Source organism: Nesoenas mayeri, assembly GCF_963082525.1.
Source record: "Nesoenas mayeri genome assembly, chromosome: 1".
In the NCBI taxonomy this organism is placed as follows: domain Eukaryota; kingdom Metazoa; phylum Chordata; class Aves; order Columbiformes; family Columbidae; genus Nesoenas; species Nesoenas mayeri.
Genome location: NC_137541.1, coordinates 72,454,576 through 72,598,754, shown reverse-complemented (window position 1 = coordinate 72,598,754; position 144,179 = coordinate 72,454,576). Strand labels below are relative to the sequence as shown.

Here is a 144,179-nt window from a genome sequence, read left to right as displayed (position 1 = left end):
TTCTGTTTTGACACACATAGTTCACTATCACTGTTGTGACTGGATCATCTTTCACTGATAATTATTTCAGGGAGTGGGACTTTGTCTCTTCAGATTATGAAAATTAAAAGTTTTGAGTAAAGTCAAACATTGTCAGGATGGCTGTTTAAAACATGTAAAAGCTTGCCTGCTCCTTCTTGGTTTCAGCTACGCAAACACACTGTCAGGGATAAGAGAGAAAACACATTAAAGAAGAGATGGATGCTGTGCTTTCTGTTGAGAAATGAATGCTGAAGTACCTGGATATTTTTCTGGTGTTGGTTGGTTTGAGTTTGTTGTTTTTGTTTATTTGTTTTAGTTGTGGGTTTGTTTTGTTTAGTTGTTTTTTTGTTTGTTTGGGGGGTTTTGCTATTGGTGCCTTCCCTGTGATTTTCTGCACATGGGCTACTCCAAACATCATTCTGAGTTTTCTCATTCATGCATCGGTTACTAACTTGAAAGCAATGGGTATCTGAAGAAAAAAGGAGAATGAATTGTACGTGTGCAATGCTGAATATTGGAGTACATGAGAGATCATTGGAGTGTTTGCCCCTATTATAAAGCCAAAGTATAAGAGTACTTCATTGCTACAGAGAGCTATAACTTCTTGCTTCGAACTTAGTGGAAAAACAAGCTATGAAACAGGAGGATCAGTAAAATAAGTAAAGCCAAAAAAGTATCCTTTCAACTGCAGACAGTCAATACATTATATGGGATGCTGTATTAGTTAGTTCTATTACTGGAATAAGTTCTCTTTCATTTTGTTTAAATGAATTACTTGAGCCTGTATGTCAGTATGTACAGCTATCATTTAAAATACAGCACTAGAATAATCCAATCTGTCTTCTGCCAGTATGTATTAAGACATTCACATCAAGCAGTTTGTCTTTCATTCAACAGACAACTGATTTTATTCCTGCTAATGAGCATTGTTGAATAGCTTGTGTTTCCTCTTCTGCTTCTCTTAGGTCTTTCATGTAAAAGGTCTTCAATTTATTTCTCTGTGGAAAAATTCAAAGTGGATTGAGTTTTTCCCCTTTCTCCCTCCCCTTTTACCTCCTCCACCTCCTCCCCCCGACATATCTTCTACTAGGAAGAGTTTACAGGCTTGTTCAGGAGAAAAACAAATACAGACAACAGAGTACAAGTTTGCCTGTGGGAAGAAAACTTACTCTAAACTATAATTTATTTCCATTGAAAATAATTCTTTGTAAGAGATGTTTGTATGCATAATATACTCCATATAGAACAAAATTCTAAAAAATAGGTCTGAAGTATTTCTCCTGATATCAAATTAGCTAGCAAGCTGAAGAAGAAATTCTAGCATATATTTAAAAAGTAACTTGTACAATCATTTTCATGGTTGCTTCCAATTGTATTAAAAATATTAATAATATTCAATTGAGATATTAGATATACATGCAGCAATAAGGCATATTGATCTTTCAAACTAAGAATAGCATACCCACTGAAGAACACAAAAGGACTGAGATGCCATCAGATGTGATTAAAAGGAAGTTATTAAAAAATCTTATATTTTCCTAATAATTATATTAATTTGGCCTGAACACAGGAACTCCTTTCTTCTGAGGTCATTTGCAAGAGTAAGCTTGGAAAAAGCAGATGTTGCCATATAACCATTTTCCTTAGTCCAAGCAGAATTCAGTAGTAGAGATCTGAAGGTTTGAAAGCACTAGGATTAATTTTCCCATTATGACATAAGGCAGAAAGGAAAGTTGTTTACAACCTCTTGCTCTACATCAACAAGTTCAAGAGTAAAACTGCGTACAGAGGTATATGGGTGTAGCATTCAGGTTTGTTATTTCTGTTCACTTGAACTAATTCGTCAGAACAGTTTTATTTGTGATTTTAATACAAGAAAGAGATGGTGGTATATTCTAGGAATGTGGTATCTTTGAGGCTATTGCTTTGTTTCCTCATTTATCCACAAGCTAGTATTCATAAACAGGATCCATGACATTTCATTATTGCACTTAGTCATATGGTACTTTATGGCTAAAATGAAGCACCAGCTGAAATCAGTTAGTCTTTCCATTGTTTGTTTGTTTTTTCAAATAGCCCTTGTATCACGACTTTGGAAAATGATCTATATTTTCTTCGAAACATTGTAAATCCTTTCTGGATGAAAGGAGTTATTTAAATACAATGGATTGTTATTATTTCCTTAATGGCATGAGTAACTTCAGGATAGATTCTGTTCCACGCTTGCCAGTGTAATCCCAGCCAAATCCATTGAAGTCTGTCCATCTTCTCTGCATTTACGCAAGCACAGCTCAGCAGCAGAATGCATTCCAGGACTGCAGCCCTTTCTCAGGAAACATCCCCACTGAGATTTGCCTAAGGTTTGAAAGATTATGCACAGTTGGAATCAGTTTATCAATATATGATTCCTCCCACGTTTCCTCCCACCCCTTGGCATCAGTACAACTGGCCAGAGCCCAGCCAGGACGCACAAGAACTGGTCCCATAGAAGAACATCACTCTGCAGTCACATTGAAACAGCAGATCTGCTCTTGGCAGCTGCAGGAGAACCCTAGGGTTTATCTCAAATTTGGCTCAGGAAAAGGAATTCTCAGTTTCAATGTCAGTAAAGATTCATGCATTACTGATAGCATATGAGGTAATTACAAGAGAATACGATGGGGCTAATTCTACATGTTCTTGTATCACTTTTAAACTCCAGTTTAATGAAGAGGCTGAGCCTGAACCTACTTTTAAGCATGCAAGTATTAGAAAAAGACCTTTCAATACACAGAATTACAGCAAAATATATTGTTTTAATTAGAAATGTGTTTTCACAAGGGGAAAAAAAGAACCTGAAAAAGTTTTAATGAACATCAAAATACTTTGTTCAATTTGTTTAGGGGTTTTATGGGTTTTTTTGGTGTTTTTGAGGATGTGATGCAGAAATTCTTTCCTAACTAGCTGAAATAGAGATGTTACACTCATCTTTTGTTAGATTTCTGCCCATCACACATTTGTGTGGCAAAGAATTTGTTCCAATATTGTCTCTTATTTTCAACGTTACCTTTTTGTTCACTTATGAACAGAACTATAGCTACAAGAATGGTTATTTCTTATGTTGGTCATATTCCCAAAAGTATCCTCCCCCCTTTTCAGTTTATGCCCAACACCATCAAGGCAGCAGTAGCTATTCTTGTGGATCACTTGCTGCACCACATACTGCATGTTTGGCCGGTTTATTTTTGGATTCACAGGTGTTTTTGAACTTACTGGAGCATTATCAATTAGAAACATGGGACAGTATCATTACCATCACAAACATGTTTCTGATCTTCACTGAAAGGCAAGGCAATGAAAATCTCTTCCTCATCTCTGACTTCTGGCAGATCGCCTCTATATGGGGAGGTTAGTTCAATGTCTGTGTCCATCATACCTTGCTGCTTCAAAGGACTTAAGAACTAGTTATAATTTGACCAGCTTTCTTGCATACAGCTTGCAGTCTACCACAAACTCAGTGAAAACCATTTAGATCATTTCGGACATCAGTGTGTTCCACTTGTTTCCCAAGCAATCTTTAACTAAGAATATGCCCACAACAGTCTGCAGTCACCTTCAGTGTACTACTCTGAGGCATCTACTGCTGAAATCACCACTGTGTAGGAAGACTGTGGGATCATGCCAAAGGCAATGCTAATAGTTGACTGGTGCAACATCACTTATTTTCATGTCTAATCCAGTCCTTTTTAATGCATTGGTCACCAGTCACCTCACCCTGCATCCTGAGATCACAATGTGTCTATATATGTCTGTTCTTTATTTTTATCATTAAAATGCAGAGTTAAACTAAGTTAACACCCTGCAATCTTTAAAAAAAAAAAAATAAAAAAAAGAACAGATGGATGCTATCAGATGAACAGTGACTGTATGTCTCAGCCTGCTGGAGCTGTAAGCAGATGCCTAGATCACTGATGAGTCCCTGGCCTGAGGTTAAGCTCACTCAACAGGATGCGAGAGACCACTGAACATGACATAAGAAATTGTGGGGCACGACAGATACTGATGTGAGAAGCTGACAAAAGTTACAGATAGTGCTGTGAGGAGAGGCTGGACTTCACACGTGGTTAAAGGGGGAGTTATATGAGAAAGGGACAAACTTCATGGGTGATTGCAGAGCAGTGCTGGAGACCTTTAGGGGAGCAGAACCTTGCAAAGCCATCTCAGTAATATCATAAGGCCAAGATAATACCAGCAATTACATATTTGGGTATGTATGTAGCAAAACTAGGACCAGTAGGGAAAAGGGAGACTATTTCAGAGGGGGCTGAGCTGGATAAAAGGTTGGTTAAGAAACACAAAAGGATCAATAAGGCACACAAACACTGTAAGTGGTGTTGGCCGTAGCTCGTAGCTCATGTTTGACTGTTGCAGCTTGGAGCAGGACAATAAACCAAACCTGTTCTAATATTGCCAGATGTCAAGCCTGCTTCCACAGCTAAGGGCGCTGCAGTGCCAAACCTTGCTAGCAAGGACACACCCGGGACAGACAGGAGCTAGTTGTCACTGTGTAGGAGCCCTTCCCAGGTCTGACAGCACCATCCTGACAGAGTCGCCATTCAGCTTATGCTTTTCCCTCTGTGGGGAGGGATATAACACGTGACAGCTATCTTCACTGGCTTCCTTCTTTGGGCCACTGCTCACCCAGCCTCTCTTTATGTCTTAGAGGAAAAAAAGTATCCCAAGGGATGCTGCTTCCCCTTGTGCTTTGACACCCTCAGTGTCTACACGAAATATATGTTCCTACAGCTGCCTTTTCCTGCCACACTTCACTACAATTCATGTTACAACCTGGGCCAACACTTTAATAGTATAGTATAGATATTTTGTTGTGCTCCTCTAATGCATATTTAACACTTTTGTTTCCTGCTTTGCAAGCTGTGATGAATCAGATCACATCTGTGCATTATTTCTCCACTATACAAATATACTTTTGGGGAGAATCCCTGTGTCTTGTGTTATAGCAGCTAGGGATCTTTTTTTTGGAAATGGACATGGATGGGAACTATAAAGTGATGATTGTTATAAGTTGTTAGATGGGGGTCTTCCGCAATCTCATCCTTAAGTCACCATAACTTTAAACATATTGCATCAGCCAAATGGAATAATAATATTGTTTCATTAAATCTGTTTAGAAGCTTTTACCTCTGAAAAAAAGTAACTCATGCTAATACTGATGATAAGAAGTTATGAAGTTTTGTGAGGGACTGGGGTTATCTATTTGCCTAAAACTAAAACATCTTTTCCTGTTTGCATTCAATCCTTATGTAGCACTAGAAAATATACTAGAAAATTATAGGAAAGCCTAGACCACGGGCAGTAACTTTGAAAAAAACTATAGCAGAGCCGATAGCAACAGAGTCAGTTTGTTCTTAAAAATCAAAGATGTTTTCTTGCTCTACAATCACAAACCGATATCTGAAGACTCAATGCTCATGTATTACTATGTGGCTAGGATATGTATTGGTTTTTATGTTGCACCATTTCAAACCCAAATTCTATCTGGAATGTAACGCATCAGCTCCACAAACCTCTCCCTTTTGCCCAGTATCACAAATAACAGTTTCCAACTTAAAGCATGTGAGATTTACAGCCTAATTCCAAACACGTTAAAGTCTACAGGAATCCTTCTTGTGATGGATGGCTTTAGACCAGACTCTTAAAGTGTCTTGCTGGTAGAGTGATTAAAGGTCTCCATTTAAATGGATAGTCTAAAAATGGATTGACTGAATCTATTTAGGATAGACTCAGAAGCATGGGTACAGATTTAGGCTAAGTTTGAAAGTAAAACCAAACATTTTCTAATAGGATAAGAAATAGTGACAAATCTAACAGAAATTCTGTTTCCAAAATTCCTTCCTCTGAACAATGGCAAATTGAATCCTGTGGAGGGCTTTGATCTAGATTTTTTCAAGTGACTGATATCACATGATCCTGCTGTTTTCAGCCTTCATCTATCAAAACAGTATTTATTACTATCTGGACTGGAGTGACATAATGTATAGAAAAAAACATAATGCAGAGCTAATGAATAAAACTAATATAATGTGCAAATTTCATAGAACTATATTAAAGTTACTCTTCCTACGCTCTTTGGTCTTTCCCGGGACTAAGCTCTCTGTTTTGGATGGAACTACAATAAGTGCTCACACAGGTTAACATGATAATGTAACTGTTCAGCTGTGTTCATCAATTCTCTTTATTCGCACACTCAGTACTGAAACCTTTCTCTAAATAATAACCTTGCAAAATCTCTACCACTCTATTGCACTTCACTTTGTATAACTGTTTACACATGTACTATATCCATATGGCAATACTTACTTTACAAAGGGAGTCAGATCCCTGGCTACATCCATACTTGTAAAATAAAATGGGTAACAGCCTTTTCTCTGGCCTTGAGGGCAAGTGACACAATATGGATCACTTCCATGTGGCTAAATATTGCAGGTAACACCTGGCTAGTGCTGTCCCCTAGATTCTGTCTGGACATTGGATTTGTTGTTGTTTTTGTTGTTGTTGGGGGGGGGGGGGGGAGGGGGGGGGAAGGGAGCGGGAGAGAGAGAGAAAGAGAGAGAATGCTAGTTGTTGTAAGCCAAAAGTCCACCAGGAACTAGCCCAACAGTAGAATAGTATGCAAAGCAATGGGGCAAAGGTTGGGTCCATAACTTGATCCTGCTTATTAGTGAGGTTGTAGCTGGTGATACCCAGCACTGATCCCTGCCTGCTCAAGCCGGTATGAGCCAAATCAACATCTTACAGCCCGTGCCACAGCTCTTATGGCAGCTTAGATCAAATGGAGTCACCTTCCCTTTTCTGGGTGCCTTTGTTCATAGGCAATAGCCTCTATATCCAAATTGTAAGTTCCAGCTACCTCCTGCTCTATGTTGAGGTGAAATGAATACCCATCCATTCTGCCTGTCTTTCATCTCTACAGAGGAAAAAAACTAACCTTATCAGAGGGCTGCAGTGTGCCTTGCCATTTCTCTAGTCTATGTGAGGAGAAACCACGAGTGTGTCCTGGAAAACATGTGATTCATGGTGCAAATGCAGCCAGAGAGAGAAAAGCTGTGGAATAACACAGAAGGAAGGTAAGAGCTGTGGAATTTCACAGGCTCCAGAGTTGTCCTGTGCCCAGGGAAGCTGCAGAGCCAAGACAGTGAAGAGCAGGACTGCAGGGTGAGCACTGACGAAACTATGCAGAAGTTCTGAATGGCTTCTGCATCTGGGCAAGGTTGTTCTAAAGGGTTTATATGAAGAGACTGAGCTTGTGAGACACACAAACACATATACATATATATGTGACAAACTTTTATATCACAGTAGATTTCCCTGAGAACTCTGTACTGTAATTGTCTTAGAGACAATAAAAATCAGTTTTGCTTCAATACTTTATCAATCTAATATTTTCCCCCAGACATCTAAAAGCCTGAAGGCAATATATGACATTGGCTTAATTATACAGATTTTGAAACTGACTTAGTCAATCCACTGTAATATCTTAATGAAAGTAGTCTTAGATCAATTTACATCTAATTTTGCGAAAATAACTGAGTCCCTGTTGCATTGACTGAGTTCAGTCTTACTAAACTTGATTTCTGTAGCTGATAGACTATATCTGAAGACCTACCTTCAGTTAAACTGCAATGAGTCTGAATGTATGAGTATTTAAATACATATAAAATCTTATATTTAGATTGTAAATAGTTTATATTCTTATGCTGAGATATAAAACAAAAAAGCAGCTTTGAAAATCTGCTGAACCTTCTTTAATGTCTTGTAGTTTTAAGGTTTGGGGATTTTTTTTGCCATTTAGTGGTAAGTTTCACATAAGATGGGTCTTTTGAAGGGCATGTGGCAAGAACATCAGTGAGTGCTGTTCTGCTTTTTGTTGTAAGATGCTTCCTGTTTTTTTTGACTTAATTGTTGCAGCATTTCATGAAAGTAAAAAAACAAAAACAAACAAACAAAAAAAAAACCCAAAGAAAAGAACGTAAAGCAGGCAAACTACAAATATGGAAGAACTGATTTTGAAAATAATATAAAGAACAGTGTATCATGCAGGTAGCATAAAGAACTAGAAGTGATGCAAACTGGTTAGTGAAGATGTGCAACTTATGAAGTGTCCACAGTGACAGTGTTTACCTTGATTCCTCATGGAACAGATGAGCCAAAACAAATCTCTAAGCCCAGGATGAATAGCGATGATTACTATGAATATTTAATGTCCTCTGGCACACAACAGAAAAGTCACTGTTAATTGAGATATTAATATGGGAAAAGGCACAAATTGTGATTTTTTACAAGTAGTATTTATGACAGACTGGACTTTGCCTCTCAACGTATACATTTATGATATGTATTAGCCAACTATGGACATATGATACTGGGTACGTATCTTTTGACATTCTATGTCCAGCCTTGAGTTCGAGGTCATCTGCCTCCTAGATTCAAGGCTGATAATTCATATCAGTAGGACAATTTGCAACACACTGTAGTGGTGTCCAGTCTTCAGAGCAGCTGAACAACTATTATTCTGCTGACTCAGCTCTGCAGGCTCCTCACTAACACTTGAGAGCTGGAGGCCTCAGCCCATCTTGAGATCCAGACTTAAAGCTATGGTGAAGACAATCTGAGGAGGTACCTGCTTCTTGTGCAAATTACAGTATCATTTAATCTCCTAAATACTCTGTGCCAATTACCACTTGAAATATTTTGGGTAAGGCTACTTCAACTTCTCATGTAACTGATTAGTTTTCACCTGGAATAGTTTTTGCTGGTTGTAGATCTGATCTTGGTGATTAGAATTTATTTTAATTTTAGAACAGTTGCAGTCGTATCTAAAAACTTTCTGCCGTGATCTCAAGCAGGAAAGATGTTAAGTAATTTTTGCAAAAGAAAGCAATGTTTAAAGTTGTTATGGTGACGCTTGAGTAAATAAAATAGTAGAAATTATAGAAATTGTCCTGATCTTCAAAGTGCATGACAACACTCGATAAGAAATGAAACAGAATTATGATAGCAGAAATGTAGCTGTAGTTCTAAGACAACCCATAATGAGGGAAAGGGTACCCTTCCAGTCTATACCAAGGAAAAAGAGCTCTGCAGCACTCCATGGAATGTGCCAATTCAAAAGCAATAAATACAATGTGAAATTCAGGTGAAACATATTAAAAATTATCTGTTAGCAAAGTTGTCTTGTATCTACTGATACCATTATTTACAATTTACTATTTCAATACTCAGATTCTCACTAGGCATTCACATTTTTAGCTGAAAAATGCAGAATAATCTGCTTTTTATGGTCTTGATAAATTACGATGTTTGGGCTTTCAACAAATATGAATTCTTTCCCTACCTTTCCCACTCCAGGTTTTTTTTTTGGTACTCTGGCCATTACTTCGAGTGTCAAATAAAAATGAATGATGTTCATAAGCTAAAGATAACCACAAATATGTCCTAGTTCAAATTGCAGTAGCACTGAATCTTGGTTGAAAGGAAGACTATTATTTAATTTAAAAAAAAAATCAAGTTATTTGCTTGTAAAGGTGAATTATTAAAGAAGCCAAAACCACATCATAAAATATTTAACAAGAAATACTTAGTACTTTCTATACACTTTCCAAATTCAGCTAGACCTGTTTAATACTTGAGAGTTACACCTACGTATAAATAAAGTTACACACATATATAAACTATACTATAAAATGCATCCTCTGAACTATTATTATCACAACACATGATAGGTTTTAGAATACTTTGCTCTGAAGACCATCTGACAGATGCCTCAGCTGCAGAGCATTATGCCAAGCAATGCTTAAAATGTCCTAGAAGCCATAAACCACTTTGCACAGAGTTCATCTCTAAAAGGAGTTACTTCTGCTTGAGTAAACATTTATGGTTCCTAGGAACTGTTAAGAAACAAGAGCTCATTGTGCTATCTGTTCTGCAAATAGAGAGCAAACCTGGCTCAGACTGTAGGATGGCCCAGTGCTCCTTTGTTTGGTGCCACAGAAACTGTTCCATACAGCTGAGAAAAGCTACAGATCTCATACCTAGAAAAGACTGATTTTTACAATCAACTAATTTTTGCAGACTTTCATATATCAGGTTATTACTATGGAAATAACTAACATAAATAGAATGCAGGTTTCTCCTTAAATTATTCAAAATCCTTCACCTCAGGATGAAAAAGTTACTTGCTTGAAGGTAAATATTTATATCATACATTTTATTACTTCAGGCCCATAGATGCCTTTTTTTATCCACCCACTGTGTTTGAAACCTGGGGTATTACATATGCCTGGAATGTTACCAATGTTATGCACCACTTTCTAAGAAACAGAATATTAACGTCATTATTTCCAAAGCCTTATCTACACTCAGAACTGCATCATCTGTAGCTGAACCAGTGTATGTTGTTTCAGTTGCAATGTCCCTTGGGCACTTCCCACAAATCCTGGATTTGTGCCTAGAGAAGCAGTTGGTTCTGGGAGAGTTTAAAAACTACTTTTGAACTGTTGGAGAACAGACAACCAAGTAAGATTTTAAAATGTATTTAGTTAACAAGAAAAAACTCCAGGAGACATTTAAATTTTTTTTTACTAGTAGTGTTCTTGTTTGATTTGGCAAGTTATATCCTCCATCAGCTTCATACTTTACCTATACCAAGCTTGCCCATGTACAGCAGAAGCACACTTATTTTCAGCAAATACTGTATATTATTACTGATCATCTGAAAATAGGCACCAGGTGAAGTATCTCACATTCTAGTACAAGTTTCTTCACAAGTAATCTGAAATTTCTACCATGTCTCTGTTCTGAGGGCTATCTTTTTTTTATAATAGCACTGATAATAACATATACAGTCAAGTTTTCCCATCACTTTCCATTACAAAGGACCCAGTCTTTAGCTACTCTGTGATCTTCACAACACCTAACCATTCTGGCCGACATCTTGCAATATGCTAAAAAATAGTCCAGAAAATAGACTTTAAAAAATTCAACACTTTCTAAGAGCAAGGCTAAGGAAAATAATTTGGTTTGTCCCTATATATATATATTTTTTCCTTGAGTGCCGGCAACACTCCAGTGTTTTCTGTCAGGAGCTTGGAACTCCATGTGAGAGAGAAAGGGGGAGGAAACGGTGCAGCATATGTGCAGAGTAGAAATTGCCTCACCTTCTTCTCATAAAAGTAAACTACAACAAGCTAAAGCACATTTAAATAACATTGACATGGAGAATGCTAAGCAAGCCCCCAGTAAGACCTAGCAGTCTCCCCTTCGTTTTCCAACCTTGCTCTCACCTTCCAAGTGGCCCCTCTCCACAACAGGGAAAGACGTGCTAGGTGGAGACACCAGAGGGGCAGTGATGGCAGGTGGTGACAGGAGCACTATGTCTGTCACCTATAGCACTGGGCCAAACAAATCCAGCAGCCCTAAGGCTGAAGGCGAGGCAGCTCCAGACTGCCTTGCTCTATGCCTCCATGCCTGGATGCCACATACCCAGCTTCCACTTGACAGGAATGGGAGGGAGAGGCGGGGGGCTCTCTTTCTGGTGTTTGGGATAAAATAGGGCTGAATATACAGCTATCTCTTGGAGACCTGAGGGTGAAGATGAGCTTGGGAGCCACAGGATGGGCTGGCAGGGATGCTGGTTGCCAGGCAAGAAGGGATGGCTGAGGCAAGACGGCACTGCTGTGGCTCCACGGGGCTGCTGCCACCCTGGCAGCAGGCTGGGGGTGGGTGCCGTTCATCAGGCAGATCAGTACAGGAACAGTGAAGGGACTAATCTCATAAAACACAGTTCTCTTCATTAAGAAAAACCAGTCCCTTACTGCTCTCTAGCTTGCTGAGGTGGCTGAACCCTGAGGAGCTGGCTGCTGTGCCCATCCCTGCCCATGCTAGGAGCCAGTGGCCACCACAGCTGAAAACACAGCAGGGAACAGCTGAGCCCCACTAGGGCAAATGGTCTCTGGGCTGTGAGCTTAACTGCACCTTTAATTTTGAGCTTGACCACCCAAGGAAACAGGGTATGTACTGCCATACCAGCTTCTCCAGCAGCTCTGGAATCCGCTGGGCACCACCAGCCAAATTTGAGTGAAGTGTGGTGATCTCAAAGGTAATTACGATTCCACTTAATTAGCGGCCATGGCGGCAGCTGGGCAGAGGAGCTAAGTGCCCTGCTCCAGGGGAGGCATTCAGAAACTCTTGCCTCTCCCTTGGCAACAGAAGCAGCATGAAATCTGGCTGTAAATCAGCAGCTGCACTAGTAAAACTAGTCTTTGGAAAGATACCAAAACATAGGAGACTAGGTTTGTTAGTTCTGCTGATTAAGAAGCAATTTATTGCAATTTATTTTCATCTGTTGAATGGAAAAGCCTCTCCCTAGTGTTTCATGGCCCTGTGTGTTGCAGCAGTAGCTGCTTTTGTTTGCTGTCACTCCCTGTGTTCTGGACCAGGGTTTGCTGGTAGGTGTTTGTGTGGAAAGGTTTGGATAGGTCATGAGATGTTTCCCATAGGGTCTGGCTGAGGCCATGGCAGGAGTGGTGGAGGTGACCTTGGTGGCCCAGGTGTGGTACACCCTGTCCCATTAGACTGGGAGGTGGTTTACAGCTGTGAAAGCCCAGGTCCTGTCTGCAGCAGGTGTCTGTGGGTCTCATCTCATTCCCTGCCCTGAATAGGTTTTATGTGAGGCATTGAGGATGCCTGGCCATGGGAGTATGGCTGGGAGGCTGCCCTTCCCTGCAATGGGGGCTCAAGGGCTAAGATTTCACAAGATTTCCTAGGGGCAATCTTGTCTCAGTAGCTACCTGACTGCAAAGGAAGGAGGAAACAATTTGGTTTAAATGTTTATGGAAAAGTGCATAATGGGAGAGGAAGGAACAGATAAGGGCAGTACAGCCTGGTAAAATTGGGATTGATTGGTAAAACCATAGTGAAGAGAAGGACAGAGAGTGATTGTGAATGGGATTTATGGAGCAAACAGAACAGAACTAAGCAATGGGAAGAAAAGGAGACTGAAATGTGTTGTGTTGGGTAATTATGATGGGAAGAAACTATGAACTGGTGTGGTAGCAGAGGAATAGAAGAATAGGGGATAGCTTAGATCTGTATGTCAAACAGAAGGAGGGATTTTGTGACTGTGAGGGAAGCAGATGCCAAATTAACCCTGTGGAAGAAACAAGTCTGACAGGGAGTCAAGATGCTCAAGGAAAAGTGGGTTGTTTGGCACAAAGAGCCAGAAAAGAGACAAAGTAGTACTGCACCTCATTGTGATAAGGAAGGACAAGAGCAGGTAAGTGCTGAGGCAGAAGGAAAGGGGACACTAAACATGACCTGGCAAAGAAACTATATTGAATGTACTGAGAATCAATGACTCTTTCTCAATATGAGAGTATTGCAGGCTGGGTAAAGGTATCAAGATTGGAACAGAAAGAATGAGAAACAAAGAAGGAACAAAGGATCAACTTGAGATAGAGGCAGGACTCTAACAGACTGTCAGGAACAGCACAGAGGTGGTGCTGCATGCATAAAACTGGAAATACAGAATATAAAATGCTTCTCTGCAAACCTGAACAGGACCCCAGGGTTCCTGAATCTCACCATTCCTCTGCTGTTCCTGATATCTGTGAAAGACACAGGAAAGAGCTCCACCCATCACAAGTATCTGTGTATTTAGAGCATGTTAATTTTTCTGTTATCAGTTCCTTTCTTCACTCAGGTGGCAAAGGTGCTTGAATTGCTTCTAAAGCCTCTAGTCCTAAAAAACACGAGGGAATTTTGTCTGTCTTTCACTACTAACCTTACACTCGTAATAGTGTTAAAAGAACACTATGGCTGCAAAGTCAAGTTAGCTAAGACTGGAAAGCTGTATTATGGATATTTCTGCAATATTAATTTAGCATCTTACTTATAGGTGTTGTTATTCTCTCTCAAAATACACAGATTATTTCTTCCACATACTTCTGTCTCTGTGTGTGAATTGTGTCTGTATGTCAGATAACACCCCTGCTTTGCATTAAACAAGGAAAGAAAATTATAATCTCAAAGTTCAGGTAGTCCGTCCCTTCTATGGAGGTAGATTTAGTCTCATCAACTATCCTAGAGTTCTTGTACTAATCTGGACAAAAGCACCTCAACAAAATTCTTTAGCATGATCAGTAGTATTTTATTTTTTGTTATCTGGGTGCAAAGTTTGAGGATCCAGTTCTGATTTGGATAAATACTTAACACTCCCAGCTACCGCTGTGGTCAATGGAAACTGCTTTGAATATTCAAGGTACTATAAAACATAAAGCAGTAGAACAAAACAAATTCTAGTAATCTAAAAATAGGCAACCAAATTAATAAATATTATTTTAATTGCTACATGCATCATTTTTTCTCCCATCAGTCAAACAGCAGGAAGGCCCATATTCTCAAATGAAAGAATGGAAGGTCAGTGTCCAAATATCCCTGGGCCAAGATCTGTAATCTTTATTGGAATAAAAGCTCAGGTTATAGTAAAACACTTTGTTACAACGTGTTAAATGAGATTAGTAACTGCGATCTCACACTGAAAATCATGTTTGATGCGTAATGTGGTTCTCATCTGTTGGTGATGTTAATCCAAGCAAGTGTAACATAAACACGGTATAACATTTCATTTCTCTTTAGACATACTATAAGGTGTAAGGCATGACAGCTGGCTGCACACAAAAATACTTTACTTCTTAAGTAAGATTTCATTCGACTTACACCCCTGGACTTAAGTGCTACATTCACAGTTTCTCCTGTAGACTTGGTCCTGACTTCACCGGAATTACAATCATAGATAACCTCAACTACACCCCCAAATGAGGAGCCAGGCACAACTACTTAAGCTATGGTAGAGATCTTATTACCAACCACTTCAAAGCAAAGCATTGTTCATTAGAATATACATGAGATCTGTGCAGTCAATAGCATTATTATGCAATCAATCCCTCAGCTGATCAGAAGGCTGGATCAGACAGCCGGTCTGACCCACTGCCACTGTGCAGGGTCACAGTGTTCCTGTCCTCAGGGCTCCTTTTTGCTGCAGTTCAACAGAAGTCCAAGATCCAAACCAATGTTTCTCTACTGCACTTCGGCATTGCATGCTGGACCCATGTACTGGTCGCCTTTATAGATCGCTGTTTTCTGATCTGTTGATTGTATTTTTAAGCTTGTTAAATATATGCCTAGATAGAGAAAGTAGGCACTGGACCACAAAAATCCAGCCAAGCGGGGAAAAAAACCCTTATTACTTAGTACCACATTTGATGTGTTCTAACAGAGCAGAGTAACACCTCTCCTTTTGTCCCTATTATATTAATATATATATATATATATAATTTCTGCAAATATTTGTCAAACATTTTCAACATCTGATATTTGATACCTAAGAAAGACCTTTGTGCCTGTTCACCAACAAGTTCTTCATATAATATGCCCAAGGTTCATTCTCTGACCTAACTATGTTTTTTCACCAAGCAGCAACTTATTCAAGCAAAATTTGAGTATTTGCAACTTCCTATTTGGCTTTCTCTCTGCCCACTCTCTACAGTAATTTGCTTGATTTAAATCCATTCCTTCCATTCTCTAGAATGTTTTATTTTTCTCTATAATGTTTTTTTTTTCCTTGTACTGTCTTCTCTTTAGTTTTGTTTTTGCTCTTTTTTTTCCCATTACAGTCCAGCCTCTCCTTCAAAATGGCTTTTCTCCCTTTCACAATACTTCACACATTGTTGCTGTTCAGAACAGCAGATAAGTGCCTTGTGACAAGCTCCTTTGTTCTTTTTTTTTTTGGTCAGAAAGGTGCAAAAGACAACCTGTCTAATCAAAGGACATTCCACTTGGTTACATTCCTTAGTTTTTCAAAGCAAACTCATATATTCGGTTCAAACTAAATTCAAGGTCAGAAAGACTGCAGCTGACAATTTCCCCATCACATATGATACCAAAATGATTACATTCTCACTGATGCTAATGTTACTGGACTCTATAAAACTGATTTGAATTATAGGAATTAATTATTAATTATTAATCCAATAATTATTAATTTTAAAATGGTTAATTATTGGATTAATTTATTATTGGAAAAAAAAAAGCCATGGTAAATGGATTGAACAGGTTGTGTTTAATCTTAAAAGGGAGCGTACTATAAAATTATATTCTGGCATTTTGGCATGTATTCAGTATAGAGTCAAATCTTTTACTAAAGCCTTTTACTATTAAAGCTTATAAAGCTATTCAAAAGAGATCTCAGAAAAACTTCCCAAGAAGCTGTAGCTTATTGTGTCTTCCCTGTCACCTTGAAAGTACAGTGAAATGAAGAAATAAACAGCAAAACCAATTATACTGTTAAGTGGTATTCTTTATTTTATCAGCACTGGGAAAACACTGGGGATCATCCTCCATAAGTGCTCCAAAGACTGGATACTCTTGCATTGCTTATATTCACATCATTATTACCTTTGCATTACAATTTTTTGAAATTTTGGCATATAATATCTCTATGCTAAGAAATAATTGATGATATTAGTTATAATTGTTTAGTTTCTTACTTACAATACACCTATTAATTATCAGTTAAATATAAACTAAGCACTCTGCTTCTAAATATTGTATTACTTAATCTTCTGTCTCCCTCTTGTCATGCAGAAGGATCTAAAACTTGAAAAATAACCCCTCATTTTGCAGGTGGTCAGGAAGCATTTATCTCATATCAATTGGTTAATAATGGGTATGTCTTCTATAACTTAATCACAGTATACATTAATTTGGCAGCTTCTCTTCAACAGGACAGCAGCAGCAAATTGTACACATTGAAATACCCACTGCAATTCAGACAGCGTGAGTGGTGGGTGCAAGGTAATACAGAACTTGCATGTAGTTACGTTCTGTTAAAATTGACTGTAGAGAGACCTTGTTGGTATCTGTCACTGAAGATGTGCTTATCACTTGGCAGCTTTAAAAATAAGCTCCAGTGTACACCTGCAGTTACATACAGAATTGTCTTACAGATCATGTCACTGTGAAAGGCTTATACACATATCGTGCTGGGAGTAAAAATTAAAAGCTTGTCTTTGAAAGTTAATCTCTATATTCAATCACATTTAAACTCTAAGTGAACTGTCACTGGCTTTTGAAAGCATACTTTAAATTTCTGATAGTATCTTTCTTCTTCAAAGCATTTTATAAACTGTTCTGTTTACAAAGATGACAAACTAGTAAGATCCGGTCAGCTTCAAGGTAGAAAAAAGTAATTGCCTACTAGGGAGTAACTCGCAGTTCCATTGTTCCATTGATAGAAGCGATTCTATCTCAATCAACAGGGGCAAACTGGCCTCCTGCTATGAAAAAAAAAAAAAAGACACAAGTTAGTTGGTGCCTTAAAGATACTTTTCAGCAAGCTCAATAAACTTTTATTACAGGTTTTACATGTTTTCTTTCAAACCAGCAGCTTCTGGCACATCTCGAACTAGGATTTACTTTATCATAACTTATTAAACAGCAAGATGTCAAAAATAAATCAACATTACATCTCAGTGCATAAAAACACAGCTGAATAATCAGACACATTCCCTCACTCAGCCACATTTCTTATCCTGATTACATCACCTTGAGCAATATTTCCAAAGTCTGCAAGAAAGCCCAAAATAACCAACTGAATTAACGTATTGTTTAGTACACTCAGATAAACATATGATTTTACTAGAATACAAGGGATAAATCTTAGGCTGAATCAAGTGGTAAGCTTCTAGAGTTATTTCATTTAAAATGTGTTCTATCTCTCAGAGTTTCTCAACTGCAAGCAACTGTACTTGCTTTTCTTGGTTGTTTCTTCAAAGAAACTCCTTCCTATTTCAAAGCTTACAGTTTTCAACATGCTTCATCATCCTTTTCTGTGACTTTTGCTACTGAACCTTATGCTAGTTTTCTTGTAATGGTGTTTGCTTATCTCTCTCATATACAGTTTGAATAATAACAAGGAAATATAATAAGAAAGAATACATTGTTGGCTCTTGTTATAGATTTGAAAAACTATACTAAGCCTCTGTTTGACTGTGTTTCATATGGCTACTTTTGGACCATATTGAATTGAAAAGTATTGATATTCTTTGTACTTAGTGACTTTCCTAACCCCTTGCAAAGGAGTCTGGAGTTTACATAATTTGTTATTGTTGTGAGTACTGTTGGAGTTTTTAAATAACAGTTATTGTAGTCTAAGGATATAAAGGGAGCAAAACTTACAGGAAAAGGTATTTATCAAATTAACTGATTCAGACTGAAAAATGGAAAAAGCTTATAAGGGCCTTTCTTCACAAGTATTTCCTTTTATATTTTTAAATTAAAGCAAAACAAATAAGAATATTATGTATTGTAAATGTATACAATGGGTCTGACCTCGATTCTCAGGCTCAGGAAAATACTTAGTAAGTCTTTGTGACTCCCATCCCCAACAGCTGACAAAATATTCTAAGATATCCAGCAAATTATTCAGTAACACATTCCAACGTTATTACAGTGCAGTGTCAGACAGCATTCCAAACTGGATTTCCCATACAGTTACTGGGATTCGGGGAGCAGAATATCACCTGGTTCTTTTAAAACACAAGATTTTTGACCTTCAAGGTCACTGAATCAGTATGTTAAAATGCCTTGCTGGCTGCCTGAAGCAGCGAAGGTGAAAGGCAAAGAGCAAGAAGCATTGCAAAGCTTCTCTAATTCAATCAAACTCCAGTGTTCGGGTGAGACTGTTGTTACATTCTTTCTTCTCCCTTCCTGTTCTCTCTGATCCCATTCTCCATCTTCCTTATCGGTATGAATATGATTCTTCAAATATTTGTTATGCCTTTCTAGGGACACTGCAATGTAGTAAAATAAAAAAAAAAATAAAATTACAAAGTGAGAAGTGATGTCTAGGGACTATTACATGAACAGTTCACAAGGACAAAATGTTCTTATGCAAACTGAAAGTGAAGTCAGTGCAGTCAACACTTCTTGCCAAACGTTAACACCAGATATAGAGCAAAAACAGTGAGTTTCTGTTTCATCTGCAAAACTGCCCATCCTTACCAAAATTCTTCCTAAAATTATAGTAAAATATCAATACAACACTTACATTTAACAAACAAAAGAGAATGTTCAAATCCATCATATAGACATGCAAAACCTGTGAATCCCCATTCTACCCCAAAACAATAGAAGTGATTGACTAGAGAAACCAAGAAAACCTTTTAAGACCTATGTTTGGGAACCTTATGCCAGTAAGTACTCCAAGTCTTCAAAAGTTTGGAAAAGTGTATCATGAGTAGTTTTGAAAACTCCAGTTAAGAAATTGAAATCAGGAAATGACACATTTTCAAAACAGTTTGGCAATGGGAATTTGGGAAGTACCATTCAGCACTAAGTATCCTTAGGCACAATTATCAGCCTTTTCACATCTGACTGCCTGGTTTTCATGCGAAGCTGACTCCTGTCCTGGGGTGAGCTCTCTAAATCTACAGCACTGCAAAGAAAGCTGGGCACTGCTGTTAGAAAATGTGGTGGAACCAAGCTAAATATTGTTAATCGACTGCCTTAGTGTAATGGTGAAGGAACTCTTGAGTTTTTAGGTTTCGACTTGAAATAAATAACTTACGCTTTTTCTATGGATAAACAACATTTAATCCATTTCCTTGTGTTCTGTAAAAACGCATTCATTAGAGCATAAGCAAAACAGCGCTGGGCACGCGGGGGATTCACTCCGCCCAACACGCACACTTTTAACAATAAGAAGTGTGCTTAAATACAGTATGGTATTACATATTCATAATGACCCCAGAAACGCCTATACATATTCATGACCTTTTCCACTTTTTATTAAAATGAGTCTCAGATAACCATTTACATATTTCCCTCCTTGACCCTCCCCTGTTGCGCCTGCGCAATGTCACTTGGTGAATTTGAGGAAGGGTCTTTAGGGGTCTTTGGATGAAGGCTCCTTCAGCTTCGTCACAGTGGACTTTTTACCTTTGGCTCATTAGGAGGCACTGGCTGGAACCCAAGCTACTAAACCGACTGAAACCAGACTGGCGCCCCCTTTTTGCTGTAAATCTTGGCTATCTTGTCTCCTCAAGGTTGCAGCTGGTGCTGTAAAACTTCTTATCTTGGCATTTAATGAAGTCCTGCTTTTTTTAGCACAATTAGTTACATACAGCTCTAAACTAGGTATTAATAATGTGGTTTAAAATGTTAGCTTGTTAGTAGGCCCTTATTATATAGTTGCTTAACCCTTAAAATGTTAGTTCCCTCTATCAATATAACTTCCTAAACTAGTTTCATAACTTTTTACATAGAACTTAACCACCTTTCCCTTTTCCAAGTTCAGAGTCCATGCCTCATTTGGTTATACCTGTAAACATTAAACATCTTAGCACGAATCACAACTGCATTTTTCACAGACTTTAAAAGATTGAAAACTTTAAAAAAAACCAAACCAAAACAAATAACAACAAAAAACCCAACACACCAAAACCCAGCAATTAAAGCAATTTGATTTGAAGCAGAGGAGAGGTTTGGCTGTTGGCTTGCAGCTGTGAACAGCTGAGGCAAGCCAGCTGTAGGGGAGCTGTATGTGACCCTTTAGGTCACCCAGCTGCCAGCTGTCAGCACCTACAGCCTCACACCTGGGGATGCCTCGGCCAGCACTGGCAGTCCAGTCCAGTCTTCAGCAGAACCACTAAAGGTAACTCTACACTCTCTTTTTGCTGGTTTGTGTTGCTTTCTCCTCACCCTAAACCTTTTAGTCTTTAATACTTCTGTCATCCAGAGGCGTGGTAGATGCCCCATCCCTGGAGACATTCCAGGCCAGGCTGGACGGGGCTCTGAGCAACCTGATCTAGGTGAAGATGTCCCTGCTCATGGCAGGGGCGTTGGAGTAGATGACCTTTGAAGGTCCCTTCCAACCCAAACTATTCTATGATTTTATGATCATCTGTGTTTTCATCGCACTAAACACATTGACCTTCAAGTTTACCTGTTCCCCTTCTCCTGTAACTGATAATGGATTCTTCTACTTCACACAGATCCACAGACCGCTAATTTGTATTTCTGCCTGTAAACAGCGTCAAGCATTTCAGGGGTGTGTGAGCGGTGTCCGTCTCCACCTCAGGAGGAAAGCAGGCGGAGGAGCACGCACCGGCTCGCCCGGCCTTGCCGGGGAGCTGCGGGTCTCTTCACCCTTGCACATCTGGGAGCGAGCGCTTCCCGTTCTTCCCACAGCTTTCAGAGCGGCGGCTGCTGCCGTGCGGCCGGGCCCGGAACCGGCCTCGAGCGGAATGTTGCTCCTGGGGCGGCTGTTTCCGGGCCGGCGGGGAACGCTTTGAGGCGAGGACGCCGCCGGGGCCGCCGGGGGAGCGTCGTGCCGGTGGCCCCGCCCTGGCGGAGCGCGGCGGGGTGCGGCAGAGCGAGGCCGCTCCCATGAGGTAACGGGGTGGGGGCGGCTGGCCGTGTGCCGGCGGGGCGGGGGGCGGTACACCGGTGTCACCGCTCGGCTCCGCGCCTGGTTTCTCCGCCGCCATCCTCCTCCCGCCTCGTCCAGAGCCATCCCCTCTGGGGCCACAAGGCCGGGCGGGGGGTGGCGGCCGCAGGGCTCTGCGCGGCGGGTAGCCGGGGCGGCGCGTGCTGCCAACGCCAACCGCCGCTCTGGCTGCGTGAGGTAACGGTCTCGATGTAACGGCCGCTGGGCTGCCCTGAGGGGCCGCGGTGCCCGGGCGGGTCAGGCGGCAGTAGCCCCCCCGGTGCCGGCGGTGTTGCTGGGAGAGCAGCTCCTCTTGACTCGCAGGTGAGGGAGGATCAGCGGCACCGGCAGGATCTCGCCATACTTGCTCGCTGCGCTGGGTAACGCCGGTTCCGTTACCGGCGGGAGACAGCGAATTTAATTGAGCAAGACCTGCTGCGCTGCCCAGCCCTGCTGCTTGTTTTCATTCGCGAGTCAGCGGGCCCTTGGAGGAAAAAGGCTGTTCTTTGTCGGGTGTTCCTGTGTGTTGGACAACTTAGAGGATGTTTTCCTATATTAAACTGCCTGGAAAAATCGTTTGGTTGACTTGAAGTTTCAGTCAGTGAATAGAGCTCTTTATTTCATTGTAGGTCCTTAAATAAAACTAAGTTGAACAGGAAGAAAACATGAAATTAGAATTAGGCCCGATGTTTGGGGTGAAGACCCAGCTCCCATTCAGCGTTTTCAGGTGTGTTTGGGTTATAGCCGGGTCTGATGTCCAGGCTTCTGTGAGGAAAGGTTGTTGAAAAGCAACTGTGCACACCTTTGGTTAGTCCAACGTGTCTTTTTAAAACTAACCCAGTGTTGAATGACAGTGCCTACATCTTCTGTTTTTCTAGGTATGCTCATTGAAGAAGTGTTCATTACATCTAATAAGATAATATTCAAGACTATCCACAATTACTCAGTACTTAAAAGAGGGGAGCAATTTGACCTTTTTCATTTGCAGCCATTTAGCTACTACCTGTTGGTGATAATTGATGCCACAACTTTTGCTTCCAGAAAGAAACTTTAAGGGATAAAAGGAAACAATGGGGTCTAAAATGTTGGTATTGACAGCGTCCTATGGTGAAGTACTTATTTTGTAATTTCGGTATGTTACTAATTTAACTATTAAAGCTTTCTTGGGGATTCTTTCCCCAGTACTTCACTGGATTTTTCCAGAATGAAGAAGTTGTGCTTTTTTCAATGTGGTTTGTGCATTGTGAACTCAATATTTTTTCCATATATAAAGTGTTTTGCTCTAGGTAAGTTATTGTTATGAATCTTGAATGTGCTAACATTCTTTAGATGGTAGTATAGCATCTTTGTACGATGCTGTCAGTGGAGGAAGGGAGCATGGAGAAAATAAATACCACAAGATTTTTCCACTTGAAAAGACACCTTGGGTGCATTTGCAGAAGAGATCTGTGTGCTTTCCTCAGCAATTCTGATGTCTCTCTGTTGTAGGGTGTTTTTCTCTTGTCAGATGATGTCCAAACTTTGGCCTCTTACTTCAAATTAGCTTTCAGCGTATGAGCCTGAGAGCTGGCAAGTAGCCTTATGAGCCATGGAGTCTGGCAGAATGCTTATTTGGGGGATGCAGGTCTGCAGTCTCCCCAGCCACAAACTAAGATGTGTTTCAAAGCCAAAAAAACTCCATACATCCTTATAAAAACAAAACCAAGAATTAATGTAATGAAACTTGGGGATTTCTAAGTGGTGATACTGTAGCCAAATTCTGTTGCCAAGATGCAGTTGTTTTTATGCTTTAGATTTAAGTTGGCTTGAGAAACTTGTTGGAGGGAGAGACTAAAAGATTTTCTATACTTTGAGATTGTTATAGAAGGATGATAATTTGGATATTACCCTTGATGAAGGAGCTCCTTGCAAGGAGGAGGAGTTTTATAGCAGATCACAAATCCAGTGTAGAGATGATGGGGACAAAATAAAGCCAATAGATGTCTATATAATATGGATTTCAGTATGGGGAGAGAGCCAGGATTATTCATTATATAGGTACTGTTTTTTCTGGTTTCATATATTTGATATATCATGTTTACATCATGGACCCCTGGGCAAATGTTTGTGGTTTCACGGACTTCAGAGTACTAGAGACAAATATAATGTTGATAACAGTAAAAACCTAGAATAACTCCAGTGTCTTGATTCTAGGTTTACAGTTGGGAGCTGAATTTTTCTTTATTTTAACCACACATTTTAACTGAGTTAATAGTTCAAACTTGTTCTGCCTTCTAAATGTAGAATTTCAATTAACTAAATGTTAGAATTACAGTATTAATCTGTGGTTTAAAGAGAAGTAGTTATTCAGATCCTCGCTCCTAATTCTGTTTCTCCTGGGTCTGTTAACATGAACAGGGCACACAAGATGACAACTGACAGGGTTTTGCAGTGAGGATTTTAGCTTCCACCTTTATACTTTACTTAGATACCTTGCATGGTTAAGCTAGCTGTACAATAGAAATAGGAGTTGCTAATTGGCTTTACGCTTTTAATTAGTCTCCTGGTAAATTATGAACTTGTCTTTTGGTAATGTGTATTCTGTCTATTTGTGTCATGTCTACAATATTCGAGCCTTAGGAATGTGTAATTTAGTTTATGATAATAAAAATGAAGTACTTGTTTTAGGCTGAACTGAGCTCTTAAGAACACACAGTGCTCTAAAACCTCTGTATGTAGCTACCATATGAGGTGGATACGCTGTACACCATACCAGAGGTGTCCGATAGCCCAAAGTGCATTTCTTTCAGATTCCTGTGCAAAATTGGTTTTGTAAAGGGATTTTTTTTTTTATGTCATGTTAAATGTTTTATTTTGCATATTAGCTTGGTTTGGGGAAAAAATATTTTTCTGTCAAGAATGTAAATCTTTTTCATCTCTTTATTAGTATGTAGAAAACAGCTGTAGACATAGACTTACCAGTACAGAGGGATCCTGTGGTGCTCTATAATGTAAGATTTGTGTGATTTTTGAAAGTATAATCCTTTTAGGTTGTGTGGTTTTGGTTTTTTTTTCCCTTGGTTTATATTGTCTAAAAAGTGCAGCTTTCTGGCTCACATGTCAGAATCTGATGAAATTGTACAAAAAATGAATTCCTGGTATTCCTTTATTCAAATTTTGGAAATATGTATGGCAAACAGTAATGATGCAAAAGTGTTAGAAGGAAGAGACAAAAAAAAAAAAAGACAAATTCAGACAAGTTGTCTGACAATTCTAGGACAGTGACCTCAACTGAGCAGGATGTCAGTTCAAGTGATAATATAGATGATACAGAAATAAATTCATATTTTAAATACTTGCTGAGAAAAAAATGCTGAATGTTATATGGTCTGGTAGTCATGTGGCTGGTGGAGGGCCTCTCATGATTATTATGTGTTGCAGAAGTCCAGTTTCCACAAACTTGGTTGAGTCAACTGATGATTATGAAAAAAAAAATTCAAGAAATGCATTCATTTACTTGATTTAACATTTTAGTGAGTATGCTAAATTTTATCTTAAATTTAGACACAGGTATTTTTCAGCTGCATGAGTAGCCTTATCTCTGTTAGCTTCACAATATCAGTTGACAGAGTTTAAATGGAGTTGTAGCAGGTTTTCACACTCCTACTTTGTCAGCTTTGTTTCTGTCAGTGCGTTGTTTACCTGGGATGTGACAGAGTCTTGATTTTAAAACACTTGTTAAGAATAAATAGAAAATGCTAATAGTAATACTTCTGGTTTTAATTTTGACTTTTTTAAAGATAGAAGCATTAAGAATAATTTTACTTTTTGTTTTACTTAGGGCTCAGAGATGGATTCATCAGAACAGTCAACAACTAGAAGTGAGCAGAAATCCAGGTAGCTTGTTGCAAAGTTTATACAGAACTGTCTCTTAATGAAAATCTGAAAACACAGTGGAAATACATTGCTGAAAATTGGATACGGGAACATCATGCTAGAAAACTTGAAATTATCACAGAAACCTGTTTTTCCACTGTGTGCTTCAAACTCAGTTAAGCTGTTCGTAAGGAGTAAGTAATATGCACGTTGAGAGGAAACAGTTTGTGCTGAATGTAGCAGGAAGGCATGGAGATAGTCAGCAACATATTCTTTGTGGGCATTAGCTAGCAACCTTATCTATGTGTTTATTAATTGCTTTGTCTGAGGCCATTTCAAGTTAAACGTTGTAGCTTTAGCTAGATAGTTTCAGAAGATTGTGAAATAAGAGGTGTTAAATGTCCACATTGCCAAATTAACAGGAATGAGAAATCTGTGAAGGTCGTTTTGAAAGTGCAGAGAATTCTAAGGTTCTGTATTAGTGAAATCCTTGTTTGTATACAGTGATTTCACCATATGGTTTAAATGCATTTTCATTTCTTTGCAAAGTAATTGTGAAAGCCAGACTTTCTCGACAATGTCTTGTGCTGGCTTGCGTAGTGAATACTGACATAGAACCAAATATGCCTTTGAGAGTCATCTGTGGTTAGTAACATCTGAACTGTGGGCTAGATGAACCCTTGATCTGAACAAGCATTAGTGTTCTTATGTTCATGTATCCTAAAGTGAGGAGAAAAGATACTGCTTATTTTTTCCCAGAAAAAAACCCAGAAATTTGTTTCTTTGAAATATTGTGACTCGTCCCTTTGAAATAGGTCTACCTACTTTCTATCAGACATGTGTTAAGTAAATAATTGGATAGCCCTTTGACCACTTTTTCAAGATTTTGTTTGAAATGGTTAGCTCAGTGGACTGAAAATCGGTAATTGTCAGTTTAGATCTTAAAGACATTAGTGATTTGAAGTTGTTGCCATTTTTTGGCTTAAATTAATTATGCAAGCTTACTTGTGTAAAAAGTCTTAAAGTAAATTGTCTGTTTGGGGAAGTCTGTGAACTGCTGCCAATGCCATTCTTCTGCATAGAAATTGAGAACTCTGTTTGTTCTTATGGACTTCTTGAGTCAGTCATGAGATCTTCAGACAAGTTAGAAAATGCACAGTTAAAAATATGAAAATTTTTGGTTTGTTTTTTTTGAAAGAAAATTCTTAAAAAGTCTAATAAGAAAGCAGCCTCGGGACCTCCTTCTTGTAATTGGAACGGGAGTAAGTGCTGCAGTAGCACCAGGAATCCCAGCGCTGTGCTCCTGGAGGGGCTGCATCGAGGCTGTAATTGAAGCAGCTGAACAGCTGGAGGTGCTTCATCCGGGAGATGTTGCTGAATTTCGTAAAAAAGTAATCAAAGATAGAGACCTGCTTGTGGTTGCACATGATCTCATCAGAAAAATGTCACCAGTAAGTATGTTTATAATATCGATTTCTAAAATTATTACATACTTTTATTTTGTCATTAAGAAAAATTCTTTTCAGCTTTTGAAAAGTTGAAATTTTTTGGGTAAAAATGAAATTTTTCATGGTAATCATGTAGTACACTGTATCTTTTGAAGAGGCTAATAAATCCTTAGTTTTTAGTGTTAGTTTTTGTCTTAACTAATGCAAGCAAGAATCCTGACCATTCAATATTCTCCATAATGTTTCTTGAAATGGAAAGAGGAATTTATAGCTCTGCTGGCTAAAACCCTGAAAATGCAGGTAGACCTTGACCCTACTGATAGCCTTAGATCACACAAACATAATCACTGCTGTAGTTCACACTTCACTGAAGACACTTCATACATACCCTGTTCCTCAGCCATTCATTTTTAGGTTCCAGAGATTTTCAGATTGTGGTTTTAGGTTTGCCAAATCTTCTAGTTGAAAAAATTAGGGTGACATATATACAGCTCAGTTGTAGGATGTGCTGAGTATTTTCAAACATGTGGTGAGTGAGCTTTTCTACAGGCAAACTGTAGTAATAACAACCTATCTCTTTTGGGAGGAGTCTGCATGTATGGTTAGGCTTTGCAGCAGATTTAATGATGAGTACATTTTTCTCAACCAGGTAGGAAAAAAAATTGCCCACTAATGGTATATCCCAGACTCTGAATCCAGGGAATGCTAATTTTAGTATACTAACTGATCTTCAAAACAGTAAAAGCATTCTGAGAAAGGTGCCGTTTCCACGTAGTTAGGCCAGTAACTATATTTGGCTTATTAACAGACATTTGTTCTGTGTGTAATACAATTTAATGAATAGGAAGCCTGTGTATTTTATACAATTGTTGCATGTTCCTGTCTGTCTCAACAGATGCTCAGGGCAAATACAGCCTGCTTTTTTAGGAAGGACTACCTTGATGTTTGTTTAGAAGTGATGAGTGAGCATTTAACTGTAGCAAAATAGTTTTGTTGTGCCTTTATTACAAGCTTCCTTGAGAAAACTAGACTATTATTCTGAGTGGAGGCAAGAGCATCAGAACAATTTGAGATTTTTTTTAATGGTTTTGTACCTTTTGTACCTTTATACTTGGGACACTAAGCAAGCCCTCTTTTAAAGAAGTGCTTTGGCATTAAGTAGAGAAACGACATGGGTTTTCTGTTGGAGGCATTTATAATGGTACACATGGTCCTTATGAAGTGTTTATCTTTTTCTCCCTTCAGCGTACTGGGGATACGAAGCCCAACTTCTTCCAGGACTGCTTAATGGAGGTGTTTGATAACTTAGAGCAACACATTCAGAATCCTGTTGTTCTGCAATCAATCCTGAGACTCATGGAGAGAGGCACAATGGTTCTGACTACAAACTATGATAATTTACTTGAAATTTTTGGTCAGCAACAGGGTAAACCTATGGAATCTCTAGACTTGAAAGATAAGGATAAGGTATGATGAGAGCAGTAAAAGTTTTAGATGTATTGTAAGAGAAGACAGCTTGTAAGCTTGATTGAAAGATGGTTTCCTGTTCAAAGACAGTCAAGGCTAAAACTTCCTAATTGGTAAAGCATGTCTGTAAGCTAACAGCAGATGCGCAGACATTTATTTTCTGTATCTTTTTGTTCTGAATAATCTGGTAGCGGTTACCAAGCAAGATTTCAATGACAAATTTATTAGCCAATTCCCCCTTACTCCCTGGTAAAAACTCACAAACTTTAACTTACATGAAGTAACTGTTACAATCACAAATATGATTTCACCAAGCTGGTAGTTAATTTGTCGTTCATATTTTTTCTGTCGGCGTTGCTGGAACTTGCTTTTTGATGAATGCTTGTTTAGACCAAAAAGCCAGAGATATCTTTAGTATCAGCAATCATTTCTTTGTTGCAATTTTAAGCAAGCTGTGTAATTAGTAATTAAAAAAATATTTTGCTGTAGAAAAGTGCAAAATATGTTATTTCTGCTTAAAGTAGTCTTATAAGTTAGGGGAGCTCTATATTTTTGAAAAATCTTAGTTATAGCTTATGATAGTATAACAAAAGAAGGTAAATTGCATGATTTGCTTCAGGTTCTTCAGTGGGCGAGAGGGCATATAAAATACGGAGTTCTTCATATTCATGGCTTATATACAGATCCCTGTGGAATGGTGCTGGATCCCTCCGGATATAAAGATGTTACTCAAGATCCTGAAGTTATGGTTTGTGTGGTCTTCAAAATTTTTACTATGTTTTGCGAAACTATTTTATTGTAATCACTGCATACACATTACGGCTAGGGGTTTGTCAAATCATATAGATTAAATGATTTGGATCCAGGAAAGTGGCAGTATTATTCAGAAAACCAGTTAGGGCAATGCGTGTTCTTGTATACTGCTTCGGTTTAAATCACGGTCTAAACCATCAGCTGTATATAGTAATTTTGGAGTTCTTTGTATTTATCTCATGAAAGAACATTAGCACCAGAATGTTAGATACCAATACAAGGATTCATCAGCATCTGATTACCTGGATTCATTTTCAGGGGCTTAAGCTGTTACCAGTTCTGGATCCTGGACTTAATGTGGTATCTTAGGTATTTTGTTCAAGTTAATTTTCCTTATTTATAGATTGAGCTAATGGAAGCCTAATATTCTGTCATCGTAATTACTTCAACTTAAAATTCCATTACTGGCAATATTTACATGTGTACTTAACTTTGTATGGTAACTTTGATCTTCGAATGTAATTTTTTTTTTTTGTAGAAACAGTGCTAATGAAATGTCAGTTTACCCCAATCCTAAAACATATGCTTAATTCAGTTCCATTTTAATGTCTGCTCTGCTTCTCCTTTAAAGTCTGACATATTTTAAAAGTTTTTACCTGGGGCTTTTAACTACTTAAGTAAATATAGCTCTTGTGTGTTTATATTTCTTAACAGGAGGTTCTTCAAAATTTGTATCGAACCAAGTCTTTTTTGTTTTTGGGCTGTGGCGAGACTCTGCGTGATCAGATATTCCAAGCTCTTTTTCTATATACTGTAAAGAATAAAGTGGATTTAGAACATTATATGTTGGTGCTGAAAGAAAACAAAGACCACTTTTTTAAGCTCCAGGCAGATATGCTGCTGCACGGAATAAAAGTAGTGTCTTATGGGGACTGCTTTAAACAATTCCCAGAGTACGTACAAGATCTGACTGCTCAAATCTGCAAGCAGAGAAGTCCAGGTAATGTATCCTCTTTAGTAAGAAAATTTTGAGTAGGTATGTAGTGGGATGCCGTGTCTGGATAGTCAGCAGTTGGTCTGAGGTGTTGACCTCGCCTGTGCCGCATCTTTCCTTATGAATGGCATGTGGAGTTGGAACATGTGACAAAATTGAACCCAAACTTCTTTAAGTAAGCTCTGTGGATTCTTGCAAATTTAATCTTTAATTCTGAATTTTTCTTTTTGTTTGCATTTGGTTAAGATGTTTACTTTGTGTATTCTTTTGGCTTGAACTGCTACAGTACATTATATGAAATATGACATGTCAGTAAAAGATACTAAAAGAGTTGAAGGAATTAACTGGTGCGATAAGCTGTTAAGCCACAGTATCTGATTAAGCACAGAATGGGACATTAAATCACTACACCCAGTAGTGTTTGACTTAACACAGAGTGAATGGGGAGAATACTTGAGCGTGAGGATGATGTTTTATGACAATCAGATAGAAGAGGCTATTTGTGACACTGAATGACATTCTGTAGAGGGTGTTTAATGCTAAAATGGGAAAGAACTCTAAGGAGAAGGACTTGTGGGTGTTGGTTGAACATGACCCGACAATGTGTGCTTGCAGCCCAGAAGGCCAACAGTGTCCTGGTCTGCATCAAAAAAAGTGTGACCAGCAGGTCAAGGGAGGTGATTCTCTTCCCTACTCTGCTCTTGTGAGACCCCACCTGGAGTACTGTGTCCAGCTCTGGGACCCTCAACATAAGGTGGCCAGGGACCTGTTGGAGCAAGACCAGAGGAGGGCCACGAAGATGATCAAAGGGCTGGAGTACCTCTCCTATGAAGACAGGCTGAGAGAGTTGGGGTTGTTCAGCTTGGAGAAAACTCTGGAGAGACCTTATTGTGACCTTTCAGTAGTAAAGGTGGCTTATAAGAAAGATGGGGACAAAGTTTTAGTAGGGCCTGTAGCCATAGGACAAGGTGCAATGGTTTTAAACTAAAAGAGAGGAGATTTAGATTAGATACAAGGAGGCAATTCTTAACTAGGAGAATGGTGAGGCACTGGAACAGGCTGCCCAGAGCTGCTGTGGATGCCCTATCCCTGGAATGTTCAAGGCCAGGTTGGATGGGGCTTGGAGCAACCTGGTGTAGTGGAAGGTGTCCCTGCCTATGGCAGGGGGGTTGGACTAGATAATCTTTAAGGTCACTTCTAACCCAAACCATCCTGTGATTCTGAATACAACCTTGCTGTTTTGGGATGTTGCATAAAAGTATAAGAACTTATTGGATGCTCATTTGTACTGTTGCTTCTCTTATACTTCTCCAGATGCTGATCGAGTGGACAGCACAACGTTGCTGGGTAAGTTCTTATTTTCACAGGAAGTTCCATAATCTATTAAAGAGATAAAACTAAGTCCCTTATTTACAAAGTAATTAAATGATTATTGTGCAGTGCTTTGATTTAGCTCTGAAAGTCTGTTTAACAGATTCTCTTTCTACTCTCTTATTTTTTTTTTTACCTGTTAGCAGATAACTGCTGACTTTCAGCTGTCAAAAAAATGACAAATGATAGAATGGAAAACCTCTGGAAAATATAAAAATTATTAATGCTAGTCAGAGTGTTCTAAGATAATATTGACATCCATGATGTTTTGGCTTTTTTGCATTACATCCTTAGAAAGGTTAGAAGCGTGAATCTCAAGCGTATGTAGTACTGAAGACTCCTTTTTGGCTAAGTGTTGTTCAGGCATCTTTGTGATACTGCTGTGAATAAGCAGAGCACTAATACATTCAAATTTATGGTATAAAATAGCACAATTTCTCTTTGAAACAAGACTGCAACTTAGATTGTACTTCTAAGATACCTGTGCTGCTGCTGCAAATAATATCAAAATGTACACAAGTATCATTTCATTGTTGCAAATAAGGGTCTTTGGCCTTGCAGGAGCTAGACTGAAAAAAAAACAACACTTTTTCACCATCAAATAGTAGACAAGGTCCAAGAGACTTGTGGGCAGATGTAAAGTCAGAGATTAGTTTTGTAATTCCAATTAGACTTTAAGCTTATGTGTCTTTCAGATGAGTCATAATTTTTCCTTTCTTTTTAAAGTAAAGTAAAATCATGCATCAGTGGAGAAGAAACAAAACACTTGAGTAGAATTTATTCTAGTTCTACTTAAAATAAAGCTCCTTTAATAATTTATTAGCACCCTCAAGTAATTTTAGCAGCCATTTACTTGCATTTTGGAATGCATACCAAGAAAAAAAAACCCTGTTACTTAACACAGATTTGTAATACCCTAAAAAAAAAAGTATCTAGAGTTTTAAGTAACAGATATCCTGATTTTCAAGGAATTTCCCTTCAGTTCATTTTTGTTGTTCAGTGATTCTCTTTATTCTTTCAACAGTAGCTCATACCAGGATTTTTCCAAACTTTTAAAATAAGCTTCTGACCTGTAAACTCCACAGGCATTATCATCACACAAAATCAAGAATTATTTTTTTAAGAGGCAGCTGTATAATTCTCTACTTCCTGTTTTACTTGGGGAAGAGCTCGAGATCACTGAACTGGTGCAGACTTTCAGCAGGGTTAGTGTTACAGGTCAGAATCCAAATGCAAGAACCTCAGTGGAACAGTATTGTGTTTATCTTAATATTTGGTGCTTGTAACAAAAAGTGTACAAAGTACAAATATGTAGCAACTTTTTTTTTTTTTTAATTTAATTTTTCCTTCTCCCTCCACAGGAACTTCATGTGTGGACTGTGCTAAAAGGAAGTTAGGAGAAAATGGCACTGACTCACCTAAGAAAATCAAGCAATCAGATAATGGTATACCCACTATTTAATGAAAAAAAAAAGAAGGTGCAAAACCCAACCCAGAATCTTTTTACCAGTAGGTGTGTTAACATCTGCTGCACAGAAAGTTTTGAGCTAAGTTATTTCCACGGCTTTAAGCGGAATAGAAATTGTGTGTCTTAGCTTGAGAGTCATACCAGTCACTCTCCAGGGACTTCTATACTATTAACACTGTATCTGCAGGGTCATTCACAAGCAGATGCAAGTTTTCTCTCCTGCGCTTCAAGCCAGTTGGACCCAGCTCCTACCAAGGTGGAGCCACAACAAAGGTCATGTTTTAATCTGTCAGAAATGACTTTTGGTATAGCTGTGACTGTTAGTTGCCTTTAATATGAAGGGGTTTTCATTTTCTCATCAGCTCAACTGTGGGTAGGCTGCTGGAGGCTGAAGTATTCAGGGGTCTGTCAGCACAAGGCTGCTTGCAAGCTTCAGATTCAGAACTCTATACTGTGAGGAACAGGAAATGTTTCATGTTTATGGAAACTGCATCATGATAACCTATGTATTTTACCCTTTTAGCATGAATGTTCGTTATTATTTGTCAGTCTGTTAAGGCATGAGATCACATGGGGAGAAAAGCATTGTAGTAATGTATGAGCAAGGAAATACCATATATACATGGGGGCTTACAGACCTACTTGCAGTGTATTTCTATGGCAATATTTTAGCAGTTGTTTAAATCATAGAGTATGCTGCTAGTTATCTCAGCAAGCAGATAATGGATAAGCTTAATGCAGCAGAATTAAAACCAGTCAGTATCTATCTGTAGACAATTTCTAGTGTGCAAGTTTTACTTCGGTTGAACTACTCAAATGATTACAGTTAGACACTGCATTAACTGTCTTTTTCTGAGGTGCTGTTACTTCACCTACCACCGAACTGTCTCACTACTGAACTGACATAATTACCCATCCAGTTGCTAACACTGATAATCTTCTGAAGTTTTCTAGTCAGCTGCCTCTCACCTTCTCCTGTCTGCAGGAGAGCACTTTTCAGGACTATTCTTTGTTCTGATACTGGCACATTTGTATCTGGCAGCCCTGGAGGGTTGCTTCAGTCAGGTTTCTCTGCTCTTGTTCCTTGTGGATTTGATCTGTTGTGCCTTCTGAAATCCCATCACACTATAATAAGGTTTTACAGGGAGTGGAAGTGATGGGTCTGTCAGATGACCTTTTTGTCTCAGTTGGAGTATGTCAGCTCTACTCTCACATCATCACAAGAACAGTTTCTGCTTGTTCTCTAGTGTGCATGTGTGCACAATGAAAAGCTTAAAAGTGAGGTGCATGCTTCTTTCTAGGTCCATAACTACTGAGAGGGGTAGAGTTTTTGTGGTGTAGAAGTGTGTCCCCGTTCAGAAGTAGGTAAAGATGTGAGTACATTTTGCCTAGAAAAGCAATCTTACATAATGCGTGCACGCTGACTCTTGCCTCTTCTACCCCAGAAGAAAACACTTACTTGTCTTTCACAGAATGATTGACAGCCTGGAAGGCATACTTGCTTTTTAGTATGTGGTATAATTGCTAAGGACCTCAAGTATCAGTTCTCAAAAGTTTCAGCTGTGTCTTTTAAAGGGTAAATATCAAAAGCAAAACCAGCCTGAATATAGACCATATTCATCCTCTCCCTTTGAGAGATTGTATTTATGCATACATCACTTCTGAAAATTGTGTCTTTTAGCATCATCTGTAGGACTCTAACCTCTAAAATTTGCGTCTCTAGTCAGCATGAAGTGGCTGTTTTAAAAAGTGATCAGTCATGCTATTTTGGATGCTGATGCATCAGCTTAGAACACTTAAACCATTGCTTCAAGCTGCAGCAGAATTAATCAGATGAGCTATATATGACCCTGATTACTGCAATTATTTAAGCCCAACCCTAAAGTCATGTAGCATCTTATTTCGTGGCTGAAGTCAGAGCTACATTAGGAAATCACATCCCCTCCCTTCAGTGAGGACCAGCTTACACCTAGCACTGATGATTCTTGTTTTGTAGACACTAGTGAACTGCAGCTTGTAAAACAGCCTCCCCTGACTCAAGTGCCATTTATTTGTAGCCTGAAAAGCAGATGAGTAAGGAAGGGGTTATTTTAAATTCTAACATACATAATAAGAAGGTAGAAATGCCTAGTTTTGGTTTTGTTCCATGCCCCACCCCCCCAGTCAGAATATTTGTAGTCATTTTAGGGATGGGATTGCCTTGCAGCTACCTCAGGGTTTAAAATACAGTCAAAAGGGACAGAACCTAGAACTTCTCTGTTCCATTTATCTGTTCAGTGAAAATTAACTTGTTTAAAGCCCTCTTCAAATTACTACCTGAGCACTGTGAAAGAACTAACAATACAAACTGGCATGTTAAATGATGTTTGCTGATTCTACCATAGATGGCTCCTTTTCTATTTTTTTTTTTTTTTTTTAGTAAAATAGTTACTGAAAACAAACCTGTTGACCATTTATTGTTCTGTTTTGCTCAAACTGTATAATGAATTTGATAGGACATCTCTTATGATGGCATACACTCTTTTAATAAAATACTTAAAGCCAAATAGACCATTCGTGTATGTTAGCTAAAAGGTGTAGCTTTCACCATTCTTCAGACTTATCAGTTCTTTACTGTATTTTTGTATTTCAACTATTCCTAGCAAATGGTTCAGAAAACACAAAACCACATCATCTGTGTTTGCAATACAAAGACTGATGCAGGTCAGAGATCTCTGAAAATCACTAAAGACTGCTCTTCTATTTGTACTTCACACTACTCCAAGTATCTCCACATCTGTCAAGGGATTCTGAATTAAGGGACTGATGTTAATGCGGAGTAAACAACTTTATTTAATAACATGTGGCAGCAACATAAATATTTGATAAGCATCTGCCTACAGCCCAAGTGGACACATTTATTTTGTTGAAATGTTCCCATAGGAACAATCTACTGTTCTCACATGTAATTCCTTCCATATGCAGTAACCCCACATGTCCAGACACCCTCAGTTGTGTGCAACTAGCACAGTATTAGCAACACGTTACAAGGTAGATGTGTATAAGCAACATAATAAACAAAAGGATTCTAGTACAGGAACATAAGATGTAATTATTATGAACAACCATAAACCAAATAAAGCTCTTCAGCATACACCAAGGTGGAATAGAAGCCAAAGTGATTTAAGCTCTCTCAGTGTTCTGTAACCAACTTCAGTAACTTCTCCTAGATAAAGCATAGCCATCAAAATAAACTTTACTGGGACAGCTACATAGTAACAATCTCAACTGCAAACCAATGTACTTTCTTCTAAGGCTGGTACCTCTATAGCATCTGACTCACAGTTGTTTTATGCTTTCCACTTTTGTGGGGGGTAGAATACCTCAAAGATGGAAGTTTTCCAGGTTACATTATACCTATAGAGATACATCATGAGCTTCTGTAATGTTAACTAATATTTTCATAAGGTCACAATGAAAGACTCAAGTCTTGCTGGACATCACAAAAGATAAAGGTTATAGGCATATTCTGGTATCTTGTTCTTTTAAGAAAAACAGGAAATGATCCCATCTGAAGGGAAACAGATGCAGCAGCAACACAAAACAGAGAGACTGTAAAGTGGTAGCACACACCGAAGCAGTGCACTGGAGCCATGGCTAAGCACATCACTTTTCATAAGAAAAGCAAGAGCTTTAGTCTTCTGTGCTTATGTGAACCAGTAATCATCCAGCTTAAGGCAAAAAAACCCCAAAACATTTGAAGAGAATGCTTTCAGTGTACATACTTCCACAGCCACCTCTGGCTATCTCTTGTTAACAAAACTGTACTGATGAATAACAGTTACTTCCTTCAATATTTAAGAAAACTTATTGGTTTGAAAGGTAAACATTTCTCTATCAAACTCTAACATTCAAACTCAGATTTCTAACAGTCAGCTTTAAACACGCTTCTTGTCACCTGGGCCAGAAATCATCCATGCTTTATTCTGAAACAGAACTGCGCTTGTGCTTCTCTTTTCTTTCCTGATCATCAGTGTCTGGATACTGGGTAAGATCCAAAGTCAGTACTTGACTGAACATAAAGTCATCACGCTGAGGAGAGGAAGGATCATGCAATTTAAAACATTTCTGTCATTTGAAATAAGCATTTCTAAATGACTACGAGATACAATAATGAACTTGAGTTACCAAAATGATCTTTTCATCGAGCCAGTACCTGCACATATTTCTGAACACAAAGTAGTTAAAATCGAGCAACACAAAGATGTGCGTGATTCACTGCAGTAACACTTAAGGTGTAAATCAGTACTTCAGCAAAACCCAGCATGTATTATTTAACAAAATTTGGTAATAATTGTTACCTCCGGACACACTCCAATCAATGCGTCTGCTTTGGAGTAAAACTCTTCCTTTAGAGAAATAACTATCATTTGAAACCGTTCGTGTGCCTGTTCTCTAATGAAACTCGATACCTTTGGAAAGAAGCCAAACATTTCAACATGTTAGTTCTGGCAGACTTAAACCATGTTATAATTAGGGAATGATGACGTAAGAACTGAACTACGTTAGCTGCAAAATTCAGTCATTCAATTATGAAATAAGTAAGTAAAATGAGAAAACAGTCTTAAGGTAAATACTTTGCGTGTTCTTAAGACTACCTCTCAGATTTGCTGCTTTTTGAAAGTGTCTAAGAAAATGATCATTCTCTCCAATGACGAAAGTTACAGAAAAAGGCCAGTGCCAATTAAAAGTGTATTACTTAATATAACTTCAAAGGAAGGAGGTGGAAATTCCTGAATAAAGAATAAAAAGTGTGAAAATGTTGTTACTGGCTGCACACTAAGATCTTAAATATGTATTAGTTCACTGTAGACAGCAACATTTTTTCAATGATCTGCAAAATAAAGGTACAAATATTAAGTTATAAACTGGTGACTTAATAAGGCAGTATCCCACAATCTAAATTAAATGCTGAATAAAGGAAAACCAGTACATTTTTAGTTTGACTTTTGTCTGCATAGTTAAATCTACATGTGATAAAAGTAATTTTTTTAATAGAGGAAGTGCCTTTAGTGACTTACGTAATTCACATTCATTTCATGGAATAATTACAAGTAAATTATTGGAGATCTGCTTTAGTAAATCCTTGAACTGAAAAAATAGGAAGAGATTTAGTTCTAAGCATAAAACTTGGATACCAATAAATACTAGCAACATATGATGTTCCATGTATTATTTTTGCTCACTTGTGGTATTTCATTCCTCTGAAGGTTTTGGTGCTTTCCAGTAACAACTGCATCTTACAGATAAGCAAAGAGATATGAAAGATCTTGGGAGCAGAGAACGGTTAAGTTCATTATACTTGCAGATCAGCACAATTTTGCTTCTTCTCATTCTGCAATTTAAGACACAGGCCCCAAGCCCTTCCGTTCTGTGGAAAAAGGACTGCAGAAGGACAGTAAGCCGAAGGGGAGGTTCTGACCAGGGGCTGCACAGCCAGCCCACACCAGCCTTAGGAGAGATGGGCATCTCTAGCTGAGGGTTACGAAACGCGCAGAAGCTCAATTCAACTTCGAAGCACGAAGCTCAGCAGAACTTCCCAGGCAGATTAGATGGGCTCCAAGGACTCAACTAAAGGCTTAGACTACAGGCAATTTCAGGATTAACCCTAAAGTGTAATATGATCCAAATGTAATTGCTCTTTGGTCATAAAGTGGTATTTATGGATGTTATTTTTATAAATATACATTAGACCAGAACTTGCAACACTTAAAACTCTCTGCATTCGTGTTCTTTATTTTCTTGAATACACATATTTAAAACATACATTATTGTTGCTGATGTGTTAGATGAAATATGATACTTTCAAACCATCAAAATACTACCAATGGCAAAGGTTACAAGCCTAGGAACAATTTGGCCTTAATGGGCTATGAATGTGATTTTTACCTGAAGAGAAGAAAACCAGTCAGATTTGAAATATGTTTGAATTGAGAAACCCAGCTGCATTAAAAAAAAACCCCAAACAAATCAGCTATTCTTTGTTTACCGTGTTCTGAAGCATATTTTTAGGTATAAAGCAGGTATCTCTTCTACCAGATGTGTCCGAATGCACCTACTCAGAAAGGCAAACTGCAACAAAGCGCCTCATGACTGTGCCTCTTGGCAGCTGTGCTAATGCACCCTTTGTAGTCTCTAAGGAAAATTGATAACATTCCAGAAATCATGAACTTCATGGAAGCGTATGCGATTGACAACAGGTGCATCTGTAACAACTGCAACAGGAACTTACGCGGGTAAACTTAAACTCATCCAGGTAACAACCAGCAATTTTGTCAGGCATGACCTGGGACCCCTGCCCAGCTCCAGATAGAATTATGGAGAATTTTACATTTGTATCCAAAAGACCACTTCAGAAGTCTGCAGAGATGGGAAATGCTAATCACCTAATACACTGCAGCTTTGATGCAAGGCAAAAATGTTGAATTTAGCATTAAATAGTATAATAGCAGACAAGAAAGATTGTAAAGGAGGACTTGGAGGCAGCCTGGGCAACTCTTAAGACATCAGCCATGATACATTTGACTCCAAAATTAAGAACAAGTCAGAAAACACAAAACTGGTATTTAACCAGAATACGCCATCTTCAACTTTTAAGTCATAGTGGTCTTAAGGAAAAGACCAGTAACTAGTATCCCATTAAAAAGTTTGTATCACAGAGGTGTTTTGTGATCCCTTGATGTGTAATCTTGTTTCTAATCACTACATAGAGAGCCAAAACTCAAAGCTTGCTTAACTATTTTCACTACAGTCCCTTTATATCTGATCTGGTGTTGCTGAAACACACTGGATTGAGTTAAAACAAATCCAGGGCAACTTTTTGTGCTTGCAGTAGTCAATGATGGATATCCCTCATGGACTTGTATCCCAAGGAATGTTTAAGGAACTTGGGTTCAGGAAAACGCTTCTCACAATGCTATGTGGGATCAGTAATCTCTGAGAAGGAATTCTATCTGGCAGGCACAAGTAGTGGGGCTTCCCCAGCTGTCTACTATAGAAGTACCCTCCAAGCAAACTCTGGGGTACTTGACACATCATTTTTAACTCCATTAGGAAATTAAAAGAAAAAAAAAAAAGAAAAAAAAAGTTTAGTGTTTATAAAACTGCTTTTCCTTGTTAGGTTCTACTAATACTGGCACCACTATTAAGTAGAAATATAGCTTGGTCTTAATTTATGTGGAACAGAATGTTTCCACAGAAGAAAATCCAGGCACATGTGGAAATCTTTTGGTTCCTCTCGGACATACAATCTCCTTCTATCAAGTCTCCTCCTCTCAGAGACTGACATCTACAGTTGGCAATTTGCTATTTGTATTCTATCATAAGTTTTTGCTGTAGTGAATACTTATTAGAAAAATGGGAACGAGAAACTGAGAAGAGGACAAGAAGGTATTTTCATCAAGCAAAAAACTGAGGTGACTAAAATGATGGGAGTGATAGCTCTTAATTTGTGTTGATGTAAGAATATTTAGTGGGCCCGTTATATAAAATAAATACTCCAATGATAGAATGACTTGATTTTCAACATACAGATACACTCCCTTCTGCTTCTTAGAGGTAAGGGAACTCAAATGCGTTAAAAATTCCAACCACACAATTCACAAGTGACCTTTGCATCCGACTGTACCACACACGGTCATGCAGCATACGTTCACACTCCTGACCTATCCTCCCAACTTCACAGTTGGGGGACTGGTTAAAACACACTTAGACTTAGGAATTTAAACCTAGCCCTAGTCTAACATCTCATAAAACCGTTATTTCAGTCCTAAATCAATTTCTTTATCCCAACAACCTGTAATAAAAAGAAGCCACCTTTCTACAGAAGATATCATCCTGTTGATAAAATGGTAAAGCGGAAGGGACCAACTTACTTTATCAATGTTTGTGTTATCCAGGGCAGCATCTATCTCGTCTAAAACGAAAAAAGGCGCTGGCCGAAAACTGTAGAAGAAAATACACCGTATTTTGCATTTTGATGCAAAAACATTAAATCACTTTCTAATTACTTTTGAGATTCTCTCTATCAGAAAACTTGGATAAAAAGTAATGGCAGGTAAAGAATAAAGGACTTTAGTAAGTGTTTGGATACACTTATTAGCAGATTTTTTTAATGCAGTAAGTCTAATACTGTCCATCTTCCTGCCACTTAACCATGTACTTGGGTAATACCATAATTATTTCTTTTACCTGTGTATAGCAAACACAAGAGCCAGAGCTGCCACAGATTTTTCACCTCCTGATAAACAGTCCATTGGCATGAAGCGCTTTCCTGGAGCCACACAGTTAAAGCCAATGCCTTCCAGATAAGGCTCCTCAGGATTTTCAGGACTAAGGAATGCCTAGAAACACACACATTTCATTGTTACTAGTGACATTTATAAAATTATTAAGATGGATGTTTTTTTAGGTTTAATACTGACTGAGCTAGTGTTGAAACTGGTAGGTTAGCTTCATTTGTAGGTACCACCTCCCAATCTATGCTGAAGAGCAGCATTCTAAAATTTCCCAGTGAATATACCTTTGTTAATGAACCACAAGCTAGGAGACTAATTAACAAAACCATTTTGGAAATGGCTCCATATACTCGTTATTTACAAACTTCCAAATTCTAAATAAACTTGATTTTATCACCTTTTATGTAATTGCCTCTTTTTAATAATAATTAAAATTTTAGACTTCAAAAGCAGTTTTCTCTCGTTTGGAAGTTAATATACATCAAAAATGACACTTTTTGTGATAGGCTAGTTTTAAAAAACCTAGCTTTGAGCTAGAGAAAGACTTTAATATAGACACTCTTTCTCTATACTTTGTATCCTGGCTCCCAGGTCCAAAAATTAAAAGCATTATTTAAAAGGAATAGCCATTTTCCAAACCAGTAAAAAAAATACAGTGGATAAAATAATTGCTACGTGGTTTATTTTTCTCATTAAATAGAAGAGACAATAAAATAATGCAGTCTCTTCTCCTCTGCACAACTGGATACAGATAAAAGAAAAATTTCCATAGTTGACTGTCATTTCAAATGGCTCCTCTCAGATCATAGATTACAGTGAAAAGAAAAACAAAACAAACTACTACATGTTTTTCTATTTAAAATAATTCCTGTGGCAAATAGTCCTAGAAGTAAGATATAGTGCTTGCAATATCTTCGTTTTGTTGGAGGCATGCTTATTTTCCTCTTTTCCTCTGTTGAGAGAATGCTTGTCATTGTTACTACAATGTCCTGCCGGCTGTAAACATGTCAAATATCTTGCAGCGCAACCCCCAGTTCTATGCCATTGCATGTATCTATGCAAGATGAAGTTCTCAGATGTATGGGCACTGTTAGCAAAAATCATTTTGTAGCTTACTAGGATAACATACGTTCCTTGCTCATCAAGACATGAAAGGAATGACACTTCTCTCTCCACAGAAGAAGAATGGAAAAGAACTGGTGGCAAACCCAGCAGTGAATCTGTGTATGTAAGATTTCTTAGGCAGCCGTTTCTTTTGAAGTACTTCTAAAAATGTGCTGGTGAAATAAATTTTACTAATCATTACATTCAGTGCACAAATGTACTGAGTCCAGAATCTCTGCAAGTTAAATTAACTCAGTCTACGAAAGCTGCTCTTTTTTCGGACTAGATAGGAAAGCATTACTAATAAATGTTAACAAATATCAATTTTAATATTAAGAAATGTTCATGTTAAAAGTTGATAAGGCTGTTCAAGCTGCAACCCAGGCCACCTCCTCTGATAGCAAATTCAGAGCTAAGCCTTTCCTTAGCTAACCAGAGCAAACTGCCACACACAGAACCACCATTTCTCTTCCAGTGCAATGAGACCAGGTTCCTTCAGCTACTGTTAGTATCTAGTGGGTAGTTTTAGTTTCCCAGCTAATCACAGGATAATGTGTTGGCCAGGTTACCGCTACAGCTCGAATCAAGGTGCAGCATCACAGACCTCAGAAAGCAAGCACCCAACTACTTATTTTTGGCAATGCATCTGGAAAACATTGGTTGTGTCAGAGTGATGCAAAGTTAAGATGTGTCCAACATTTATTCTAGGGAAGAAGGTATGTGCCTACTAATCGTGAAGAAAGAAATGCTTTATTATCCTGTGCAACCTACAAGCAGAAAGGATATATTTAAAGATATTTAAGGTGTTCACTGAATATTTGACTCTGAGGGAAAACACAAAACCTGAAGTTTAAGACAGACAAAAAGGTCGAGCCTCAGCCTTTTAAACATTCAACTATCTACAGAATTCGATGTAAACACAGCCTTTGGGAATCTCCTCTTTCAGCATAAATACTAGAACACTAGCAAAGATGAATACAGCTGTGACACATTTTTTCTACAGGTTTCTTAGAAGAGTGTACTATCAGCAAGTTTGCTGAGGACACCAAGCTGGGCGGAGTGGCTGACACGGCAGAAGGCTGTGCTGCCATCCAGCGGGACCTGGACAGGCTGGAGGGTTGGGCGGGGAAAAATTTAATGAAATATAACAAGGGCAAGCGTAGAGTCTTGTATCTGGGCAGGAACAACCCCAGGTTCCAGTACAGGCTGGGGAATGACCTATTAGAAAGCGGTGTAGGGGAAAGGGACCTGGGGTTCCTGGTGGACAGCAAGACGACCGTGAGCCAGCACTGTGCCCTTGTGGCCAGGAAGGCCAATGGCATCCTGGGGTGTATTAGAAGGGGGGTGGTTAGTAGGTGGAGAGAGGTTCTCCTTCCACTCTACTCTGCCCTGGTAAGACCCCATCTGGAGTATTGTGTCCAGTTCTGGGCCCCTCAGTTCCAGAAGGACAGGGAACTGCTGGAGAGAGTCCAACGCAGGGCAACAAAGATGATTAAGGGAGTGGAGCATCTCCCTTATGAAGAAAGGCTGAGGGAGCTGGGTCTCTTTAGCTTGGAGGAGACTGAGGGGTGACCTCATCAATGTTTACAGATATATAAAGGGTGAGTGTCACGAGGATGGAGCCAGGCTCTTCTCTTTGACAACCAATGGTAGGACAAGGAGTAACGGGTTCAAACTGGAACACAAGAGGTTCCACTTAAATTTGAGAAGAAACTTCTTCTCAGTGAGGGCACCCGAACACTGGAACAGGCTGCCCAGGGGGGTTGTGGAGCCTCCTACTCTGAAGACATTCAAAACCCACCTCGATACATTCCTGTGTGACCTCATCTAAGTGTTCCTGCTCTGGCAGGGGGACTGGACTAGGTAATCTCTTGAGGTCCCTTTCAATCCCTAACATTCTGAGATTCTGTGATATTAAGTCTACGTTTTAAAAATATTTATTTAAGCAGGGTTATGTATAAGGAGCTTCAATACCTCATACAAAATACTAGCACTGAAATAGTGATGTATGATTTTTTAGATTAATCTACACTAGTGATTAAGTGTTTTTTATTATTATTGGTATCATTAGTTCTGTAAAACAATGTTTTTGAAAATTAATTACTCAAATACATTTCACATTTGTGTCATGATAATCTACAAGTCTGCTAAACACAAAGAGTGAAATTAACCCAAACTGAGTACTTCCCTTTAGATCACATTTCTCCGCCAAATGTCAAGCATGCTTGGGCATATTACTTATTCCTCCTCTGACCCAAAAATTCTGAATTATTTATTATTTGTGTAATTTTCTTTTTCAGGACTGAAAACACCTTTGGAAACTAAAAAAAGTGTTACCAAATTCTCTTATTCTAGATAGCAAAGCATCAAGTGGGCCTTTTAAGCCAAGCACATAAGAACATGACACACCTGAGCGCTACTGTTTCTGCAAAGTTTCTTGTAGATCTGATCAATCGCTATGGAGGCGTGCTCAAAGCACCGGCTAAAAAGCTCATATCTTCTTTTTTTCACCTGTTCAAATTCTTGCTTGCATGTTCGGGCCTCCTTTCTGCTGGTCTCAAAAGCTATGAAAAGAAATTTGTGAAATTACTCCATAATAAGCCTCTAAGCAAATACACAGAACAAATATATATTGGGTACCATAACAAACAAAGGTAAACGTATTGCAGGAAAAAGATTCTAATGCACATATAAGGATCATACCAATATTATGAGTTTCCTTCCAGATTTCAAATGGAGGCGCCAAAAACTGAACAGCTGGGATGTATTCAACCTGCTCTATGCTACATTCATCTGGAGCAATGAACAAATTCTTCTGCTAATTCCTTCTGTAAGCTGGGTAGCCCTAAGCAGCACCAGCACTTACCTGTTACACCTTCAGAGCACCTTGGCTTTCTTAATATGTTAATGTTTGTAATGCCCTTTAAGGATACCAATAATTTTGCAGTAATGCTCATGTCTGGGTTCTGGACAACATATATATGTTCCTTAAATTATTTAATAGTAAAATTACTTTAATTTTTCTTAAAGTCAGTAATTTTTAGCAAATAAGTAAAAATACTTTATGATGTCACTGGGCCAACAAAGTATCTTTCCAATGATTCACACTGTATTTCAATAAACTACTGCAACGTATATGTTAATGAACGGTTTACATGTAATTAAAAAAACAATAATATTTTTTAAAGTATCTTAAATCTAAAAGAAGCAAAGCCAGCAAGACCAACCCCAGAAAGAAGAACTTCAATTAGGGTGAAAACTCTCACAGTCACAAAAGAGATAATTATGAAAGACTCAGTGTTACCATCTATTGATTCTTGGAACTTGTCCCGAGCTATCTGTAATTTCTCTCCTGCTCTCAGGTTTGGAGCAGCTGTCTTCATTAAAGTATTTTCTTTAGCTTTTATTTCCTGCTGTATCTGGTTCAGATGATCCTCTATCTCTTTATGAGACTCTAGCTCCTAAAGAAAAAAATAAAAATAGTAGAGCAATAAAATTGGCTTTCAGGCCAAGATATATCAACATATACAGCAAGCACTCATCATTTCTGGAAGAAGTATCCCACTCACCTAATAGCTTTGACTGAAAACACAACAAAACAAAAAACTCCACCCAGAGTCTCAGTTCTTGGAGTAAGTTTACTAGGTCCTAAGTACTGTTCCACAAGACCTTTAAAAAGAGATCACAAATTCCCTTCAGCCTAGAAGTCGGGGTTAAAATGGAACAGAGGAGGAGGATTAGCTGACTTCACGATTTCTTAAGAAAACCTTTGAAGACACGTTCTTGACGAGTTCTTTGAGACAAGTTCCACTGATGACAGACGCATTCTTTGCTCTGTACCTAGCCTCTAACATTTAATTATTTTCTTTATGATTAAAAAGCAAAAAAAAAAATAACAAAAATCTGCTACGAAAACATGACCTAATGGAGTGTTACAGAAGGAAGTTTGGTAAGTCTCAGTCTCTGAAAATACTACAAAGGGAGGGTGGTACAGCCCCCCTAGCAGCCAATCATTGGTATCTAGAGTTCTGAGTCATAATCTAGAGTGTTAGAAATTAAATGCAGAAAGTGAAGGAGGAAGGAAAAAAAAAAATCAGAGTTCCATTTAATATTTCTCCGTTCTATTTTTATAGTTCAGGTAAACTTTTAATTAAATTTAGTTATATGGGAAACTGACCTATCCAGAAATCCCATACATTAGTGCTATGTATACGAATGCAAAACCAAAACACACACACACACACACTTAAACAGTGGCTTTATTAAGTTTCATCTACAGACTAGCAAAAAATAAATAATTTCACTAAAATGTGTTAAATAAAAATAAATTAAAATAAAAAACAGTGATCTCTAATAATTCAAAGGAAAATTACTACCTTCATGTCTTCTGCTAGGCTGCTGTAGTCTATCTGAATTGCCTCTTCCCTCTCATAGATACTTGATGTAGTCTCAGTGCCTTCTGTTTCAGTTCCTAGCTATAAATATGAAGGACATTCCAGTTTAAAAATATGACACAGTTAACTTCAAACTGTTAAAACAATACACTAAAATGATATGAAATGAGGAGACAGTGGTAACACAGTATGTGGTAAACTTATTCCATTGCTCCTCCCCTAGCCAAAATGAAGTTAATGGTTAGGTAAGATGCTGTGAGTCTACTTAAAAATGCAGGTATTATATCAAGATGAAAACATCTGCTCATTTCAGTTTGAAGCTACAAAAGCAGCAGTAATTTTTTGTTTTGGTTTCTTTTTGTGATTTATTTAGAACAATGTGCATTTTGTAAATCTCCTGGTTGGAAAGGATTTACATTCCCATGATAATTCATTCCCCTCTCAAGGAAAGGCTCTGAAGTGTGTAGGTCAAGGTGTTTCTTCCACTCAGTTGGCCTCAAAAAAATGATGGTGCTTGTGTTGTACAGAAATGAAGCAACTATCTTCTTGACATTGTAAGCCTGGATTTCAAACAGCTACCTGACCTTAAATGAAGTGCGTGCTGCATGCCATTATTAGTCCCTTTCCTGCCAAGATTCTTTCACAGAACCAAATCTTACTGGACTTCTCAGTGACATTAATTATGAATCAAAGCTGTTGTTCATACTGCCAACCTCCTTGGTTTCACTCTTCTTTATTCGTAAATGGTGAGAGCTGAGCTGCCTCCATACTCTGATGACTAGCAGTTCCCGTCCTTTCCCATAAAGACCTGCCTACCTCCCTGCCTTTGTTTTGTCTTCTCATGCACCCATTCACACCTATCTCTCCAATCAAATACTTTTCCAAGGAATGGATTCAATAGGACTCCTTCCAGATTCACAACTTGTTACAAGTCCTTCAAAACCCATAGCTCTTTTCTTTCATAACAGTGGAGAAAGTTTGATTTCTCCTCACAAAAGATATGCTGGAAAAAGAGGGAAGACTGAGAAAAATAATTAGGGTCAATCCTCTAATAGCAAGAGTATTTTTATTTTAGCCTATCTCCAATTTCTGTGAATATCTATATCTACTGAAGACAAAAGGATGATTTTAAACAGCATTTATATCATGGATGATTAACTAAATACTACCTCAACCTATGTACACTCCATATTTATTTACAGTTCTGAACTGACCCCATATATCCTCTTACATATGTATATCTAGAATACTCCTTATTACCAATTTTCTTCTACTACAGTGATTTTACATATTTCACAGGAATACATTTCAAGCACAAGCAAAAATACTTGCAACAACAGTTCTGCCTACAAACAAAAATCCTTCTCTTGAGTGGATGAGGCCTGTTCATATGAAAACAACGTATTTATTTTAACACTATTATGCAAGACAAACAGTCTTGTATGGAAAAAGAAAAATCTTTAAATTCAAGATTGAATAATTGCTCGTCCGTGATATTTATCTTCTGTAAACATTTGAAGTACCTCTATTTCACTGATGTCATCCAGTGATCCAAACAGGAGCTTTATTTTCAAGTCCTGCACCTTGCATTCAAGAAGCATATTGTGTCTTCTTAATCTTTTCTCTTCTAGAGAGGTTTCTATAGCTGTAGCTTCCTTTTGTAATTTTGTAGCTTCCCTACATACACAAAAGGCACAAAACTATCAAAGAACAGCAGCAGCACTGCCAATAATATCTGCAGTGACGTAGCATGATCGACATTAGCAATCACAAAGAGGGCTTTTTGCTCTGTAAATCTCATCAAACATAAAGGAAAATGGTACTTAACTTCTTCCATCCCCTTCATTCTCCTGAATTACTCAAGAGGGAGCTGGGAACCACACACTATTCTAGCACACAAGCTAACACTGCTATTCTGTAGTAACTCTTAACTCTATCACAAGGTAAATTACAGTAGCATGGACATAGTTTCAATACATTGTGAGTTCACACTATAGCATGTTCAAATATCCATGTTTCCTAACTACAACTAAACTCTGCTCAGCTCAGCTCTGCTGAACATGTTATGGAGATTCGATCCTTTTAAAATCTAAACAAATATGCCTTGATGCTTTGCAACAAATTCCTTTGATAGCATCGAGTTGCTAAGTAAGGCAGAGATGTAACAGTCTTATATTGTTAAAATTACACACTACAAAATCAGTTACTAGGTATGCCATGTATGAGTTTATACACAATTTCACAATTCCACTGTGCCAGTATGTTGGGTTTTTTACAAACACAAAGATGACTCTTGATTAAGAGACATGAAATACATCAATAATAAACAAGCATAAGAAAACTTAAGTGTAAACGGTCCCCAAAGCAAGTGATTTAAAAAGACAGTAAGGACAAAATAGTGACCTAAAATTAATATCCAACACTTGAAAAGCCTGGAGAAAATGAGAACACTGGAATCAGAAAAAAACCCCAACTCATTAACCATACAACTCAAGCAAAAATACAGAACTACTAGCAAGCAAACAGAAAACAGAACAAAAGAAGTTCAGACATCTGATTACTATTTTAAATATTATCACATAAACCATTTTTCCCAGAAGTACAGTTAGTGATTACCTGTTAAGAGCCAACATTGTCTTTCTTAACTCTTCAACTTCCTTCTGGGTTTTTATAACCTCAGATTTATGAACATTTAATCTATCTTTAAGGTGTTCTTGCTCCTTCACAAGTTCATTCACTTTCTTTAAAAACTTCTCCTCATCCTGCATAGAAATATTTACATTTTTAACCTTTCACCAAAAAGCTTGATATGGAACCTTTATTATGCAGACAGAGTTTAAATTGGTTACAGTATGTTCAAATGGGTTACACCACAAAATCTGAAAGGCACTGGGAAAACAGCCTGACACGTATGAAGATCCAGTTGTTTTGTATACACAGATACAGCCAACTTGACAAAATCTTGACAAAACTCAAGATTTGTGACTGTACCAGACTAAACTATAAAAAGCCATCAAAAAGGCAGGGACCCCAGGACATCCACAATCTGTAGGTTACTCCCTTCCCCTCAATTAGTCCCTTAACTCTGGACAAAAAGATCCCATCTGCTGTAAATCATAATTAGCAACAGCTAACATAACCCAAAACCCTTTAAAACTACAGTTCATTAAAAATAAATCCTGAAGCAATCCACAGAGAACAAGCAATCTGTGGAGGTATTCTACAAGAGCCTTTCCCATATAACCCACACCCATGCTAAATTGCTAGAAATGAGGTGCTAGAAAATAGTAAACTTGATGCATGAAGACACGGTCCTTAAGAGACTAAAATTACAGCAACTTAATCAAGACTTACTGCTGTTTCACTATCAGAACAAAGTACCTTCCTAACTTAATACACACAATTCTTCTCCAGGACAAAAATATCTGAATTTACTCAAAGTCGTATTTCAGAAGAATTATGCACACTGACATGAAGTCAAACATGGTTTTGTGCATGACTGAGAAAGGGTCTATTGTTTTTCCTCAGTATCAGCAATATGTGTCTTCTAATGCCAAAATATAGACTTCAAATAATGCAGGTGGGGTTTTTTGCCCACTTAGGGATAGTTTTATATTTCACTTTTGTTTTTTGTTCACAGCACTATTACATCTTTTCTCCTCCACTTTCCAGTGCACAAGCACAGTTTATTTAACATGCAACATTAACACACACACAAAAAATACTTTACTCATAAAGAACAATATGAAGGAGGAACCCATAAGTATTACTTTAAGTAAAAATCTAAATTAGTTTTCATACAATTATTTTAAGCCTATTAGTGTCTGTGAAGCACCTTAAAAATGCTAAGCATCTCAGCCACAAGCTACTAGTTTTATCTGTATTCATATGCTGCCTCTTCATATAAACTACACACAGTGTAACACTGTACATACGGTAATCCCAAATTTTATCTTTAGTAAGCTTATTTTTAATAATTAATAAGTACCATAATATGATAGGTTATTCCAAGGTTAAAATAACAATATGCAACTACACTGATTTAACATTTACAAAATCAACACTGAATTAAGCCCTAGAATTACTACTCATAGTCAACTACATTTATTCAGAATTGTAATTCAATCCTTTCTTTCTTCTCAGCCCCAAATATATAGATATAAAAATATATTTTAGTTACCTTCTGTAGCCCAATAATCTCAGCTTCATCTTTATGAATGGTCTCCCTGAGCTTGCTAACTGCATTTGTTAATTTTTGTAGATGATCACGATTATATTCCAGCTGAAAGTTCAGTCGTGTCTTCTGATTTTCAAACTCCAGTCTAGGCAAAGTACAGCATTTCAAACCAATACTTACAAAGCAGGCTAATAACTATAATTTAAGTTATTACAAGACACATTTTCATTTTGACTATCCAGATAGCATTTTTATATCTTCTACTTGAACACAAAAATTTGCATACATTTGTATCATCAATTCCACTACACCACATCCTGTGAATATGTTGGAAGTTACAAAAATACAGTGATAATAGTTGAAAAAATACAATATATAATATGGCCATATTCAATACAGAAAGTAACACTAAAAGTTCAAGTATCTCAGTTTGAATGATATACCTGTAAATGACACAGATATGAGCCGGGCAAAAGCTACACTGATGCTGTGTAGTTATCCAACACCAGCGCTCCCTGCTCAGCCTCTCTAAGCCTAAGTCAGTTGGCGTGTATGTTTATCTGAATAAGGAACCTATCTCAGTTGGGAGATGACAATTAAGAAGCATGAGACCAGAACTTTTAAAGTCATATTCAGCCTTGCTTACCATCTCTCAATTGAGACCTGTTATTTGTTTATAGGGGTACAATGGCAGAAACTTTTTCCCATGCTGTTGTGAGAAAGGACTGAAGTAAAACTAAGCAGCTATTTACAGGATGGACTCCTCTCAGCTGTTACTGTCTGCCTCTGTGGTTCCCAAATTATTTACTACTAGTGCTGCATCCGTTGTCCCACCAAAAGGATTGGCACACCACCAGCTCCAGGCTCTTTAGACCAGGGCAAGAAGGCACCATAGCCCAGGGTTATAGGACTAATGGTGGCAAGTTAGGGAACAAGCAAGGCCAAGGCTGTACATGCAGTGTAGCATAAGGCCATGCAAAAATGTCCTCTTTCATTGTCCTGTTATTAACTTCTTACACTTCATATCACTTCAGTCAACAGGTGCTTTAACTGCAACTGAATGCACTGCACTACTACCTCACTGCAGTGCTAGCCAAAAACGTACATCTGGACCAGTTTCTGAAAACCAGTCAGAGGGTCTCTTAGCAGCTGAAGACAGCTGAAAAGAAAATGGAGTTCAGTGCTAGCCATTACACTAGTCTTGTAGAAAAGGTGTATTATCTATAAATAAGGTCAGCAAATGCACAAACTATCATCTGCCTGAAGATGCCTGTAGTACAAGGAGACATTTTAATATTCTTGTTCTTTAAGATATAAATTTGTGGTGCTGTGACATGGGCCTGTTTGAAGGGAATACCAGTTGAGGTTGCCCGTGAGAAAGTTAATATCCTGTTTTCCTTAACAGCATGTTCCTATACCAAATCAATGCATCATACACACAGAGCCTTCATGTCATCCTCAATTTGTGATAGAGCCCTTTTTCAATGCAGATTTTAGAAAACTATTCTTTATTTTTCTACACTAGTGCTACTAAAATACTAAATTTTACCTTTCAAGTTTCTAGCAAAATGTCAATAACTTTCCAATAAACTCAAACCATAGCGGTGCAACTGCTAACTAATGTTTGCAGTGATATTATAACCTTTTACAGTGTTCTAGGTTTTTGTGGTCTTTCCTGTGATGAAGTTACTAATTTACAAGTGTGCCCAATCTAATACAAACCACTTTTTTTACATTTCAATTACAAATACCACCTTTTCTTATCAATCTCCTCTTGTTGTCTGACATGTTCTTGTTCATACACACGAATATTTTCTATACCAATTTCTTCACAGAATTCCCGGAAAACAGCATCTTCAGCCTTTGAATAAAAATAAATAGAGCAAGAAATGTTTATACTCTTTTGGCACTTATAGAAGTAAAACATTTAGATAATAACTTAATGCTATGGGCTGGATTTCCAAGGTAATTTAAGAAACAGCAAACTGAACTACTGAGGAATAATTGGTATTTGACATTTTCAAATAACGCCTTCAATACGAATGTCAGATACAAGGCATATGATGTGCAAAAGGTAACTCTAAGCTCTTCTTGACAGCACCTGTTCATTCCAAAGACAACCAAAGTCATCACAATGTCACCAAGACCCCTGGTTTCATCTGTGGTTCCCAGTCAGCTGAAGAAGACAAAGCTGAATAGTATGCAGGACACTAATCAGATACAACAGGTTTCTTGGGTGTCATTCAGTTCTTCATTAATATTTATGTGTTACTTGGAAAGATTATTATGACCATGTTCAATTCATAGCAAAGCCACAGCACAGAATCTCTCATTTCCTAATTATAAGTATATACTAACAAAATCTTCATATCTCATTCCTAATTATACATACATATGAACAAAAGCTTCAGCCAAAACCAGTCCTAAAATCTTAAAGAAAAATTTAAGCAAATAGTAGGTATAGTGTCTATGGCATGACTGACCAAAGAAATAGCAACAGCCTAAAGCATTTAAAACAAAACTCCATGGACTGAACAAACTTTTAAGTGAACTTTACAGGTCAAAGCCCAGTATTGTATATATTTATTTGGTATGCAGGCTTGTTTAACCAGATATCAAACACAACATCAAATCACTATTCAAGTAACAGTATTCTTTGGAAACTGATGACCAGCCTCCTTTTTTTCTTTTGCCTTTTTTTTTTTTTTGGTAGAACAAACAAAAGAAAAGTTCCCTGTATTTGGAATTCTTACAGCCTAACATCAATTATTTTCTTCTCAGTACTTGCAGATGACTTCTGCACTTCCTCATGCCTGTACCACACGCAAGACAGAGAACATGCAGCAGTTTTGGTTGCACAAAGACGCAGACGTCCAGAAAGAAATTTACAGTCTAGCCATGCAGTCACACTGCATAATTATCTCTCCACAAACAGAGACAATCTTGTAACTGCAGTTTCTTACAAGTAAACTGGATGTTAGAATCTGAGAAAGAATAAACTGAGACTTATCAAATCCTACTCTCAGGCCGAGGGTAGTATTTTTCTGTGATTTGATATACAGTAGAAGTCCACACTGAGAGCTCCAAAGCTGTGCACTTCGAGGGACTGTCCCTGCTTAATACTACAAAGAGTAAATAGTACTTATTAGCAGAGCAGGAAAAGGTGGAGGAAAACCAACCCATCTTCTTCAAACTCAAAAATTTTCTCCTACAACAAATGACATTACAGTGTATATATTAAGCAAAGCTTCATCTAATATTCAAGAAGTAGATGGATTTAATTGGTTCAGTTTCTGTTTGGCACACAGAAGTAATAGAATTTTGATTTTGAGGAGGAAACTGATTTGCAAAGCTGTGACATATATATTCGCATTCAAGCGCATTTCTGTTCAGTTACCTTGGTAAGAAAAGTAAAGAATGTGGGAAGATTGCTGGAGTTAACTTACAACCCTTGTTAACAAAGTAGTTCAAAGTTAAATGTTGTCCAAGTTCTAAAAGTCAGCAGGAACAGAAAGAAGTTTCTGCAGTTCAACAGCATAAGCTGTTACATATGACCAAGACAGAAGGCATTACCTCATTAATTTTTTTCTGAAATTCTTCAATTTTTTCTTTTCTTTGTGCTACTCCTTCATTCAGCATATCATGCTGAGACTCAATATTTACTAGTTCACTTTCCAGTTTTGATTTTTCCTACATAGAAAGTAAAAAGATGGTAATTTTTCTTAAAAGGACAGTCAACTTTCTAGAAATTCAGAGACAGTTCTGTTCCAGATTAACTGTATTTTTCTGATTAAAAACATTAAATATTATGTTCTGAAATGCCACTTACCCACTAGAATTGCAAAGATGCATGCAATGATTAGAGTTGTAATGAGTAGAAAAGCAAATTACATAAGTATCATTTACAGTGCATTTTGAGTTATGGACTTCTGAAGGTTACTGAATGACAAACCAAGCCTACCAGAAATTAAATTTAAAACCTAAAATAGAAAAAGCCTCATGTACATTACTTTGTAACCTTTTTTTTTTTTAATATATTTTACTAATTCGTCAGTCATAATTGCTGCTAGGTAAAACTTAAACTGAATTAAAAAAACTACGTAAGGAAATAGTATTTACTTCACCAGTAATTACAGCCTAGGTAAAAAAATACAATTATTAAACATGAAAATTATAAAGGCTTAGTACTATACCGTGTAGAGATTAGCGAGATGTTTCTTTTTAATAAGCTCTAATTCAGTCTGTGAATATTTAAGGCGCATCTGAATTCCATGGCACTGAGCATACAACTGCTTCAAGTCAGTCTCCTTTCGTTTGATCTTCATTAAGTCCTAGAAAAATATCACAACGGGAGAAAAAGCATATAAAGTAAAAGATGACTTATTGGGAAATGACTAATTTTTCAGTTTAATGCACTACATAAAGCTAGCTTCATCGAATAGGCTCCATTCAAGGTAAATGCTGATAGCATTGGTTGTATTCAGCATAACAGATTTATTAAAAGAAAACACATGCTTGCAAATTCCTAAATTCCTACCATATGCCTCCTCCAAAATAACCAGAGGTATGACAAATAATTTTACACTGACATGTTTTGGTCTGTACAAATATTTTAATGTTAACGGAATGTTTCGTCGTTTCCACCAAAAGTCTTCATGTATTTGAAACAACAGCTCAATTTCCTTGAAGGCACTTGTATCAACAGCAGTGTCCTGGCTCTTTGCTTCTGTGATAAGTGAACCAACCCATCAGCTAAGGACAGAGACCCACAGTTGATTATTATTAACTGGAAGAGGATAAACAGCTATTATGTCCTATCTGCATCTTCTAAATGTTTTGAAAATCACCTTTTTAGAAAATCATCTTCCCATAGCTGAATTAAATTAGATCTGACATTCAACCCTTTATGCCTTTTGCAGTTAAGTGCTTTTTAAGAGACGTACCTTTAACTCATTAATCAAACTATCTCTTCTTTCTTTCATTTTATTCATCTCTTTCTCATCCCAACATCTAGCTTTAACTCTTAAATCACTGGATCCTCCAGAAATCACTCCAGATTTCAAAAATAATGTTCCATCAAGAGCCACTGTCTGGAAGAAAAAAAAAAACACCTTAAAGCTAAATAAATCTGAACACAAAGCAGCCAAAATATCCCATGAACTAGTGCACCAAGATATGGTAGTTAAACAAGAAACAACCACATTTTGATTGGACTCCAGGTTGTGGGTTTTTTTTTTTCCTGTTCCAAACCTGCTAAAATAAGATACATGAAGCCACAAAAAACATCTTTTGTTTCTTGGCACTATTCACATTTTGGTATTATTGCAACTGATCAGAAAAGGAAGTGGAATTATATCATTTCCTTGTATTTAGGAAATACTATGAGACATTTGTGAATACACTGGCAACTGAGAAGGCAACTAGCTCTGTAGCACGAACCAAGCAATGGGATAATGAAGTGAAGGAAAACAGCTCATTTATAAACAAAAAGTGTAAATTTTAGTAAAGAAAGTGGGGGTTTTTCTGATTTAACTGGATTCCAAATAAACACAGTTTCATACTCACCTTCAACATGAAGCTGTTTTAATCAAGATTTTTAGAAGTTTACCAAGTGCATAAAAAGGCTCTGTGGACTATTGACAACAATAGAGATATGGATAAGGAAAAAGAACTGCAGGAAGAGACAGAGAGAAGCTTCCAGTCCTCACCACAGTCTACATCTACAACTGAAGTGGTTCTGTCAGATATTTTAAATAACTTTTGAAAGCATTTCTTCATAGAAAAGCTAGAAAGATAAAGTATTTTTAAACCAGACTGTTTCCCAGGAAACCACTTATACATCCTACCATACAGAGCAAAGTATGACCATGTGAAATATCTGGGGGTTTATTTATGTGGGAATAGACTAGACAGTGTAATACCACTGCATTCATCTGCAATACTTCATGGGATGTTTATAGAAGATTTATTTAAATGGCATGAAATACATAAGTGCAACAAAAAACATATGCAACAAAATTCAGCTTACTTTCAACCTCACTGGTCCATCAAATGCTATTTGTTTTGCTTCTTTAACTGTTTCACAGACCAGGCCATTCCCACTCACAAACTGAATCACTTTTTTCAGTGGAGCAAATGGAGTTTGTACAACATCCACCAACATTTTAGCTCCTTTTATCTCTCTCAACTTTTCATTGATTGGTCTAACCTGTCAAGCAAACAAATGATGTTTAGAATCCATGTTGTAATAACAATGTATGTACAAATATGGGTAGTCTGGGGACAGGACATACAAATCAATGGAATGGGGGTCTCAGTCGCCACAAGACTAGGAACAAATCTGGTTTTCATATTCTGCATATATTATAGTCTTTAAATCTTTATAACCTATTTCACTGTGTATGAAATACAAGTACACTAGTACATGTAGCATGGGGAATAAACAAGGTGAGTTAAAGATCTGTGTGCAGTTGTAGGGCTGCAATCTTCTTGGGATCACGGAGACACAGCGGGATGGTTCCTACAATTCGAGTGCTGCAGTGGAGGGGTAAGAGCTCTTTAGGAATGACAGGCTGGGAAGATGAGGAGGTGGAGTTGCCCTGTACCTGAGGGAACAGCTGGAATGCATGGAGTCCTGCTTGGGGAAGGATGATGAACCAGCTTGGAGTTCATGGGTAAGGACTGAAGAAAGAACACATAAATTTAACATTTTAGTGGGTGTTTGCTACAGGCTGACTAGGAAGAACAAGTGGATGAGGCCTTGTACAGACAACTACAAGCAGTATCACATTCGGAAACCCTGGTCCTCATAGGAGACTTGAACCACCCTGATATTTGCTACACGGGCAACACAGCATGGCATAAGAAATCCAAGTGGTTCCTGGAGGCATTCATGACAACTTCCTCAATCAAGTGACAGAGAAGCCAATGAGGAGAGGGCCTCTGCTGGACCTCATACTCACCAGCAATGAGAGGCTTGCTGCAGATAGGAGGGTCAAATGCAGCCCTGGCTGCAGTCATCATGAGATAGGAGATTTCAGGGTCCTGAGAGGAGGGAGCAGGACAAAAGGCAAGCTCACAACCCTGGACTTCACGAGAACAGACTCTGGCCTCTTCAAACATCTGCTTGGTAGAGTCCCATGGGATAAGGTCCCAGAGTGAAGAGGCGCTTAAGAATGCTGATTAATATTCAAGGACCACCTCCTCTATCCTTAAGAGCTATCATACCAATGAGCAAGAAGGCAGGCAAAAATACCAGGAGGCCTACATGGGTAACCAAGGAGCTCCTGGCAAAATTCAAACACAAAAAAGGAAGTATACAGAAGGCAGAAGTAGGGACAGGTAACCTTGGAGAAATATAGAGGCACTGTTCAAGCATGCAGATATGGGGTTAGGAAAGTGAAAGCCAAACTGGCATTGAATCTGGCAAGTGATGTCAAAGAAATGGCTTCTGTAACTACATAGGCGATAAAAGGAAGACTAGGAGAAATGTGGGCCTGCTGCTGAATGAGGAAGGAAACCTGGTGACACAAGATATAGCAGAGACTGAGGTACTGAATTCTTTCTTCATCTCAGCCTTTACTAGAGAGATTGGCCTCCAGGAGTGCCAGGTTCCAAAGACTGGGGGAAAGTCAGGAACTAAGATGACATACCCTTGATGGAAGGGGATCAGGTCAGGGAATGCCTAAGTGAACTGGACACACATAAATACATGGGCTCTGATGTGATGCAGCCACCAGTGGTGAGGGAGCTGGCTGATGTAATTGCAAGGCCACTCTCAATAATCTTTGAATAATCACAGCAACTGAAAGAGGTGCCTAAGGACTGGAGAAAAACAAGTGGCACTCCTGTGTTCAAAATGGGGCAAGAAAGGGGACCCAGGGAACTACAGGACAGTCAGCCTCACCTTGATCCCTGAGAAAGTGATGGAAACCATTTCTAGGCACACTAACAACACAAAAGTCTTGAAGGAGCAGTCAGCATACATTCACCAAGTCAGCCATATCTGAGCAAAGGGATAGCCTTCTATAACGAAATGACTGGCCTAGTAGATGAGAGCAGTGTATACTGTCTACCTAGACTTCAGTAAGTCTTTCAACACTGTCTCCCATGAGATCTTCATAGAGAAGCTGATGAAATACAGGTGAAATAAACAGTGAGGTAGACTGAAAACTGGCTGAACAGACAGACCTACAGAGTGGCAACTGCTGGCACGAAGGCCAGTTGGAGGCCAGTAACTAGCCATTTCAGTACTGGGACCAATCCTGTTTAACATCTTCATTAATTATCTGGATGATGCGGCAGAGTGTACCCTCAGCAAGCTTTAGCAACGACACAAAACTGGGAGGAATTGTTTGTACGCCACATGGTCATGCTGCCTTCCAGAGGGACCTCAGCAGGCTGGAGAGAAACGGGCCAACCTCATGAAGTTCACCTCATAAGTGCTTTGACTTAACACTTAAGCCTATTTTAGTTAAGCTTCAATAAGCCAATATCAAGATTTACAAGTGTATTAACTTGCTGGTGACAGGATAAAGAAAAATGTACTTACATCAAGGTAATCCAAAGCAAGAAAAGTTTCAGGTTCAGCTCGTTCTTGTTTTAGGAATCGAATGCAATCTTTTGCTGTTTTTTCAGTGGCAACAACAATAGCAGTCATGTATTTGCTGAATACCTTCGTAACAGCAAGCTGGTACTTTTTATGAATAGGATGACACAGGTCAAGCAGTCTTCCAAACTGAATATAAAAATAGAGAATATAGCAATATGTTACTTTAGATAAAAAATAATATTTCTGCATAGAAGACACTGAAGTAGTAAGAGGAAAATGTGTCACATCTACCAGCTCCACTCTCTTACAATGGCTATACATGAGAAAAAACAGAAATTGTAGCAGTCATCAATCCAAACAGCAAAGTACACCTCTAAAATTTGAAGCTATTTTTTCCCTGAGGTTGCAGTTACATATCTATGTTGTACTCACAATGTATAGCATCAACTTCTAGAAGTATGACAGTTTGACAACAGCAAAATTAGCTAATAAAAAGAAAGTATTTAACACACAGTAAGGTCTTTGAATGACAGTAAGGTCCTGAATAAATAGAACTGTTAACTGGAAAATGGTAGGAAGAAAAGCAGTATTCCAGTTTTAACCCAAAAAAGAAGTATCTGCTTGCTTCAGTAGCATGAAAAGAATAAACACCACTTTTCTTGTACTACACAGTCCAAATAATCAAGTCTATTTTGCCATATATTGAAATAATACCTCCACAGATAAAACTAATTAGTTCTTTGCTCTACACACTCCCTCAAGGCCTTTTGTTCCATTTTTGTAATTGTAGGTACAGATGACCTTTTCTTAAATTATTAAAGCTAGTGATGTACATTCTGAACATTACAACCTGTAAATTTATGCAAGAACAATTTTCCTGCTTGTTGACATACAGCTACTGGTCTCCTATTGCATATCTACAGGTTTAACTTTATCAAATTTAAACAAATGAGAACAGGAAGACAACTGGTAAGAGCTGTGTGTGACAGGTCATTCACAGTATTATCTCATGAATTATGTATTTGAGATAGTTGCCAGTAGATCAAATCATGGCCCACTATGATCTACTTTCCTACCCTTCTCTTGACAAATGCTCTCCCTTTTCTGAAAAACAGTAGAAGTAAGGAAAACACCCAAGATCACAAAGGTCTTTATTTAGTTTTCTGGTTTTCTCACACAAGTCATCTATCTACTCGGATATTTCTATCTACAGCTCAGACACACAATCTTTCAGACATGCAAAACCATACAGAGGATCTATATACCATATACAGACACAGGCACTTAAGTCCAGATGGAATGCCAGATTTCTGTGAAAACAAATATTGACAGCCCAACTGAATCGGTAAAAATAGCAATCTTGCCAATTAAAACTGCCAAAGTAAGAATGCCGTTTTGAAAATTAAACTGTAAAAACTGTAATCAGCTGCAAAATTAACTTCAATCAGACATATCCACGAAAATGCACACATCACTCATACAGTGGCCATCATATTGCTGCATAGCTATTCCAGTACCTGGAATGCTCACCAACCATTACAAGAAGAACAGAAGAACAAAAGCTTTAAAATGGATGTAAGAATTAAACATTTAGAAGCAGTATGCCATTTTATGCCCATGAAATCCAGAAGACCGATACCAAGATTTCCTTCAGTTCTGAGTACTTAGTGGACTACCAGAAGATGAAATGTGTCACAACCCTTCCATCCCAAGACTTTAGCTTGGATTGCATTCAGTAATCTGGAACTGGTACACTAGAGTATAAGGAGCAGCTCAGAAGCAACTCCGTTACCTCATATGCTGGTGTCAGAAAAATTATTGCAGGAATAAGGGCAGTTGAAGCAGACAGCATTAAGACTTTCTGTAATGGGATAATTTATTTAACTGATTTGACTTATCTAGTTTTCATTTGTTAGAAGTCATCACACTTGTATGTTTGCAGCTCCTGAAGGAAAACAACAGAACATCCTGTACACCAGCGCACCCCTAAGCCAACAAGCCATCACCAGTCTGATCCACTTCTTTTCAACTAGGGATTATTTTACAAAGAGTGAGCAAAGAAAGACATACTGATCATATTTTTTATTTTTTTTGAACACCTTGTTAACGTGGATGAAAAAAATTCTGAAGAAAAAGCTGAAAAGCAAATTTCTTAGTTTTTAATAATTAATTTTAATGTTTCTCAAGAAAACAACAGGATCAGACACTTGCCAGATTCTGAGGATGTTCTGCAAAAGATGAAGAAAACAAGAACAGAAAACATTTTATTTTTATGTTCATACGGCAGCACTCAGAATCAGAAATATGTCACCTCCTAAACATTAAAATGAAGATTCCCAGCATGTACATCTCAGCTGATTACGTACATTCAAAACAGACTGATCATACTGAGACATACTCAGAGATCAACTATTCAATTGATAAGATTTGTTAAAAAGTTTTATTTGGAATGGTTTTCAATGTTCAAGTAAATATTTTTAAGTGTCAATAAAAAAGGTGAAGATATGCCTCACAAAACAATCAGTGTCTGCTGACAATTCCAGATCAATACATAGAACACTTAATGACAGTACTGAAAAGTACTTTAAGTAAAATATGGTAACTGATTAGCAAAGACAGACCATCTCCTAACAGAAAAAATCTCATGCACATATAAAAACTGTCCTTTGGAAGAAGCATTCTTTCTGGAATAAATGGTCTCACAGTTAAACTTCCCATTCAGTTGTTCAAAATAAGTCCTTTTTGAGGACAGGAGAAAACAAAAAGTAAATAAATCAAACACCGCAAAAATCACACAAGAGATAAAAAATATTCCTTGATCTAAGTAGCAATCTATTTCTGGAAACTGTGAAAAACAATGACAGTATATGCTACTATTCTTACAGTAATACTACTGCACCAAGTACACTCAAACAAGCATAAAGTTTAATATAATATTCAAGACAGTTCAAATTACTCTAGCTGCTTACTCAGTCTCAGGCATAGCTCTTAACTCTTAATCCTAAAACAAGGCATTTAAATGAGGCCATTCAGTTACCACAGAATCCGGATATAGTCTTTTCAGACTTTCCAGGATCTCTGCTTTCATTTGCTGACGCCTTCCTTCATGGTAATCAATTTTGGCATTCTGCAGTTCACCAACTATTTTATTCAATTCTTCATTCACTTCAGCCATTCGTTTTGTTGCATTTTCAACTTCCTTAGTTAGCACTTCCTCTTGCTGTTTCTTCTCTGCTAATGACTCACTTTAAGTGCAAGCAAAAATAGGAAAGCAATTTACCATTTCGTTTATACAAGATTTAGCTTATAAAATTAAAGTCATTCTACGGTTGCAGACTCTGAAAATCATTAAAGATTAAGTATCTATAAGAAGCTACTTCTTATACAACCTGCATTCTATACCATAAGTATTTTTAAGGTTTCTAAATTGAGTTCAAGAGAGTTTTTGCCTGTGTAACATGCAACCATACTGTTTTATTGTCCGAAGAAAGGGCTGATATTTTAAAACTAAGAACGACTGAGAATTCTCATGCAAAATTATGACTCACTTTACACACCAAAGTCACTAAGGCTCTACCACAGCTACTTAATTAAAATAATTTATCATCACACCAATCACAACAGGAGAACTTTGTTCAATACACAGCACTAAGCCAAAGCACACATTACAGATGCATAAGAAAGGATAAGTTGGAAAAAAAATAAAGCTCTGGAGATCACCTACTCTGAGCTCCTGCAAAAAACACAGGCTGATGTCAAAGTTCGTTCAGGTTGCTCAGTGAAGGGCTTTCACACTTTATTTCATAAAGAGTAAACATAAGGTAGAAGACAAGGCCCAGGAAGCAGGAACTGAACTGTGCTCCTTATACCCAATGTAAATTTTAACTTTTTCCTAGAGCAGCACAACTACAGAACTGGCCTGTTCTCTTGCCCAGAATTTGTACACTAATAGACCCATACCCTACCTGTACTGACACAATTTGCAAACCTATGAGAAGTTAGAAGCAATTATAAAACTGGTTTCAAACAAAATACAGATGAGTCATCATACTTCCTAATTTTGACAGCTAAAGTAACTGAAATATTAATTAGAATTAGTAAGATTCCTAATTCTTATAAAGATTTAATGAAGAATTAGAAATAATTAGAAACCTGTTAACTTGAAAACATAATACATAAGAAATCCAAGTAGCTTTTAATATTTTAAACATACGTGCACATCTTGGCATATTCTTCCAACTTCTCTATTCGTTTTTTATGCTCTTCTATCTGTTCCACAGTTCGTTTTATGTTTTCCTATGCAATCACAAATACAATGCTTTAAAAATGAAACAGAGAAAAATGACAGTTTTATAGCAAGATATGAAGTTCCTAATTCAGAACAAGTACTGAGACAGATCTTTCCTGCCTTGTTGGTATTAACCGTTGAAGTAGCTGGATCTCTTTTTCAATAGTAAATGCCAAATTGCACTATAAATAATAACGTAAATTACTTTATCAAGGCCATTAGTGGATTTTTAATGTTCAGTTACAGTTCAGAAAATGCCTCTTGAGCTTAAAGAATCATGACACCATGAAATAAAACAACTTTAAACATAGTATTAATAAGTTATAGGTGTTAAAAAAGGTGCTTTTCTTGGCCCAAGACCAATATCAGCTTTCCCAACCTGACAAAAAAGCATTGTACTAAAAACCAAACCAACAGTGAAACAAGTACTTTCAATTACTCAGACTGAATAAAAATACATGAACTAAGGGAAATGAAAGAAAAAAAATAGTGTTACCTACACATTTTATTAAGCCTTAATTTAACTTCTGAAATACTTGTCACCTTTTGAATAGTTCTAGGGACGAAGAGTACACAATCTCTCTGCGCACCTGCTTCAACGCTTGACTGCCCGTGAGATGAAATAGTTTATCTAATAGCTATTCAGAATTTTATGCACTTTAGGCTGAGCCTGTGGTCTCCCATCCTATCACTGTGCACCTCTATAAAGCATGTGGCTTTTTCTTCTTCACACCCTCCCATGAGGTAACTACAGACAGCAATAAGGTCTCCCCTTAACCTCTCCTTCTCCAGGCTGAAGAGATCCAGTTGTCTCAGCCTCTCCTCATAAGCCAGGTGCTCCAGCCCCAGCCAGCTTGGCGGCTCTGTGCCAGACTCCAGGATGCCAGTACCTTTCTTATACTGGGAAGACCAGAACTCATCAGAGCATGCTGGATGTAGTGAATTGTGAGGCGTGATCATCAAATTTCAGTAGTATAGATAAGTAATACCAACTCTGAATGGTCAGACAGACATTTTATGAAATCTCAACTATCCCTTATTTTTTTCTCAACAGTACAATAGGACTTTCAGAGTTTATTTTGCTTCTAGATATTAACTAGGTTTTCCTGGTAACTGGTACTTCAAAAAGAAGCAGTAGTATTGTTTCAAGAGCAAATGGATGTAGAAGTATTAACTTAGATATCATGGCAAGGATGACCTCACATCCTCATAGCTAAACAGTACAATACAGGCTTTTCCATGCAAGCAAGTTTATATGTGCAAGAATGAGGTGTCAGGAACTCTAGAAGTGGTAAAATCTAATCTGATGGATTTTTAAGTTTTCCAAACACAGTCCCCTCGAAACCTTGACTCCATAACTAAATGGTGAAGAAATGCATGCATGTTGCCTTATATAACTTCTTAGTAGGTCGCAAACCTGCAAGTTAGCATGGTTTCAAAAAAAAAAAAAAAACAAAAGTAAAAAAGCCAAAACACCTAAAAGTGCAAGGTTTCCAGCAAAAGACTTTGTCAGCTGAGCTTCTGTCCTTTCTACTTCTATCAGAACCATCATGTGCATCATGTGAAGTTGAACAATCAGCTGCGAACTAGTTTTTCTAAATGAGAACATCAGGCATGGTGACTAAGTCACAGTGAAAAATATCAGCATATTATTACTACATGTTGGGATCTGCAATGATAAAAGAAATCAGAAACAATATGACGGCAGTGAACTGTATTTACACTAAACACCCTGCCTCTGAAGGGCAAAAGAAGAGTGGACACCAAGGAGGTTTTTCCAACTACAACACACTAATACACATCATTGACCTTAAAAACCTCTCAGCAACAAGGCAGCTGCGATCAAAATGAACCCTTAAAGGGTGTGAGTAACATACAGATATACAAGAGCAGCAGGACATCTCAGAAAGAAAACCTACACTTACAGAAACAGGAACTGATTATAGTTAAGCATATGTTCTCAGTAACTGTCAAATATTAGAGCCAAAGCTTTCAAAACCAAGTCCTCAGGATGGACCCACACAACCATTCCCTGAATACATTTAGAAGCCATTTTGCTAAACCTGTTGCAATATGAAAACTGAATGGACACTTGCAGTGTATCTCCTTTGCTGAGGATTTGTTTACATCAAAGCATTTAACACATTTATACAGACATTTATAAAAGGAGGAAACATTTTCCTCCTGAAAACGTAATAGTAGCTTAATACACATACCTGAACTTCTTGTTTCTTCCGCTGATTAAGTTTCAGCCTTTCGTGATCTGCTTTATCCTCCCAACGATGTTTTTCTAGCTGCTGGGTTAGTGTAGCTACTTTCTTTCTTGCTATTTCCTTTAGTTCCTTATAGCGCTCCAACTGGACAAATAACATAAAAAAATTCACTCACTGAAAGTGTTAAGATTCATGTTGTTATAGCCTTGATTAGTAATTGCTACTTTATCATAATGAAGTTTATGAAAATCACCCAATTCTCCAGAAGACCCTTCTAGCTACTGATTGCATTATCAAAACTTATATTTTATTAGAGAAAGATTCAACTCAAAGCTTACACTTTAAAGTTCTTTCCTACAGTCTTGCTTTAGACTTCAAATGACTGTTATATTTTAGGAAAGTTTATAAAGTTCAAAGTATGTCCCAGTTAATCTTATGGTCAACACGAAGTTTCTGCACATAGTGCAAGTCTTGGTATTTATAATTACAGTACTCTTTATATTATATGCATATTTTTAAGGTGAACTTATAAAACAACATATTAAACAATACTGCAAAATTATGACTCTAAAGTGCAGAGTAAGAAGATTCACAAACAAAAAGAACAATCCTGCAGGTTCTCCATTAGTTGATCAGAAGCTACTTTAAGGAACAGATAGAGGAAAAAAGAAGCTAGCAGTTTCATGTGTTTCTGGCTACATGGCTGCAAAGATACCTTCTTCAAATGTGAATTTACAGTAAAGTGATGCAGTCCTTTCCTTCTAAAACTAGGTAGCTCACAAGTGAGCTACCTCTGTTTGGATTCTGACCCACAGTCTTGTCTTCATTTTTGTTGTCTTGCTTTTTTAGTTGAAGACGTATTTATGCTCCTCAAAGAAAGAAGACAACCCACTCCCTCAAGAGGATGTATCATTATTTCTCTTTATCACATGAAATAGTCTCTAAATAAGAGTTATAATTTTGGTGTTAAGCTCAAACAAGAACAAAATTATCATTAGAAATTACAGGTTATTGGTGAAACAATGGTTTCATCAGTCGGGATTTTTGGACTTCACTAGTAATTAGTACTTTCTGGCCTCCCAATTCACCTGACTGTCTCGCAGCTCAACACGTGCTGCTCTCTTCAGTATCTCCTCTTCAGTTTTCTTTTCAAACGCTCTCCACGCCTTCTCAATATCATCCAATTCTGTCTCTAGTTCTTTTATGTTCTGTTTTTCTTTATCACATGATTTCTCCTTGTCCCTTAGAGATTTTTTAGACATTTCTACTTTCTTGATTTGGTAAGAAGTGTTTTCCTTTGCTTTTATATAGAGGGGTCTCTGCTGAATCAGTGATGCTTCTAGAGTCCTAAAAAAAACCCAAAATGAACATATCAACTCTAAACAAAGAAACAAAAAACCCAACCAACCAACAACCACAAAATGCATCCAAAACAACAAAACCATACCACAAGGAAAAAGAACAACACCCTCCCAACTACACATGCAAACAAATAACCACTTGTCAACTGCAAGGTTACATATCCAGAGGTAATTTTATTTTTAATATCTACTGAAAATTGAAATTCAACAAGTGAAGCATAACCTTCTAAAAAAATTTAACAGCAAACAAGTATTTATATAATTAAATGGCCATCAACCTGAGCATGGTACTGTAGGTGAAATAAATGTCTAGATACGACTTCAGCAAACTGCTACAAACTGACTTCCATTGCGTTGGGCTATCACCCAACTGCTTTAACAGGTCATGCATGCCTGCCAAGCAATTCCCAGTGCAGGCTATGCTTTAACTCAACTATCAGAGAATCGGACTGGAAAACCTACTTCATTTCTTTTTCCATGTTCTGTTGGTCTCTGTTTAGTACACCAAGTACTTTTTTCTTGGCTCTAAATGCATCTTCTGCTGCAGAAAGAGACTCTTTCTTGATACTAGCCTCCACATTCTTTTCATCCAAATTTTTTTTCTGAAAGTCAATGTGTTTCTCATTGTGATAAAGCCGGAAAAGCTGCCGCTGTAGCCTTTCTTCATCCAGTTCCTTGAGAAGCATCTGGTAATGCTCTGCCTATGAACATTAAAAATCCTTTTTAGAAACATTAAATAAAATTTTAATCACTAGCAGTCTAATTTCAAGTCCAAAGTGATGTAAGATGATGTACCAGCAGCTATAATGCCAGTAATGCAAGCTAATCATAAAACTCAAACATATAACACTTAAGTTAATTATACTGGCAAATTTACAGTTCAATTTATTTATTATAATGATTCCTCTACCCTTTTACATCACACTAAATTAGTATATAGTATACCATCCTGAAAAAACTCTAGACGAAAAAGAACAGAAGTTTGTGGCTTTTTTTTTTTTTCAGAAAAACCTGTATTTAAGCTCAAAAAAAAGATGAAAAATCCGACATCTCAACATGTAAAAAAGGAATAACTGATTTACCTCTTCTTTCTCCATTTTTGCTTGCTTGCGTTCTGCTGCAACACTTTTTTTCTTATTATAATTAAACTGTGCATCCTGTTCTGCTTGCTGCATTTTTTTCTTTTTTTGTTCATAGTCTTCTGCATATTCCCATGAATTACTGATTTGCTCAAAAAGTTGAGTTCTCTCCTTTGGCTTCTTCATTGCAATTGATTCTACTGTTCCCTAAAACAAAACAAAACAAAAAAAAAGACAGCACTGTAGATCATTATGTCACGTATTGAATTTCTTTAAGAGCATATACTACAGATTAATCACCAGATATATTTATGGTTAACAGAATTGGATGAAAATACTTTCAGATTCAAATCAAGAAAAAGTTTAGTAGCAAGAGGAGTATCACCCAGCCACCTCAATCAAATGACATCGCTAAAAGTTTTAGAATGTCAGACATGATCTATAAAAAATGCCTTCAAACTAAATCAACCTGCACAAATCAGTGAGCAGTATCAGAATCAAAAAATTAAATCTTAGCTTCTTTAAAGGAACTGAAACTCATTTTCAAAGAAAAATAAATGAACCCCCGCCATCACAGTATTTCAAAAGCAAAACAGTTGAAGTCAATACACTAGACGATTACACAGCTCCCAGAGTTAACAGGCACAGAGGTTTTCTCCATGTGTTAACTGCTCAAATCTTCACTGATTTGAAGGAATTACTATTTTCAGCAGAGTCTTGTGGGTTTTATTGTAGTTGTATAGCAGGCAAATCATAGACATTATTATCACAATAAGAAGCTATATTTAGAGTTTCTACAAAAGGGAAAAATCAGTTCTTGGGAATTTTCCTCAGCAATTGTAAGGGATGCAATACATTAATCGTAATCATATGGCATTTCTAACCTATACCATTTAATACCTGTGAACTAATAATCCAGTTAGATTTTTAATCCTTCAGTTTTAACAAAAAAATCCTGTAAATTTTCATGCATCTTGACAAAAAGGAGCATTTCAAGATGAAATTATCTTTTCCTATTTATAACACTTCTAGAATTTAATATACTAAACATCTATAAATAAGAGATGCACATTTTCTTATACACTCTGAATATTGCAAGTACTCAATTCCTTCCACATTGGCTGCTTTCTTACTAGTGCACTCATGTACACACAAACCCCATAATTTCCATTTTGCAGTCTCATAATTCTTGGCTGAGGTCAGGTGAAAGTGTATTGGCTTGAAATTAGCTAATGGTGCCCTCTTTTCTATCTAATAGATAACTGTGTATTGCTGTGAAATAATCTCAGAAGCTTTTCGCTTCTTTACAAAAGTACCTTAAACGCTCACCTGAAAAATAAGAAAATTCCTTGCTTTGACAAGTATGCCTACTTTTTCAAGCTCAGATATGTAAGCAGATCGGCTGACAGATTTATCATTGAAAAAATATTCAGAACAACTACCTAAAGGAGGAAATAAAAAAAAAATTACTATAAAATAGCTAAAACACAAAATTCATAGAAAAAAACCCCAAAGTTCTGGAACAATTTAACTAAGCAATTTCTTCAAAGAAGAAAGCAGATCTCAGTTACTCCCTCAGTAATTTAAATAATTTCTCTTTTCCATATGAAAATTCTATTTGCATACTTCCAAAAGGTATTGACAAATGCTTATATGCTCATGCCTGCAGCAAGGTGTCAGACTCCATTCTATAGAGCCTATACCATCTACATATTCCAAGTGAATATCTATGGATCAAAGCACAGTGCAAAGAACATATATTAATGACTTGTTTAACTTTTTAACTTTGCCTCAGTATGTTTTTCCAGTTGTAACACTTGGCTATCAAAATGCTACAGAAGGACCATAAGAAGTATTGCAAGACTCATGAGCTTAGTCCACTTGAATATGAAAGAATAATAGGTATTTGAAATTTAAAACTGAATATTCTTGGTCTCCATTTTTATACAGTGGACAACAGAAAGTATGTGCAACCGAATCTACTGCCTACCTCGGATAACTCTTGAAAATGTTTTTTCTTCTCCATCTTCTTCACAGTATACTATCTTCACACTAGCTGTAGAAGAAACTGGTTTTCCAACATGTGCTCCATGAATAAGTTCTCGAACACTTTTAACTCGCAAATTAGATATCTTTTCACACATCACAAAACTAACAGCATCCATTATGTTAGATTTTCCTTAAAAAAAAAAATCCTTTGACATGGCAGAAAGTAGAGGAGGCATTTGATAAACAATCAAATAAAAAACATACACATAAGTGGAAAAGTCTTTCTTAATTTTATTTCTAATTCTATATTTCGTTTTTTCATGCAGGAAAAAATATTGCATATAGTAAAGAAATAAATTTCTAAGACGTAACACGCTGGTAGCAGATAATAAGCCTGTCTGTAACAAAAATCATCACAAAAATGATTTGTTATTTGTTCAGCCTTGTTAAACAGATTTTTCTTACACAGGAATCTCTAGAGGTCATTACTTAAACTGAGCAAGCAACATCATAATTATTACTCGGTAGTTTCATTTATATAATGTAGTTACTGCAGTTTGCTGCAAAAGCACTCTGTACCACAACTAGGACTTGTCTACTAGGACTCCAGTGTTCTAAAGAAAGCAAGTACTTTCCCAGACCCATTCGCGACAAAGTTGTCTGATCATACATCTTAGACAAATATTCCCTTAATTGAACCCTATTTTTGTTTTTCTCCTTCAGTCTTGAGTATTTCTGTTGACAACAATTATTATCTGCCTTCAACCTTGCCACCTTGGCACTATTTTGACTTATTCTCCAAAATACCATAAAAGGAAGAATACTCGTGAGAAAATAGAGATTATACAATATTTACAATTTTTTTTCCCCAGTTATTTTAGAAAATATATTCAGATTTAGCTGGAGAAGTAACTGGAAAAATTATTCATAATTTTGAGACTTACCCATAGGGAACAGTGGGGATAGTATGACAAAGAATATGATAATAATGCTAAATATAGTTACTTACACTCATTGATTTCACTTCAATTAGATACATGAAGAAACAAGATCTAAAAATCTAAATCATAAACTAAATCATTAACAGACCAGGGAAACTAAGACCAAATGCAAAGCCCTTCTTTGTGAGGACAACCCTCACCTCCTTTGTATTCTCTGGCAAATAGAAGGTAAAATCCCATTTTCTAAACAAAGCTTTCAGAAGAAGGGAATCATATTTTAAAAAGTTCCAGCACCCACAAGCTAACAATGTGGAGTCACATCTACAAACCAAGGCTCTTGTGGGCTAAACTACAAAGTAGCTACCGTCCTGCAAAGCTATTCTGTTTCCCAGAGGCATTTATTTGTATGGCAAGGACCACAGATTCAAATCAAGATGCAGCTTTCCATTGCTACAGTTTACAATCCAGAGTATTAAACGATCTTTACATGACCTTGGTAAGCTGAACTACAAACTAGAATGGCAAAAGCAAGGTGTGCTGTTTGCAAACCACTCATTCTAAAAGGGCCAGAAAGAGAAGACACTAGTAATGGGAATGCCTTCAACCACCCCACCCCTGTCCTTCCATGCTAGAAAAAAGAAATCTGCTTTCAGTTAAAGAAATAATGGCAGATCAGAAGCCTCCATAATTTGTGTTGTTACCCACTCAGGTGCATATGAAGACACTTTAAGCAGGCCCATGAGAATCCTTACTTCCCCTCCACATAGCCCTACAACTCTGCTGAATAGAAAAGCTATCACCAAGCTCACCCAGTGCAGCCATGTTGGCCCTATTCCTGGGCTTGCACCTGCACCGCTATGATTTCCCTCCCATCAAGCCTGTAGCGCACACAAAAAAAAGACCTGTCAGAGACCTCAAAACAAACTTCAATCTTGATAGCTACAGTGGAGAACCAGGGTGACCAGCTGCCCACTGACCTCCCCCCAGCCTGCTACCTGATCCATTGGGCCCAATGATGCAGTTGAACCTCATGAAGGGGCCAATAACCTGCTCTCCCCTCCATGACTTGAAGTCCTTCACCACCAGCACCTTCAGGTAACCCATCCCTGCAGCACTGGGAGAGGCACAGCTGAGGCAGGTAGCTCAGTAACGTCTCACTCCCACGAAAATTTAAATAATCAACGAGTCTGCTTCAGTAGTTTGCCTTTCGGCGGAGGGGAGGCCCCCCCTTCCGCTCGGCCTCCAACCGCCTCCAGGCCTCTCCCCGCCACAGGCGGCGCCGCTACTGCCCGGCCCTCAACGGCCTTCGGCCTCGTGCTTGCAGCCACACTGCCTCACCACGCTGGGCGGCGGCACGAGGGTGCGGAGGGGGCGGGGCAAACGGGAAAGGGGCGGGGCTCCTGCTCCCATGGCGACCCTGTGTGTTGTGCTCCAGGAGCGGTAGCTTCTGTCCGGGCACGTCGCCGGCGCAGCCCCGGCGGCCGGTTGATCCCTAGGCACCATGAGCCGTCTGGGGCCGGAGCGAGACCTGCAGGAGGCCGCCGCCGTGGAGCGGAGGCGGCAGCAGGAGCGGCAGCGGCAGAGCCGCATCTTCAACGCGCGACTCCGGACCATAGGGGTGAGGGCGCTGCCGAAGCCCCCAGCCCGGGCCGCGGCGCAGCGGGGAGGGGTGGCGCCGTCTCCCTGCCCCGATGTGCCCTGGGAGGAGTGTTGGAAAGCGGGGGTGACCCTTAGGGCACGCTAGAGGCGGGGGGAGCTGTACCCGCCTGGGCGCGCGGGTGGCGGCCGCCCCAACGGCTGCGGGCAGCGCGCGCCCCCTCAGCGCCTCCTAAGTGTGCGCGAGCGCGGGTGGTTACAGGCGGCGGGAAACGGGGGATAAACACCAAACACCCTGTTGCGTCTTTTGCAGGGCTGAGGCGCTTTTGAAAGTTTTCCTGGTGAAAGCGATTTGAGGTTCTCTAAGTATCGTCAGCAGCGTTATGTACGCTGGCGAGTGTTTCTGAGGGAGCATGGGGGGGATTTGTATCTCCCAGCTGTAGGGTTTGAGGGCAACATGTAGTTTTTCCGTGATGGGAAAAAAGATGGAAGTCTGTGTTTCAATATCTGTGTAGGAGTTAACTTAATGTAGTATGCTTTGCTTTGGGGTAAGCCAGAAGCCTGCAGAGTCAGCTCATGCAATGTGATGGAAACTACTAAACTGCTTTGCTGATAACTTCCCTTATGTCCTTGATTCTGACTAGAAGATAAAGTCTGTTAGAGATTTATTGTTGATAGGGATCCTGCTGTTGGTCTCTATTTTGCATCAGGCAAAATAGAATGGACCCATCAGGCCATGTTTATGTATCTGGAATTAACTGATATGTCCTTTTTTTCCTGAAGTGGTGGTCGAACTCGATGATCTTAAGGGCCCCTTCCAACCAAAACGATTTTATGGTTCTAAGATTCAGAATGTGAATGCCCTTCAGTCTTTGAAGATCTGTGGGGATGATAGCTTCCATCTGATGGGTTTTGTCTAGAGTCATCTATACAGTTTGCACCCTGAATGTCAATGACGTTGTATTTTATACCTATTTAAATTTTTGCGTGCAATAGGTTATTTAATTTTCCTGTGTCCAAAGGCCCGTGTTAAGGCTCCAGATGTGTGTGTGGAGGGAGAGTGCTGCGAGGTGAAATAAGTTTAAATTTTGCTTGTAAAGGATTTTGAGTGTTTTATGCTGATAAATATATCGTGTCTAAGTGCCATAGCATTAACTAGCAAAGAACCACGTTTAGAGTTGGTGAAAATAAGTCCAGTCTGTTGACTTCATTGGACTGGTAGAAATGCAACAGATGCCAATTTGATCCATCATGTTTAAGTACCTGAAACATGTCTCATGTTAGTGGAAGGGTATCTTCACCTTATTTCTGACAGCACCTAGGATTTATTCTTGTGACTCTTATGCAAGAGTCATTTTCCACAGCTAAATAGTGGTTCCCACTTAATTATCAGGTCGGGTTGTCCGCATGATACAACATCCTGACATAGATGGTAGCCAACAATCTACTCAGCTAATAACCTTTTTTAATAGAGGCAGGACGGATATAGTGATAGAGATCAACTTTCTTCATCATGAAACACAGAATTTCCCTGCAAGAAGTCTTTTCTAGAACCTTAAGAATTAAATGTAAAATGGAGATCAGCATGTCTTTGTGTACTTCATTGAGCAATATTGAATTACGGCATCTGAAGGTCTTTCTCAAATGTTTTTGCAGAACTAACTATCAGACAGGTTTTGATAGATCAGTTTGCAAGAGACAAACATCTAAAATGAAGGCGAGCCCATTGGAAGGATTTTGTAAATATTTTGATTAATGTCACTCAGTGTACCTTATTCATTGACAGAATAATGGCTGCTGACAAAAGGGCTATTCTTGTTCTTTGAAATTAGGCCAAGCATGAAGAGTCAACAAGTCTATACAGAGATATACTATATCAGTATTTCTAATGTGGTTTTAGTTTCTTTGCTTTCTCTCTGTCACCAGTTTAGCAGAGCAGATGTTTCTCACAAAATTAAAAAAAAAACAAGGCAGTATTTACTTAGACACCACAAATCCTTAGGCAGGGATTGAGCAGTTTAAAAATATGGAGATAATATACTGACTGGAAAGCAGAATGGGAACCTAGATTTAAATTATTTTTTCCTTGATTTTATTATTACTTGGACCTCTGTATGTTTCCTCATCTGAGTAATGAAAAAGTAAGATACCAGTCTCCTCACTTACAGGTTTAAGAATTTATCCTCAGTAAATCAGTGATTTCCCAAAAGTGTTCAGATGAGTAGTCTAAATGAAAAATTACTTTCCATTTATAGATGAACTATTGTGCATAAATACAAGTAGATTAGAAATTAGCGACTTCAAATTGTTTCATAGTAAGGAATTTCTTATTTTAGTGCTTAGAAGTTGAATGTGTAGCTTTATGTGACAAGGAATGGTTGTTTTAGGGATGTATACTTTTCAAGTTAAAAGAGTTCTAATGGGAGAGAGCTGGTAGTATAACTGAATTTGCACACACAAGTCAATACATTTACTTACCTGTATTATTGCCAGAAACTACTGATAGAGACATATTGAATTTGTCTTAACAGTGTTTCCTACAGTCAGACTGAAAGTTTGATTTCCCAAATGAGACCTCTAAATGAGTTGTTACGTAATGTCCACAACAATGTTGGTTTTGGACAATGATACCCTGTAGAATTCTTTATGGTTTCACCCTTGCTTACAGATTTACCTGTTTCCGGATTGGTATAGTTAGCAGTTCTTGTGTATTTTCAGCCATGATCAGTTTAGGTCTTTCTGTCTTGATCTGAACAGTTTTGAGGCAAAGGGTATCATAGTAGTTTACCAGATTCTTGAAGAATTGTCATTGTTTTTTGTTAAATCTTTTAAAGACATTAAGTGACTCAATTAGTTGAAAAAAAAAAAAAAAATCTAGGTTTCTGCCTATTAATTTGCCACCTTCTGTCAACCCGATTCTTTTGCCTAAAATGTAGGTGGCTGCTACAATTTTATGAAATACCTTAGAGTATTATGCCTTGCTCAGCTACCACTCTCCAGGAATGTCAAATATTATGTATTGTATCTGTCTGGTCATTGTAGATGTCTGCATGTATCTCAAAGGGCACCCAATATTGCATTTTGGCAACGAAATGAGTCCCACTATCAGATAAGACTGGAAAATTTCTTTGCATTCCCTATTATTTCCTCAATGTACTTATAGGGAAGGATCTATGTTTTTTTCAAATCTGAACCGTTATAAATTCCTGTCATCTTGACTGTCAAAATACCTGCTTTTTAAGTGAAAGCAAGAAAAAACTAAGTAAAAATGCTACCTATAATGGGGAAAACATATTCTATGTAATGCAGCTTAAAATGTTTGTATTTATAGCTCTATATATCATGTAAATGTGGTGTTTTGTTCTGAGCTGGTGGAGGATTACACCTGTCATTATTAAAATGTAGCAAACAAACAAGAATTTTGCTGTTTCTGGATTTTCGTTTTATGTTACCTACATTAAATAGTGATGTGTATATACCCTGTTGGTAGTGGTTTTGTATCTGTCTTGTACAACTGTGAATCCATGTAGCTCGACAATGACTGATTTTAATCCTTCAAAAATAGTATCTCTTAAAGAGCTGCTTTTTTTTAAATTTTCATAGGTTGATAAAGATGCACTGGATACCCAAGTTAAGGAGAGGAAAATTCAAGAAGCAGCTGAAAGAGCACGAAATGAAGAATTTGGTATATTTAGAGATACTCTGATATTTCTGTGACGAGTTAAATGTAGTTTAATATCTGTTTCCTGTTTTCCCTTCAAGTATTTCAAACTGCAGTATTTATTTCTAATGGAACCTATCTCCTTGAGTCTTGCTGTATTACTCTATCTGTATAAATATATCAATCAAGATATATATATGTAAGTGCAATTGTAGGCTGTTCTCTGAATTTAGACATGTGAACTGAATGCTATAATGTGTAGTCATATTTATGTTCATATATTTGGATTGGTACAGTATGTGTTTTCCTCAGTATCTGGAGATTTATATTGACATGATTAAACTGGTATGTATTTCCTAAGAGGCCAGAATTTTCTGTATTTTCTTTCAATAAATGTTGACAAATAGCATTGTTTAAAGACCTGAAGATACGGAAACATTTTATAAAAAAACCTTTATTACTTAATGCAGTTCTTTTCAGAATAGTTGTGGCAGTTGTGTTTGGTTGCTTTCTTGTAGAGTAAGCCCATGTTCTATCTGGCCACTCTTCAATCAGATATAGAGATTTTTATAGAATTTTCTATACATTATTGTTGCTAGAAGCATGAGTCATGTACAACAGGGCTGTAAGCAGGAGCCACTGCTGAGTCAGAGCACATAACGACACAAATATTTCAGCCATGTCCCCTGACCTCAAAACCCTTTGTGGCCCTCTGTGTTCAGAATGCTTTCCTGTGATATCATGTGAAAAGGTCTCCCAGACAGAGCTCTCTGTGGGTTTCAAGAAGAGCTGGAATGGAGCTGCCAACTTCCATGCTGTGCTTCTATGGCTGCTTGTGATTTTCCTGGCAGAATACCTGTCAGACTCTGGCTCCTAGGAAACTGCCAGAAGCAATGTGTAGTCTGGCAGCAGAGGAAATGATCTTTTATTGTGAATTATATTTAAATGGCTAGTATGGGTAGTTTTGGATGGGGTTTTATTGGTGTTTGCTTGGTTTTCTTTAAAACTATATCAATTACAGCATTTTGATTAAATGGGCAAGAGCTAGTAAGCTCTTCAAAAACTATTAGTTCCAGACAATTCTTTTAGTGCTGTGGTTGTAAAAATCATTGTAACTATGAAAAAACTATATTCCTTTCATTGGGAGCCTGATTTTTTTTTTTTTTTACTTTTTTCCTTACGAAACAACTTAATGTATTTCAGTTGTAACTGTAGACTAAAAGTAAATAGGAAGAATTAGTATGCATTCTGTTTCATGTGTTACTGTAAGTTTTAATCAAATGAAACCTCATTGTTCTAGAAGTGTATATTATTGTCTTTGTTTCACATGCATATATTTCATTGTAACATCAATAAGAGAACTGATTCCTAAAAAACTGAAAATATTTTATTGGGAAATACTACTAACATTAGCGTGTTCACTGGGCTGGTACTCCTAGATCGAATACTCTTTCCTAAGGTATATAAGTTTGAAGACTTATATTCTATTTATTCCTCTTCAAAATTTTATTTTCCATCTTAGATGTGCACTTCAATGATACATGCACAGTTCTAGGAACTGTATTTTCACTGTGTTCACTTTTTTTAGCTAATGAAATGAAGCAAAATGACAAGATCATGTGTATGCTAGAAGAACGACAGAAAAATGACATCAGAAACATAAACAAGGCTATCAATGAATTTCAGAAGAACTTTCAGAAGCCAGAAACAAGACGTGAATTTGACCTGTCTGATCCGCAAGCTCTAAAGAAGGATAGACCTGCTCGACTTTCAGACGATGATCCTCGATGTACTATATCTGGCTTGCAGAAGTTTATGGGTGAAGACTTGAACTATGATCAAAGGATCAAATTTCAAAAGGAGCAGTTAAGAGAGTGGTCTCTTCAGCAGCAGAAAGACTTGAAGAATGCATTAGCTGATCAAAAATTTGCAGGTAACAAAAAAGATAATAAAGTTTTAATACCAGAATTTCAGAAAAAGCAGATATCTGACAAAACTATGGGATAGCCTATTGTGTCAGAGTCTGACAGCAGTATTTTAGTGTATTCAGTATTTCATTTAAGAAATCTGTACTTAATAACATGATAATTTCATTTCTGTCTTATGCCTCAAATGAAGTATCAGAGCATTCTGAAAAAAACATCTATTTTGCATGCTAGATGTTAACGTTTACTTTATCAGACCAGATTATCCAATCTTCGCTCTTCTAGAGCACACAAAATAATACTAATTTTTCTTTTCTAGCTTGTCATGAAACATTTTTTTCACTTTAGCTTTGTCTGACTGTTAAGAAAACATGAGCTACATAATCATCATGGTTTAACCCCAGCTGGCAACTAAGCACCACATAGTTGCTCACTCCCCACCCTGATCGGATGGGGAACAGAATTGAAAGGGTAAAAGTAAGAAAAATCATGGGTTGAGATAAAGGCAGTTTAATAAGTAAAGCAAAAGCTGCGCATCCAAGCAAAGCGAAACAAGGAATTTATTCAGTACTTCCTATTAGGAGGCACGTGTTCAGCCACCTTCAGGAAAGCAGGGCTCCATCACACGTAACAGTTACTTGTCAAGACAGACACCATACCTCCAAATGACCCCTCTTCCTTTGTTTTTCCTCCAAAATACATACTGAGCATGACATCATATGATATGGAATATCCCTTTGGCCATTTTGGGTCAGCTGTTCTGGCTGTGCCCCCTCTGAGCTTTTCAGGCACCTGGCACTGCTTGAGAAGCTCATAAGTCCTTGACTACTGAGCAACAACCAAAACATCAGTGTATTATCAACATTATTCTCATACTAAATCCAAAACACAGCACTATACCAGCTATTAGGAAGAAAATGAATGCTATCCCAGCTGAAACTGGGACAATAATAAATTGATCTAATGAGTCACCTGAAATTCCAAGATGGAACGCTTCAGTGGTAGGATCTGGAAAGAGTCATGTAATTCAGCCTACTGTATTTGTAGCTCCTCCATCTGTCTTATTGTGGCTTAACCATATGGCACATCGTATCCATGAATATTGATTACTTTTCATTTTAATTTAATTTAGATGATCTTCATGATAAATATAGGATTGAACTTGACCAAAAGACTATGGAGTTACAACAAAAAGAAGAAGAAAACAAGCGTGCTGTTTGTGCAGCTACTAAAGATTTCAACAGAGCCCAGGTAAATTAATGGGTTGGTTAGTTTGTTTTATAAGAAGCGGAGACGCAGAAGGAAAATAAGATGTGCAAAACTACAGCAAGTAATGATGTCTTTAGAGGGGTTTTTAGCAGCTAACTTCCAAGGTTGTTTCAGTAATTGGAAGACAGGATTTATTCACTTTGAACTCTGCAAGGATCTAGCTATCCTCTGTCTAGTTACCCTGTGTCAAAATTCTCCCTCCTTGTTCTCAACTTGCTCACTAGAGGACAGCAACAACACCCCAGTCTCTCAGGGACTTTCAGATTGTCAATAGGGATACAGCAAATGCCACCCATGCTTTCTTCTGGTTTTATGTCACTTATTGAATAATCTTAGCTGAGTCTGCCTACTTTTCTTTTTGCTTGTGTGGGCACATTACTACCAGTAGCTTTTTGTCTTTATTGCCTACATTAATTCCTCACAACCACTGTTTTTGGTGCTTTGGCTGCTTCCTTGGTATTTGCATACATGTCTCTCAGTTCTTTACCAAGCATGGTTTGGAACGTGTTCAAACATGACATGAACCTTTCTCTGTCTGTCTTAGTACCATTATCTGTCACACTTCGGTTCTTTACCTTACTGCACAGATTTGTTTTCCATTCAGCTTACACGTACAGCTCAAAGGGCTACATGGATGTAATTAGTTTGATTAAACTGTATTGGGTGTAAATTAGCTTTGAATTTATTTAGTCACATCAAAATTATCACATTTTAATTGCCTACTTTAAGTATGCTATCTTTTGGTTTAAGTCTAAACTGTACAGATATTTGTGTAAGTGTTGCTTGAGCCTTTCAGGGCACATTGGGCATATAATTTTGTCTATAGATAGCCCAAGGTAACTGAAAAGGCTTTTACCGCTTGAAGTCATGTCTACTGAACGGTATTTTTTATGAATAGCCACAGAAGTACACTAGGTGCCTGGTACACATAGGGTAGCAGTAGTATCCCAAATAATTATTGTCATACCAATTGATTCCACATAAATTTCCTGAATTTGTGACAGGATCTGGGGATGGAATGGGGTGGGACATTTGTGTTGGGTGTGGTTTTTAATGTTTGGGCATATACATTCTCCTTGCCTTGTGTGCATATTAAATTTATAAAAATTAGAAAGAATACTTGCACTTTGGGTTTTTTTAATCATATAATAGATAATATGATAACAGAGGTTGGGGCATTTTAGTTCTTACTGTCCCTTGCTGTGTTGTGTAGATTGGATTTATAGCTTGCACCTCTTTCTTTCTTTCTGAGCTAGTTAGTTAAGACCACAATACTATTTTCAGCATTTTGATTTTTTGCTCAATGATTGAGAAAAGCTCTTTTATTTCCCTGAAATGATGTGCTCGCCACAGTTGCTGCTTTATTAAACATGCAAGCCAGAGGTTTCAGGTTGCCAGGCCTTTCACTGACGTTGTCTTTAAGAGAAAGCTATGTTACAGAGGGATTTACTATACATCTTTTTCCCAAGAGAGAAAACTAGGACATTTAGACTGAGAGTGAACTTCACAGAAGAAATCTCTGTATCTGACCTCATATACATCAAACAGAAGTTTCCAGCAGTTTCAACATTTTGAACAGCTGATTTGAAGACCTTAACCTCTTGAGGGTGCAGTCTGACAGTATGTTTTGCTCTACCCGCAACTACTCTACCTATCAGTGACTACCAAAAGAGGAACTCCTTCTTCCTGTTCCCTAAGTTTCATTAATTTATTTTTGCTTTGTCTCTTGTCTTGGATCTAATGATCACAAAGCTTCAGGATGTGTTAAATCATTTCTCAAATCCAAAAGAAAGTAAACTCTGGTCTAGAATGAGTGACTGCTAGATATGACTAGGAGGAGTGAGTGCGCAGGTGGTAAAGGGAAAAAGCAAACCTACCCTTCCTAAGGCAACCCACAGTTATTGTAATTTGGATAAAGTGTAATATGGGAATGCATCTTCAGAAACGAAGAAGTTTTTTAGAATTTGGCTTTGGATCAGTCATTATCTCCATGACCATCATCTATAGTCCTTGAGATTGACCATAGGGGATGTAAAAAATAATTTATTTAAAAAAAAAAAAGAGACACAAAACCATAAAAACCGCTAAGTCATGTACTTGAGGAGAAACGTTTTTTTGTTCAGTCTGCTGCTCAATTGGTAAAGAATCTCAGCAAGTGACTGAAAGTAGGGTATCTTAGTTCATCACAGCCTGCCTTTATACAGGATTTGATGTTGCTGCTCCCTGTGACAGTGGTTCACCTTCCTCCACTTACCATAGTACCATTGCCAACACTTTTATTCTTAACAAGCTAATTGCAAATGGTTCTTTTTGTTCTTCTGAAATTAACTAGCAGGACAATGAACTGATGGTAAGTTTGGTATCGTATTTCCCAGCAGTGAAGGATCCTGTACTGTAAACATTTTAAGTGTGTGTAGTATCCAGAAAATTCATGCTATGCTTCATCTCAGATTTTCCTTCACTTAAGTATGTGTTAGCCAGAAATGCCTTGTCCTTGGTGCAAGAGAAGACTTTTACTACCAGCTCGAACTGTCAGTTATTCCTTCTGGAATAATTCATACATACATAGTAATCATTTTAATTTGGCAGGCCAGGTAAAAGAAATGAAGGCTACCCAGACTCCTGACTAGAGTATATATTTTTCACTTCTTTTGATGTGATTGTGATTCCATAGCAGAATCTTACAGTTGCAGAAAGAGTTTCCTCACTAAGGATACTACCACTTGGGAATGCCCAGTTTAGCAGTACAGTGATAGATATACTGATTGTGCTCTTGAAATCAGAAAGGGTCTTTTTGCTTTATGTAGCACAAGACTTGAATCTTTTCCAAGACACTTTGTAGATAATGCTAAGAAAATGAGAGGATGTGACTACAAAGGATCTCTAATTTAACGATCTCATATTTATAGACTTGTTAACAAGCTTATAAATCTTATGTAGCTGCAGTTAGAATTTATTCCTGGGCATACCACAACAGCTTTATAGTTTTGCTGATAATATTGTTATCTTGGACATTTGATGGCGTTATTCTGCTTCATTATTCAGCTTCATTATTCACTCGACATTATGTCATTACTAACAAATTCAGAGCCAGCAGCCACTTCAGAGAAATAGCTTTTCAGGCTTTGAGTAAATGATGTATTTGCATTCGCCATGGAGCCATTTTTCACCTGAAATGAAATATCTTGAGTGCTTAAACGCAGAAGAAGAGTGGTAACGTTTTATCATTGTTTGAAGTGTACTGTGCAAATATCTGTTATCATTTACATCCTATTCCTGATATTCAGTGTCTAGAATCAACAACATTTTTACCATCTTTTCAGGGATAAGGAAGCATAGTGCATGTACTGATTTTTAACAGACATTGCTAAGCACAAGTTCCTAGCTTGAATGTGCTGGATATGCAATTTTCTACTGTGAGAGAAGCCTCTGTACAATACAGACAAAGGAAATGTATTCACTATACAGACTAAGAATACTTTCTCAAGTTCCTAAGACCCTGGATAGGTCACTCTGGTCATCTGTGAACTTTGTGACTTAATGATAAGGAGTTTAGGAGCTGCACATTCCTTTAGTCCTGTATTGGCAGTAGTTAGTTCCTCATGCACTCGAAACTTGGTGTTATTCTAAGCATGTGAAGTCCTGGCCTCATAATGCTTCTATGTGCATTTCTTCTTGTGCTTTATGACTTGAACATCGAAAGGAAGCATTTAGTCTTAGGGAAGATATATAATGTTGGATCACAAATCAAAATAAATAAAGGAGCATATATTTGTGCATCTGATTTCTTTTTTTCTATGTTATGCCAATGAATTAGGTTTTATAAGGGATTTGGCTTGATAGGTTAAATCTAATGCATTTTGTGAATTTAAAATCTTTGGTTTGCAGTGTCATTAATCATTGCATAGTAGTGCTACATGTATATGTATGCACAGAGCTGGGAGTTTCGTCCAGTAAGACTCCCAGACAGCTCAGAAGTTTTAGGCTCTCCCTCTTACTGAGAAGGTTAGAGTTGCAAGATCTTGGTGCCTTTTTTGGACCTATCGCTAGATCACAGTAGAATTACATTAATCAAGTGATCTAAACAAAAATTACACATTTTAAGCTTCAATAATTCTTCATCATAGGCCAGTAATTATGTGAGGCCCATTCAAAATGACTTTCTGTTAAATGTGATTTACTCTGGAGCATCTTCAGAACTAAAAAATAATTGCTCTATTCATAGTACTAGTGAGCTAAAAGTACATACACAGACACTCTGGTTTAGTCTCCCAAAAATACCATATGATTGAAAATCTTTGCTGTTTTTGTTTTCTTTTTTATTAGAAGTTTTTTGATTTTTGAACAGAGCATGAGACAATCCTGAACAAACTGGAGAGATGGGTGTCCACTGGTCTGTCGCGGACAAGATATATGTGTAAAGCTACGTAAGTGAGAGGCAGGTTTGGTAACCTGTGCTCTTTGTGCCTGAGCAAGAAGGAGATTGTCTGTACTCTGTCCAAGTGGAAGCTGGCAATCAGCATTGTTCCTGATGGTTTAGTTTACACATTACAGAAGAATGAGACAGATTAGAAATGAATGATGCATGGCATTATCATTCTACTTTGAATTAGTTTGCTTGGTCTAATTCTTCTTTGGAAGGTAATTACTTCCAAGTAAAATCCTTTTGCTTTCTGGAATTTTATGAGGGGAAAATTTCCTCTGAACAGGAGACTATGATCTTACAGTGGTATACTGGGTTTGTCTGAGACAGAGTTAATTTTGCCTATAGCAGCCCTTATAGCACTGTGCTTTGTATTGGTAGCTAGAAAGATATTGATAGTGCACCAGTGTTTTGGCTACTGCTGTGCAGTACTCGCACAGATTCAAGGCCATCTCTCCCCGTCACCCGGTACACTGAGGTTGGAAAAGATCTTGCGAGGGGACATGGCCAGGGCAGCTTACCCAAACTGATCCTTGCTGTTTGACGTCTGCTCAGCAATAAAAGCTAATAGAAGAGGGGGTGAGGGCGGGGAATTTGTTATTACTACCTTTATCCTCTGGATTAAGTGCTACACATACTGATGGGAAGTGGCTGGACATCGCCTGCTTATGGGAAGTAGAGAATAAATCTTCTGTTCTCTTTTACTTCCATGTGCGACCTTTGCCTTTACTTTATGAAACTGCTTTTATCTTGACCCACAAGTGTTTTTCCAACTTATTTTCTCCCTGTCCTGTCCTGCTGAGGACGGAAGTGATAGAGCAACTTGGTAGGCATCTGGTATCCAGCCAAGGTTAACCCACCACAAGTGGACATTAGAAACAGTAATTTCCATAGGAAATGCATATTATGTTTTCCAGTACTACTGATGTATTCCCATAGTATGATTCAAGTTTGCATTTTGGATCAGCAAAGGCATCTGCTGTCTCTTTCTTTTGAGTGCCTAACCATGCTCTCCAGGTATATGTAATATGTATCAAGGCCAGTGGTTCGAGGTTGTAAATGTTTATCATAAATTTCTTCCATATTGTGTCTGCCTTCCAAATTTCAACTGGTGTTTGCTTGTGGACTAATGTGAAGGTTTTTTTTATTTAATTCTGGCTTTTCTTATAAAACAAAATTATTTTTCCCCAAATTACTTGCTGTATGTGATCTGACAACATTTAAGAAATGTATAGCATTAGATTTTCCATCTTAGCCTATAGGACCATAATCATAGTATTTATATGTGATGCAATTGACAACGGTATGCAAATTGGAAAGAAATCTTTTATGATATGCTGACTTTGTTGCACCCCTTAGTTAATATTTTCTCTTGGAAAACTATCAGTTCTTTTCTTTCACTTAACTTAGGCTGCTGAAGTAGCTGAGAGAAAGAAGTTGGAAAAGCACCAAAAAATGAAAGATGACATGGATGAAATTTCCGGCCTCCTTCAAGGAGACTTACTTTCTGAAAACCCTGAACAAGCAGTCAGTTCATTTGGTAGACATCGTGTGATCACAGATCGATGGAAGGGAATGAATCAGGATCAGCTGATGGCAATCCGTTACTCTCAAAAGGAACAAGTTCTGGAGAAAATGGTATTTAAGCTTACATGCATATTCTGTATTCCTGGTTGTAATAATATTATAGAGGATGCTTGTAGAAGAAAATATTTATTGTTTGCCCTGCATGTTCCATTATAAGACTGTGTTTTTCACTGATCTGAATTTTACCCAAACTTTAATCCATCAAACTGAACACAGTGTCTCAGAAGCAGCTGGAAAATGTCATGGAGCAGCAGGAGTGGGCTGGAGCCCTGGAATATGGCTGGGAGGAAAGTTGCTGTGGAGCCCAGGGCCAAGTGGCCTGGTGGTTCTCGGGTCACAGTCTGTGGTGGTCCTGCAGAGGAGCAAAGCTCTGCCACAGCCTGAGAGCCAGGCTTCATGGTGCAGTTTAGGACTTAAAACTGCATGAGTTGCCTGTAAGGGATGACAAGGAGTGTGCTGCTCCATACGGGAAGAAGAGCCAGGGGCTGAGGGTGAGAGCAGAGCAGCTGGGGCATCGTTCTTGTGCTCAGGGGTACTCAAGCAAGACAAATAGAACAGGTCTAGTGTTCCTGCTCATGTATATTTCATCGTCATATTTCAAGTTCATGAACACAACAGAGTTTTCTTCCTACCATCCCACACAACTACGAGCCATGCTCTGTGACAGCGTTACAACAGAAAAACAAAATATTGCCAATAATTGCTGCTCTTAAGGTGGATAGAAGCAGGCAGTCAAAATGAAGAAATCTACCCTTCCTAGGCAGTCACGAGTGTACAGGTCTAGGTATTGTGAAGTAAGAAGCTACTTACCTCATTCAGTGCAGAGGCTGGATTCATAACAGCTAATGAATAGCTGTTCAGTTTTATTTTTTAATCCCTATAGTACCATATGCTACACTATGTCTTATCTACTGCTATTATTAAACCTGAAAATAGAATTGTCATTGTCATGGCTCTCCTATGACTAAAGTAAACCTAGTCAGCTAGTTAAGCTGGCAGAAAATGAGCCCCAAGAAAAGTGAGTTTTTTGCAGGCCTGGTTTTTTGAATTAGTTCAATGTGATGTCAGACAAGAAGTAAGGAAGTGGTAGCACAACAGGGGCAAAAAACCCAATTTTGCTCTAGGCATCTGGTGTTGGTGGCTCAGTTATTACACTGAATTAGCTATATTATAAGGCATACTGATGACTACTAACTTCTAACCTCAGTAAATGAGAACTCCTGCAAACAACAACTTGAAAAAAAACCAACAACAAACAAAAACCTCAAAAGACAAAAAACAAACCTGTTTTGCTGCTCTGGGTTTTTAGAGAGAGCTAATATGTCAGAAGGAAATAGAAATCTACTTATTAACTTCTGCCAGGCAGCAGATCCAAATTTTCTTACCTTGTGCAGAAGTAGGAGTCTGTCTTGCTCCCTGGAAAAGGACAGTTTTCTAATCTGCAGTATCTTACTTCTGCCTAAAGCATGGGCTCCTACCTAGTTTTCTCCGTTTCAAATGTTACCCCTAGTGTTCAGTAAAGGCAAGCAAGTTTGGATGAATTTACCAATCAGACTTTACATATACTGTTTCATCTTTGAACAAAGAGAAAAAGAAGCAATTTTTTTGCACTCCTATAGAGACTAAACGAGGAAGAACGCCGAAGAGATGCCGAATGGGACAGGCAACGTCTACAGGCTGCAAGAGCGCAGTTGATTTTAGAGCGGCATCTAGAACGACAAAATCGGGAATACCGCCGAGCTTTAGATAATGTAAATGCAGAGCTATCTCGGGAGCAGAAATCAAAGTAAGTAACAAAAGAGTTTTCTTTTTTTTCAAATAAAAATCTTTACCATTGACACAATAGCTTGGCTTTCAAAGAGCTTTTTCACTTGTATTGTTTGTTACTTTTAAAATACATTTGTCAAAAGTTTATACTTACTTAAGCTAAATTGTTGATTTTTAAGTGTGTTTTTCAGTACTATTTTAAACAATATTCAAAGAGTAGGTTATGATTGTTAGTGATTAGTGACTTACATGTATGGATTAGTAGCTGGAAGTCTTAAGTCTTCCACTGACAACAGGCGGTTTATACAGATAGCAAAATCAAGAATAAATACAATTAATTGTGCAGAAAATTACATTATCAGGTGTAAAACAGTATGTATATCTTAAATTTGCTTTAGCTTTCTGAAACAAAAGAGGATGGGTATCCACTGACTTCAGCAGAACTGCCAGTTTCTGATAGCTCAAGGTTAAGCAAACAGCACAAACAGATCTCTTCCATTATCTGTAAGAAAACTAGAGGATTCTTTAGCTGACCACTGGACATGTCTCGGTGGACAGATCTTGTGTCTGCTCTAATGGGAAAAGGAGGAAGATACTATGTGAAGAAAAAAAATAAACCCAACAGATTTGGTGTTCTAGTCTTCCAGTCTTTTTTTTTTTTTTTTTTCCCTTCATTGTGCATACATACATTTTGCAAAAGAATTTCCAGTACCTGATGTTTTTCTGTTATGAAAGCAAAAATTCAGAATTGTGTTAATTTAGTTCTTCACTGTGAGATTTTTTTGGAAACTTGTTTTAGGGTGAAGAAGTTTGCTACATTGAGACATGGCATACATTTAGGAGGAAAAAATCTAGTTCTATTTAATTCAATTTAAAATATTTCTGAATTTTATGAACATTTATGACTGCTATGCCTTACCTTTAGGTTTCTCAGGTTATTTCCATATTCTAATGGGAAAACATTTACTAACTACATTTCTTTTATTTATTGCTAGGAATATTTATCTTAAAGAAGAAGAATTTTCAAACTTTCCAACAGACCAGTACTATGCACAGTTTAATACAACCAGCCGATGACATTCTGGATGCATCAACCTGAAATATACAGAAGTATGTAGACATATTAAAAATTTAATTGAGAAATCCCATGTTTTATTATTTTCATCTGTTCCCTACCCTGTTCAAACAGTGCACTCAAACTAAAAGTCTGCTAGGCCACATCTGTGCAAAGAGGAGGAGAACACTGTAATAGTTTTTGAACTTTGTTTTTCCAGAAAGTATTAGTAGATTCAGTAGTAGGTTGTTTGACTATTGTGTCTCAGGTGTAATGGAATATTTACATTTTCCATGCCTTTAGAAATCATTTTCTGGAAAGGAATCACAATGTAAAATATAATGCTAGTTAAGGCAACTTGGTATCAGAGAGCACTGCTGCTTGACATAGATCACAGGTGATCTACACTTAGCAGATTCTATAGAAGGGGAGAAAAGATGACCCAGGCACAAAAATTTGTGGGGCTTTTTTTTTGAGCTTTCTTTTTTGTTGTGTTTGGTTGGTTTTGTTGTTGTTGTTTGGTTTTGGTTTTGGTTTTGTTTTGTTGGTCTTTGTTGGTTTGGTTTGGTTTGGTTTTTTAAGACAAAAAAGGCCAGAACATGAAAGCAAGCAAACAGGAAGAAATGGACAGCTTGGTTCAGAAGTGTCACTTTAATTGCCTGATAGTGGGAATAAGAAGAGAAGAAGGGCATGTAGTGACAGGACAAGGGATAATGGCTGTAAACTAAAAGAGTGTAGGTTTACATTAGATGAAAGGAAGAAATTCTTCACCATGAGAGTGGTGAGGCAGTGGAACAGGCTGCCCAGAGAATTTGTGGATTCCCCATCCCTGGAGGTGTTCAAGGCCAGGCTGGATGCAGCTTTCAGCAACCTAGAAGGGAAGGTGACCCTGTCCATTGCAAGGAGGTTGGACTAGATGATCTTTACAATCCCTTCTGACCAAAAACCTTCTATGCTTCTGTGAAGATGTGGATATTTACTGAGGTGATTATACCAATAAGGCATGACACAGAAATGGAATGTGTGTTATAGTAAGTGGGGAAAAGTGTGGGGCGAAAATATTCCTACATATGCTGTCACTCATTAGAAATAACGGAGAAAATTTAAGGGCAGTGTGCTTCTGAAAGAGAGTGTATAGGGAGGCTTTACAGATGTGATGGAAGAGGGAGCACGAAGCAGGTATGTACCAAACAAAATCAAGGAGAAAAATCTCAGTTTGAGTGGGGCAATTCAGGGAAACAATTTGCTTCCTTGGCCTTATGGTTACAAAATTGACTTTGCAATGGAAGAGCCAATCAATGATCCTTGAAAAATTGGCAAGTGATACACATGAGAAGAAAATATGAAGAAGCAATGGAAGAAACTAACTGCACAAGAGACATGGATGATGGAGATATCCAGAAGGCAAAGAGATGACATAGAGAGGACTGGAAGAAGGATTAGAAGACTTAATGATACAAAACAGATGAAAGAATGAGAGAGAGATGACCAGATATTCAGCTAAACATCCAAGACCTCTAAGAGATTGTAAACACCCAATAAAAGGAGAGGCAGTTTATCAGAATATGTCTTGAATACGTATTTGTAGCTTGCCAGAATCTGGGATGTAAACTTGTGGTTAAAACTTCCTCATAATATTGGCAAAGATTCCTCTGATTGTTCTTTGTATCAGGATAAATAATAACTTCGAGTTCTGATGAAACAGGTTGAAGATGTCCGCACCAAGCTAAGTAGGAAAGATGTTTAAGAAACTGAGGCCAAGGTAAACTCTAATGAGTTATTCTCATCTTTGTGAAAATAATGAAGAATGCATGGTTCTCAAGATAGCTATTATTAGGAGGATTTTGAGGTGTTTGAAGGAAGTATTCCTTGAAAGGGCACTATTCAAACAGGTCTGTCTGCATTCCTTGAAAGGGGACTCTTTTCAAACAGGTCTGTTTGCTCAGCTGAAATAGTGTCCCTGTGGGATCAGGCTGATATGACTAATTACCATTTTGAACAAAGTAGTAACAGCAGAAGTCTGGAAAAGATCATCATGTTAATCCTTCTAGATGGAGAGGAGTAAGCAAATCAAGTAGGGAGAGAGTGTAAAAATGGCTAATAACGTGTCTTGGGACAGTATAACCCATAGCCAAAAGCTATGTCACAGTTTTAGTTTATTAATACAAGTGGAGCTAATTGCAGTATGGGTAGAAACCAGGTAGAAATGCATTATTGCTGGAAAACAGGAACTGAAGAATATTCTGTTCAGCAAAGTTTGAAGATAAAACCTGAGAACGGATCACACATGCACTACTAATGATGAGCTGGACTACAAAGAAGTAAGAAGGGATGGGATTCAAGAAATTCTAATGTGGTAGCATTTGGAGATTCATTTATTCGTCAGACTAGGATTCACACATGGCTGGATGTCTTTGTAGTATTACCAAATACTGTATTAAATTAACGATCTCAGGAGTGCAGATACTAGAATAGAAAGGCCATCAAATGGTTCATTTTGATCTGTGATGAATATCTCAGTCTCTGACTTTTTTTTTTTTAACTAAAGTTTTAGTTATTGGACAGAAAAATTAATAAAGAAAGTGTTGAAAAGTTCATGAGGTTGTTGTCATTTGTCCAACTTGTGTGAGTAGGTTTTTACAGACTTTATAACAGTTGTACTTTGGGTTAATAATCTGGGAAAAGGTATGTATTTCAAGTTTATAAAAAAAGTTACAGTGGTTGAACTGAGTCCAGTATTCTACTTTTTCCTGGTTTTTTTTACACTCATATTTTTTATAATTCCATACACTGTATGCACAAAACCTTTTCACTTGTTCCTAGGAGGACTTGATATATAAGTAATTTTGTATTAGAGATATTTTCATAACAAGCTACACTTCTTTGAATATTGTATATTATGTGATAGATGAACTTGTATTTCCTTGTCTGAAGAGAGGCTAGCATGAAATTGATCTTTTTGTAGAGATGTAAAGAAGAAGGCCTTCTAAAACTATTGAATTAATGGATGTTAACAACAGCAAAATTTGGCTAGCTAATACTTCCAAGGATAACGATTATTCCCTGCCTGGTCTATTCATTCTTTCATCTGTTTTAATCTGTTGCTGTATATTTCCCAAGTTATATCTGGGACATCCTTTTAACAGTATCTACTTGCTTTTAGTTTTCAAAGTTTATACTTCTATAATATTGCACATAATACTGTCAATGATCAACATACAATGTTTAATTTCTGCACGGAAAAGGCAACTGTTAACTTTTATGAGCTGGTCACAGTCTATACTTCATAATATAATTTCACTCATATAATTGTATTTGCTTTTAGTTTTGCTGTAAGCAAGATTCGTGTATCAAAAAATATTGAATCTACAGATGAACAAACAGGCAGGTAAAGGAGTGAAGACTGAGAGGTGGCATTGATAGAATATACATGCACCTTTGAAAAATGCATGTCCGTGATGCTGTTGAGCAAGATAATGGTGATTGCTTTCAGGAAAAGAAAACACAAAATTACTCTGGCTGTTGTAGAAGCCATCAATTTATGTTAAGTGACCTTGCTCCTTGCCGTGGGGAATTTCTCCATCCTAAATCCAGAGCAAAGCTCTGACCCAAGGAAATTCTTAGTAGAAAAGAATCTCATGGCAATCAGTTGGTTTGGTTATGTTTGTAGTTCTGTAATGTTTAAATTGCATCGGTATAAATCTTTCTGTGTTTCACTGGAACGTGAACTAGCTAAATGAGATCTCTTTTTCAGTGTATCTCACTACATAGTGAAAAGTGCATAGTGAAGTCTTTGAAATGATGGTAATTGGTGTGAGCAAATGAGTTTGAAATTCTGTGTATCGTTACCCTTCTTCCATTTCTTTCCCTAAAGAGGGACTAAGAAACGTGACAGAATAAGTATCCAACTAAATCATCTTCCTCTCTTTGATGAAGGAATATTAATTTCCATCAAACTGTCTTAGGGACTTGTAGAGCTATAGGTGCTTCTTATGAAGTTTAAGAACTGTGATAGAAAATTATTTTTGCAGACTCCATACCTTTTGTTTGTTTGTTTTTGAACCTGACATCTTCCAGCTTTGGTTGGTGCTTGTTAATCTTTTTATGAAAATATTTTAAAATGGTGAACAGCTATTCCCTGTTTTCTTTACAGTTTTTAGACCTCTGTCACATCACCATTTAATCTTCCCTTTTTCTAGGCTGAAAAGAGTCCTTAGTTGGTTCAGTAATTCCTCATTGAACAGCTGTAATGTATATTTCTCAGTCCTTGCTAACCATATATGTACTTTAAGAATTTTACTACATAACCTTTTTGAGATGAAGTCAGAAGACTGTGTAAGAATGGTTATTTTCTATTGTATTTTCCATAATATTTATATGTATATTTCCATACAATCCCAACATCTGGTTTGTTTTCTTGGCCATTGTTGAGCAGTGAGATGCATTTTCATAGAACTCTATACTGTAACTTGGAGATCTTCTTCTTCAGTGGTATCAGCTCATTCAGGGCCACCAAATATATATAAACTTAAGGTTGTGGGCATTTTGTTTGATTTGGTTTAGTTTGGGCGTTTTTTTGAGGTTTTATTGTGCATTACTTTGGGGATTTTTTTTGTATCAAACTTCACCTACCATTTTATCTCCCCGTCATTCAGTATCACAAACTTACCATGCAGCTCTTTTCACCATCTTTTTGCTACACTGGTAGGTTAATATGAGCAGTAAAGTATATGATCACAATATTTACCTCCTTTTTCACTATGTTGAATACCATTTTACCAGGACAAAGGCTTGTGGGACTTGATTAGTTGTTTCTCTTCAAACCAGACCATTGATTCTTGACAATATATTACTGTCCATTTTGTTATGCTGTTCTGTAATCTCTGTAGTCCACATAATGGCTTGAGACATCTACCATTATGTTCCACATGATAAATGATTTTGGTTTGGAAACATCCCTACTCACACAAAAATTTTCTTAAATCTGTTTGCAATAACCTTATTTCTTCTGACTGCTGTCCCTATAAATTTGGTCTCCTACAGCCTTCTCTTTCAGACTACCTGCTACTTAGGTATTCACAGATGAATACAAATTTTATGACTTAATTAGATCATAGCAACTAGTTAAAATATGAAGGGTCTTGGACAGCTTGCACTGAAGTAGATTTCTCATAATTGTAAAGAGTGATAGCCCAGACTCGTGAGAATGGTATCTCGCACCGGATAACCTCCCCCAAGTACATGTGATGTGTGAATGTCCTTGGGCCTGGTCCGTGAATGTGTGGGAACATAACTGAAACAAACATAACATGACCGTGGTGTGGTTTTAATAACAATTACTTGTTTAACCTCTTAGTCCAGGCCCGTATCTGTAAATCCTATAAATTGTCAATGGTTAATAAAGAGGGTCTCAGCCTGGCTCAGCTCTCTGCTCTGCCTGGCTCTGTGCTCCGTCCTGAACAAGATCTCTGCCTGTGTGTGCATCTTTGTCTGCATCCCAGTGTGCATTGTTCCTCCATGCTACACTTGATAATGTTTAATTTTGCTTACTTTTATTTTTTTAGTAGTTATTTTCTTAATTAGGAATTTTCATAACATCTAGCAAATTTAAAAATATTCCCACCGGTTTTATTTTACTGCATAGGTGAGAGAGACAAAATAAACTACGCAAACAAAAAAAGTCCCCGTTACCCACATGCCAGTGGGCTGTTTATTTTCTTCCAATAATATATGGATGTTCTAGTTTTATCAGTTAATTAAAAGTTTAAAGAAAAATAAGTCTGCTGTTTTATTTGCTATTTTACAAGAAGAGATGGCTGAGTTACTAACGTAATTACGTTTCTTCCTCTAACTTATAAAAGCCTAGTAAGAGTCTTATAGATATTAGTGAGCTTTGGATCACAGTAGCTAATGAAATACAGCTTTGAAGTAAAATGTAATGCTTCTCTTAAACTTAGGGTGTTTGCATGGTACAAGAATTATGTTTAAAGTGTATCTCCAACTTCATAATAAAAAACTGAGGAAAAAAAAGCAATTTTTCAGCTAAAACAAACAAACAAAACCCCAGAACATCATAAATCCAAAAGGAGTGAACAGACCTTATAAAATAATTTCTTGGTGTTTTTCTGGCTCAGCTTTCGCCATTCACTAATTTTTTTTCATTTGTTGGCATGAATAAAATTAACCTCTGAATTGAACTAATCAGAATTAAGCCTATTATGTTAGTGAATTTTGGTTTGGTGAACTACATTCGATTTATATTATTACGAGTCATTTAATTCTATACAAATAGAAGGAGTTCACTTAGTAAATTGCTGCTGCTGCTTTGACAAATTGCATAAGTTGTTATAGCAATATTAAAGAGATTTCTACTCTTGTAAACATAGCTATTTCAAATACTGAAAATTTATTATAGAATGATAAAAAAGTATTAATTCTCTTTTTCTATTCTGTTTCATATTTGTGTGAGGATCTTGATATTTCTCTGTTCAAATGAGTTATTTTTAGATCACTTTCTCATAACCAGTTTTTAATTACTGAAGATATTGTTTAGTATCCAATTCAAGGGACGTTAACCTCAAAACTTGGCAATGTAGGCAGATATGTTACATAATCATAAATTCAATGTACAAATAAACAAGGCAAACTGTTCATAGACAAAGGGCCATATAGATTTTAAACTGGAAGAAAGAATGGGAAAAATAATCAGTTTCTGAACAGATAAACTACATTTTACTAAGGTTCCTGATTTTCCTGATGCAAGGGTGAAGTTAAGCTTTATTTGCATCTTTTAGTGAAGTGTTATTAGTATTTTCTTCTTACCTAATGTTACTTTAGTAATGCTAATAAACAAAAGGATTTAATTAAGACGGGTCAGTTCTGGTTTTCAGACTATAATTGTACTCTTCTTTATTTGCTTCTCATATACCTCCACGTTTCTTTCCTGAGGATCCTGTGTTCATTCCCAGCCCTGTAATACCTCAAAACTGTACTTCAAATTCTTGAAGCAAGGAAATACTCTGTATGAATTAGGGAGAAATTTAATAGTAAGTCTGTTCCAGTAAATTTTATATGTGATTTCTGTCATATCACATTGCGATTATTACTAGAGTGAAATGCTTTTCAGATGACATCACATGGATATCTAGCAGACATTCTACTTAAAGGCTGATGATGTACTGGGAGTATGAGGAGTACTTCAGACAATAATTTAGTCAGGATAGATACTGCTTTTTGGAAGCAGAGTTTTATCTAAAGTTGAATTTATTTAAGGCTTGGTTTAGCTTATTGGTTTTTTTAATTAACTTTATTAAATAGATGACCGCTACTGTTCTGTATGTTTCTTTTGTTACAGTTATATATCTGTCCCTATTTTTGCAGGAATCTTTGAATACTTCTTTAGGACTTTAGCATACTTTGTGTTTGCTTAAATGCTTTTCCAAATAAACTGTCCTCTTATTTCTAGATTTATTACAAGAATGGGACAGCACTGCACAGCCAGACACCTTACTGATTGTATGTACTACCTGCATTTTATGCAGTAACCTTCAGAAAGATACTCCTTTCTGCAGTTTAAAGTCATAGTTCTTCTTGACTGAACTATCAGCCAGGAGAATGGATCAAAATGTATAGAGGAGACTAGTCGTGAAAAGTGAGTGCCATATTAATATAGATTTGTTCCAAGTTTAGAGAAAATTCCACTGATTACTTCAGTGATGTATAAAATACTTGCATGAGTATTTGCCGTCAGGCGAGGAGGACGTTACTGTTGGATCTTTTCTTGTTGATGCTCTAACTCAGAAATGTAGTGCTGCTCAGCAAAATTATAGTGAACTCTGACCCTGAGAAGTCTAAATCCTGTGGCTTCTTATTAGCAATCATAATTCGTCACAGCATAAACCACAAAAATCTTGTCTGTAGAAGAAACCACAGAAAATAAACAGCAGCCACTAGACGTCATAGTAGAAATTGCACAATTGCAGTTAACATAGCAAAAATAGTCATATTAAGCTCCAGAAAAAAAAAGGCCCCTTCTTTCCATCCTTAGAAAAGATAGATAAAGGTAGATAATTCTTTTGTAATAATATGTGAGCTAATGTAATTATCCCATTTGCAATACAAGAGAGCGGAAGTACTGAGGATCCAGATATATCATCATCATCACACCGACTTGAAACAAAACAGCAGTCCCGTATGTGCTCTGGCTATCTTAGCAGAATATTGGCTATTACAGTGGTGGTGTTTCAAATATGTTAAAAAAGAAAGAGTACTGTAAGTACTAGCTATCTATGACACAGCATATAAAAATGAAAAATATTTAGCTTTGAGCTTTATTAAATTTTCTGTGATCTTTTTCCATCAATACAATGTAAGGGTTAGTTCATACCACTTCCTTGTTTGAAAATGCTAAGAAGGAAGTGAGGATTTGAAAATACTGCATATACAGGACAAAATGACAAAAAAGAAGAACCAACTACAGAAAAATATTACCAATGAAATATTTTGTTTTAAAAATCAGTTAATATTAAAATATTAGTTGTTGTTTTAATGCTGTCAGTGGCAATTAAGTGATGAGCTATTAAAACACAGATGTCATGGAAATTGGTTACAATACCTGAAACCAATGACACTGCTCTGGGATCAGGATGAGTGAGGAAATTGGTGAAAAGAACATGAGAAAACAGTAAAACTGGTGAACAGTTTGAAACTGTAGTATATGAGAAAACTCAGTTAAAAGAAACGGCGCAGACACATAGTAATTGGAGTTTGAGGATTTTACCCATTTGCTACTTTGCAGTCTCCAGCAAGCCATCTAGCTGGAAAATACTGTCTTATCAGAGGCACATGGATCCACTGTCACTCCCACTTTCATGCTCCTTCTGGGATGATAGTCAGTCCAAAGCAATGAAAAGTCTGAGTTGTGAATTCTTGGGAGATTCAGATTTCCCTATGTCTGGTCTGAGTCCAGCTCAGAGATCTGAATACTAAGTCTAGACTCAGGATAACTGAAATTGCAGTGGGTCAGTTTTTTAGCCTACCCCTGTATATATGAGCATGTAATTCGTAAGTGCGGATGCATATACATAAATGAAAGTGCAGTTTTCAAAGCCATCTGTTTAGCTCCTGCTGAGTTAAAAAAAAATAATATAGTACTGGGCTTCTGGAAGGATGGCCATCAATAGAGTTCATTCCAGCAGAGATCATAAGCTTTTTGTCTACAATGTTTTTCATTGGAAGCTTAAGTGACTGAAGAATGAGAGATTCTGCCAAGGCTAGCCAAGTGTTACACAGCTGGTGTAGAGCTGGGAAATAGCTTATTTCTTCAATGAACTGCATTAAGGTAGGGTCTAAAGGCTCTTAGCTTTTCTAGTTTTGAGACCTTAGAAGGTTGTCTAACAGTTCTTACAAAACTGAGAGCATTGGGCATGTGTGGTTCAAACAAGTGAGCTCTGCCAGTGTATACTTAACACAGAATCACAGAGTGTTAGGGATTGGAAGGGACCTCGAAAGATCGTCTAGTCCAGTCCCCCTGGCGGAGCAGGAACACCTGGATGAGGTTGCACAGGAAGGTGTCCAGGTGGGTTTTGAATGTCTCCAGAGTAGGAGACTCCACAACCTCCCTGGGCAGCCTGTTCCAGTGCTCTGGCACCCTCACTGAGAAGACATTTCTCCTCAAATTTAAGTGGAACCTTTTGTGTTCCAGTTTGTACCATATGTTTAAAAGGTATATAATAATATGTGAAAACCTAACCCCTGAGCGGAACCAAATTTTCATCCAGTATCTCTCAGTTTTTTTTTTTTATTCCACCCCCTTCCCCAATAAGCTCTACATAAGACTGTCAGTAAGTATATTTTATATAAGCAAAAAGGAGAACATGACATTACTAGAATCTGATGCATATCAAATGATGGAAGAAAATCTAAAGAGTTAAAGACATGCACAGAAAGAAAAATTGTAAACTCATTTATTTCCAGACTTATGTGACATTCTAAGATCTGGAAAGAACAGGAAACAGATCTAAACAATTGACAAATGGCAGTACAGTAAAAATACAAAGATATTTTGTAACAGATTTGAAAAGTAAATGAAAAATGGCTAAAGCTTTTGAAAAGCCACCAAATTAACATAAGTGCTAATATTGTTAATAGTAAAAAGTTTCTGTTACATAATGTATACTTTAATTTTAAAAGGTCTAGAACACTTTGTTCTCATTTAAAAATTGTTTGCTTACTGCATATTTTGAGTTTGCAAAAATGTGTGCGGACATGAAAAACATAGATAACAGACTTCTGTTTCCCAAAAAATGTTACAACATGATGTCGAGGTAACAAAACAGCAGGGTATTTTCATTCCTACTTGCCACCCAGTTCTAGGATGATAAGCAATTGTTAGCATCTTATATAGAATATAACTGCAATTTTCTCTAAGATGATGAGATAAAATTTCATTAATACAAGGGTTACAGACAAGGTTTGTCTTAGTTAACTAAATCACCTATGTTTTCAGATAGCTAACCGAGAAACAGAATGGAAAAAAAATTAGAAAAATAATGATGTAAATAATAATTGATGAAAAAATGAAGCATCAAAGAATGACTGTATGAAAATCTGAGTAAATTATGAAAGTAATAATTGATACTTCTAATTTTTGCACTTTAGAGTCTCTTGAGAGGTAATTTATGAACAAAATAGAGCAGAGGTCACTGAGATTCTGGTCGTGATCATGGACACTGTTGCCTGCAGCCATGATTTGAAAGTCAAAATGTGTACAGCTATGTGACCACTCCCAAAACATGAGAAGCGGCATGTACCAAGCTCAAGACAATGGAAGGCAACAGTTTCTATAACTTGTCTTTCATTCTGACATAAGCCTGCCCCTGTTATTCTGTAGTTTACAAGGTGCATTGATTCATTAGTGTTCTACAAAAATGTCACGGTTTCACAGAGAATCACAGAATCACAGAATGTCAGGGATTGGAAGAGACCTCAAAAGATCACCTAGTCCAATCCCCCTGCCGGAGCAAGAACACCTGGATGAGGTTACCCAGGAAGGTGTCCAGGTGGGTTTTGAATGCCACAACCCCCCTGGGCAGCCTGTTCCAGTGCTCTGGCACCCTCACTGAGAAGAAGTTTCTTCTCATATTTAAGTGGAACCTGCTGTGTTCTAGTTTGTACCCAATGCCCCTTGTCTTATCATTGGTTGTCACCGAGAAGAGCCTGGCTCCATCCTGCTGACACTCACCCTTTACATATTTATAACCATTAATAAGGTCACCTCTCAGTTTCCTCTTCTCCAAGCTAAAGAGACCCAGCTCCCTCAGCCTTTCCTCATACAGGAGATGCTCCACTCCCTTAATCATCTTTGTGGCTCACACTTGTTGTAATCTCTTCCTTGCTTATCCTGCTGTAGATGTTTATACCTGCCAATTGGACAAGAAATTGCATTCTTGCATAATTGCACAGGCTTAGTTAACAGAGAAGAATACTTGAGAGACTGCCTCCTCTTACAATCTAGATCAGGGTGTCAAACTCTTTTTCAGTGAGGGCCACCTCAGCCTCGTTGTTGCCTTCAAAGGGCTGAGTGTAATTTTAGGCTTGTATAAATGTAAGAGTAGTTATATTTAGACAGTCCTAAAATTACATTAAAAAGAAATCTTCATGTTTCTTCCTGCATGATTATATTCAAGAGCCAGGTTGTGTAGAGGTGGAAGAATCATAGGCTGCTAAATGGACGTGTATTGCAAGTTATATTCAATGTTGGAATAAAATAAACACAAAATGTGAATAGTATAGAGAAAGAGACTTGCAGCAATGTTGTCCTAACTTGCAATTTTTCTTTCCTGTCTTCCTGATAAAACTCATGTTTTGAATTGTATACCTTGAGGAAGCAAAGGATTTTTGCACCCTCACTGAAGACAAAAGCCTGTGTCATATTAAGTCTGGAAAACAGCATTGGTTTTAAATTTAGCTTGTCTACAAATAAGCTACAGAACTGTGAAATAATTCAGTTTATGAGGAAATGCATCAGAGCGGTGTAGAGAAAAAGCCTCTTCTGACATAAGTAAGGCTGAAAAGTTTTTAAATAAATAGTGCATGTTTTTCTCTTCTGGAAATGTGATTTATGCTAAAGAAAATATATTTTGCATTTCTGTCTGATAAAACCCATATGTCCTGAAGTTACTAATCTATAGCTCAATGTACCAAAGGCTTGGGGAAAAAGAAATTACTCAACCACCTTCGTCAGTCCTTTGGTAAGTGCTAGAAAACAGTTTTATTGTCGTATTTCAGTGCAAAAGATCAGCTTATTAGAAAAAGCTAATTAACAATAGAAGTGTAGCAAGTTTGGCCAGCACAGCAAATAACTAGTTATTCTAGTATTGTTAGTAAGGTGGACTCCTAGAGATACTTGTATAACGATCTTGTCCCAGAGTTTATTTACCTGCGTTACTATGAATTTAAATGTTTGTTCAGTTGCACTGTTTGTACTAATTCATATGTTTTAGTTTTCTGGAAAATTTAATAGTTTATCTACTCTAGGATCAAATATTGGATTGTTGATATTCTATTGAAGGTAAATGTCAAGAGAAAGTATTTGAGTAATGCTAGCATCTCCACTTAAAAATCAGTTTGTACAATAGTTCTCCAGCATATGAGACTTACTGTATTCTGATGTTATGATGCAGGTAGAGAAAAGACTTCATTGATAAGTGAACTAACAGTATTTAAACTTACCCTACAGTGATAAATTTGCAATAAAATTCCCAATCTCCCTTCTGTGTCATGTAACCACAAACGCTGTGGTTTGTTCAGACCTGTAAGTGTGATGTCTAACCAGCTACAAAGCCACATTGAACAGAAGTGCTGAGTTCCTGCTGCATCCTTTCCCTAAACAGGACAATTAGCTTTGTTCTTTGCACCTTTTCCAAGCTCATCTTGTGGAATTAAAGGGAATTTTTATCTTCTTTTATTTTGGTTGAAACAGGCAAGAGATTCAATGTGTTGCTGTGAGGAGAAAGCAGGAATGCACGATACGGGCAATACGGGCACAGTGACACTGCAAGTCTTTTTTCCTTAGGAAAAAAGCAAGTCACATTGATCTATAGACATCATATAAATATAATATTTTCGCTAGCCCTGGTCTCCGAAACCATAAAACAAATGAGGAAGTACTTCTGTATCATAGTAACTACATAGACTTCACAGATAAAGTCAGTAAGCAGCACTGAGACAACATTAAACCTAGTGAAGGATAAAGGATGCTATAAATAATAATGACACCTATGAAGTAGAAATTGTAGCCACTGAAGAAAAAGAGCTGAGACAGGTACAGACAGATGGGGGAAAGTTTACGGCCAGTTTGACCTGGCCCCCAAAGCCAAATAATAGATTAAGAAATTATATAACTCAGTAACATATGATCAAATACATTATGCTTGGCTCTGATTGTCCTCTGATAAAAAATTCTAAAGTGGAGAGAGGGGCAATTTGGAGTTGAGAAAGGAAAAAAAAAGGTTTGAACCTCAGAATAAAATAGTTTAGAATAGTGGAGACCATGATTGCTTATCCTTGGTCTACCACACATTTCATGCCTGACCACAAGAACATTCTTAAAGCTTCCTCCACTTCAATTTGCAGTGTGCAAAACAACAATAATAATGGAGAAAATAATATAAACAAATACTTAGATACTTAGATTAGATCTACTCCTACTTTCTAACCTGAAATCTGAAGAGACTGTTTCACAGCGCTACTGTCAAATAGTAAGATTAAATAATTGCATCAAATAATAAAGGTAACTGAAGTGGAAGAACTGACTAGGGCAAGATGAATGTACTAAAGATTCTGTGTCACCATAGAAAGGTATAAAAATACAGAAGATAAATTGATAGATACAAAGGACTTCAAGTTGTGGGCAACTGGTAGGCCCAAATATCTCAGCTAATACACACATACATTGGGTCACTGCAGGTCTCACACTACTGGGACTTACTACTTCGGTAGTTCTTGCAGGCATCTTCTCAGGTTTGCAGAGGTTTATTTACCCGCCTTCTGTGCCGTAACATAATACCAGCTGCTGCTGAAGTGCAGCCAACCTTGAAAGTAGAGCAGTTGTACTCATACAGAATTGCAATCTAAATCGGTCTGGCTTTGTGCTGGCTCAGGTGTCTCCTGTCACTCAAGCTTTCTACAAATCATGCAGACGAGAACACAAACAAAGTGAATGGGCTGTCTTACTTATTCTTCTGTAACATAAGATGGAAGACAATGAGACTGGAAGACCATATGCTTGAAATTGTAGAAGGAAATGTTTGAAAGCAACACAATGTAAGGAAATAGAATATTTGAGACAGTTTAATAAGTTCTAAAATAATTTGTTTGTATGGCTAATGAGAATCTATTGGACTACTTCGGGCATGGTGTGAAAATTATTATGTAAACAGTCATGTTTCTGGGCTTAAGCCAGTTACTAAGACCACCATTTGATAAATCACTAAAATATGTTAAGAACATGCGAAGTTTTATTCAAGGTAATGGAACTAGTCATGCCTAAAGATAGGCTGCGCTTCAGTGCTTTAGTGGCTCAGGAGTTACGAGTTCATTTTTAGAAAGATAATACAACTATGGGCAGGTTCTTTTGAAGGTGTCTATTATGTCTTTGCTTTATCCTAAAATAAATAGAAGTTATTGTCAAAGGTAGGATATTGCAATAGAAGGACCAGTGGTCTGATCCAATAGTTAGTATCTTCTCATATTATCCTTTAACTGGCAAATTTTTTAATGCTGGTTTTGTTTTTCATTTTTCTGTGATGCACAGAGAGAAAAAGAATAATGTGCCTGGTCTTCTGCATGTTCTGTTTGATCTCTCTAAAAACAGGTGTATCCACTAGGAAATGTAAATTATTAGAAATTTATATACTAGGAACAGACAATGGACATTACCTTTTTAAAACATTATATAGCATGCAGGTTTTTTTAAGTAGATGGGAAAATAGTTTCATTCTTCAGCAATGATGTCACTAAGCTTGTAGCCCAAATGGTGTTCTCATTCTTGGCAAGTAACATTAAACAAAGAATATATGGTTTTCAAATGCTGCCTAGATTCAGTAAAAAGCATTTATGCAAACAAAATCTGTTGTTGTGTCTGGAAACTGTTGTTTATCTTTAGAATGGAGCCATGTTAATAGTTTTAATATGCTAAAACTGTGAGGTCCTAGATGCACAGAATAATCAAATTCTGATCATCTGACTAAATTTCGCTGTCATAATGTGATCTGAATTAGAACTATGCGCAAGAGAAAGAAAATATTTGAATACTAAAGCCTCAAGCCCTGAGTAAGTTATGCACAAATTACACACCATAGAAGTAATTTTTATTCTTACTTTCCATGGAAAGTATAGTTGCATTTCTAAGCTTTAGCTCTGTTTTCTTAAACATCTAGAGAAAATATATGTATAATATATATAACAGTCATTATGCTTCATCAATATACAGATTTACTGATCTGATTAAGCTGATATCTTTCTTTTCTGGAATCTTGAGGGAGATATACACTGAAGAGAGTTTTGGTTCAAAGTGGCTTATGTTCACATCCCAAATCATTAAAGTCAATAGTGGGATCTCAGTGCTTTTGATGTCCTCTGTTTTCTGATAAATTCTTATAATCTCATCAAAGGATACAAATGTATTCGGTGCAAATATGTAGAGTTATCTCCAAATTCATTTTACAGACACTAAACAAGGACCAAAACTTTTCAGATGAGAATTGTATCCCTAATAGTAGATAAAAATATACATATAAAAATGAAGTAAAATGAGCAGCATATTCTTGTGATGATTTATTTGACTGCCAACATGAATCTCCAGTTTTAGCTTTTCTGTTTTTACCTAAACATTTACATTGCATTATAAAACAGTGTATAATGCAATTTTTGCATGGGATGGAAGTAATTCCCTTGGGGATGACCGACCACTGGAACAGAACTGCCCAGAGCAGTTGTGGAGTCTCCATACTTGGAGATATTCAAAAGCAATATGGACATGCTCCTGGGCAACCAGCTCTAGGTGACCCTGCTTTGGTCAGGGAGTCTCCAGATGGTCTCCAGAGGTGCCTTCCAACCGTAACCATTCTGTGATTCTGTGATTTCATTTCTTGCATCTAAAAAAAGAAGGGAATACATGTGCTGGTGTTTAGATGAAGATTACTGTTTATATTAGCATTCAGAGTTATCTTTGTGAAGATACTCAGCAAAGAGTGAAAAACTTCTAAAGTTTCCAATGCAGAAAAGTTAATATGCTTCTCACTTTTCTTAATGGTCCTTCAGTTTTTCACTACCTTTTAGTTGTCAGGGGGAAAGGAGGCAAATAACTTTGCTGCCTTCAATGTGTCTCTAGTTGGGACCTGATAAGGACTGAGAAAAAGAACAGGGGGGCAGCATTACTCCTCCAAATTGGCAAGCGCAACCAAATAGACAGTGCAATATTCTAGCCAGGCAAAGGCTCAGCAAGTGAAAATAAACAGAATACCTAAAATAATTTACAGGTATCCTTTTGGGGAAAAGAGTATAATACTATTCTGTGTGTCATTTTGTCTGGATGGCTCCCCTAATAAGCTGGCACTCCTTAGCCAATTTCAATCACACTTAACTGAATGAGAAGTGTCTCAGTGAGAAGTTCTCACAAGTCTGAATATAGGTAACAGAGAAGGATTCATTAAAGGTCTAGTTCAAGAAAAACCTACATCTATATTCATTGACAAAAAAACTATGTGAGAGAAAAAAAAAATCTTGTTTTCTTCAGTCACAGGAAACACTTCAACTGGAGTTTGTGTCTTTTTAAACATCTGCTTCAAATAATGACAGAAAAAAAGAAGTCAGGAACCAAGTGTTAGTATTGATATTTCAGTGTGACTTGTCTTAATATTTACCTAGTGTCCAGGAAAAATGATGAGGAAAAAAACCCAAGAAGTGGAAGACTGAAGGACAAAAGAAAAGAAATGGCAGCCATATGAAGTAGATTATTTTTCATTGAAAATGTTCATCTATGTTATCTAAACATCTTTTCATCACAGTATCACTGTGACTTTCAGTGAAACAAAGAGAGAACATCTCTATCTCAGTTACATACCATACTGTAGTAAAGCGCAACATCCAGACTGTTTGGATAACTGTATAATTATCAAGGCAAGTAAGACGCTATGAGCCGTTTCTAAGATAATATCACAGAATCACAGAATCGACTGGGTTGGAAAAGACCTCAGAGATCATCGAGTCCAACCCTTGGTCCAACTCTAGTCTGTTTACTAGATCATGGCACTAAGTGCCATGTCCAACCTCACTTTAAAAACCTCCAGGAACGGCGAGTCCACCACCTCCCTGGGCAGGCTGTTCCAATGCCTGACCACTCTCTCTGCAAAGAATTTCTTCCTAATATCCAGTCTAAATTTCCCCTGGCAGAGTTTAAGCCCATGCCCCCTTGTCCTATTGCTGACTGCCTGGGAGAAGAGACCAATCCCCACTTGGCTATAACTTCCCTTCAGATAGTTATAGAGAGTGATGAGGTCACCTCTGGGCCTCCTCTTCTCCAGACTAAACAACCCCAACTCCCTCAGCCTCTCCCCATAGGTCTTGTGCTCAAGTCTCTTCACCAGTCTTGTTGCTCTTCTCTGGACCCGCTCCAGCACTTCAATGTCTTTCCTGAACTGAGGGGCCCAGAACTGAACACAATACTCCAGGTGTGGCCTCACCAATGCAGAGTACAGGGGAAGGATCACTTCCCTTGTCCTGCTGACCACGCTATTTTTGATACAGGACAGGATACCATTGGCCTTCTTGGCCACCTGGGCACACTGTTGGCTCATGTTGAGCTTCCTGTCAATTAGTACCCCCAGGTCCCTTTCTGCCTGACTGCTCTCCAGCCACTCTGCGCCCAGCCTGTAGCGCTGCAGGGGGTTGTTGTGACCAAAGTGCAGCACCCGGCCCTTGGCCTTATTGAACTTCATCCCATTGGAATCAGCCCACTTTTCCAGTCTATCCAAATCCCTCTGCAGAGCCCTCCTACAAGCAAAACAGTTAATTTCCATAGGCTGGTTTCTCATTGCTTTCATTTGTTCTTCCATGTTATTAAATTAGTCTCAAAAGGTCTTGGACAGAGGAAAGAGAAACGAAAAACATAAAATAACAAAAAAGGAGGAAAATAATAGGTAAAAGGAAAGAGAAAAGCAAAGGTGTGGAGGAGGGGTAAATGAATATTGTAATAAAAGTAACAGCTATCCATTGAGAACAAACAACTCCGATGGAGTAAAATTCTTCCATGCAAAACCAGGAACTTTTTAATGCCTTCTAGGAAGAATTCATGGTTCCAAAACTTACTTAGTAGTCTTTTTAAAAATTATTTGGTAGTGGTTTTGTGGACAGAACTGATCATTCTACGTTCATAATAAATCCACCCATACACATATATGAAGCGCAGGTTTTCTACAGACTTGGAACTTATGCATTCTTGGTAGTTACAGGGAAGCAGAACCAATATTTTTCTATCATTTAAATAGGAAAAAGCACTCCAAGCTGCATAACTAGTACCAACTGACTGCAATTAAAGCAGTCCTATGGGACAGGTAAGGAAAGGCACCATTTTTTGGGAGACACAAGAGAATAGTTCTTTGTCCTCTGCTGCTATGAGGCATTGCCCACTCCCCTTTGAGGCAGAATATTCCAGCTTAGTTTGGAATATGAAGAGCAAATCTACAACTGAGTGGATTCTTGCCTTCTTGAGAGTATGGAAACCAATTCACTTACAATTTGAGACAGCCATTGAGTTGTGTAGATGCCGCACAGCTTGCCATTTAAAATTGTGAGGGAAAAAAAAAATCCATCTTTCTTACATCTTTTCAAACGACGTGATTTTTCATATATAATGACAGAATCTAAGATCTGATTCCTTATTTTTAGTTGCTGTAGTAGGTCTATTGCATACAAAAATGTATATTTGCCAATGATGTCACATTCTAGTTCACAGACCCACTCCCAGTGCTTAGGAATTGATAAACTTTCCTACAGCATGATACAAAAATTTATTTAGCATCTGTAATGCAATCTTCCTCATATAAAACTGAAATTAAACAATCTCTGTGGATTGTATCTTGTTCCTGAGAATCTCTTACAGAAGCGTGTGTGTTCATTTTGCAGTTTCTTATGCCAGTTACTGATCTATTGCAAATATTTTTTGTAAATTTATGTGCAAAATAACAACTAATGATGCTTGCTTTATATATATTTGTGTTTCAAATTCAGAGTCTAAGAAGTTTTAGCTGCTGATTTAGCTTTGCCCAAGGTTGAGAAATTTGTATGTTCTTTCTCTCACCTGCTTTCATGTAATAATTTTCTGGCATCTAATTAAGTAGTAACCTGAGATTGGATAAGGTCATTCTTTATCCGAGTACCTATTGTCACAAGCCTTTCATGGAAGCTAGTAATCTTTTGCACATTTATGTGTCTATTGAATTTGGCCCAGGCTGTGAAAATGACATCCAAGAGACAGAAGTGTGAACGCACTGGGAAAACAAAAAAGGAATTTAGTTTTAAAGAGATATTTTAGACAATCTAATCTCCTTTTTTGCCTCATACAGAGTGGTCTGACACATTGTCCCTTCACATTAGCTCCCTAAGATGTAACACAGCCTCAGTGTACCCAGGAAGGCAACAGTTCACAATGGGAAGTATTTGCCATTTGTTGATAAGGCAAGTCATGATCCTTCGACCTATGGGTTTTCTATTGTGTAGAGAATAGTCTTTATCTCATGCTGAGGTGCAGTATTTGTACTTCAAGTTACACTGTTTGGATAGAGAAAGGAGGGATTGCTAATGGGAGCCTTCACTTTTAAGAAGTTTCTTCTTAAGAAGATTCTTCTCTAAAAATTCCCTCATTATGTGGTGCACTGAAGAGACAGGTAAACTGAATTTCAAACTTGCATTGGAGATAAGCCTCCCTTATCAGGGACAGCTAAGTATTCCCAACAGATCAGTTTAGCTAGAAGCCTAACTATAGGTGCAGGATTGTAGCTTAGACTTTGTGCTCACAGGGGTGTTAAAAGCAAAGGATTTCTTTTCTACCACACGATTCTTAAATCTAGGTATAAAAGGGTTATGGAGTACTGAATGTCTGCTTACTCTACAGCAGATTGGGTGGGGAACAGACGTTGGCCTGACTATTTGAATTATTTGAAAGAAGTTGAGTGAATGTTGGACTTTGCTACTATTTTAGACAAAAAAAATGTATTAGTGCTAAAGATGGGTTTTGTTTGAGATGTCCTACAAACAAGTCAAACCTGAAACTCAATACGGTCTCAAATGATTACAGTACATTGTAAGTTAAAAAAAAAAAAAACAAAAAACAAACTAACTAACCAACAAAACCCCATACTTTTTTTCTATACAATAGTGTTTAATTGTAACTGTTCCTGTTTTAACTACTAAGGGCCAAAAAGTTCTTCACTCATGTGCACAGCTTTTATTGCCAAAGACCCAGCAACTGTCCCTAACATATTCTGATTTTCAACTTGTTGCTATAGCTGCCTCTTTCATCCATGCTGATGGAGCTTACACTAAGAATGCTGTAGTTGTAACATGCTCCTTGCTGTCTCAAGTAGTTTCCACAGCAGTACTGTTGGAGTGTTTGTGAAGCTTACCATATGGTTTCCATGCTTCAGTGCTGACCAGACTCTGGCTATTACCAACAGACATGAACAACACACCTTCAGAAGCTCACATTCTTTACACCTTGCATCTTGCATTGGTTCATCCTTGCAAAAGATCGGTAATAAACTAGTCTTCATTAAAACAGGACAAAATGAAATAAATTGTTCTATATAAGTAAAGCTGCTTGCCTATACCCGGGACACTAATCTGTGGCTGCTCTACTTGCGCTCTTTGTCCTTGTACCCTTCTTGAATTTACTTTACAGTTAAATGATTTATAATAATAGAAAAAAAGCTGAGAACACTAAGAGGGTGCTTAGCAGCTCAGCTATTATGACAAACGAGACAACTAATTTATGTGAACAATGCCTTCTTTTTATTAGCCTCTCTTTCATTTGTGTGTTCACGTCTCACTGTAGATTTCTGTCCTAAATTTTAATAAGGAACGTTTTGGCACGTGCATGCTCTTGTTTGGCCTCTAAAAAGAATTCTGTTTCCCATTTTATCCTACATGGTGGGGTTTTAAATATATTTAGGTGCTAATATGGCAAGGATGTGTTGGCTGACTCTCCTAAGTCACTGCCTGTCTTTCTTTACCTTATTGCCCTCATATTTGTAAAAACATTACCTGTTTGGGTTTGGAAATACTGATTTGTTAGTGTTTAGAATGTGCAATCATCTGTTCCATGTGGAATTCTGTTATAAATTCATCATAAAGTTTAAAATGAGTGGAAACCTAACTAAATATTATCTACATCAGAGACTCAATATGGCTTCTATAAAGGTAAGTTCTGCCTTACAGACCTCCGGGTGATCTTTCAGAGGCTCAACGCATTTGTGGACATCGTTGTTTCAGGCAATATAGTCTGTGTAGATATGTAATGCATTTAATTAAGTCCCTAACTGAAAGCTTTTAAGAAAATTCATCAGCCATAAAACTAAAAGGTTGTTGCATATCTAAGCAGTTGACTAAAATATCAGCTTAGGAGGATAAATGTAAAAGGCAGTTTTACAATGGACTGGTCATTTGTAAAGTTCAGCAGCAGTTCATGCTAGGATCTACTCTATTCAATGTACTCGTAAATAACGTGGAAGCCAAGGTGAACATTTAGATTTAAAGTTTGTGGAAGATACTAGGTTATTCAGGGTAGAAAGGAGAACACTGAAGAAGAACTTATAGAACTGACTGGGCAATAAAATGGCAGTTGAAATCCAGTATAGACAGACACAAAGTGATACACATGGTAAAAACAGCTCTTGAGTCACACGTAAAATTGAACCAGCTGTTACCACTCAAGGGCAAGATTCTGAGGTTATGATCTTTACTTTCATAAAATGTTGACTCGTTGCTCAATGACAGTCAAAAAATCAACTGTTAGGCATTCTCAGGATTGAAAACAAAACAGAACACCATTAGGCCACGTGATTATGCCACCATGTGCATTTATAGTTCACCTATGGCTTGAATGCTGTGCAAGTTCTGATCGTATATTAAAACTGGAAAACATTCAGAGAAGGCAGAAAAGGTGATAAAGGTATGGAGTTTCTGTAGAAGGGAGGGATTAGCAGGCTAGGCATTTTAACTCAGAAAAGGGTGATTTAGAGGGCTAATGACAGATCCACAGAATCCTGGCTTTCATGGGGAGAGTTGATGTGGATCAGCTGTTCAGTGTCTCATATATAAATTAAGGACCATCAAATCTGTCTGAGCCAACTTCAAAACAAATATAATATGGTAGTTCTTCGTGCAAAGGGTAGTAGACCCACGAAACTGCTTGCCAAAAGGCATTGTAGATGCTCAAATTTATGTGTATTTTAGGGGGGAGTGGACAAGCACTTAGAAGAGAAATCCACTGAAGATTACGAAACAGAAAAACTCCATTAAACTCAGGAAATTGCGTGACCTGAATATAACTGGAGATGGAGAGATTATTGAAGGGGAAGTCAGGCCTGTTTGCTCTGTTGCTCTTTGCCGAGCATCCACTTATGATGATTGCTAGAACAAAGATGCTAGGCTAAGCGGACCCCTGGTTTGAATCCATAGACGCATTTCTGTTCTTATATGAGCCTCAGGTCCAGACGCTGAGCACTCGTGCTTGGAATATAAGAAGTGCAAATAATGTCTTTCTTTTTTAAAAATTATAAAGATCGAAGTCACTCAGTCAGACATTTTGGGGCATGCAGCATTCTGTGTTATCAGGCTATTTGGATACCTAGGGAAGAATTTAGACCTGATATTTTAACTTTAAGGGAGCCTGGTTTCCAAATCTGAGTGAATCACAGTCAGGCTTAGATATTTAATTGTATTTGTTGTCCTTGAAAACTGGGGCGTAAAAATAACACAGGCAATATTAGAGAGTTATGATTCCAGTTACAATTATGTGGATTTTTGCACTTTAATTAGGGGTTCATCTCTTATTCTTTATGACTATTAAGTTGCCATACGTCCATTCAATACAGGGTGAGTTGAAACTCGTGTTTCTGTTTTAAATATTCATCCCCAGAGCCTAAAAAGAGGGAAAAAAACCCTAAATATAATGATTTTCCAGGAAACATGACTGTTCTATAACTGTATTCTGTTGTTCATTCAAGCAGAATAGTGCTCTCTGCATTTGCGGATTCACTGAGGCTCCTGTAACACTCGAGAATGTGTAACCCTTTAGAACATATTTTTCCTGAAGAATCAGCTGGGGTTTTTTTTGTTCACCCAAGAGTCAACAAAAATTTGTATGGTTCCTCAGTGCATATATTTCTTAAAGCCTCAAACTAAACAGTTTAAGATCTAGAAGAATGTTGCTGTCCAAGATTATATTAATGCTTTCAAATATTTCACCTGAGAGTTTATGTATGAATGGACATTCCCAAGGCATATGCATTAGATTAACATTCAGTCCACCACAGCTAAAATGCATAACATTTTCTTTAATTAATTCCAGGGATGTCAGAAGAGTATATTTTACTTTATTAACTTCAGCTTATTGCTATTAGAGCAATTAATCCTCTTTTTTGTTCAGCTTCATGAGATTTATGCAAGTTTAGGATTTTGAAAACAATATAGTTATATTAGTATAAAACTACTAATGGAGGGATAAATAGTGAAATCACTATTTATTCACTGTCAATCCAGTGAAAATTCACTGTCTATCCAGATGCTACCACACTGTCCATCATTAACATGCCTACTCAGTTCACAGCTAAGTAGGTCTTTAGTAGCACACTGGGACTTTAAATTATACCTGAAGTAAATAGCTACTGACTTCTTAGAACATTAAGGTGTTTATTTATATATATAGAGGGAGTATAACTAGCAATCTAGTACAAGTTTTCTGATAAAATTAGGAATTTTCTTACTACATTAAGGCTTTTGCTTATATTATTTGTTGCTTGCAGTATACATTAACCCTTAATAATCATAATCTTCTGTAAGGTTAGCATATCACTTTAGTTCTTAATGTCAGATTAATGTGCAATAAACTGATATTGGTAGTAGACAACAGACTGTTCCTTGGTCTGCATCTCTAGTAAATAACAAAGTGCAAAAATTCAAAATTTTTTGTTTGGAATAAGAGTATTTTTTAAGTTTTGAATGAAGGAGGGGACACTCACTAAGAATTTTGCTACCGACATCAGCGCATCCAAGACTTGTCTAAAAATACACACAGTGTAGATCACAATTTTGTTATTTTATTTTTTTTCTTCTCGTCTAGCTCTATTAAACAATGCTCTTAGCCGGTTTGCTTGATGGCATTTAGAATTTTTAATATTTTCACATATTACTTAAATTGTAAGACAGTGCATCAGTTCCTGTGTATTGAGCCTTCATTTGGGAAGATGCTTAATGTAGTTTGTCACCTTAAACAAGAGTCTTCTTGTTCGATTAAGAGCATTGTTCAGGTAAATAAAGTTAAATTTCTGTTTAAATTCCTTGCTGCATAGAAGATCTGTTTCTTAAAGGAATCTATGCCACTTTTGACATCATAACCAAGCAATTTCTATGTTGCCAACAGATGATATGTGTTTACATTCAGGCAAATTGCCAAAAAGACTCCACTATATTGCCTCTTAGATTGTTAAAAAATTGTCCTTAGTACATCAGGGGGTCCAGTGTAGGCAAATCTGTTTGAAATTTGGATTCTAAGGCGATTGCAAATGGCTAGTTTAGGAGCAATGAAAATTTTAGTCTACAGCAGAAGTTGCATTGCCTTGTTTTCTCTAGCCCCACAGGACAGATTTGAGACCTGTGCCTATGTGGACATCTTTTAACATGAAATGAATGTCCTTTGAAAATTTTACTTCTGATCAGCATAGTACATATATTTTTCCTGTTCCTCACTGAGAAGCTAAACTAGCTTTGGCAAGGAGACACAGTAGGTACAAACAAAATAATTACTTCTAAATTATTTCGAGGTATTACAGTCTCTTCTTCTCTTAGTAGTTCTGGAAGACTGGGCGAATTGTAAAAATGCTATAATCATAGAATGGCCCAAGTTGGAAGGGACCCACAAGGATCATTGAGTCCAACTCCTGTCCCTGCACAGGACAACCCCACAGTTCACACCATGTGTCTGAGGGCCTTGTCCAGTCTCTTCTTGAACACTGTCAGGCTGTTGGTTTCATTCTACTAGTAATCTCAGTGTTTGTATTTAATTTCCATAATAAATTTAATGTACAACTCATAAACACCAGGAATGCTTTGAGCATGCCATAGGTGTCATAAAACCAGAAACAGCATTTGTACCTTTTGCCTCCAACTACCATTTTTCACTTTGACCCCTCCAAGGTCCATGATAAAATTACGTTCCACATCTGCTAGTGCCTCAAGTGTGGACCTATTAGACCCTTACAGACTTGATAGACTCTCAGAGCTGGAAGGGAAGGCCCCAGATTCCAGTACAGCAGAGCAAGGACTTCAATGAGTTGCTGCTATCCCTTGGGATACCTGCATTGCTAGTTAGAAGACATCAGCCTCTGGTTATGTCTGGCTCTCTCTTCAAACAGCTGTACTTCATGTATTTTCCAGTGTTTAGTCACATTGCTTGTATATATTTCCAATTTGATGGGAGCTGAGTAGCATGTGTCAGTGATTGCCAGCTCCAGTTCACAGGAAAAGAATACCCATCACTCTGTAGTGATGTTGCTGCCTCAGCACTTTGTGTCATGAGGATCCACTTAAAGTCTCTGTGTGAGCTTGTTGCATGCGCTGAAAATGTCTCAGTCTTCTGTTCCAGTCTGCCATTGAGGTGAATGGATATGTAACGCAATGTAAGGCAGATACGGTGATCCCTGTCATCTTCCTTTTCTTCCTTCCACAAGACAAAGCTGTGCCTCCTGCCGTTATTTGGGGTGGATACCATTTTGTGGCCTCACTAAATGTTGAAGATAAGACATTCTGAGCTAGAAAGGTTATTTTGGACAATTCCTTCGAGATCTTGAAATGCCCTGTAAGACAAATTGGTGAAAACTTACTTGTGGCCTTACTTACCTGTTTCACACAATAGTTGCAAGAAGATGGCAGTTTGCTTTTCTCCATTTCACTTACATTGTTAAGCTTTCTGAGCTCCTCTGTTTGAAGACTTTATATGAACCCACTAAAGAAAACAGAAGAACTACAGAATCTTTTCAAATCAACAGGAAGACGGCTCCATGTTAGAATTCAGGTGCAGCTGCCAGTTGCACTAAGTGAAAAATTTACATCGATTTTCTTTTAAGTGAAAAACTCAATTTTTGTTGAAATTTACATTTAAGTTCCATCTCCCCTCTCCTGAGCCAAAGCTTCCAATGGGTTTGGACCTACCTCAGTGTCCAGTGTCTCTCACAAATACATCACAGTATGTTTAGCCAGAGAAAAGTCTGGTGTAACAGGTCAGGAAGTCAGACTCTTTAGCACTGAGTATCAGAATAATTATAATGAGCTGTGGATCCAGCACCAAAAAAGTGTTCTTGAAAAAGAAAATGGGTTCTCACTACTTAACCCTTTTCTTTTTAGAACCAGAGTATCTCAACTGCAGTATTCAAATGTAGATCTTAATATTCACAAGTTTAGAAATTAAGAGTAAAAGGAATTTACACATTAATAAATGACACCCTAGAATAATAAATATAAGGCTGATTAGTATATGTGTACATACCATCTGCCTGCTAGTTTTAATTTTCTTTGGAGAATGGCTAAAGTCATCTCTACAACATAAAATGTTTCACTTAACTTAGATTGGATCCTATTTCCTATGAAGTCAAGGAGAATTTTGCCATAGAATTCAATGGACCTAACTCTTGCCTGGATGCTTATGTAGTCATTTGAGACAAAGCAAAGAAAATAAGAGAAAAACCCCACTGTTATTCTGTCTTAGTTACAATTAGCACCAATGTTAATGAATAACATGAGACATGGGACAATGGATAATAAGGCTCACAAAGTACTGTAATTTGGAGCAGGCCAGAACTTATATGTTCAATTACATTGTTACAATTTATTGTAGGAAAAAAGCCTTGTAAACACTAGGCCAAGATTTTTAATTGAGCAGAAGTGTAAGTATCTTGCTCAATTAATTAATTAGCAGATAGTAAGCTGCATCAGGCAATTTCAACTAGTTCAAATGTGCTATGAATTGTTAGTTGATTTCAGTGGTCTTTGGACCAAGCTTGCCTGTAAATGTACAAAACTGTCTTGATTATTTTTATTTTTTAAAGACTAGATTTGAAATTAAGTATGGCCTATTTTAGCTCTGTGGGCAGTAAGTATTTCTGTGGATTTGTTTAGTGCAACTGTAACATAGTTAGTTTGATCCTTCTACCCTTGAAATTAAAGGCAAAATTCTTGTTGATTCCAGCAGCAAAACCAAGTCTACATCATAACTAACCACAATTCCCTCTACTCCTCCTTCCCTCACCAAGTATTTTGTTTATTACAGAAAATTAATTTTAAAATGTTCTTTATCTAATGATCTACTAAAAGACATTGGGCTCTTTCAGTTTAAATTTACTTTTTAAATGTCAGAAGTTAAGAAACAGGTTGCTTGGTATGAGAAACAAAATACTTTGATTAATGGATTTATTTTTGCATATGCAAAACCTATGGATAGAAAGGAGATGTTTACATAGCATATAGTATATTGTAAACACTAATAACATTTAGAAAGACCTGTATTAGTGCAACTTTCCTACTTTAATGTACCTTCTGTGTTTTGCGTGGTACTAGATAAAACTTACTTATTATCATACAAACTAAACGAAAGGGCCTAGTGAAATAGGCTGTTGTCAGATCCCACATGATGAATTGTAACTTCAGGCATGTCTGTTAAGTCTCTGCTAACCTGTTACCAGTTAGTGACATCTGGGAGCAGATTTTCTTTCATTTGAAGCAAAGGCTTTAAGAAGTTTGGACTCTGGGGAATAAAAAACAGAACAGAAAACCAACAACAACAAAAACAAAAAAAAGGAAATGGGAAATGTAGTAACAGAAAGAACTTTAAATCCAAGTCATATATATGATTTTATGAGCAGTGTCAGAATATTTTTAAGTATTACTGCTAAGTGCAGTGCTTTATACCATGATGTGTTAAAGGTCTGATTCTACTGTGGTTGGTATTTTTCCAAGCCTAAGTTTCAAAACTTTGGCTAGGATTTCTTAAAAGGCTCTTTTTTTTTTTGTTTGCTTTGAATAAAGAGATGAACTAGAATATTTCTGAAGAAACACTAGTAAACTTCCTATCCTACCTGTAGGATACTACACTTCCTTTTTTTTCCCCAAGATTTGGAAATCCTCTTCTGTTGTAAATTGGCACAGTTTTGTTGAAATGAATGGAGCCATGAGGATTTACACAGCTGAGAATCATGACATATATATATATATATATGTATATATATCTTTTTTTTCATACTTTGTGTTTTTGGTTATTATATAACTTCTGTTTTTCTTCATGCTATGGATGAGTTTGTAGACCGTGTATCATCTGTTCAGTCTTTCTCTGAAGTTATTGCAGTAGTGCAGGAGTCCTGAGGCAAACACATCTAACTTGATGGAGTGCATAAATGGTCTTTTAAACAAGAATTTTTCATTTTGAGAGACACTGAACGTTAACCTCTCATGCATTTCAGCTGGAACTGGGGATGTGTTGATCCAAAACCCAGGCCAGCATAAATATGCATGCACATATACATAAATACACAAACAAACAAAGAAATACGTGCTCAAACTTAGCATTTTTGTGGTGTTTCACAAATAAGTATGGGTGCTTTTCATATGTATTAGTGTCAAAAGAGAAGGTGGTTATTTAAGCAAATTTAAGTAATTTTGTGTGTGTGTCCCAGAAAATGCATATCCTGTTCTTGTGATAACTACAAGTGCTTAAACAAGTCATTGTATAAATGTAACTATGAGTGCTATAGTGACAGCTCCAGTCCCACATTTCAAAGGAAATGTCATTCCCCTGCCCTGTGTACAATGGAAAACAGCTATTCCTTTTACTTTTATGTGAATCATCTGAAGAGAGAAGCATCACAAAAATGCCTCCAAATAAAACACAACCTGGGTGGTAAATGGGAATGCCAAAGCCGAAAATAGTACAAACAGAAAAGTCTGAGCTAGAGAAACTCACTTTAACTGAGCATTTTCTCATATTCTAAAAAAAAATAGTATAAATTTTGAACAGTGTCACATGGGACAGACACAGACAGAAGTCACTGTGTATATTCTGGTTCTCAAGCGATATAAGGCCTTTGCAGTCATAATGTCTGACTTAAAATTCCTGCAGGGTGCTGTATATATTGCTCAACAGTGTGTGTTAATAAGAAAGAGTTTGTAAACAAACCCCTTCTGCATTGCTCTGAACAGAATAAAGGAACTTTAAAGTGACTTTATTAATCACTGTGTCACAAGAGCAGAGTAACCATGGCATACAGTGGTTCCATGACAGCCAAAGCAATCATCAAAATGACTGTAAAGAAAGAAAAAAAAAGTAGGAAAAAAAAAGGCAAACACACAAACAACAGCAACAACAACAACAAAACCCCACAAAGAATACCAAGTATAGAATAATTAAAACATAGCCTGACATGGAGGAAAAGTAGAAATGACTTGTCATTCTTTGGCTATATTCCTGCATGAAAGCTGTATAGATAATTGTTCATAGATATGACAGAAGATTTCTCTAGGACCTGTATTAGTTTCAAAAAAAAAAAAAAAGTTTAAGGAAGAGGTATTTTGAGTTTCCCTTTTCATCATATTTCTGGATGTAAGTGTCATATAAGACCATAGGAAAACATCTAGAAAATACTGTGAATACTCACAATAAGCTTGAAAGAACCCATGCTGAACGCAATATAAGGGCTGATAAAGTCTTTCTTATAAGTACTTCTTTGATCTTGCTATCCTGCTGGCAAACAATGATAGGACAAGGGGTAATGGGATCAAGCTGGAACACAAGAGGTTCCACTTAAATTTGAGAAGAAACTTCTTCTCAGTGAGGGTGCCAGAGCACTGGAACAGGCTGCCCAGGGGGGTTGTGGAGTCTCCTTCTCTGGAGACATTCAAAACTCGCCTAGACATGTTCCTGTGCAACCTCACCTAGGCGTTCCTGCTCCAGCAGGGGGATTGGACTAGATGATCTTTTGAGGTCCCTTCCAATCCCAAACATACTGTGATACTGTGATACTGTGACTGTATACAGTCACATATGCAATTAAATCTTGTGTCCATCCTGGCTGTGCTCTTAAGAGCAGATTTGTCCTTCCAGCAGGAAAGTTCTCTAGTTAATCCTCCATCTCAAAAGCCCTCAATCTGATGAGAAGCTGTTAGCAACTGTCGGTTTAGGGCTCAAGTATTCTGACTGGTGTCTAAGGCAAATATTAAGTATATTGTATAAGGAGGAGCCACAGAATGTAGGAAGAGAGAGCAGATGAAAGGAATTTAGCCTATAATCAAAAAGGGTTTCCCCTTTTTTATTGAAAGTACATATACAGTTATTACTATTATTAATTACTGTTTATATCAAGGCAGTATGTAGGGGTCTTTCTTGCAAATGGGGTGCCACAGTTCCAGATACTCTAGCAGTACACAGGTAATGTCTGTGTAATCAAATAAAGAAGTGATTCTGCCACATATAACCATGCCTGAAATGGGTTACATTTAGTTAATGCAATGAAAAATAGTCACGGTGATGTGACAGTATATTTGCCTGTAGTCTACTGAAAGTCCCTATTATTGTGTCTTCACTCCTGATTAAAGTGAATATGGGATACACTTTTGTGAGATACAAAGAAGGTAAAGTTCTTTGACAAGCTAGCTAGCTCTTTAAAAAGGAGGTCATTGCCTCCACAGAAGAAATAAACTCAGACTATCAGAAACAGGCTGTTCCACTTTTAAATCTAAGGTCAGTTTTAGACATATAAAAGCAATGCTGGCATTATTATTCATGTCCTCTTCCCCAACACTGAGTTCAGTAGAAATCTAGCAGTTAATACTTCAGGAGCTCCAGCATAGATTTTGTTACTAGGAACAGAATAGCAAAACAGGAAAGAATTTACAGACATTTCTTGTAAGGCTGGCTTTCCTAAAAAAGGAAATAGATCACTGTAACAACAAATGAAGTCAAAAGGACCTCAAATTGTGTGAGCTGTCAGAAAATATAGGAGACATGAGTAGTGTGTACATGAAAAAGATTCTTTTGACCCATGATGGAGTCTGGCAAATGCTGGCTTTTAAATAGCACTTGATAAATAGTAGTGAAAGACTACAGTTCCCAACATGTACTTTGGAAAACGAAAAGCATGAGTAAGCCTTTCTGTTTAGGACACTTTATAGAACCCAATTCAGTAAAGAATTTAAGGGCATATATAAATTAAGGTGTGTGAGTAATCCCACTGAAGTTATTAAGACTATTAAAAAATGATGAAATGTTTTGCTATATTGAAATCAGACTACATACCGTCTCATGGGAACAAGTCTTACAGCACTCCAATAGAAATATTACCATTTACTTCAGTGGCAGTTACTTGCAAAATTAAATCTATTCTTAGCTTTGCTGGTTCAGAGCAAGCAGTCATCTTTTTTTTTTTTCACCTAGGAACAGAACAACAGTACTTTAACATCTATTGCAAAACTTCCCAGAGTTCAAAAGAAAAATGCATCTAAGTGGCTAAAAAGACTTATCAAGGGGACAGAGAGATTCATTCAATGACCATTAATGTGTATCTTCATTCAGTATGTTTAGCAAAGTACTTAAATTATGGAAGATCTTCAATATATCATTATAGAGAACTCTCCATGGTTGGTTTTTTAGGAATTTTGTTGCTTTATGACAGTGTTGATACATTTTCTGTTGCATGTTGAATGCAATTTCTTGTAATGTGGTGACAGCTCAGGACATGGCTTTCAATCCTTTTGTAGTGGTCAGGGAACGGGCAGAATTGTTGTACACAATGCATCATAACAAAAAGATTATGCTGCCAAACCAATCATATATGTAATATATAGCTAAGTAGCAGAATATGCAGTATAAGGTCAAGTTATGGTTGATACTAATTTCCTGGCTTCAGTAAATGAAGCAAACAAAATAGTGTTGGTTGGCTTTTGGTACTGCTGCTGCAGGTGGAACAGATCTGAGGAGCAAGGCACACTGTAACTAAATAAATGTAGAAATTTCAGTGGATTACTGAAGTAGATTGCAGAGTGTTTGATGGAAGGTGTGGAAGTGTTATTTGTGTCTCCATACTTTGTGCATGTATATCCTTTAAGTGCATTTTTTTTGTATTCACAAAATCATCTTTACATTTTGATGGGAACACACAAGCTGAAACACACCAAGCATAGTAATGAAGGGTCTGTTGTAAACATATATTTAAATAATCCTTAATTCTGATAGCTTCAGGAGATAGAAACCAATATACTAATATTTAATCAAATTTTGTGTATTTTAATGTATTTATAGTGAAATGTTGCACCTGAGGGCAAACATTTCATCAGTGTTCATTTAAGAAATATGAGTTTCTTTCTGAAACTGAGAATGATTTTTAAAATTTCTCTGAAAGCAAAACTGTCAGTGACACCATTGGAAGAGACAAGTATGCATAGATGCTTTCACTTATGAAGTGGGAGGGTTTGTTTTACTCCAGAGTAAAAGTTTGGGGATAATTTATGATGCTAGTTTTGATGTGAGGATTTGGCGAATTCTCAAGAATAACAGCTTTAGTAATGGTACAAGGTCAGTTCAACTTGTAAGCAGTCTGCATCCCAGTCTTAACAGAAGGAGGTCAGTTTCTTGGGCAATCTGAGTTTTCCTTGTAGGGAAGAGTTAACAGCAGTATTGGCCCCACTCAAGTCAGTGGGAATTTTGCCAATGATTTCCATAGAGCCAAGATTTCACTCGTCTTTAGCAGAGCTGCTAAACACGGTATGTTAAGTAAACTGAAGGAAAAAGCGAAAGCTACAAATAAAGAAACTTCTTTTTCTGGATCCACGTTAATGATTCTGTAAATGCTTTTCTCACTAGCCATCTGCTTTATAAGACTTAAGACACAATTTATATTACTCCCAAAGATGCCTATTTAATGGGAAATCTAAAATCTTGAAAGAATCCTGTTTTCTGACTTGCAATGAAGCTATTGCTTGTATGCACAAGTTAGATCCTTCTAATGACTGGCCTGTATGTTTGTGGAACATTTCAGAAGTAAAGTACAAATTACAGAATAACTACCAAAGCAAATGTAGAAATCTGCTCTTCAGCTGGAAATGTGGCTGTCTGTACATTACTAAGTTTAGAGAAAAGAATATGAGAGCTACTCTGAACATTAGCATTATTCTAATATGGACAACTATACAGGTTGCTGCTTTTAAACACAGGAAATAGAAGTTAAGCTAAAATTGGCCTAAATTACTTCATACCGCATGCATGAGAAGTTAATGGCTCCAGGTTGCTCATTTATAACAGCTAACGCTCATGCAGCTTGTTCAATTTAATAAGGTCAAAACATTTTACAAATGGGGTTATTCTTATAGATAAAATCAGGCACAGAGGGGTAAAATATTTTGCCAAAAGACATCTCATAAGCCAGAGGGAGAGGTGGAAACAGAACCTCTGTTAAGGTCTGTTCAAACTTGCTGTTTAGCAGGCCATATTTCTCCCAGATAAATAATTCCTAAATAGATAGAACTTGCAGGGGCTAGGGGGTGATTTTTGGAAGGTAGCTGGGCATGTATTTTCTACCTCCCTTTGGTGTAAGTTGCTGCTGTCTGTATGTCACATCCTCTTTTTCATACATTGCACTGGTGACTGGTCTTTGCTCCCGTAGGAATATCTCATGGACTCAGTCCCAAACTCTATGACTAGATCTAAGAACAGTTGTGAGATCACAGTTCAAAGAAATAAGAGTGGGAGGAAAGGGTTTTCTGGATTAAAATGGGTAAGACAGGGTTGGTTGGTTTGAATTTTCTCAGATGGAACCTAAATTCTGTTGCTTGCTCTGCTTCCAGAGCTCAACCAGGAGATAAAAAAGGAGTGTCAGAGTAGTCCCTGACAGGCAGATAACTCAATTTTAATGCAAAACTTAAATTATACTACAGCTCTTCTCCAGAGACTCTGAGCCAATCTCCTCATCTGCGTGAGCTGTGGCAAACGACATCATATATACAAATAAAAATATCTGCCCTGAGACCTGGGAGCCACTGGGTACACACAGCATGGATCAGCTTAACCTATTAGATTCATTAAACAGGGCTAATCAGTTTATTTTTCCTTTTGCAGCTGTCCAAAGATACTCTGATCCATCCACCCTTCCAATTAAGAGCCAGTATCCACCAACTTTGCGTGCACCAGATGTCAGCCAATTTCTGTAGAATCATGTCTGAAAGTATGGTTAAGTTAATAATATTTTTCTTCCGAACAGTTTGCTACACTACAGTAAGTTTTACATTAGTTTGTATTAAGATGCCCTCCCAAAGCCACTGCTCAGAATTGTGTAAGCATTGTGTAAATGCAAGTCCCACTCCCTGTGTATAATATTATTAACATGTGTTTGTAGAATCAGGCCACCAAGGATGATCTTGAGTTCCTGGGAGAAAGATATTACAGCCCAAGGCTGTAAAGTCTAAAAGATGTGGTACATGAGTAAATAAAGTTTGGGAAACTCTGTTAAAGAAACTGAAGAGAAGAAACAGAAGCTGTCTATGAGGCTGAGGGAAAAGGAGGAAGCTTAGTATACCTGAATTTGTTCTAGAGCTTTATCAGTGTTCATACTCTTTCCACTGTCTGTCTGCTTACATTATACTGAGTTTAAATCGCAGTTTCTACTGGTAAGATAGAAGTTTTCTGGCAGGCTGGGACTGTTTGCTAATGGATAGGATGGCTTCTTTCTTTACTAGACTTACACAAAAACATTTGTAAATAATATAGCAAATCGTAAACCAATAATGAAATAGCACTGAACGAAGCAGATTTTAAGTGACCATGAGGAAACTCAGAAAGCTGTGTGCTCCTGATTTTAAGCTATTAGATATAACAGAATCTGAAATTTTATTTATGCAGACCTGAAATATCTTATATTCATTCATATATTTTCTCTTTGCCAAAGATCATTTGGTCACATGTTTGGATATTGTTTCTGTTTGACAGGGACAGAGCTCATATTTATCAGGGATGTCAGGATGGGAAATGGCCTTCTGCCAGAATAGCCATTTACTTTATTGATGGCTTTTCCGCCCCCTTTATAATGAGATTTTATTTTTGTTTGAACAGTGAAAATAACCATCAGCACAGATGCTGATTGACAAATTCAAGAGTCGCCCTCTGAGAGAAAGCAGCTAAAATAATGACTGATCCCTGCTGTTGTTAGATTTGTGGAGGCCCCAAGCAGTCTAAGGCAGATGCCATTGTCCACTCCAGCCCACGTGTGCATGACTCACATGGCTATCTCCAGCTTATCCTAACTGAGCCTGGCCTTTCTAGGCCTCAGGTCCTAGAAAATGCCTTGCCAATTCACACATAAGACCAGCTCTGCCTGCAGTGACATGAGGGAGTCTAGAAGGGGAAAGGAAATTTATGGGAAGGGGCAGATCTGAGAGACTGGAAGGATGCGTCTCTAGAAGGAGAGACAGGAAATACCCCATGAATGTCAGATTGAGTTATTCCTGAATTCTACAAGCAATGCCACAAGGGAAATTACATGGATCATCAAAGCATTCCTTTATACCCCAATAAACTCCTCCTTGTCTTAGAAGCAGACCCTATATATTTTAATAGAAAACCAGTGTGTGTTTTAAGTGTCCAAGATAACTCTACATATTTTTTGTCTTAATCAGATACGAAAGAAAATAAAATGTAGGCAACACTTACAAAATGGATACAAACTCCAAAATGGGTAAAAAGTCAAAATGCTTAAAAGCAATGATATTGAAAAGGGCTTGGGGTTATGAGTGCCAGTCTTGAACATTTAGCAAAAAATAAGATGAAATTCTGCCTTGGTATTCACAGACTGATCCACACAAAGAGGGAAAATGTTCAGAGATTAATCTAGCAGTGAAAGGGTTTGTCGGTACAAGGAAAGCTCTACAAAGTAAGCTGAGCCTCTTCTAGCAGTCTTTAGGTAACATGGAGCCCAGGAAGATACCCTAGTTTGTATACAAGCATCTGTATTGCCACCCTTATGGTAGAAGCTGCTTGGGCTGTGGGTATCTATTATACATAATTATATATATGCATATATGTAATATTACTGATATACGTGTTTAAATACATATGTAACGTTATTTATTTAAAAAGAAGTCTAAATTTAGGATGGTATAAATTTCACCCAACATTGTAATGATTCTGGAAGGAGTTCTGAGCCAGCTTCTCTGCCTGACTTTAGCTACAGGATGCTATCATAGGCCAGATGGTATAGAGGTGGTGACAGCTAGGTGAGCCTTCTTGACTGGACTTGGAGGCATAGGAGGCACAGGATAGAGGAGGCTCTCAGGCCTCCCACCTTCCCTTGCTTATCTAGGGTCTGGCAAGATTAAGGCTGGTATCCAATGGATACCAGTAGTTTGGGGTCTGAGGATGAAGATGAGCATGGGGGACAAATTGCTGTATCTAGATGGAGGTTTTATTCCAAGCTAATCCCTAAAAAGGACATGCTAGGTGCATGCGAAGTGTCCACACTTTGATGGTCACTGATGATGCATAAAGCACTTAGTACACAGTGACGGTAACTTCAACGTGAATACAAGCCCAGAGATCTATTAAAAACTAATGATTTACACTCAAAATAAGCAACAAAGCCTTCTCTGTAATGCCATTAACAGTTTAAAAGGTAATCAAGGATTATGGTGCATCTGTCTCTGAAAACTCTGACAGGGTTTTTTTCATTGTTTTTTTTCTGAAAGGTTTGTCCTAGTAAACTAGTAAATTGGAAAACCTGTCTATACCGTGCAGAATAATTATCCAGACAGTCCGAATGGTGCCCATAAACCTTAAAAATCCATTTCCTATATTAAGATGCTAAAACCTAAAATTTTTCAGAGCTTCCAATATTAAAATGATTACATGACACAGTTGTTACTCCATGTCCTTTGGACAGAGGTCTTCCATACTATTCGAATTATTTTTTAATTCACAAAAGATTCGGGAAGTGTTTTCTCCAGGAAAGGAGCCAAATGCCAGTTGTACTTTGCACATACTAGTCTCTGGAGCTGGGCGGATCATTTGTACTGTAACCAGTATGGATTTGCTTACTGTAGAATTTGGGGTCTTATTTTTACAATGGGAGGTGGTAAGATCCATATAGGCTTTTCTTAATCCTTGTGAATCCATAGCACTCAGTGAAATATTCTTCCTGTTAAGAAGGAAAGAGGCCTTTTTATGTATCTTTAGGGTGGCACATTACCTTGATGAGAGCCAAAAAGCAGCTTCATTTTTTGCGATAGAGGCCAAGGAGTTTCCCTGTAGTAGATTTCACTTCTAGATAAATATATTTTCTCACTTGCAACATTCTTTCTGAAAACAAGGAAGATAAAGCAATTTCTTTTCCCTCCTCTTTGCCCAACTTCTGGGGCAGATGAGGAGAGGGAAAAAAAATCAGGATTTGGGAACTGCAGTAAAACAGAGGAGCTATGAGACATAAAAGCTGGGACTATGGGGCAGCTTTGTTCACTAGGCAGCGGTTGATGTCCTTACACAGGCTTATTCAAGCCATCTCAAGAATTCCTGTTCCCATGAAAACTAAGTAGCTGAATGACAACTGTGAACCTGCTGCCATAGATGGTAATGGATCTGTTAGAGTAACTCTAAATTTCTTTGTCAGTCCACTTGTGTGTATCTACTCCCAACAAGACCCTTGGAAATCACTTGCGCAATGATTCGTTACGCTGTCATTACTCATTAATCTGAGCTTCTGCAAATGATTTTTATTCTTCTGAAGTAAAAATAAAATCCTCATTAAAGAATTTGTTTGTTTTAAAAGCTACACAAAGGATTAGAGGGCCTCTGCAAACAGATGTAAGAAAAAATGCGGTTGTGCAAAATGTTCCCTCTCATAAGCCCTTACTTTCCATTGACTTCCAGGAGCTTTGAATTGAGCCTGAAGTGCACGGCTTAGCTCACTACAAAGCCTGAGGTCAGTAATTAGAATCACATGTACCCCAGACCACTGAATCTGATTGTAGGTGAGAGTGCCAATTTATACTGGAAAAGTGTATTAATATTATGCAAAAACCTCCACCCCAAACCAGGGAAAAACCTCTTATCAGATCTGCAGATGACCATAGCCACAACGGTTTCTAGAAATATTTCTTAAACTGTTACTTGAATTTGCCTCATTTCTGGTAAACAGCTTGTGGTGGCAAACTAAACAGGAAGAAGGAATTCTTACTCTGGAGTAAGAATGTCCACACATGGTGTTAATCACGGTAACTCCAAGTGTGGACAAGCTATTATGTGTGACTTTACACCGTTTTAGTCAAACTGGTGAACTTCTTTCTACCCGCCTTTAATCAATTAGGAGAGGGATTAAAGAGAAATAAGCCAATATTGAACTGAATCCAGGGTTTCTATAGAGAGGATTCCACCAGCTCAGTTAAGCTGGGACAGACTTTAGACAAGGTGTGATCTTTGTTAGTTGCCCCCTGCAGCTGCCTGATAAGGTGAAAAACAGTAGCTTGTAGGTTGTGATGAAACACTGCCAAGGTCCCACTATAGCTAATGTAAAATCCTTGTAGTACCCTTGTAAATACCCTTAAATAAAGCCAGCCCTCTATCCTTCTTCCCCTTTTCTTGGTGCCCTTTCCAAATAAAATTGAGAAAACCAACCAAACCAACAAAGCAGAAACTCTAAACAAAAAATGAACAGCAGCTGAAAAAAGATGACCTGGGCAGGATATGATAATGGCATTAAGAGTGTGGATAGGGGTCAGTTCTTTGATGTCTCTTCCTGCAGTAGAGTTAGGAGGCACCACAAGAAGGTTGGTGGAGCGAGGTTCAAAAGGAATAAAAGGAAATGGATCTTCACAGAGTCAGTGGTAGATCCCTGAAACCAGTTGCCAAAGAATATTTTGGATGATAAAGGATTACAAGAACTCATGGGGAGGCAGGTTAAATACTTGGAAAAGAAATTCACTGCGGGGTACTAAGCGCACAGAAACCACATTCCACTGAGGAAATGCTCCAAACTCAAAGCAGCTGGAAGCTGGAAGAGTAGTTGGAAGAATTATCACATGTGTTTTCCTTGTTCGTTCTCTTCCTTTGGTGACCACTTCCAATTGTAGCTGAAGACAGGCAATTGGGATAGTTGAACCCTTGGCCATACAGCCCTGTTTGTGTTCTCGTGTAAGAGCAACTAACCTAGTGCAGAACAAAACATACACACTTTCAACTCTCACTGCCTTAAATACTTTTTCCAGTTGGACATTTTGAGGAGAGATACTCAAAACCTGAGTTACTGAGTAGATGCAAGAGGAACAGTCCAATCAGGGTCCATGTGGCACAACTACTAAGCAAACACAAAGTAACATCCAACTGTTTTTCTGAGCAAAGCTGAGGGCAAAGTATAGAAAGGTGATGAACTCCCCATTTGTTTCCGTGCGCATTTGCCTGCAAATACGATCCCCCACATTATCTTGAAGATCTTGGCCAACAGCATAGCCAACTGGGTGCTTTCAACTCTAGCTCTCCCTTTGACCACTACCAGTGTTTGTGTTCCTGTTTAAATAAGATAAAGGGGTTTAAAAAAAAAAGGGGGGAGGGAGGGGGTTGGGGCGTGGGGAGCGATAGGGCAGAGCTGACTGCCTCATTTGGGTTGAAATTCTCGTCCTGACTTTTAAGAAGAGTGGGAGGAAAGAAGGCTTCCCTCCGGTGCAGTGAATTTCATTGAAAGATTCTAGAATATATCTCCTTTTTAAAAAAATCCTTTTTATTGACAAAAGTTGTGTTGGTGTAAAATCCACAGAAAGACGACAAAGGAGGGTGAAAAATCTCTCCTCCGGAGCATAAACCTTTCTTTCTCTGCTAGGTGGTTTCTTTCGTTTTGTTTTTCTTTGCTTTGTCTTTGTTTGTGGCTTTCTCCTACTTGGCACCGAGAGAAGCCGCTGCATTTCTGCTGCACAGAGTCAGTCAAGCCGTCCCTAGGTTCACGCAGAGTATCTGTGAAGTTTTCCGAGCTAAAGGGAGTCACTTTCACAGCGTATGTGGGTGTGGAGGGAAGAGAGGTAGGGGTACCAGAAGCAACAGGGTCTCTGCCTCCGAGCTGCGGTGGCGGCTCTGTTCTGCTAAGCACTTGCAGGCTGTATAATTAACCGGGGAGGCAGTGAATTAAATCTTTGTAAAGCCCACTGAGTGGGGGGTTCCTGCGAGCTCTTTTCCAACCGGTCTCAGGCGGCTGGGATAACATCAGAAGCAGCAGCAAGCAACAAGGGGGGAGCCCACCGGACGCTGCAGGAGAGCCAAGCCCCCGCTCGGTGCGAGTGCTCCCGCCGGCGGGGAGCTGCGGGCGGCCGATGGACAACCTCGGCGGGGCCCGGCCGCTGCGGCTGCTCTTGCTCCTGGCGCTGGTGCCTTCGCTCCGGGGCCAAGGTAAGTGCGGGGAGCGGCGCCGAGCCGATCAGCGGGGGCGTCTGCCGGGCTGCGCCGCGCTCTCCCCTCGCCGGCGCCCCAGGGCCCAGCTCTGCCCCCGGGGCAGGCGACGCAGGGTCCGGGCACCCTGGTGGGTTGCGGCGGGGTGTCTCGGTGGCCTCTCCGGGCTGGCTGCCCCGGCAGTGCCCACTCACCTTCCCGGGGCCGGAGGGCGCGGGCTGCCGCGCTCCGGGCGGCAAGCGGAGTCCCGCGGCTGCGGGACGGGAGCGGGGACCACGGGGATGGGGCAGCGGGACGGCTGGGCTTCCCCTGGCGTCCCCCTCCGTGCCCCTGGCTATCCCGGGCAGGCTTTAAAGAGCCGCTGCCACGTTCAAGCGAGCAGAAAGGCGTGGCGTGCATCGGTTCCGCCGCAGCTGCCCGCTGCCACCGCCGGCTCCCGCTCACCCCCACGGGTCGCCGCCACCCGAGCAGGTTGGCTCTGCTCCGGAGGGTCGATATGAGGCTCCTCCGGGGAGGACTTTGCCGCTGGGAGCTGGTGAGTCGCTCGGTCGTGGGGTCAGGCTGCGCTGTCCGCCCGGCGTCCCCTGCTCCTGGGACCGGGCGCCCTCCTGGACTTCTGGCGGCAGAGTCGGCCGGGCCCCCGGAGGCGGCTCCGGGGCTTTTGCAGCCCGGTGTCCCGGGAATTGCGACATGTCGGGCCGCCTGGTGCTGCCGCCCGCCGTCGCACGGTGCCCCTCTGCAGCGAAAGGCGCCCGGTGGCGGGCGTTGGGTTGAACTGCACACCGCGAAGGTGATGTCTCCTGAAACTGGTGTCAGGTCTGATCTGTGAGGGACCAAATTACGCCCCCCCCTAAGCTCCCCCAAAAAGGGAAACGGGATCAATAGTTACTTGAAATCTCCTGGGAGCAGGAGGAATAGTGAAGCAAAGGATGCAGGCTCTTTGAAGACAAAATATGAACCATTTATAAATGATGTTGTGTGATGTGGTTGGTTTTGAAAGCAGAGATCTGGATGCGGGCCAAGACTCCCTTTCCATACTGTGCATTTTTTCCCCATTCTGTTAATACTGTATAAAAAGAGGATATTAACTTGATTTAATTCATTGTTATAAACCAACACAAATACAACTGGTAAGATGTGACAAATAAACTACTTCTTGTATGGTGATAATGAATTTATCATAGCTAACAGATAAGGGACTTTTTCTATTAGAGTAACCCCAAGGGGGCCATTCGGAGTTGAGGCTTGATTATGGTGTACTCCAGGCAAACATTTACAAACATATGGTCTCTGGCCTGGGCCTATTAATGGCAAACAAAAGCCAGTGAAGTAAATTATTTGTTACTGCCACAGTATTTTGACTCATAGATTTTCATGTTGCAGAACACTTGTCACAGATGTGCTTCAAAATATTTGCTTTTGATAGAGAAGTTAGCCACTCCTTTTAAAGGAGGGACAGAACAAAAGTTAGAAAAGCAATATTTAGTGCCAGAATCCCCAAGACAGCTCCTCTTTTCTCTTAGCAGGGTACGTCAGCAGAACCGAAGCTTTAATGTATCACAGTGAATGGACATAGTAATTTTAACCATTCTACATTATTGTAAAACATTGAATAATTTAATTTTGTAATCTTGGTGTACATTTAACCTTAATTATTGGACTACTTTTTAGAAAAATGGGAAGCAGTTAGATATACAAGTTCAGGTTTTCAAAGTTTTTTGTTAACATAAAGTATAACCAAATTTGGCAGTAAGATAAATCAGGTGTTTAAAAAAATAATAAATTCCATGCTTTTAATTTCACATGGGATTTCTACATCCTTAGAATTTTGAAAACAATACTTTGGATAAAATTAGATGTACATGTCTAAAAGCAGATGAGGATCCTTGCTTAGGACACTACCTTTTGAAGAGTAGACTTTGCTTAGGTGAAATAATTACTAATAATTGTAATTGCTGTAAGAAGGATTATTTTTTTCTACATAATTTCATATCGGTGTGTTTTGTGGGCAAATGAAGTAATTACCCTGTGAGGTGATGTTGTTTAAGTGCAGGCTCTTTGGAGCAGGGCCTGTGTTCCTCTGTGTGAGTGCTTTAGTGATACAGTTGCCTTGTTACTAGCCAATGTATTTCTAAAATGCAGCTTCCTCTTAAGCTTGTTACCATTGGCTTTCTTAATTGCTTTTCCTTACTAATGAATCATCATTAGTATCTATTAAAGATGGCATTCTGAAAAAAAAACAAACAGAAAGAACTGGCTTCACTGGAGCTGCCCAGTGCATGTGAACATAGATGTCATTCTTTGCAAAAGTAAAGGTCTTATAAACTTACAAAATTTTTAATGCAGCTTTGCTTTATTGTAAGCATTGAATTTTTTTAAAGCTTTTTTTTTGCTTATGATGTAAACTACCATCTACTGAAGAAGATGAATGACTCACACCATTATGTCCAGTCAGTGTATGAATAGTTCATCCTGTAGCCATGTCTTTGGCATGTCTTGGTGCTACAGGCACAGACAGTTTAACTCACTAAACATCTGGAAACATGTCTTTTCAGGATGAGCTTAGAGTTTGTAATAGAAAAAATGTTCCACTGACTTTGTGGAATGAATTTTATTTTAGGATTATGATTTTTACATGTGCTTTTATAGCAGTAAGTTTATAAGAAGTATATGGGTGGAGGTAGGTCTTATAAAAGGCTAAACCTGTGCTTTCTTGCCCACAATCACATGTAAAATCTCCCCCAAAATTACATACTACCAAAAAATACAGTTCTAAAATATGAGTGCTGTCTCTACATTAGTTTTCAGTTGAGTTTCTTTTTAATAGTCCATTTTCAGACTTGACATTTTATTGCAATCAGGGAAGAGCAAGATGTTAAACTCCTGTTTTTCATCTGTGTAATTGAAAGCAGACATGTTAGTGAAATCCAAGATGAAAATCCATAAACTAGCTTATCAAGTTACTGCAGTATATTTATACTATTCTGTCAGATTTCAGGCATTATCTGATAGCAAGTCAATGCATTTTCAAAAGCTATTTATTTATTGTTGCACTTTAGCCTATGCTGCAAGTTTCGCACCAACTTTACACATGTTTTTAATAACTAGCTAAGACCAACTTGTTCTACAGTACTTTTATTAACATTTTATGAAATGAAAGATGAGTCTTCAACCTCTTGGACTTGACAGAAAGTGTTACCTGGGACCATAAAAGAATTTGTTTGTTTTTGTGAGTTATGTATATGTCTAAAGAAGTAGGTGGCAAAATCAATTCAGTAAACAGAGAATATGGGTTTACTAGAAGTAGTTAAATATCTGTAGGGAATGAAAGGAGATGAGACAGAGATGGTCAAGAAAGACAGAACCAAAATCCAAATACTAAATAAATCAGAGCACAGGCAAGAATTTTAATGGTAGTGTAGATTTTGTAAGAATGAGTTTTGTATGAAAGAGATAAATGAATGAAAGCTTTTGTGAAAGAGGTAGCAAAAAGTGATGTTTGACAGTGACAGGGAATAAGGAAAATGAGTAAAGTTAAGGAAGAACAAAAGAAGATCATTTCAGCCAGAATAGGCAAAAATTTTTGTAAAGCACTTGGGAAATGTCAGGCACATGTATTTAGGTGTAGGTTCAATGGAAGGAAGTGGGTCAGGTGTTAAGATTTCAATAGCTAAGTCATCACATATGATTAAACAAGGACAGTAGATAACATTGCTCCAAGATAAAATGTAAAAGTGAAGACAGAATATGGAGAAGACTGCAGGGTGAGAAAGAAAAGTTGTCCACGATAAAGTCAGTGAGGGAGTTGTCAGGAGCAAGAGGAAAAACAGTGGGACAGAGCACAAGAAGCAAAAAGACTGAATAGGAAGAAGGGAAAGGTCAGTTCAGATCAGTGAAAAGTCCTAGAAGAATATAAATATTTATTGGTCATAATATTTTGTGAGTAAAAATCAGTTTAGGAACGCTCAGAGTAATGTCAGGTAAGTGGAGAAGGAATAGTTGACAAAAGTAGTATCTACAAAGGCAATGTACTTGGTAACTGGCAGAGATAGGGAAAAGTTCCCACAATAATCTGCCTGTTTATCTGACCAGGCGATAATCTTGTCCTCCCGAAATAATCTCTGGCATGGTACTGGGACAGTGCTGGAAAAGGTGGGTTGATACAGCAGTTCTAAAGCACGATCTCCAGTGCTGATGCTTTCCTGAATACATTGGCACATCTTTGGCTGACGCAGTTGATGGAGCTTTTTGCCTTCACTTCTTTAAACAAGTAGCACTTTTCCCCCCAGCACTCATGAGTACTTTGTCTCTGTTTTATACTTTGTATAACCTACTTCAGGCTTCTTAGAAGTTTTGAGAAATTGCCCCTTGGATTTGAAGTATGTGCTGTTGGATCTTAAAAAAGAAACTGAATTTCTAGATTCTCAGGACTTCTCATCCAAATTCTTTCCAGTTGATCAAGTTAATTTAAAATTTTCATTCAAAGCAAGCTGAATGACATCTCTGATAAAGTTTTGAGTACTTGCCATATAAGTATAGGACATATATTATTTTCTGGATTATGGTGGCACTCACAAATGACCCACGCTGCACAAGCCTGTAAGATGTTCCCTGCTAAAGGGTTCATTTTTGAGTCCATTACTATCAAAACGCGGATTTAGACCTTAAGCATAGTAATGAAGAAAGCAATATCTAAAAAAAGATTTTATATCAATGCTGCAGTAAGTGTATGGATATAGATATGGATATCCGTATGGATATGGATCCAGCTTTTTAGGATTTATTGAGCACTGGAAGGATATACTGTACAAATGCTACTAGTGGTATATCCATTCAAAATGCTACAGTCTTCCAGCTCTGAAGCTCTTATCACTGACTAGATTCCATACTCAGATTACTGAGTACTTCTAAAATCTCTCATATACTTCCTATTTCAATTGATTTAATTTAAATGTAGACATATTTTTTTGCAATGTACTACAGTACATTTCGGGTCATGCCCTTTATACAAATGAACAGGGCTAACAATAGATTAATTGTAACACCTGATATAAAACTTTCTAATCACACAATTTTTTAAGATTTGAAATGAGAGGTCAAGAGAAGATAAGAATTTGCTCTTGAATGAGAAAGAAAGAGTGCCACTTCAGCCTATCAACACCCTGTGAAGTAATTTCATTATTTGCATGGTTTTTTTTTTAATACAGAGAAGAGTGAACAAAAAAATTTAGCATGTGCTTTTCAGAAAGGGCAGTTCCTGTTCTTCTTCCAATAATGGGTCTTTTTTGTAGGTCCATCTGTATCATCTTGGTGAGACTGGGTTCTTTAGGTCAACTGTGTCCATCAGAGCTCTGAATGTACCCTCTTTTACTCATGTTCTTCTGAGTATGTATAGCCTAGGACAGCCATTACTTATACTAAGCTGTTTATATGGTGCTGACTCAGTAGTCTCCAGTATTACATTTCTCTCAATTTCTTCATGTCTTCTAGAAAACATAAGAGCCGTCTTCATTCTTCCCGTCTTAGTATCTGTCAAACTCCAGCCTCCTCATATAAGTCCAAAAAAAAACCTATCCAGAAAGATTAAAAAAGTGAAGATAATTTATTCAAGTGTGTAAGAGCCTGTGTAGAAGTGGTAGCAACAAAGGAATGAGTATAAATGTGATTCTGGAGCAGGCAGTGAGGTAATACATTATTAAAAATTCTCTCTCACTGGCAACATTTAAGCACAAGAGCACATTGCCTAGAGAGGTTGCCTCACTTGTTATGAACAGCTAAATAGAAATGTGCCTAGAACTGAACAAATTTTGTCAGTTCTGCCCAAGAGTAGCAGGTAGGACAAGACAACTTCTTGAGGGCTCCTAAATCCTTATCTTCTGTGTTATTTTGATGTGTAGATAGGATGCTTTAGAGTCTTCTTGCAATAGGTGAAGTCTTATCTATTTTTTTAGTAACTAGTTGCCTTTTTTGAAATTGTGGGGTTTTTTGTTTGTTTGTTTTGTTTTTGTTGTTGTTTAGTTGGTTGGTTGTTTTTTATTGGCACCTAGGAAAAAAAACCAAACAAAACAAAACAAAACCACCACACAGTAAAGCACTTACTTTCCCTACTTTGGAAAATAAGGCATGCAATGTTACAGCAGATCATTGCCTCCCTCAAGCCTGTCTGTATCACCAAAAACTTCATCACCAGCTATTGCCATGAATAATTTTAAGAGCTTCTTTTATTAACTGCAAACAGACACCTTGTAAAATGAGGTTTGGCCATATCTGAAAAATCCCCTTAATTGTGTGATGGCCACTGCTGTTGCTACCAGAGCCACATTCCCCATAAATGAGTGTTCTCCAGACCTAAGAAAATTTCCAGTAAAGTGTTGGCTGTTTTAAAACCAACCACAAAACACAGTAACATACCAGACATTTCCTTTAGAGTGCTGCTCCTTTAGTGAGTGTGCTAACTGGATTTCTTTAGGGATTTCAGCTGTCCTGAAATAATCACACTCAGGTGAGAATTCATGCAACAGGTAAAGGTTCAGACCCTTTAAGCCTGTTAAGGGACAATATCGTATTTCTTAGCAGCACATGAACTGTGAGTGATTTTCTGTCAGTCCATAAAGATCCAATATGACTTCTGCACTTGGGACAGAAAATCACCTTTGTGATAGACCCTCTCTGAGGGCAAAGAGAAGCTTAGAGTGGTACTGGAGAGGGACAGCTGGTGATGAACATAGCCTTGCAGGCTGCAAGAGATTCATTGGAACCTGCCTCCTGGCTTGTACTGTTGTGGGGGTTACAAGAGAGGGCACGCTGGCTCCAAATTTCATGCATTTGTTAGGAAGTTCGAGCTGGTAGATTCTTTAAGGGAACCTGTAACAACAACCTAGTAGAAGGACTAAGAATAGCTTACTGTCTGAAGTGACTAATGCCGCAGCTCAACTGTGTCTGTTCATCTTACTCCATCAGTATATTGACATATTTGATGTATGGTCTTGAGGTAAACAAGAAGGTCTCTGCAGAGAAATAAAGGTTCCTGTTCACTTTACTCCTTTCTCTGCATCTAAAAACAGAGGAGGGGCATCTTCATTATTAGTCCAGTCTGAAGAGATCTTGCAAATACTCGTGTTGCCTCAGATGGAGAAGGGTAAGGCTTTCCTGCATTGCTCCATTACTTCCAATTCAAAGCATTTGTTTCAGGGAAGCATGAGGCCAGATTTTCTGCCTTATGTCCTTTTCATAGTTTCAGATATCCTTCACCCTTTCCTCTACTCTGTGTACCTAATCCCTAGGTTTACACACAAGATCAAGATGCAACAATGCTGTGTTTATCCTGTTACCCTATTACCACAGAATCACAGAATGTTAGGGATTGGAAAGGACCTCAAAAGATCATCTAGTCCAATCCCCCTGCTGGAGCAGGAACACCCAGATGAGGTTACACAGGAAGGCATCCAGGTGGGTTTTGAATGTCTCCAGAGTAGGAGACTCCACAACCTCCCTGGGCAGCCTGTTCCAGTGCTCTATCACCAGAACAGCTGGAGTTTTGAAGTCAGCTGGCTTCCATCTTGTCTCTGGGTCTATCTGATGCCTTAAGTAGCCAGACAGAGTGTATCTGCATTGCCAGAAATAGCATTTCCACAGTTTGTTGTAAGGACAGCCAAAAAACCAAGACTACAAATCCCAGCTGCCAGCACTTGACTGCAAAGGCAGCTGACTTGTCCACCTGATATTAGCCAGGTGTCGTTGTTTCAAGAACAATTGGTTTGGTTTAGCAGATCAGGCCAAACGCACTTTGTCTGCCCTGAACCTATATCACAGTGTAGCCTTGGCCAAAGGTTTATGCAGTTGCTCTAGTTTTGTGTCAGGACAGTTCAGATGTAAAGGGAGGTTGGAAGACAAAGAATGTGACTATGAATAATATGGATGGCCAGTCTGTCATTTTCAGGGTCAAATTCTATATGTAGACTTGTGGTTTTGTGTTTGTTTTTTTTTTTCAACTGACAGTTAGATGGATGAGCATCACTAGTAAGAGAGTTTTCTTGACATGACAAGAAAGGTTTTATCAGAAAGGTACACTGTGAAAGCTGAAAGTATTTTTCTTACTGGAAACCTAGACCAATGCATGTCTGTTGTAATCATGAGTTCCAAAAACTCTGGATGACATTCTGTTACTGAAACATGTTGGACTAGTGCTGAGCTTTCACAGAGCCCATCTGCTGCCTGTATCTGCATATGCTGAGGAGTGATAATCATTTTCTGTTTTCTCACATTCCATAGTGCTGAGTCTCTTACAGAATAAATTGAGTGAATGGCAAGACCTAAGCCACATTTTACAAACTCACTCAATTAATGTGCTTAAAAGATTAAAACCATCTTAATAAGGAGGTGTGACTTTGACCTCTTGAGCTGAACTCACTTCCAAATCCATACCTGGTTATGTGGGTGGGGAAGCCGATGAATTTGATGGTCACATCACTTATTGCACTGAAGAACTGGAAAGCTTTACTACCCTGTTTTCCTGAAAATAAGACAGGGTCTTATATTAATTTTTGCTCCAAAACTAAGTACTTTTTTACACGTATGGCTGCCTGTACACTATTTAAATTGACTTTTTTTAGTGAACTGTAACTAGGGCTTATTTTTGGAGTAGGGCTTATATTTCAAACATCCTCAAAAATCCTGAAAAATCATGCTAGGGCTTATTTTCAGGATAGGTCTTATTTTGGGGGAGACAGGGTAGCACTAGCTTGATAAGCTCACCTAGGCTTTGGTGTAACTTTGGTTTGATACGATCATCTGCTTTCTAAGTGTTCTATAGATCAGCACTGAGTAATGAACAGCTATCAAAACCTGGATTGTTCATAGGCTTTTCCATCATCATCAGCTGTACAGAATAGCTGCTATTGTAGATTGTTATGCAAAAATCTGTCCGGTTTTGATCTAGCTTGAAAATTATCCAGTCCTTTTTACTTCTGCTTTTTTTTTTTTTTTTTTTTAATTTATTTTTGCACAATTCCCAGAAACAATTCAGGGTTTTACATTCCAGGAATCATGCTTTGGGTAACATTCTTAAGCTTATCTTTATTTTGCAGAAAATATTCACTGTAGCAGCTGAATAAGCAATTATTACATCATAGAAGTCTAAGGTTATACAGACTTTAACCACATTTCTTGCTTTGAACTCCCACACAATGTGGCAATCCTGTTAAGATTGGCAAACTACCTTTTTTTAAGACAGCCATATGCTCATACACATTTTGTTGAGGTACACATAGTTCATAGCTAGCACATGAATGCATCACATGCACAAAATATTTTAATTTGTGTGATCTTTAATCACTTCTCATCTGATAGGTCTTCTTCATGACAGCTTTTGTAAAATTAGAGATCTGAGCTCTAGCTGTCTTTTTACTGTCCTCTTTCTGAGACTTCTGAAAGTTCTCTCAGAATACTGCATATACCACCTTAACGTAAGGACAGGCATCCTCACTGTTACCATACTAAGGCGACTCCAGTTCTTTTGAATGCCTTGCTGCACATATCTCTTTACAGGGACAAAGTAGTAATGAAGCTGCATTTGATTTTATCCAAAATTGACTTGGACTTTCTCAGTCAATTATCATGCAAAATTACTGTATCTGAGTGCAAGTCAAGTGAACACGCTACCATCTTAAGAGATCTGACGTTTATCTTCTGTCTCGTGATGCCAAAAAGCTGAACAATTGCTTCACAAACTTACAAAAAGTGCCAAGCAGTGTATTGCTGCAAATTACAACTTTCCTGTGGAGTTTCTCCCTCCAAATAAAAGGCTACGTTTCAGCTGAACACAGACAATATTATCAGCTTTTCCCAGAAGTGTTTTGTCTCTCAGACGCCAGAGATTTCTCTGGCTGATTTGCATGACACATTATTGGCAAAACAGCTGAGGAGGCACCAGGTTCAGGAGAGCAGGACTGTAATTCCTCTTCTATCATCTTTGGTGCTCCAGCACTGAGGGGGTGCCATGAGCCCATCAGCTTGCAGTAGAAGACACATGGTCACGTTCAGAGAAAAAAGAACCATCACTTCCTGCACAGTAAGTGCGATTCCTTGAGATGTCGTAATCAGAGCAGTTTCTACCATCTGCTTTCCACTACCGCTTCCTTTCAGACACCCTGCATTACAAACTTCGACCTGGGAGAAACTGAGGAGAGGCCATGGCCCCCCATGCTGATGGTTCCCCGAAGAGGTTGTGAGGAGGCACAAACAGCCTCAGCATGAACTATTTGCTTGAAGATTTCCAACTGGGAGCCACATGAATATGCACATGTAGAGTTGAATCCACAACACTGGAAAAATACAGTTACAAGACGACAAGTCTGTCCTGTTTCTAAATGCTCGTAATGGCTCTTAATGCCAAAATAGTCAGAATCAATGCCAATGGAATCGGGAGTTGACACCCAAGGTGTGAGACACACACTTTGAGATTTTGCAAGAGCAGAGATTTGTCCATAAATGACCATTTTAAAAAGGAAATTGCAAAGCCAAGCTAGAGAAAATGTTTTTCACTGTTTTATTGTTATGTTTTAGAAGAATGGCCTTGAGGGTGGGGCCCTATTTTTACTGCTTGTTTTTCACTTCCCTCTATTCTCAAGAGATCTTTGGCTGGATCTTTGGAGGATGTGAACTGTGATGTCACTGAAACAATGAGCCTGGACCACAGCTCTCCCCTAAACTATCTGAAATCCTTCTTTGTCTAGATGCACTCCTACAGACAAGTTTGCATAGCTTGGCCTGCTTTGAATTTGTGAATTATTAATATTTGGTTGGAGTAGAGGTGTGTTGCCAGAGCTGGGAGGGAAGAACTGGTGTCCAGAGCCAGGGATTGTCCTTCTGGAACTTGGCTAAAGACCCATTTGTACAAAGCCCTGCAAAAACTTGCAGCCAGCTCTGCACTTCAGTTAAATGTGTATCATTTTTCAACACAGTTAAGATTGATTGCAGACAACTGCACTAAAAATACAGTTATTTGTAACACATTGTATGAAATTTGATGCATATAATGTTTGTTAGCAAGACACTGGCAGACAGAGAGCACCAGACAGGATCCCTATTCCCAAAGAAGAGATCAGACACAAATTCATGTCTTTCATCACAGGCAGATATTTATTTACAAGGCTGATTTTTCCCTGTAGCATTATAAACTACAGTTAGCTTTCTGACACTGGCATGACTTCAGGACACACTGAGAAGTTAAAGAGAAATATTGTCTTGACTTCATAAAGGCAGAATTTTGACCATTACTTTGGGTATTTAAGTAAGACTAGAAGGATGACCTGGGTCATAGAGTACAGAGCTCTCTTATAAACTAATATTTAATGTAGTTCTGTTTATAAGTATAATGATTTTCTTACTAAAAAATATTTGGTTTACTTGATCCCATAATTCTGATTATTGTTTATTGCTGTAATATTTGTTGACAGGAACCACATGTTTTCACAAGCTTTACTTCTCTAGGCTTAAAATGGTCTCTCCTCATATAATAGCACTTTGCTTCCCCTGACCATCCTACTAGCTTTTCTTTACACATTTTCCATTTCGATGTAGTCTTTCGTGAAGAGTGGTTGCCAGAATTACACTCAGTACTTCAGAGCTTTGCACTGTAGAATTGATAACTACCTCAAGAGTACCTCCCTTAAGACAACTGATGCATCCTAACATCTCATTTAACCCTTTATTTTTTGCTTTGAATTGTTGGATTATAATCACTAATCAGGAATATAGGCTGTTCCCTGCAAACAACTGAGTTACTGGAGCGGGTTGTCTTCTCTACTTTTCAGATGCTTTTTGCTTTCCCACATATGAAGATCTGCCAGTTGAGGTACTCATGTGAACTCTGTTTGATGTACGTCAAAGTCAGTGAAGGACCTGGATAGATGTGATCCCCATACATCAGGGCACCTAAGGAACGATGGCTTTGTAACTGGTATAGGGTGAGCTAGAGGTGACAGATGCTTGTCCTTGCTGGACTCAGCAGGAAGTCATCTGTGAAGATGGGTAGTCTTGAATATAAGGCTGCTGCTTATTGAATTTTGCTCCCTATAGATGTGCTTGGAGTAAAACTAAGAATGAGACAATCATGTGAGGCATTTTATGATCCGGTGGAGAGATATGGTCTAGGAATGATGCAGTGTGCACTCCCTGTTCTGACACCAGCTTGCTGTGTAATTGGGGCAAGTCATTTCTTCTTTCTGTGCTTTAGCTTCTCCATCAAAAAGATGTAAATGAGATTTGCCTTCCTCTATGCACCACAGCAACCTACAGATGAAAGAGTCTTATTTATTTTTCATGAAGTAATCAGTCACAGAATCATTTAGGTTGGAAGGAATCTCTTGAAATAATCCAACATTTGAACACTCTCAAACTAAAGCAGCATCTTATTGTGTTCAGATGGAATATTCATATGGTGGCTGGAAAGCTGCCCAGTGGAAAAGAACCTGGGGGTGTTGATCGACAGCTGGATGTTTATAAACATCGATCATTTCCCCTCTGAGCCTTCTTTCTTTTCTCCAGGCTCAACAGTCCCAGCTCTCTCAGTCTCTCCTCATATGAAAGATACTCGAGTGCATAAATTATCTTGATGGCCTTGCATTGGGCTCACTACAGTAAGTTCATATTTTTCTTGAACTGGAGGGCTCAGACTGGACACAGCACTCCAGATATGGCTTCATCAGTGCTGAGCAGATATGGCTTCATCAGAGTGCTGAGCTCCCTTGACCTGCTGCCAATACTCTGTCTAATGTAGCCCAAGATGGTGTTGGCCTCCTTTGCTGCAAAAGTACGTTGCTGGCTTATGATTAGTTTGGTGTCCACCAGGACACCTGTGTCCTACTTTGCAGAGCTGTTTTCCAGCTGGTAATCCCTCAGTGTGGACTGGTGCATAGGGTTTATTCCTCCTCAGATGCAAGATGTTGCATTTCCCTTTGCTGAACTTCCTGAGGTTCCTGTCAGCCTGTTTCTCCAGCCTCTTGAGGTCCCTCTGGATGGCAGCACAACCATCTGGTGCCATCAGCCACTCCTCCCAGATTTGTATCATCTATAAACTTGTTGAAGGTATACTCTTTCACAGTGTCCTCTTACCTAGCCTGTACATTGTCAGCTTCTCGATGGCAGTGTTAGAGAAGATAGTGTTTGAAGTCATACTGATGTCAAGGTAGACAATATCCACTCTTCTTGCCCCCATAGGCTAAGGTAGACACCTCATTCTAGAAGGCTATGAGGTTAGTTAAACATGATATCTCCTTCATAAATCCAAGATGACTTCTCCCAATCACCTTCTTGTCCTTCATGTTTTTTGACTTTGTTTCCAGGAGGATTTTCTCCATCACATTCCCAGAGAGAGAGAAGAGGCTGACCAGCCTGCAGTTTTGCAGATCACTCTTGTCCTTCTTCAAGACAGGGAGGCATTTGTTCTTTTCCATTCTTCAGGAACTTCTGTCATTCACCATGACCTCTTGAAGATATTTGTGAGTAGCCTGGCAGTGACATCAGTCAGCTCCCTCTGCACTCATGGGTGCAGCCTGTCAGGGCCATCCGTCAAAAAACTTATGAAACAAAAAGAAAACATTTGAAAGCTGTCCCTCTTGATAATCAGATTTTTTTAAATTATTTTTTTTACACAGATTGCGTATTTGTTATACAAGGAGCTGTTCTGTGTCCAGATTGCAAGATAATTAATAGGAAAATGTGACTCATGTTTTATTCCAAGTTCTGATACACCTGCTGTGCAGTGAACTTTTGCACTTGGAATATGAAGCAAACCTGTAGTGCTTGTCAGTTCATTAATAGTGTTTAGTTTTGCTAAATTAGAGACTTTTGCAAAAATCATACTCTGCACAAATAATTACCTTCAGTGTGGTTTTCCCTTTGTATAAGTTGGCATCTATATTAATTTTTCTTTCATATGTTGTGTTCAAAATACCATATACGTTTCTGTCTCTTTGTACAATACTTCTGCATTTACAGACATACTTTTGAGTAAAACAGATTAATTGGATAATAAGAATAATAACCTCAGGAAAAAAATAGTTCTGCAAATTAACTTGTAATGAGATTAATTTGTCTTTTGTATCAGACAGCTAATTGATTTATCCTGTATTCTTCAGGACTTTAAAAGCTTAGTTATTGCTGCTGTTGCTTTTGATAATAAAGGAGTGTAATATGACAGATTCTTTTATTGTGCAGGACTCTACATATCTGAACTGTTTTGTGTTGGTGTATCAATCACTAGGCCGTGTCTCTGTGTGGAAGGTTATGGGAAACTGCAGTTTGCTTCACCAAGGCAGGAATGTCTCATTGCAAGGTGCTGACGGATGCTTCGTTTGGCCATTCCTGCTCTTTAGATGGGTGCACCATTCTGTGTGTAGATCAAGGAGGGGAAAACGAACAGGCTTTCTGGTTTTTTTTTTTTGTTTGTTTGTTTTTTTTGTGTTTTTTTGCAATATCATTTGCTAAGGTTGCATTAAATATATTGTTGTGTTTTTCTTTCCTAATTTCTGCAGATCTTTCAGTGGAAGAATGCTGTGACAAGGGTATTGAATGGGCAAATAAAAACAGAATATGTACTTCTCTACCATTAATATCCGAGTCCAGAGAATGCAGGTATGTAGTTATGTATTATATATTAAACCTATAGTTTTATATTTTCATGTAAAACCATGGCAATGGTAGGTATGAAAGCTGATTTAGAAGACAAAGCATGCAGCTCTTGAATCCCAGTTTTTCAAGTCCACATTTAGCCTTGGGGATCACCTGCTGAGTACTTACTTTTCTTTCATTACATCATTTATACTTTTGCCATTCCTCTAGCATAGATTCACCCAGCCCTAATCTGTTTGACATGTA

The 144,179-nt window shown here is 38.0% G+C and overlaps 4 protein-coding genes across 5 annotated transcripts in view; 3 read left to right on the top strand and 1 right to left on the bottom strand.

Moving 5' to 3' along the window:
• Window positions 1-25,385: 25,385 nt before the first annotated feature.
• On the top strand, window positions 25,386-33,037 carry FAM118A (family with sequence similarity 118 member A). The gene is made up of 7 exons (XM_080349570.1): window positions 25,386-25,441; window positions 26,619-26,871; window positions 28,114-28,335; window positions 28,955-29,083; window positions 29,803-30,088; window positions 31,397-31,429; window positions 32,815-33,037. The coding sequence occupies exons 1-7, from the start codon at window positions 25,395-25,397 to the stop codon at window positions 32,913-32,915; spliced, it is 1,071 nt and encodes a 356-aa protein (XP_080205696.1). The 5' UTR covers window positions 25,386-25,394; the 3' UTR covers window positions 32,916-33,037.
• Window positions 33,038-36,881: 3,844 nt separating this feature from the next.
• SMC1B (structural maintenance of chromosomes 1B) lies at window positions 36,882-72,398 on the bottom strand (the record flags this gene model as incomplete). The annotated part of the gene is made up of 25 exons (XM_080341641.1): window positions 36,882-36,992; window positions 37,262-37,372; window positions 40,835-40,904; window positions 41,151-41,302; window positions 44,711-44,865; window positions 45,606-45,762; window positions 46,678-46,776; window positions 48,219-48,372; window positions 49,312-49,457; window positions 50,876-51,017; window positions 52,627-52,733; window positions 54,446-54,562; window positions 55,066-55,203; window positions 55,816-55,962; window positions 56,901-57,080; window positions 59,424-59,609; window positions 62,461-62,668; window positions 63,637-63,719; window positions 65,928-66,068; window positions 67,013-67,271; window positions 67,748-67,986; window positions 68,368-68,571; window positions 69,694-69,806; window positions 70,355-70,543; window positions 72,290-72,398. The coding sequence occupies 25 exons, from the start codon at window positions 72,396-72,398 to the stop codon at window positions 36,882-36,884; spliced, it is 3,717 nt and encodes a 1,238-aa protein (XP_080197767.1).
• Window positions 72,399-72,795: 397 nt separating this feature from the next.
• On the top strand, window positions 72,796-88,599 carry RIBC2 (RIB43A domain with coiled-coils 2; the record flags this gene model as incomplete). Its single annotated transcript, XM_080359569.1, has 7 exons — window positions 72,796-72,912; window positions 76,494-76,575; window positions 78,140-78,484; window positions 79,609-79,727; window positions 85,579-85,806; window positions 87,375-87,541; window positions 88,518-88,599. The coding sequence occupies 7 exons, from the start codon at window positions 72,796-72,798 to the stop codon at window positions 88,597-88,599; spliced, it is 1,140 nt and encodes a 379-aa protein (XP_080215695.1).
• A 40,627-nt stretch (window positions 88,600-129,226) lies between these two features.
• FBLN1 (fibulin 1) overlaps window positions 129,227-144,179 on the top strand; it is a gene marked incomplete at its 5' end in the record, with an annotated part of 80,383 nt that continues 65,430 nt past the window's right edge. Inside the window, 2 exons of one of the 2 annotated variants that reach the window (XM_080363856.1) lie at window positions 129,227-129,302; window positions 143,837-143,936. In XM_080363856.1, the coding sequence (XP_080219982.1) occupies window positions 129,227-129,302; window positions 143,837-143,936 (176 nt within the window). Of the gene's footprint in view, window positions 129,303-143,567; window positions 143,937-144,179 lie in introns of those variants that run through there. The other variant, XM_080363855.1, reaches the window with a different exon arrangement.

Coding starts and splice junctions, on each gene's coding strand:
- FAM118A (XM_080349570.1), top strand. CDS start 25,395: ATGGATTCATCAGAACAGTCAACAACTAGAAGTGAGCAGAAATCCAG. Junction 25,442..26,618: donor AGAAGTGAGCAGAAATCCAG/GTAGCTTGTTGC, acceptor TTTTTTTGAAAG/AAAATTCTTAAAAAGTCTAA. Junction 29,084..29,802: donor CTCAAGATCCTGAAGTTATG/GTTTGTGTGGTC, acceptor ATTTCTTAACAG/GAGGTTCTTCAAAATTTGTA.